General features: G+C 44.8%; 1 protein-coding gene across 1 annotated transcript; it reads left to right on the forward strand.

Moving 5' to 3' along the window:
- Window positions 1–336: 336 nt before the first annotated feature.
- WNT9A (Wnt family member 9A) lies at window positions 337–62,733 on the forward strand. Its single transcript, XM_054817351.1, has 4 exons — window positions 337–482; window positions 38,312–38,571; window positions 42,517–42,779; window positions 55,835–62,733. The coding sequence occupies exons 1-4, from the start codon at window positions 388–390 to the stop codon at window positions 56,306–56,308; spliced, it is 1,092 nt and encodes a 363-aa protein (XP_054673326.1). The 5' UTR covers window positions 337–387; the 3' UTR covers window positions 56,309–62,733.
- The last annotated feature ends 81,446 nt before the right edge of the window (window positions 62,734–144,179 follow it).

The raw sequence follows: 144,179 nt of genomic DNA on the forward strand, positions 1-144,179 counted from the left end.
GCCCTGCACACCCGTTCCCTGCACACTCACCCCCCGCACACCCGTGCCCTGCACGCTCACTCCCCGCACCCTCACTCCCCGCACCCCCGTTCCCCGCACCCTCACCCCCCCGCACCCCCGTTCCCGCCCCGCCCCGCTCTCTCCGCCCCGCCCCTCCGCGCCGCTCCCCCGCCCTCCCCAGCTCCCGCCTCCCGGGGGCGAGTCCCCACCGCCTCCCGCCCCGCCCCTCCCCGCCGGCCCCGCCCCTCCCCGCCGGCCCCGCCCCGGCCCCGCCCCTCCGCCGGCCGGGCGCTCGCTGCCGGCCGCGCTATAAGAAGCGGCGCGGGCGGCGGGACCGCAGCGGGCGCGGCGGGGGAACGAGATGAGCAGCGCCGGCGCCGCTGCAAGATGCTGGATGGACACGTCCTGCTGGGATGGCTCTCCTCCTGCGCGCTCCTAGGGCTGCTCGCCTGCGCCCCGCGGCCCTCCGCCGCCTACTTCGGGTAGGTGCTCAGCGCGGACGCGCCCGCACCCCCGCTCCTTCTTTTTAACTTTTATTTTATTTTAGGTTTCTGTGTGGTGGGGTTTTTTTTTTGTTTCCAAAAGGGGTTTTGCACCTTGCCCTTCCCGTCCGAGGTGGGGATGCTGCTGTGCGTCTGCTGACAGCCTCCTTCCCTCGGTGGGTGCGGGCATCCCCTCCACCGGCGCTGACAGCCGCCCCGGGAGAGGGGTACGGGGAGGGGCAGCCCCGTGTCTCTTCCCCTTGTCCCGCCGCTCGGAGCCGGGCGACCCTAATCCCCTCGGCGGGCTGCCTGCCACGGCGGGGCTCTCCGGGAGCTGCAGGTTGCAGCCTGCCAGGGGCTGCCGTGCTTTTCCCGGGGGCCGCAGGCAGAACCTCTGCGGGCAAGGGAGCGTTTTGCTCTGCCCTTCCCCGGCAGGGTGAGCGGCGGTGGCCCGCACCGAGGGGACCCGCAGCGGAGTGGCCGGGGAGCTCGGCTCCAGGTGCGTACTGTGACCCCCCCCACCAGCGTGAGAGACAGCTCCGAAAAAAACTTTTTTTCCCCCAATTTAAGTGCGTGCCTCAGCACCAGGTGCTGGCAAGCGGGTCCCGACATCACCCCGGCGGCCTTGTTGTTTTATTTTTGGGGGGATGCGTGCCGCCGTCACCACCCTGGGACGGTGCAAAGCTTATTCCCGAAAGAGGTGACGGTCCCCCGCGGGTTGGGCGCGGAGAAGCGCGGAACCTCCGCATCCCGCTGCGCTCACCTGTGCGCGGTGCAGCGGCGCGGCCGGCAGGGGGCGCTACCGGCTCGGTCCGCGCCCGCTCCGCTCCGCGCAGGTGGATCCCGCTCCCCCCACCCCCTCCCGGACCCCCTTCTCCCCCTTTTCTCCCCCTTCCTAGGGCGAGAAGCTGAGCTGGAGGAGCCAAACAAACCCGCTCACCCCCTCTCTTTAAAGCCCGCTGTAGCAAAGGGTCTGCTGTTTTTCCATCTGCGCAGCCCCCACCCCTTTGCTTATTTGGGGTGTCGGTAGGACACGCTTTGTAGCTGCCTCTTGTCTGTTTTAAAGACCTGTCACGAAATGAGGTTGTCTTGTTGAGGGGAGTGGGATGCGAGCACCTGATTAGAGGTTTTGGTGTAAGTTTACTCAAGAGTGATGGTTCTTGCTGCTTTTTGGGATGTTGTATTGTGGCCGCTGGTAGGAGCCACTGGACCAGCCCTGGAGAATGTTTTAGCAGACTTGAGGTTTTCCCCCCTCCTCTTTCCAGTAAAACAAATCCTGGTGTTGAGGCTTGTCCATTGCTTGTGGTCTGGCAAAGTTTTCCAAACAGTGCTACTTGCATCTTCTGTTTCCAACTCAAGAACCATTTAACTTCCTGCTGTTGGGGCTGGTTCTCTGAGGAAACAGCCTGTGCTGTGTGTGCAGGCTTTTAGGAAAAGCCCTCTTCTCCCCTAGCAGCACACAGAGGGCTGTACCGAGCCCTTTAGCTCGTGTGTCTGCTGAAGACCACCGGCACTGTGCAGTTGTACTGTGCTTCAGGGACTGACAGGGCTTGTAAGGAGTTTGGCTGTAACCCTCCTGTTAAGCCGTGTGGTGCTGGTATCTGCTGTAGTGCAGCAGGTAACTCATTCCAGTTGCTTTTGGGATTTCTTTCTTCTGACCTCGTGTGACTGGTGTAGATTTTAACTCCAGAGGGAAGTGTTGCTAGGTCTGTCCTGACCACTCTGGGTTATTCCCTGTGTCTCAGTACAGCTGCTGTTTCTGATTTGAGACTCACTCTCTGGCAATAAGAAGGGGAGAGGAGATGCAGCCAGATGTAAACCCAGCCAGATGTGCACTCTGGGGCTGCTGCGGTGTGTAGCGAAGTTTGCTTATGCAAAGCATCCTGCTCTCTGGTTAGAGCTGCAGCGAAGGAGCAGCATCTGCTGCTAATCTCCTCTTTGTTCTTCCAAGAGGCCTAAAGCAGATATTGCACTTGCTGAGCTGCTGGGGACATGGGGAATAGTCAGTGCTGAGGTCCAGGGTCCCTGCTAATCCCTAGCGATATGTGATCTAACAAGCGTGGAAGGGCTGAGCCCTCCTTGCTGTGGGCTTCTGTATATTGGTAAGGAAAGAAATCTTACCTGGTAAAAGCTGTATGTTTCTGTGGAGCTCTTGGTGGCTCTGCAAGTGCCCCGTAAGGCTTGGTATGAGCCCTTCTTGCCATGCCTAGAACAGTAGCCACATGCATGGAGGAACTGTTTCAGGTGAGGAAGCACATCTGTTTGTCCTAATATAAATCTTTCCTAAAAACCTGGATGCATCACCCTTTGCTCAGGGGCTGTGTTGAAATGCTCAGTTGATGCAACACCCTTTCTAGGCAGGGGAAGGGACATTCCTTCCCTGTCCAAGACATCATCAAAGCCACCGTGACACCTTTTGGTGGCCTGCTAGACCATCTGCTCCGGGTTTGAACATCCCCATCAGAGGTGGTGGGGAGCAGAGCACACCAGGCGGCTGTGTTAAACAGATGTCATGCTGTAGCTGCAGCTTAGCTGCTCTGTTCTGCAGTCTGGTGGGGGATAGGGACAGCTGTGGATGATCCCTTCCCCCCCCATCCCCAATGTCTTATTTCGGGGAAAGAATTCAATGTCTCCAAATGTGTGGCCTGGCAGGGAATTAGTGCATGGGGACAGAAACCGGGCACGGTTACATGATAACAAGATTGTGTCAGCATGTAGTTATGTCTGTGCCTGCCCCACAGGGGCAGCTAGCGAGTGGGAGGGGGGATGCTGGGGTGGGAAGGCCATGGCTGGAGGCTGCTGCTTCTCTGTCTGCCTCTGGTGTCTTAGAGGGATGCACGAGTAGCCAAAAATGATAAATGCCCTCTGGAAGTACGGATTGGTGTATGTGAGAGAAAGCATTGGTGCAGATGGGGCCCTTGCTGTCTTGCTCCATCCCCAAGCTGCCTGGTTAGGATGTGTGCTGAAGGTAACAGTTCACTGGTCTGGGGTGAAGGCAGGGACAGCCTTGTCCCTTGCCTGGGGTTATGCTGGTGGTCTCAGTGGTGCTCCCTGAGCGTTGCTGATGTCCTCCCTGGTGTGGGAGAGGTGGGTGTCAGCTTGACCTGGAATTGGTACACAGCAAAAGCGGGACCTGAAGTGATGCTGCTGTGTAGCAGTGAGCAGAGCTGAGTCCCTGTAGGCACCTGCTCAGAAGGGGCTTGTTAGCCCTAATTACTGATAAGCAGGCTGGCTTCAGGGCTGTGGTGATGCTACAGCTCCGAAGCCTTGTCTGATATGACACTTGATGCTAGAGAGGAGGAAGCATGCCTGCAAAGCTGAGCAGGGCCTGATGGCTTGCGGTAGGTTTAGAGTTGTGCATCAGGATGCCTGATGGTGTGTTTTAGGGTAGGAGTACGGATGGGAGACTGTTACTGGCTGAGTCTGTACCAGAGGGGGAAGCATTGCCTTGAGATAAGTGTCAGCTGAGACTGGCTCGTTGAGATGAACTGGCTGTTCTAAAAGTGAGCCTGCTTTTATGTTCAGCCATCTCCTCTGCAGCTGGGCTGTCTGAAAACTAATTTGCGCCATATTACAACTGGCTGATGGGGGTAGTTTGGAGCAGCCCCAGACTGCCGGGATCCCTGAGAAAGCATTGCATTTCACTTTTTTCCCTGCTTTGCTTTTCTTATGCTGTACAAGTTTTGAGTGTGGGTACCCCCCCTTCTTCCCTTTCCTCTCTCAAATGTGGCTAGGAGGTGGTAGAAATGCCATAGAGGCATCTGGGGAATTGTGTTGGGTCTTGCACTACTGGGCTTTGGAAGTGGCAGATGACAAGATTAGCCACGCTGGGGTGACATGCAGGCTGATTAACTTCAGTCCTGCCGTACCCTGGTGCTAGCGCGAAGGCAAACTGGCCTGTAAGAGCCTGCTGCTTTCCTGAGCCGCCTGGTCTGTGGATCTGACTGAGGCTGCAACCTGTCCAGACCATAAATCGTTCCCCCTCTCTTTCTGGGTGTTCTGACTTATAGTCTGATTCAGTTTTGATGCACCCCTTTTTTTCCCTTGCTGGAAGAAGTGTTGGTTTCTGCAGGTTGGGATTTGCTCTGCTTTCCTCCAGCAGCAGCAGGAGCCAAGCAGCTCTGCCCTCTCCGCAAACACTTGTCAAGACAGTAGTAATGTTACAAGTGGCTCATGCTTACATACTGTTTATATTGACAGATTGCAATGTTCTTCATAAATGTAACTGATCTGTATACTGCACGCAGGCAACAGGAACCCTTAAATGCTTGCGTGGGGGAGAGGGAGGGAGGGGAAGCATAGCTTGCCCTGATTTACCAACACATCGCTAGCAGGAGCAGGTTCCTTACTGCATGGTAGAGGTTTTTTTGGTGTGGGAAGTGCAATATATTTTTGTTCCCATTGGCAGGTGCAGAATAGGTATCCCTGTAAGCTTTAAGTGCTGCTGGGGTAGAAATATTACATGCCCTGCAATTCAGGGTGTGCTTCTGCTAAGATTTACTTAGAAAAGATCTGAATCTTGCACTTGAAGTATTCAGGGGCTGTGACCACCCCGATGGGGTGGGCTCTTAGAGGGGGGCTGAGACTTAGTGTGAGTTTCTGAACTCCGCTGCTACAAGCGTGTGGCATCAGCTTGAATGTCATCTCCAATAAAAGCAAGCCCGCTGGTGCTGGCAGGCTCTGCTGCCTGTTTTTTCCAGCCTGTGGGATATGCTAGGTGCTAACATGGCAGTTGCATATCAAGAATTTCTGTACCTGTCACTTGATGGTAGTGTGGGGCCACACACTAGTGTTTGCAGCTTCGGCTGAAGGCGTGTGAACTTCTTGGGAAGCTGTTGCGTAGCCAGGCCACAGCGCGTTGGCTTTCCAGACGCGCCGGTCGTCTCTGGCGTGTGTGAGATGGAGCAGCTGGTTCTCAGCACAACCCAAAAAAACAAAACCTGGACTCGGGTGGCGAGGGAGGAATGCGGCACACAGGCAAACACAGCTGGAGCGTAAGGAGGCAGCTCCTGGGGCTGGGAGGGTGGCTTTGCCATCCCATCCTGTGGTGGTTCTGCCTCTTCTACATGGTGATGCTGGTTTTTAAGGTGCTGGATTTTTGGTTTTTTCTTGGAATAGGAAGGGTGTGCCTGGCTTAGTTTGTTTTTCCACCCCCCCGGCGCCGCTTCTGAGCGGGTGAATTCTCATGTAGAGACTGATCTGTCTGAGCCCTGACTGGCTTCTCTCCCCAAAAAAGGCCTCTCTGGGTCAGTTGAAAGCAGTGTTTAACCTCCATTTCTTTGTGAATGGGACCCCCATGCCCAGAAGAAGCATTTGCTTTGTAGATGCTTGAAGGTGGCACTGGAATTGATGAAGTTCTGTAAGGGTGGTGACAAACCCAGGAGCATTTGGAAAAATAACTCTGCATGCTGCTGAGGTCCACCAGAAAGCTGGAGAGGGTCTTTTTACAAGGGCGTGGAGTGATAGGACAAGGGGTGATGGCCTGAAAGAGGGTAGATTTAGATTAGATGTTAGGAAGAAATCCTTCCCTGTGAGGGTGCTGAGACCCTGGCACAGGTTGCCCAGAGAAGCTGTGGCTGCCCCTGGCTCCCTGGCAGTGTTCAAGGCCAGGTTGGATGGGGCTTTGGGCAACCTGGGCTAGTGGAGGGTGTCCCTGCCCATGGCAGGGTGGCTGGAACTGGATGGGCTTTAAGGTCCCTTTCAACCCAAACTGTTCCATGTTCTTCAGCTCTGGGGACAAGGATTTGGCCGAAATTGGGCTGGGAGGTACCCAAAAGTTCCTTCCACCTGCAGTACGCCTGGAGGATGGAACAAAGCTTTATTCAGACAGGGATTATATGTCTTGGACTCATGTACTGGCTTGACCATGTTGCTTGAGATTTGGGAGCTGCTATCTTCTGCCTCAGTTTCCCTTACTTGGAAAGACATTGGGGCTATTTTTTGCTGAACTCAACTTAATGGTGAGCATTGTATGTAGCTTCTCTGTCCAAATACTCTTTTTTCACAGGGGTCACCAGTGCTACAGATGACTCCCTAGAGGGGAAGATGGCTTGTTAGGAAAATATTAAGTGATACTTGGCAAAGCAGGAGGAGGCCGGTGACTTTCTTTAGTGTGACTGGTGATGCAGAACCAGAGACCAGGAATCTATAGGACTCTGGTCTCCTGGTGAAAGGCCTGGTCAATGATTAACTTGCTTTCTGGAAGCTGCTAACAACAATAAAAGGGAGTCCAGCCCCACAACCCCAACACAAAAAGCTCATGAGTGTTTAATAATTAAAGGCCTTGTGCTTTATCGCAGGGTAATGAGAATCGCCTTAAGGCTTATTCAGTGGTAGGTAATTGAATTAGGTTGTGGGATTGGGAAGGGGGAGGGTTAAGTGGAAGGTCTGGAAGACTGCACAGAGAAGCTGGTGCGATGCTCCTTTAGTTTGAATCTTTCTGACTGGACTGGCTTTTGTGAGTCTTTGCTTTCTTCATTTTTCTGTCTGCGTAACCTACTGTGCTTGCAGCCTTGGTGTAATTGCCTCCTGGAGAAGATGTTCCTGTCCCAAGGATGCGCATCCCATTGCCTTAATTTAGGGAGATGCTGACAGTGTGTTTATTCCTGGTGAAATGTTGATATTTAAAGACTCCTTGAGATTTTTTGGTGGAGAAGCCAAGCCAGAAGACATCACTGAACTAAACTGTCTGTATTCTTGGAGGAGTCTGACTAGCCAGAAGAGGTACTGAACCCGTGAGCATCACCAGTGTTTCCATTGCACGAAGCAGTTTTTGGTGCAGAGCTGCAAGGAGGTGGTGGGACCTAGAAAGCTTAGCTCAGAATAGCTGAAGGCTGGAATGCCTCCCCTGTCCCCCTCATGTCCCTGTGCATAGCTATTTTCTAAGGTGGACTTGTGTTGGAAGAGGGTTTTGAAGCTTTTTTGGAGACTGAGGAGATGCTACATTGAAATACCCATGTGAGGGAGATTGTCTTGGACATGCTTTCATACCACCAATGGTGTTGGGGCTTCTGCTGCCAGAAGCCCCACGTAGATACCCTGCTCCAGATACATAGAGCAATGTGGCACCTTCAGGGCTTGGGTTCTCTGGTCACTCGTGTTCTGTAGCGGACAAATGGGACAACTTTACCCTAATGTTTGCTGTATGAGGCATTCGAGAGGAGAGAGAGCTCAATGCATTAAAACTGTCTTAATCTGCTGCTGTATGTGAAGACTCTCTATGCCAAACCATAAGGCTTACAGCTACCTCCTGGAGAAAGCCCTCTTGGGAGTGATGGCACTTGTTTAGTTCGTGCTAAAGCCTATTTTAGACACAAACTTCTTTACCCCAAGTTTCCTGACTATCCAGGTAGCAACCTGCCAGCTTCCCAGTGCTTCCCTGAGGGTGTGCGTGAAAGCAATCCAAGATGTCTCATGTACCTGGCTTTCCAGACTGCAAACATGCTGAGCCTCTGGCTTCCCTCCATAATGAAGCAACCTTTCTCTCTGCAGCCAAGAAAGCTCTCTAGTGGCTTGTAGCATGTTAATGCAATTGGTTTCTCAATCTGAGCAGCCCTCAAGCAGACGGACCAGTTGCTTGCACTGTTAAATGCTGATGGGGAGGCTACTGCTCCTCCTGCAGAACGTGACTGCAGGGAGACTGGTGCTGCAGGTCCTTGACCAGCACAGGGTCTGGCTGCAGGTAGGGTATGTTTTCCTGACTTACTGGGTGCAGAGCTGGGGAGCCAGCTCAGGTCAAGCTGAGTAGGAGCTAGGAACTATTATGATGCTGGGTGGAAAGGGTTAACCCTTTAGAAGCTGGGTTTTTTGATGCCTAGTCTTAAATTTGTCCTCTTTCCCTGTTTTTAACTGTGCTTTTTAAGGTTCCCTCAGATTGTGGCTGTAAGTGCTAATAAGTCTTATCTCCTGAGATACTGTCATAAAATACTTATGAAGTTTATCAGCTCAGTAAGCTTTACATTTTATTGTAATGCGTGTTTGCACTGTGCTAAGTGGAACAGGGAGTATTTTGACTACATGGATAAACATAGCAGTTATGGGATTTGCTTTAGCCGATAGAAAAATCTATTCTGACTTTTTTCCCTTAGCTGTTGCAGAGAACTCTATTTCAAATGGATCCAACAGCTCCTGCAGGTGCTATGTGGTCTTCCAGTCTGCTTGTGACCTTACATCATTCTTCTACAAGGTGTGGGGAGTATTTTGTTAATTCAGTTGCTGAAGGATTTCTTTTGGGGGAAGGGGAAATGACAGGTTAAAAAAACTTGAACTCTTCCTTTGGAAAGAACACAGCAAAACAGCTCTTCTATACATCCACAGTAGAACATGCAAACTCAACAGTATCTGACATTAATGCTGAGTCTGTGCTGGCTTGGAAGGTAGCATGGAGCGTGCAGTTCATGTTGATGGGATGTCAGGCTGTATGGGAGTTGGCATGAATTTTATGAGCAGATTCATTTGACCTAGCTCATTAAAATAGCATTAATTGGATAGCCAGATGCTTATGGAGTTTGGGGAAATTAGCTTGCTCTGAATTCTGCATTTGCCGTGCATTGGATGGACAAATTGCACAATTGTAGCAAAAGTTTCCTTTCTTGGAAAAACTGTTCTGAGCCTTCCAGAGACTGAAGTAGCATAATTGGCCATTTACTGTGCATAGTAGGAGGTAGCTTCTTGTGCGTGGAGCAACATGTATTTCCCCTAGATGTGAATGAAGTACTGAGATGCCTGTAGGAATATCTGAGCTTTGATTAAAAACCTGTTAAATGGCTCTGGCCAAGGCAGTACTGGGAGGAATGGGCAGAAGTTTAGCCAGAGCCTTGGGTTGCCTTTGGGGAAACCTCTCAAACCAAACTGTAGAGCAGCTTCCCAAAACAAATAGGGTCAAGCAACTGTTGCTTTTGAGACCAAGTCCTTTGAGAAGAGGTCAGCAGATGAGCAAAATAATTTGCTTCCATCTGCTCTTAGTCTATATAATTTTTTCCTCCTCTGTTAAAGTCCAGCAAAATCAACGGTTTACTTTGAGATACACAAGGGTGTGTCTTGAGTCTGACCCCTGGGTGATGCCTTCATGTGTAACATGCAGGTAGGTGAGACAGGCTGCCAAGATGGATTGCTTTGATGCACTGACATTGGGTTTCCTGCTTCTGTATCTTAAGCACCTCTTAACTTCTTCCCAAAAGGAGCTGGTCATGACTCTGCTCCAAAAGCACCAGCACTGCCAGATGAGCATCTACTGAGGTGGACTCACCCATGTCTTAAAGAATACCTCTTCTAACTTCCAGTCAGAGCAAGTTATTACCCTTTAAATTCCACCTCTGCAAAGTGGCTTATTTATGTTCCCTGCTGTCATCAATCAGCTATATGTGACAGCTTCCCCAGCTCTGCATGTGGGAGTGCACTGTGTGTTGCTACAGCGCGTGTAGGAGTGCACTGGTGCTAGCTGACCCTTCTGTGGGCTTGACTGGGGGGGCCGTGGGGTCACCGAGTGCTCGTGTTGGAGGAGTGTTGAGCTCTGGCAGGTTGCTCTCATGACTTGGTGTGATTTTTGTAGACTTCCCCACCTGAGTGCTTAAAAGAAACCGCACGGAGGCATTGCTATGCCCTAGTCCTCATGATCTGCCTACAGATAATTCCTAGGGTAGACCTTGCTGTGTGAACCCCTGCTGAGTCGGGTGCATTGACTGGCTTTCACTATTATGGTGAGCTCAGACCTTTAAATATCCTCATTGTAATGTCTTCTCTGCGGGGTAGATTAAGATTGGTGATCTCATGCTTGGTATTGCAACAAAGCAAAGCTGGACAGCCCTGGGGGGCATAACTGCACTTCTGTTGGATTGCAACTGAAGATTGTAGGCCAAGCTGGTTCTGCTGTGAAGTTGGTTCTGCATGTTGCAGAGGACCTCTTGTGGGACTTTCCAACTCCATATTTTAGGATTACTGTTAGTAAACACCTTGTTCTGAAGTTGCCAAGGTGAAGCATTCAATCTTCTGGATGTTGAGGTAGCTTCAGGCATAGCTGAGGAGCACTGAGCTTACAGAGCTTTACCCTGGTGACCAATACAACGCTTCACTTGGGATCAGTGCAAAGACCTCTGGTAGCTGACTGCTGGTAGGGTGTGTTTTTTGGTGAGGATCTACCCTGCTTGGCCTTAACACCAAAGCTCCTCACTCTGCCTGCAGGGAGGGTAGATGTCTTACCTGCAGGAGGTCTGGCAGATCCTTTTCCAGATGGCTTGCTTCTCCCAGATGTTGCTATGACTTCAGTGTCTCCTGATTGCCATGGAAAAGCAGTCAATCCTGTCCCCTGTGGGTGCAGAGCCTCTTCTAAGGCAGTGCCTTTCAGCATTGTGGAGTGTAGGTGAGGGCACATCAGACAAAGCATTGCAAAATAGGCAAGTGAAGAAAATGTCCTTTCACTTGAATTTAGCTTAGGAAGGCCACCGTATTTTGGTGTTTCTCAGCTTCTATACATCTTACTGCTCTCTAGTCTCAAGCACAAGTATCCCAACCCACCAAGATCTGAGGAGGCCTGGATACCTCCTTCATAGTCTCAAAGGAGGCTTCTAGTGTCCCTTCTCAGGTACGGGAGCATCTGTACCCACTGATGTAGGATATGTCACAGCACTACATTCTCCTGGCTCTTGCAGCAGCGCTGCTTGTAGAGCTGAGCTTCTCTACTGTGTGGGATTGGCTTTGGTCTTGCTCAGGTGAGTTATGATATGAATGAATGAGCTATGACATCAGAGTGTCTGGGAGCGAGGTTCAGCTCAGGGTGGGGTGTTCACCTGGGAGCCCAGGCACCTGGTGGGACTGGGTGTCTGGGAGACAGCTGAGTGTGACTGCACTTAGGATGAGGATCCAACTTGGGCAAATCCTTTTGGGCTGAGGCTGATTATGTTGGTGTTGGCTACGGTGACCTCTCCCAGAGCAATCAATGACTTCAGTGGAGCTCGCCCAGCTCAGTGACACAGCGTTCAGCTTACTGCTCTGCTGCAAGCCCTGCTGTGCTACAGCTCTCCAGGGCTGCCCATCTCCTCTGACAAGAAACCCTACCCTGGAGCCCAAACCCCTCTGGGGACAGTTCACCAGAACTGATACTTTATTTAAAAGAACTGACTTGTTTGGCTTAATCTTGACAAAATTCTTTTCTAGCCCTAATCCTCTTCCAGTGTAAGGTGAGATCTTGAAATACCTGGCAAACTTATAGCATAGCTCTTTCTGCATCTCTGGGCCTCTCTGTAATCAAAGGTGAGGGGGGTAGGGATGTTTTCAGCCCCTGCCAAAGATAAATCTCCTGCTGGGAGCTAGCAGGAGCTATTTCCCAGTCTGTGGTTAGCAAGCTGATCTGACAGGCCAGAGGTGAAACAGCTACTTGAGCTGAATTACAGGGTCTAACCAAAGATCCAGCACTTCCTTTGGCTCATTAGCATGGCTGTGTTGCATCCCTGGTGACTATTTCTATCTTCTGGCTTGTCCCATGTTGACTCTGGAAATCCAGAGGCTTAGCATGAGTTTGAAGAGAGGACTGAAGCTGAAGAGCTGCTCTTGGGAGAGTGTGAACTTGATTAAACAAGGCTTTGAGCAGTGGTCAGTGTTATGTGGTTATTCTTCATTTTGCCTGGTTGAAGCCATAATCTCCATGCTGGTTTTTGCAGCTGATGAAAATGTGTTTATAGGCAGAGACCTGTCTCCACAAGGTGCGGGACAGATGCTGGACCAAAGAGATAGCATTTGGAGGGGAGTGGGACCAGGCATAATCCTGCATTTGTCTCCTGAGCTTGCAGAGGGATCCACAGCCATGCAGAAACAAATCTCACTTGATGTAGTGGAGATACCTTAAAGCTAACCCCAGTTTGTCTCTGGGGAGCTCGTGGTCCCAGTCCTCCCCAGTGCATGGACTGGGTTCCTCATGGGCTGTCCCAGACACTGCCTTGTGGGAGCTACCAGGGTAAGAGAAGGGCATCCTCCCTCAGCACTGCATCCCTCAAGGCACTTGCTTGGGCTGCTGCAAGGCTCATGGAAAATCCGAGAGCTGGAGACGGCACTGGGAGGGGGGAGGCGAGCTTGGAGGCTTGGCCTTTTCTGACTCATTGGAGTTTGGGACTACAGCAGGCTTGATGACCCTGTTACGTGGTGACGCTGGCCATAGCATCTGGCTGGGGTTGGTTGCTCTCCCTTGCAGACTGTGCTGTAGGCAGTGGGGCACCTTATGGTGTGGAGGCAAGTGGTGACCCCATCTGCTCCCAGAGGCTGACTGCTCCAGTGTTGAGTGTGGTGAGAGGCTGGTGAGCTGCTCTCAGGGATGCTGTTGGACAGATCAGCAGCACAGGGGCAGTTGAGTAGCCTTGTCCAAACAGATGCTCTTGCCTGGCTGTGTGGGGCTGTTTACTGTTACCAGGGCTCTTTGGAGTGCTCCTTTCAAGTGCTTTTGCCAATTGAAGTGGCTGTAGAGGTGGTGTCTGATCTGTCTGGATGTGTTCAGAGGCCAGGGGTAAGGTTTACCTGGTTGCTCAATGGGGGGTGAAGGGAGCAGAGAGATTGCTAGACATCTGCATGGCTTTAGGCATGTCCATTGACCTATGTCCATTGACCTCAGGGTACTTCAGCTTGTAAAACAGGGCTGTTCTCAGGGGGAGCAGACTTGGAGCTCAGTCAGGGACTTGGTGCACATCCCTTGGCTATTCTTGGAGCCCAAAGGGCTGTTGGACTATGGACCATATCTGAAAGTGTCTTCTGTAGGTGCCTGATGGAGAGCCCTCTGACTGGGTTGGAGTTACTGCTCCTGTTGCAGGGATAAATGGGGTCCAAACCCAAATGTTATGGGGGATCTACTGATGGCTGTGAGCTCTGAACTCCTAATAAACAGGAAACCCCTAGCTTCAGCCTGCAAGAGCTGACAGCAAAACAAGCTGCGTAGCTGAGCCTTCGCTTCAACGGTGCAGTGTTGTACCTGCTATCCTTCTCCAGAGCCTTGCTGGGAGATGCACAGCTGGACTTTCAGTGCAGCTGCTGCCCTTGCATAAAGCACCAGCCATGCATTGCTCCTGCTACTGACAGCTGCCTGAGCGCCTCTGTTTATGTATCTAAAACTTGAAGGCTGGAGAAGGAAGAAATCTGACCAGTGCAATGGAAACCTTCAATTCCTTGCGGTCCCAGGAGGAGGAGAGTAGCTTCAGGCTGGAGCTAGGCATGAACTTCATTTGTACGCTGCCTCGCCTTTCCAGGAGGATCAGCCAGGAAAAATATCAACAGTTCCATTAAAAAGTCTGCTGGTTTGCTAAAGTAGTGGAATAAACATACCTGTAGGCATAACGGCCTGAACCGCACAGGAAACATTAACTGGAACGAACACACGCAGACTTGCTCCCTCTCCCCCTGTATATCTACCAGATAAAAAACACTGTGCATCCATGGTAATGTGTAAATCAAACAGCAGCTGGGGGGATTATTCTTAGCTGGGGAAGAACTGGCTTGGATCAGAGGGGCTCGGTGCTTTCCTAGAAAGGCAAAACCTGTGCTGAGGCTGCTGCCTGGTCTGGGGGGGGATGGACCTGCAGTAGAAACTGGAGCAGGATGGGTTTTGGGGTGGTGGTTAGCCCTCTCTTTGATATCTATTGCTCCTTCTTAGCTTTCCTTTCCCTATTTCTGTGGGAAGTGTGTGTGGCTGAATTGGTTTTGCTCTAACCAGTTGAGTCCAGTTGAAAAACTGGGGTGGAAACCAGTGGGAAGTAGATAACACCCTGGGAACTTGCAGAAGAGTAGGGTGGGTGTCATAGCACTAAACAGGGACACCAACCACCCACAGCCATTAACGTGTGTGGAGATGGTCCCTTCAGTGCTCTGCTGAGCCCACAATACATCTCCTGACATCTTTGGGAGCAGAGACCTGCAAACTTGTATCACCTATTTCAGTGAGAGGATGTGAGCTTCAAGCATGGCTTGAAGGAGAGATGCTGCCAGCACTTTTTGGAGCAGTAACCTGGTCCCTGAGCTGCCCATAAAAAAAAAAAATCCAGCTTCCCCCTTGGCCATACCCAGCATATATGGTATGTACAGAAAATACATGTGGAAATGCCTTCAGTTGCAACCAGATGGCACCTGTCAAGCACAAGTAGACATTTCTATTAGCGTTCTTATTTGAGTGTCTTGGACCACTCCCAGCCTCCGGATAGCAAAATAGCCCTGCTGTAGCTGTCCTCCCAGAGCAAGGCAGATTGATGTGATTATTGCATGCTAGAGACAGTCCCTGTGCTCCCAGGCCTCATCTGCACAGCCACTTAGCACGACTAATCTGGACTGACTTTTAAAGTGGATTAGTTCAATTACTCTTAACTAGCCCTGGTAGAAACACTCTCCTTGGGGATTAAAGATTCTTAATTCACTTTAATGTACTTGATTTCAATGCAAATCAGGCTAAACTGAATTAAGGGCACTCTAGAGCCTGGTGTGGTGGCACTCCTTCAAAATTGATGTGGTTTAACCACCCCACTTTGCATTCCTCTGCTCAGTTCATTCCAGTTAGCATCGCTGAAGTGTCCCCTTACAGATGACTAATATAGGCAGCCTCTCAGATAGAAAGCTGCAAACACATTACCTAGGCTAATGTGTGAACCGGCTCCTCTGAAGAGCTCTTGCATCTGCTGATTCAGTGCTTAAAATTGCCCAGATGAGGTGTTTTAGAGGTGTTTGCTCTCTTGTTTTCTTCACTCTTCATTTTTTTTCTTTTCCACATCTTGCTTTTTCAATTCTTTAAACCAAGCTCTTTGCTTTTTCACTTAAAAATGCAGGGCAGTGAGTCACACACCAATTTTTCTCTGCTGTCCTTAACTCACTGGATAAAATGGGAGTACTTCACCAAAAGTGCACTCATCCTCTTAGTAATTTAACTCTCCAGTTGAAGGTGAGCTGTGGTTGTGAAAGAGATTGGCATCTGTTTCCCTGAAGCTCGAGTGAAAAATAGTCATTAACTTGTGACGCCCTGGGCAAGCAGGCAGGATAATTCTTTCTTTGGGGAGAGTTGGGCAGGACAGGGGTTTTCTCCAGCGTTTTAAGTGTTGGGTGATACATGCAGTGGGGGAGAAGAGGGGAATCCTGCCAGTGCCAAGTGAGGGGAAGATCCCCGAGCAGGGCAGGAAAATTATCATGGCATAACTTTTTTCCTTCCTACAGTCCTTAAAAAGTTTTTGTTCTGTTTCCCGTAGGGTAGAGGAGGCAGCACTGTCCCACTCTGCAAGATGAGGTTTCCATTCCCTTGCCTGTATGCCTGCAGTCCAGGGAATGAATAATTAATAATTTAATACCATCCTGACCCGTTGGGCTTTATGTGAGATCTGTGTTTTGCTGCTCTGGACCCAAATTTAATCCCTGCTGAGCGGCTGCCAGCAGACTGGGGAGGGGATGGCGATTTGCCGTCTTTCACAGGGACGGTGGCTGAGGAAAGGAAGGGTTAAACGTGGTGACTGAGTGCCGACGCTGCTCTTGGTACTGCTTCTTCAGCTTGCCAGAGCAAAGGTTTATTTTGCTAATAGCCCTGTGTAACTTCACTCTCCTTGCGTCTCCCCCTGCTTATGATATTTCAGCTCTTCTACTTAGAAGAAATGGGTGAGCAGTTTGGGTGGTCACAGGAGCAGTTGGCAGCTGTATGAGATGATTTTTTTTGGGGGGGGAACAAACTTTCAGTTTCTTCAGCTTGGGTTTTTTTATGGCTCTTATGAAAAATCTCCTGGTGCTCCGCAGGCTGCGGAGAAGGGAACAGGCGTCGCACAAGTGGGACGTGGATGCTGCTGCCTTGCTGCGCTGGGGCTGTGGGACCGCTCTGTGCTGCGATGCTGCAGCTCTGACATCCCTCAAAGGACCCACCGCACTGCCGTGCAAAGCCTGCATCTTGCTTATGGCCATGGGGATGGTGGAGGAGAGGCATGCCCAAAGCTGCCTGCAGGCCTCTTCTAAGAAGGCATTTGGAGATGGTCTGGGTTTTATTTGGGGGAGCAGAGGTGGAAGGACACAGCAGCGTGCCATGGCTGGATTATAAAATGGGTCTGGAAAGACCCCTATTTGCAAGGTCTGAACAATTGCTGGCAGACATCTTCCCATGCCAACCTTTCAAATGCTCAATGAAAGATGCTCTGCTGTGGGCCTGACTGCTTTCATCAGTGCTTCACTTCCTAGTGATAAAGGTTTTCCTCTAACAGGTGATGGAAATTTCTCTGGCTGAACCATAAGCTGGTTTCATTTTATTTTCTTTCCACTGAGGAACTCCTTCCCTCTCTGTAGCAGCTTGTGCGTGGCTGAAAGACATCACCATACTCTTCAGTCCCCAGCATTCTTCAGGCTTGGTTGTGGACACAAACAATGACAACATGGATATTTGCTGATGTAGTCTGCATTAAACTTGGTTTCTCTGGCTAAGTTTCCTGGAGCAGTAATGTAAATCAGTGGCCAGGTCCTGGGAGGCTTTTTTGTCTTACTCTTGCTCAAAGAATATCCTCAAAAAGGAATACTCAAAGTATTCTCTAACAGCATGAGGGTAAAAAAACCCCAACAGTTCTATAAACTTATATCCTTAATTATCTTAGTGAGAAAGAGGTCTTGGCTTAGTTTTGGTGGCAAGTCCTAATGAGTTGAGCATCACAAGGTGTTGGTGTTCTTCTTTAAGACATGAGGCCATTAACCTCAGTTCTAGCATCTCTTAAGATTTTTTGGGGCTCTTGCTTTAGGCAGTCCTCAAAGAGCATGTCAACTGAGCATACATCAATTTTTGTGTAAGCAACCAACTTGTAGCTTCACTCCTGAGAACACCAAGTTCTTTCACTTAGGTGAAACCTCTCCTTTCAGCAAATCTTTAGTTGGGGATGATGCTGTCTTTCAACCTCATGATCTGTGAAGAGATGCATTAATACATCCTGCAAAACCTCCTCCTCTCCTAGGGATGTCTGGACAAGCGTGGGGGACCTTTTCAGTATGGCTCTTTGAAGGCCTCTCTGAGGCCATGCTTGTACAAAGTAGGCTTTTCAGGAGAAGACAATAAGCAGGGTTGTAGATGCTGGGAGAAAAGGCACTCTGTTAGAAAAGAGAGGCCAGCTCACCTGAGGAATTGCCATCCCTCGGTGCAGCAAGTTGGAGGCGAGGATTTGCAGTAGCTAATTAGCCTCCTGCCTCTCAGGAGTGTCACTCTTATTCAAAGCTTGGGGCCAAAAGACCTCAGATTTCAGTGACTGAAGGCAACTGGTATTTGATTGAGTTTGTAACCATCATCTAAGAGGGAGGTTAACGAGCTGCTTTTGTGAAGTGGGAATTGCTTGCATCAAAGAGTAACCCAGAGTGTGGTGTTCCAAGCCTTGGGTCTTCCCAGGGTGGTGGCAGGGAGCTCCAGGGCTGCTCCTGTAAGTAGTCAGGAGTGCTGGAAACCTGAATGCAAGACCTGCGAGCTGCATTTTGCACCCAAATGAAATGATTCTGCTTGAGATGTGACTTCTTCCATTGGGTAGAATGGAAGGTCTGCTGGAGCTGGCCCTTAAAATGTGTCTTCAGTAGGAGGAAAAAATCTGGCCACATCTGGACTGAATTCTCTCTCCTGTGAGCTTGCAGTCTGGGAGATGATGGCCTGTGTCATTCAGAAGGTCTGTGGGGTTTCTTTGCTCTGTTTTCAGGCTCTGTGAATTAATCTTTTCTACTCCTGCAACTTGCCCATAGGGTTGGAAAGTGTCTGCTGTAGAAGACACCCAACTTCCATCTACAAAAATGAACTAAACACTGCCAAAATTGGAAATAATGGGTTAAGTCAGTTATTGGGGTAAGTTTTATGGCTTTTTGTGATTTCAAGTTGGTAAGTACAAACATCAGAAATTTGATTCTTGCTGTAATCAAGTGATTACTAGGAGGAGGGCTGGGTGGAAGAGCTGTGAACAGAGCTAAATCTGGAGTGGTATCTAGGCTGCTACCAAGTCCTGTCTCTGTATCTCTGATACTTATAAATGTACCTTTAACAGAAAGATGGTGTTATTTTAAAATAATTAAACTCTTAAAATCAATATGTCTTGTGGGATTTTTATACATCCTTCTTAATGGGTTAAGACTGGAACTATTTCTTGATCTCTTGCTGCCCTGTTTTCAGCAGCCTCTGGACATCCTGTGGGCTGTTACATTTAGATGCCAGTATAATTTGGTAAGGATTTGTGCTTTTTAATGGTTTCTTTCCCACCTCACTTAAAGCTGCTCTAATTCCATATTGCCCTAATTGTGATATGCAAATTTTAAAAGGAAAATTGCAGCCAGTGTATTTCAAGATTCTTAGGGGCAAGCAGCCCCCTGCTTAATGTGATAAATTTCGACAGCTTTTCTCACGAAGGAAAACGAAAAGCCTTCCAAATCAAGAAAATTATGTAAGCAAATCCGATGAACGTGCTCTAAAATTAAACCTGCCTCTCAAGCTCTGGGGCCTTCAGTGTGAAACCAATGAAGATTATTTTGGGGAGGCTGTAAAGCCTTGCCTGGGGGATATCCAGTGGGATGTCCCTCTGCCAAACCACTCACCTGTTTGTTGTGACCAAACATGTAGGAACACAAAGCTGTCAGGGACCATCCTTGCCCAGGACCAGCTCCCCATCATCTGAAATGAGCCACAATAGGCATTTAGCCCCAAAACTTCACAGAAGCACTGGATAACTTGTTCCCTGCCCTCGTGCAACTCCTGCCATGCAGCATCCTGCTCAAAGGCATGACTCTGTAGAACAGTTGTAGCTTGGTGTAGCTTTGCTGTGGTGGAGCAAAGTGATGTCTCATCATCTGTGACCTAAGATGTTTGGTGTGAGCTTCCTAAGCCTGGAGTTTGCAAGCTGTGTTATGTGCACTCTGCAAATGACAGTTATTTAAGGATGAACCTGGCAAACTGAATCAGAAAGGCTTTTACTTGTTTTCCTGCCATAACCCCCTTCCTCCCTCCATGTGTATGGGACACTTTGCAGTCACATAAAGCATGTTTTTCTGTGGCACAGTGCTAAAGCTGCTTCAGAGCTGTGAGCTGTGTTTGGAAGCTCAACACAAACTGGCAATGTGTGCTTGCAGCCCAGAAAGCCAACTGTACCCAGGGCCACATCAACAATGTGACCAGCAGGTCAAGGGAGGGGATTCTGCCCCTCTACTGAGACCCCCCTGCAGTGCTGCATCCAGCTCTGGGGTCCCCAGGACAAGAAGGACATGGAGCTGTTGGAGCGAGTCCAGAGGAGGCCATGAAGCTGATCAGAGGGCTGGAGCACCTCTGCTATGGAGACAGGCTGAGAGGGGTGGGCTTGTTCAGCCTGGAGAAGAGAAGGCTCCAGGGAGATCTAATTGTGGCCTTCCAGTACTTGAAGGGGGCCAACAGGAAAGCTGGAGAGGGACTGTTTACAAGGGCATGGAGTGATAGGACAAGGGGGAATGGCCTTAAGCTGAAGGAGTGGAGGTTTAAAGGATGAAATTTTTTACAGTGAGGGACTGCAACAGGTTGCCCAGAGAGGTTGTGGAGGCCCCATCCCTGGAAGTGTTCAAGGCCAGGTTGGATGGGGCTTTGGATAACCTGATCTAGTGGAAGGTGTCCCTACCCATGGCAGGGGGTGGGAACTAGATGGGCTTTAAGGTCCCTTCCAACACAAATCATCCTGTAATTCTATGAAGGAGTCAGCATTATCCTCCAGGGATTTGAGTGTCTCCGGGAGGTTTCCCAGTGGGGACTCTGGTGCCAAACTTCCAGTTTAGGGTGGCAGAAGGGAAGACACATCTCTGTATGCAGTCACTAGCACAGTATCTCCAGCCACAGTGGGAGTTAATTCACCTCCTTAGCACTTGTGCTGAAATGTCTTTGGGCTGTTGATAGGCTGAGGTGATCTAAAGGGGTTACTGGCACTTCTGGCTGAAGCTAGATATGAACACCTGGAAATTCTTACCAGGGAACACCTCTCATGTTATGTTCTTAGTTCTTGTTATGCCCAATAGATCTGTCAACTCAGCTGCATGAGGTATTTCCATCTGGGGGAAAAATTTCCCCTAATTTTGTTGTACTCCTTTATTTGCAGACTGATGATAGGTTTCTAGCAAACACACAAAGCATTTCTTAGTGTTGCTATCCTTTCCCTGAGCTGTTCTTTCTTGGCCCTTGGTCCTCCTTAGCTCTTGCAGCCAGGAGACACTGAAATCACAAATGTGCAAAATACAAGATGGATAAACATCTTAATCTCATGGATACTTCAATCTAAATGTTTTCCGAGGCCCTCCTTCAAGAAGGATTAGCCGGTAAAAGCATCTGAAAGGTCGTAGCCTTGCTTTGACTTGCTCTGCTGCTCAAGATGCTAAACGTGTGTGAAAGCTTCAGCAAAAGGCCTGAGATGCCATTGGTGTTCTTTAAGGCTCCAGGGAGCATCTGTGTGTCCTCTTGGGCTTTGGACATTCATCTTGGAGCTCTGCCTGCCTGAATTAGCCATTGTGATAGCGTTGCCTAGAGCGCCCAAATGTGACATGTATCAACTGGCATTTTGGCTGCACTAAGTGTAAGATTTTTCCAGTGTAGGTTTATATCTGTTTTTCCCCCTCAAGTGTGTGCATATTACTGTTATGATTTATTTTCAGGCTGTAACTTTGGTTTTATCACTTGAAATACTTTGGAAACTTGGAGGGCTTTTTTAATTAGCTGTGAGCCCTTTTTAACTTGGAGGATAATTCCAGCATGAAGACTGCTTTTGATTCACAAAGAAATTGTGTAGAAAGGCTTCCTCTCATCTTTGTGTTATTTGGGCCTTACTTTCCTTCCTGAAGCTGCAGTTTGATAAAGTTGACTTTGCTTCTTGACAGCTCCAGAACAGATCAGAGTTTGTTATTGAAATGTCAAGACTATCAACATGGATATCCTTTGGCAGAAAGCTGGGTGGGTAATCATGAACCTAGGAAACTAGTCTTGAGGACTTGCTTAAACTCTCTGACACAGGGTGGAAGAAACGAATACAAATAGTGGTTTTGATAAGTATTAGCAATAGTTGTGTGCTAGGACGGGTTATTCTTGCTTCCTTCTGCCCTGAGACCTGCTAGGCAGCCTGTAGCAACAAAAAAGTGAATGTATCCTGGTTGTTCCTTTACTACAAACGAAAATGTCTTTCCCTGATTTTTAGTTCCAGTATTGCTTATTGCTCCAGCTGTGTATGCAAGTTATATGCTGTTGGGGCACTTTCAACCACTGCTATTTTGGGGCTGGAGAGGGGTAAACTAGAGGGATTCCTTTCTCCACCACTGAGAAAACAAATGTCACTCTGGGGATTGTGGTGGAGAGAAAGCTGGCAAAGCAAGTGAGATCCTGCCACCCTTGTTCCTGTGGTTCAGCCTGAAGAATTGCAAGTGTAACCCACGTTCATGGGGTTTCAAGGAAGTGAGGTGTGAGACTTGTGGGTTAGCATCCCTTGGGGATGCAGGTCAGGGAATGCTGGATGTCTCTGTGACCTCAGGGAGGGCTGGAAGGAGCCGGGGAGGTTGGTGGAGGGCTTGGCAGAAGGCATGTGTTCTTGCAGGGATGAGAGACCAAGGCTGGGGGTGGGACAGTTCTCTTGACACAGGGCCAACTGGAAAGCCTCGAGCACAGATGAAGAAAGGGGAAGGGGAATGTGATACCGTCTACCAGGGAAGGACGTAAAAACCTAAGAGGAGGACGTAGCCAAGTTTTGTTGCAGTGCTATAGGGTTTCAGCTGCTGCTTCAGCAATGCTGTTTTGCAGTGATTTGCTTAAAGCACTGAGAAGTCTAGTCTAGGCTTGTAGAAGAGGCCAAAGAGATATCCCATCTTGGTATATCTACCTATATAAACTTAAACTTCCTTGAATCTACTAATTATTTTCCTTCAACTTGCATTCATACCTCTCCTTTCAAATAGGCTTTGCCAGAGGATTCAAGGGAAAACAGAAGTTGTGCTGAACTGGAGTGCAAGTGGGGTCCAGTTGGTGGTTCAGCCAGCTTGTAGCTTCCTTTGCCCTGACTTGAGTCTTCTGCATATCATCTAGTATTGATCAGACAACTCTGGTCCTGCTTACAACCTACGGTGAGAAAACCTGCTGGGAAAACTTGTTCATAGGCAAGCTGTTTCTTTTTTTGGAAAAGTAAGTCTGTACTCTTGCTTCAGTATCACTATTTCTGGGGTTTTTGAGATTTCACTGTATAGCTGAGCACCTTTGACACTTGAAAATTAAATTAGATTCTGATGATTTTATCCTAATTTTTGGCATATTGGCCCTAATTCTGATAGGTTCTGTGTAGTTGTGCCCTGTATCATGCAGGGGAGGATGACTTCGTCTCCAGACCCACTGAAAGAGGTGGGATGTGGGAATTGTAAAGCAAGCCCACATGCATTTTGAAGACAGATGGAAACTCCATTTCAGGCTGGAGCTGTTCTGGTTGTGAGTAGCTCTAATGAGCATCTGTTGATAGAATAGCCCAGGGAGGGGATTCTCAGTGTTCTTTATTACCAATCTTGGTAGAATATGAAGGGCTAAGTTCAAAAGGAAGATACAAGTTGTTTGTGAAGACTTACAGCTAAGCTGTCTTGCTTCTGGAATGTGCTCAATGTGTGTGTTAACTTGTTCTTTTTCCTTTTTGTAGTATTTCCATGTTGGGTAGATTCCACCTGCACTGAAGCATTGTCACAAATAGATTTATTATCTGATTGTTTATACATGCCATGGGATTTCCCTGATGTGTATATACCCCCCAGGTATAGGCTGGAGTTTGTGGAATTTGCTTGTCCCTTGTAGTGCTGAACACGGTTTCTGGCAAATGCATGTGAAAATTGAGCAAAACTACTGAAGTGCATCTGCAAATGAATCCAGAAGCAGTGTGATTTAATGCAACTAAGCACCTGGAGATACCTTTCAATACACAATTACTGTTAATGTAAGGCTTCAAAGTTTAATTTGGAAAACTTTAGAGGTGAGCTGTATGAGTAACCTAAATCATGTCCTTTGTGCATGCACACTGCAATGGAATTTTATTTCGTGATTGCATGCAAGTTTTGTTCTGTGAAATCCTTGCCTCTTTCAGTGAATGGGCAATTACTAAATATTTCTCTTTACCATTCTCATTAACCGTGTGGCCCCAAGGCTTATTTAGAACACATTATCCAGGTTCTGTACTCAATGGAAAACACATTTGGTTCCTCGTGGGTGTTTTTAAGATGCTGTCCGAGACAGAGCTCGGAGAAAGCTATCAAGAGTCCACTCATCTACAGCATATCTTTGGATGCTGAAAGTCAGCTTTCTCTTCATTACTTCTGAGTACTTAAAATTCTTATAGGTCATCCCATGTTTAGGTGTCATCACTAGGGAAACGTAAAGACTCATACCTGGAAAATGACGCATACTAATGAGTTATAAACAACTGTAAAAGCTGTTTGAATTTGCCTTGTATTGTGGCCTGCTAGAATGGTTTTTAATTTTCCAACATAATACTCAGTTTGTTCATCCTGTGGTCCCCTGCCTCCTTTCCATTTAATTGTTCTGTGGGAATGAAGACAAGATGGGAATTTGGAAAAGAATATTTATTTCATGAAGTGCTCCTTTGCAGAATATGGTCGCATAACCTTTTTTAGATAGGAATGATTTCCTACTGCATACATGTAATTATTGCTGACATTTCCTGGCCTGAATTGCAAGTCATTTGTATATAATAATGTTGGTTTTTTTTCTTACTTCCACTTCTGGCTCTCAAAGGATTTCACAAGGAATAATTTCGATACAAAACTTTCAAATCTTCTCTTCATCTGTTTCACAGGTGGACGCTAAAGCATTCTGAATTCTAGAGGAGTTCAAGGATATAGATAGTAATTATTTCAAATGATATGTCAGCTAAATGCCTTTGTGAATCTGGGAAAAACTGATCATCCAGCACTGGACTGGGAAATGGATCATGTATTTTCAGACCACACAAGTGATTTGTTCTGTAAGACAGAGAATCAACGTGGGTCATTCTTGTAGAGTTGAGTGGAGAAAGTGCACTGGTTGGTTTTTGTTCTTCCATGTTTTTTCTCAAATGTGTAGATTAATGGGACATCTCTCAGTTGGAGCTTCTGACCTTGCTATAGTTTACCAGTCAGCTGAAACCTTGTGCCATTCATTCAGCTGTAACTTGATAATCTTTCTAAAGGAAAAGGTTCAAGTCCTGCACTATAGATTTGAGGAGAGTGGACCCAGTGATGTTTCTGGGGGTCTAAGAACTAAAACTATTAAGACACAGGGAAATAGGAAGTATTTTCTTTTTTCTTCAAGTTCTTTGGAGCTGTATGCTGCATTAGATACATGGCCACCATCTTTCCCTTCAGTCCCTGGAAATGGCCATTATATAAGATACTGAAATGGCATAGTCAATGTTTCACCGTGGCATTTCTATAGATCTCTTAATGCTCTCAAGTAGGTGAAGATAGGGCATCAGGTAGTGTGCACCCATAGACCTCATAGCTTACCTCCACGGTGGTTTTGGATAACCAATGATTTAAAGATTGTCTTTCTGGTCTGCTTGTTTTGCTAGCTTTGGTGGGTGGTTTAGAAAATGGGAACTTCAACGAATTGTTTGATGGTGTCTTGGATGGTGTTTGCATGCTGGGATAACTCTAACCTATGGATCCTCTTCCCATATGTGCTGGTTTTGGCTGGGATAGAGTTAATTTTCTTCATAGTAGCTAGTACGGGGCTGTGTTTTGGATTTGTGCTGAAAAGTGTTGATAACAGAGGGATGTTTCAGTTCCTGCTGAGCAGTGCTTACACAGAGCCAAGGCCTTTTCTGTTCATCACACCACCCCATCAGTGAGTAGGCTGGGGGTGCACAAGGAGTTGGGAGGAGACACAGCTGGAACAGCTGACCCCAACTGACCAAAGGGATATTCCATGCCATATGACATCATGCTCAGTATATAACTGGGGAAGCTAGCTGGGAGGTGGGATTGCTGCTTGGAAACAGACTGAGCATCAGGGTATTTTTCTTCTGGGTGGTGGTGAAAGTGGCTGGGGTTAAACCATAACACCATGAGACAATTTTTCCTCAAGATGTTTTCTAGCATGATTTCTTGCCCTTTTTACTTAGAATTGAAAATGCTTCTCCCTTTAGATGTCTGGGAAAGAGTGGTGTAGGGATTGGCATAGGAATAACATTCGTGTAGCTCTGCATTTGTTGGGACTTGTCAAGCATGAGCAACTTGCAAATGGTTTCCTCACTTGGTTTGCTACTTCTGAGATCATATTTTATGGGCAGTGGTTGTAACTCGAAGCTTGCTCTGAGCTGCTTCTTGGAATTGAGGTGAAACAGTCCCAGCTTCATGAAGCATATGTCTCATGGAGCTGGGGAACAGTTCTCTGCTAAATGAATATGGATACAGCTGTGGCATCCCACAATGCTGCATCTTTACATCCAGTCTTAAAGTGAGGCTCTATCCCCCCAAAAGTAACTTGAAATCTCTCAAAAAGTTGTGAAGAACAGCTTTCATGTTTGGTGAGGATTGGGCTGGTGAGGTGCAGTGTGACATAATATGTCTTTGCCCTCTAATCTCTTACCCCTTCCAACATCCAGGCACACAAGAGCCGATTCAATTCTTAATCTTGGTGTAACGAAACCACCTCGTGGTTTCTGTATTTGAGTTGATCTAAATTGGGATGGCAGGAGTTCTTGAATCCAACAGCTTTAGGCTATTTTAGGTGGTGAAAATCTGCCATTGGCACTATGGAAGGCATTTATAAGTAACAAGCTAATTATGTAAAATGCACACTGTCCACTTGTTAAGATCTTCTTAAAGTTTCATAATCTAATTAGAATTTGCTATGTATAACACTTGGCTTGTTGTCCTCCCCCCGCCTTTTTAATGCAACTTAGTTGGATAGGTCGATGATCAATACAGGAAGGAAATGCTTTCCTTAATGCTGGTTGGTTCCATCCCACATGCCTCTCTAATACAATGCATAAAGGATTTTTCTTTTAATTACTGAGTGCAAATGCATTGCTTTGAAGATGGATATGCAGTCCCATCTGCTCAGCAGCACTTGTAGAATAAAGCTTTGTGTCTCCCTGGATATAGTATTTTAGTTAATATGACTCTTTGTTCCTACAGACTTTATATAGTATTATAAAAAAGATGCATATGTTGAAGTCACCAAGTATTCTGAGGGTATTCACCTGACATGTTGGCAAAGGTAGGTCTGGCTGAGGTCCTTGCAGATATTCTATAGTCCAGTCACCTTCAAAAGGTAAGTGGGGATCCTGCCAGCAGCACAGGCCTGTTACAGGCATTTTGGCTGTCGATACCAACTTATTCATAGAATCATATAGAATCACAGAACGGTTTGGGTTGGAAGGGACATCAAAGATCACCCAGTTCCAACCCCCTGCCATGGGCAGGGACACCCTCCACTAGCCCAGCTTGCCCAAAGCCCCATCCAACCTGGCCTTGAACACTGCCAGGGAGCCAGGGGCAGCCACAGCTTCTCTGGGCACCCTGTGCCAGGGCCTCAGCACCCTCACAGGGAAGAATTTCTTTCTAACATCTAATCTAAATCTGTCCTGTTTCAGCTTAAACCCATTACCCCTTGTCCTATCACTACTCTCCCTGATAAACAGTCCCTCACCATCTTTCCTGTAGGCCCCTTTAGGTACTGGAAGGCCACAATTAGATCTCCCCAGAGCCACCTTTTCTCCAGGCTGAACAACCCCAACTCTCTCTGCCTGTCCTCACAGGAGAGGTGCTCCAGCCCTCTGTTACAGCATCTGGTTCCCTTCCACAGAGCTGTGCATGGATTCAGTGCTTTGAGGAAGGGTTGTACCATTGCTATAATGATTTAGGACCTGGGCCTTTCTTGATGGTGGTGAATGGACATTGGGTGATTGAGGGCAGATGTTCAAATTGTTTGTTCTTTCCCTCTTCCTCTTGCTGGGACAAGTCGTGGTGTGGAGGAGCAGTGTTTTGGGGTGTTGAGGAAGATGAAGGGAGAGCACAATGTTGTTTAATGGATGGCAGTGAGGGAATGACCATGCAGTGCCCTTGCATTTGGAGCAGAAGACAGATTTATGTTGGTTGGCTTCATGGGAACCTGTTCTAGGATACATCAGCGAGAACATAGTCTCCTGCACTGGTAGTTTATCTGAGTTTGAAACCTTGGCCAGAGCTAGTTTGCTTAGCTGGAGATCTGACAGTTGAAGTCTCATTTGAGGCTTGTAAAATCTCAGGACTGCAAAGTTCCCTCAAAGAAATTCATGAGATACCTTTTGTGATGGGATGACCTTTATCTAAGAGCCTTCGAGTATCCTCCTGTCGAGCTCTGTAAGGAACCAGTCTCTATTTTCACAATTCATCCTGCTGGGGCTCAGAATGAAGATAAACTTGTAACATCCCATCACCATAATCTCTCTCTCATGCACCCTGCTCTCTCCAGTGCCCAGAAAGTTTGTGTTTTCACCTGTTTAGTTTTTAAACCTGCCATGAGGATAATATGACATTAGAGTGGAAAAGCTATCGCTGTTGTGCAGGGGAGGAATTGCAGAGCTGTAAACTGCTCCCAAAATAGATCAGATGATGTGTCAAACCGCCCAGCCATCTAAATACTCCACGAGCTGACCTCCATGTGATATAAAATAGGGGCTGGGTAAAATGTTTTGAGGGGAGGGAGGTGAAAACCCCTTTCTGCATGAATCTGCACGCTTGTTTCTAGAAATTGTCACTTGTCCAGAAGTTGATTAGGAGCCAATCCCTGCTTCCAGCTGGGACCTCCAGGTCCTGAATGTAAAAGCTAGGGCTGGGGAAGGAGGAGGAAGCTCATTCTCCAGCTGTTTTTCTGTCCCAATGAACTTGAGGAGCATTTTGCATTCACTGTGCTTCCTTCAAAGGTTCAATTTCAGCCCCCTGCAGCTTCTGAGATTTGTATAGTCTGGAGAGTAACCTTTATTTTCTCTGTAGCTGCTGTGCTACTTCAGTGTGTGTGTGCATAGGGATACCTCCAGGCAGCGAGGGAAGCTGCTACGTTGGCTACAAGGAGTTTCTTCCCTGGCTGCCAATTTCTGTGGTCTGGGCAAGGGCAGCTATGTAACTGCAGCATCTGCTGAGAACAGACCGGGCAGTGTTCGGGAGGGACAGCACGATTTATCCCACAGGCGGGAGGGGGAAAGGAAGAGGCCAAGTCCTGCTGCATGATGTGTGCTGCAGAGCTGTTAAATTTGGGAGATAAAGGCTTAACAAAAGGCCTGGCTGAGGTGTTAGGGAGACAAATGGGCGATTCATTATAAAGTCAGATGTGTTCCCTGGCAGGGGTGGGTGGGAGAGACTGACACTAACACATGGCTGGCCACGCTGTCGCTGGAGCTGTGCGAGGCATGCCCACGTCCCGGCGTGCTGAGGGCTGCCGTGGGTGGGAGGCTTGCTGGGGATGTGGCAGGATTGCTGCTGGGACCATGGAGGTGGGGTTGCCCAAAGTGAGCGTGGCAGCAATAGCCTCTCTGAGGAAAGAGGAGGTTGCTCCAAACCTATGAATCCATCAACCTGGTGTTGCACAGTGAGCACGTCATGCACTAATGCTGCTGGGTTGGTTATTGCTGTTGTCCAAAAGGGTTGGAGAGTGCAGGTGGGTTAAATGCTGCAGCTGAAGCAAGGTTCTGCAGTGTGGCTCTTACAGGTGCTTGTCTTGGTGCTGAGAACATAACTGCCATATGGGGTTGAACCAAAGGTTTCTTCAGCCAGGCATGGACATCTGGGGAAGCCAAGGAGAAGTGGGACAAGTGATGTGTCTCCTGGTGTGTCCTGCTTGCTCCTGGGAGTCAGTGGTTTAGAGGCTTCCTGAGCCAGAAGCTGTGTTAAAGCCTTCATGTTTCATCACCCACCTGGGTGAACTTCCCTTTCCTGAATTTGTCTAATCGCTTTTGGAATCTGTTCATGCTTTTGGGCTTCGCAAGATCCGGTGGCAATGAGCCTTGCAGTTTAATGATGCGCTGTTTGGAAGAAGGGCTCCATTCTCAGTGTCTAGCATTTATTATTTTTTCTCTTTAACGCTGCACCTGGTTTGAGCCAGTGGGTCTGATCCCTGCATTGCCCTGAGCAAAGAGCTCCTGGTGGAGTCCCCAGCCCTGGGCAGATCTGTGGGGCTTCATTTGTCTTCACATCAGCAGCTTGAGCTGTAGAGAGCCAGAAGGACAAATGGGAGGTGTCTTGGGAACTAGAGGTACCCTTACCCCATGTGTGATGCTTTCCGATGCTGCCTTCGTAAACCTACTGGAATAAACATAAGGCAGCACCAGTGCAAAAAGCACAATGAACAAACACTTCTTAGTTTTTTTCTTTGTTTAGATTTCAAATGCTAAATATTCTTTGCTAAGTGCAACTCTCCCTAGACAAGGGAAGCTACAGAGAAAGACCATGAAGTTGGATTTTTTTTTTGCCTGGAACAGAAAACCAAAACTATTGCTGCAGGTTTCTAGCACAGACGATTTTCCAGCTTTTAGTAATTCAGGCTTGAATTACTAAATTTTTGGTAGGAGTAGATGAACAGGGTTTGCATATGGCTCAACTCTTTGTTGCAAGAAAATTGTGCCATTGAGCACCTGGCCTGTTTCTTCTGGTCTGCTGCCTTTAAAATCTGGTATAAATTATTCTGCTGTATTCCTTTGTGTGATCCATTGTGTGGTCTTCTGGTCCTCAACCCCACCAGAAAAAATTCAAAAGCAAGGCGAGGGGAGAGATGGTTGTATATACTTTCTCTAAATGTGGTCTAGAAATGTCCCTTGTTTACTACATCATGGAGAGCTCTTAGGCCCAATTCTAGATCAAAATGAACTCTCTAACCTTATGTCAGGGATGGAGATGAGCTGGTTTTTACTGCAGCAGAGATCTGAGATCCTGGGATGGCAGGCTTTTCATCAGTGTAAAAAAAAAAAAAAAAAAAACCCTAAACACCCACAACTACCCCCCTCAAAACCAAAACCCCACCCAACCCACAAAATAAGCCCCCAAACAAATGAAAAAACCCACAACAATCAAACCAACCCCCTAATCTTATGGTAGTCTTCCCTTCCTGCTGCAATGAGGTGTTACTATAGGGCATAGATATGTTGTGCATGCGCACATCTCGCCAATTATCATGGAAAATACTCTGAAAACCTCTTTTTCCTCCCTACACACCATGGGTCGCTAAACAGGTTAAACCAAGCCTTCTGTTTGTTTCTCTGAGCTTATTTCTTCATCTTCCATTGCATTGCTCCCTGCTTACTGCTTCTCTGCACCAAAACTGCTGATGGTCTAGTGGGACCCATGCCAAGAGAAATTATGTTAAGCTGAAAAAAAAAATTAAAAATAAGCAGTGACTGGGATAAGGAGCAGGGGTGGGTTGCAGGGTGGGGGTCTGAGATCTGTCCAGCTGGGGGGGGTGTAATTCCTGGCACAGGCTGCCAAGGCAAAGCTAATGCTGTCTTAAATCAGGAGCGAAAGCCCCTGTTGCTGCCTGGCCCGTGCATTCCACTGGCACTGCGGCTCACTGGCCGGCTTTAAGTTGGGTTGAAAATCCTTTGTAAATCTCACTGATTGCTGTTTCATTCTTGAGAGGATGAAGGGGAGAGGAAACAACCTTCCCTTCCTCGCCTCCTTTCTCCACCTCTGCTTGCTTATGGACAAAATGGGTTGTTCCAGCAGAATCGGGTTGCAAGCAGCTCTTGGGGCCAAGCTACCTGGGACCTTCCAGCCAAGGGCAGCGAACAGTCATTGAGTTGTAAAAACTGAACACCCTCTCAAAACCCCAGCAGTGTTTTGCAAAGGTGGTTTGGTGCTGGGAACTGTTTGGCACAAGCCATGGGAATTGCAAAGGAGTATAGCAAGCGCTTGTAGAACTGGTCCTGATATTTGTTCTCTTCTTGTGTCGTTTCCATGCTGGTTAATCTTAATGCTGCAACTCTGAAATATTTGCCTAAAATAAAAATGTCTGTTGCTCTGGTGGACTAGAAACTTCCTGAATAAGGTTTGTTGTAAGGAGTTGGGGGGGAAGGTGGAGATGTAGTTCAGCCTTGTGGTTCAGACACACCACCAAAGGCTGAAAGACCCAAGTCTGATTCCTTCCTCTGGTGTGGGGTTTCTCTGTGATTGCTTGTGCCTTCCTTGCTGGGGGAAGGGAGGCAGAAAGGAAGGCAATGCTTCCTTACTTCAAGGGAGTGCTATAAGCTGTAATTCATAACCCGCGCAGGTCTTCTACCTTGCACGGGTGGGAAATGCTGCAGCAGCTTGAAGTATTTGCTTGTGGTGCTTCTGGTTGCCACAGTGCAAAAATAGCTGTTCCTCGTGGCACCTTGGTCCCATAAGTCCTATGCAGGAATTCACCATAAGCAGAACATCTCCAGCCCTTTACATCTGAACCGAGTCACGTATTCCCTGCTCATTCACTGAGTATTTTTCCTTCAGTTACTAAATTTTGCCCTCATACTATGTGCCAAAGTTTTTTTTGGTAGCTTCTACAGGAGAAGCTGAGGGTACGTTTTGGCAGGAAATTGCATGGAAGCTCATTTATACATGCAGCAACCATCCTGTATCTGGGAGGCAACCATCTATGTCTTGCCCCATTCACAGAAAAATCCCTCCTGAACCGAGTGATAACTCCTTTGTGAGGGTGTTGGGGTCCAGCTCTCTTCTCAGTGCAGGACAACTGGCCTGGGGCGGGGGGGTTCACTTGGACTGATGCGTTCACCAGACTGGGAAAAGTCCTCTGACTTCTATGTGAACTTTTAGCTAAGACTAAAACAGGAAGCTCAGGCATAAATTATCTCTGTGGTATCTCAGAGTGGCTGATGTGAGTGTTAGAAGCATTCAGGAGAGTGGTGTTGGAAAGGGAAGAGCTGCAGACTTGCACCAGCAAATTCTTACTTCTAGAAGCAGCTGTTTTTTCTCTTCTTGCTGGATACTGGAAGTAACCCTTGATAGGACCCAAGAGCGTACAGGTATGTATAGCAGGATCTCTGTGCCCACTCCTCCATCCCCTTGCCCAAGATGCTCAAAGAGACCTAGAGGAAATCACTGTATAGATCTATCCAGGCAGAGGAGTGATTGAAGACCAGTTCAAATGACTAAAGCCTACAAGAATCTGCACCTTTGTCTCCTAGAAAAAGGAAACCTCTTTCAGCATACTTCATCAGGAGTCTGATGGAGACTGATGCTTCCTTCCCTGTTAAGTGGTATCTATTGGGTTGGAAATTCTCCCATGCTGTAGCTTTTCCCCTCTTTCCTTCTAATTCCCACCACTCAGAAGCAGATCCAAGGACTCAAAGGCATTTCCCTCTGAAACACATGGTCTCCATTGGAGCATAAGTGTCAGGTTTGGATACTTTCCACCTGCATGCAGTGAGATCGCAAGGCCCTGTGGCTCCTACCGTATGCTGGTGGAAGTACGTAATGTTGTAGTGGTGGGAGGGCTCTTACTTGTTTCTTTGCCAGTAGAGGCAGCAACTGAGATTTGGGTATTATTGACTAAGGAAGCCCACATCTGAGGGGTTGCCACCTAAAGAAAAGCTCTGGGTGTGTGTACCACGCTGTTGAGGAAAATAAGTATCAAAATATCTGTTGGGACATACTTGTGATGAGAATAGCTGTATTCATTACTTGAGTTTCCAAATGTGTTTTTTCTTTAGTAGTCTCTAACAGCAAGACACCACGGTGTATGACAAAAAGTGAAAAGGAGAGGTGAGCACAAAGAGTTGGTTGGGAATGACCTTGAAGGAAAAGAACTATTGTGGAAGCTGAGAAATCCTTGCTGAGGTTTGGAGAATACCTTGCACTATTTTTTTGTAAGGAGTCAAGGGGATATGGGATTTTTTTGGCATGTGTATATATTAGCCAAAGTAGGAAACCTTTGGGTTTGTAGCTCAGAGAACAGCAGAGAATTCTGAAACTAGCATGTGTGGCTTTGGATTGTGTGGTCTAAGCAAGGTGACAATAGACATGAATGCCTGAATGCCGGGGTGAGCACCAAGTCTTGGAGCAAAAATGCTTAGTTCTGATATTGAGGAATAGAAAGAAAATAGAGAACTAAGTATTTATTAGCAAAGAGGAGAAAGCATTCTTTGATCCCAAATGATTTGGGGGTCCAAAAATGTTTCTGATAGCTCTGGGAAGAGCAGAAATGAGGTTGGTGAGCATTCTTTAGACAGTGTCCTCCAAAGGATGTTGAGTGAGCACGATGGTGGCACTTATATCTGTGAATGCTTAAAAAACCCAGACAACACAGTGCAGAATGAGATAGTTGATTCTTCAATGGCCAACTCTTGCTCCAAATGTCAAGTCTGCATCACTCACTATGGAATTCAGAGTTTTATTGGACTTTTGGCTTCTTATACTTCAAATAGCAATTAGCCTTTGTGAGGTGGAGGACTATTAAAAGAAAGGAGAGAAGTGGTGGAAAGAAAAGAAAAAGGGTTGGAAGAGTAGCAATACTGCAGAAAAAAATTCATGTAAAAAGTGAAAGTAGAATCAATTTGGTCTTCGTACAGATGTACCAAAGATAAATTTCCCGGCAGAGAAGGAAGAAGAGCTAGGATAGGAATGCAATATTTCAGCAGGCCTGTCATTCCAGGCGGGTATAGCAGAGGCGTTTCCTTGCAGGAAAGCAGCTCACCTTGGCTTGTCTCTGTGGCGGCACTTGCAAAGGAAACACTTGAGCATGTCAAAAATGAGTGCACTCACAAGTCTATGCAGGCGCCTTACTTCTCTCATCCCCCTCAAATTCTCATCAGGAAAATCCCCAGTTAAATGATGGGAAAATACAGGGATACTGATGAAAGAATGAACTGATGAGGCAATAAAAACTCTTGACTTCTGAGATGAGCTGAAAGCAGGACCCATCTTGAATTGCCTCTCTAGGAGGGCGATAATTCCATGGTGCTACACATAAAAATTGGCTACGCAGCTATTGGTGAATTCTGCAGTGGCAGAGACTGTGTTTGGGATCTCTCCCAAGCCTGGGCGATTGGAGTCTGAACTCCAGGAGAGCAGAGCAATTAGCAGTGATGTGACATTCACAACTGAGGCAGTCGAATGCCACCAGTAGTATATGTGCAAACTGGATAGGTCTTGCTATTTACAGCTGGTGATAATAAACCTCTTGGTTTCCTGGCTTCAAACTAGTGACAGATTGGACTAGAAGAATAGTGCAAATAATGTTGCAAAAGTCCCTCTCAAACAGGTGGGTATGGCACTGAGCAACCAGGTCCTTCCTGAGGTCTGGACAGTGCAAGTGTGCCACTCAGAGCAGAAGTCAGGCAAGGTGCACCGCAGCTTAGGTCAAAGTCTGAAGCAGAAACGGTCTCTTGACTTTGTAGATTCATATTGCTTTCACAGAGACCAGAGTTAATTTCCAGAGTTAAAGCTTCATGGGTTGTGTGCAATGAGCTGTTTGGTCTCTCTCCAGGTTCCCAGTGGACAAACACACCTTCATCTCACGCTCAGCCCCCTTGATCCAAAATAGTACAATTGCACAGAGTGCTGGCTGCAGCTTAATCATAACAGATGTGGATCGAGTGTGTATAAAATAAAAAAACCCACTCCCCCTTCTCCCCCATGCTGAAAAACTTCCTTGGAAGGAACAGCTCAGTCTTTGTGAGGAGCTGAGAAAGCATCTGACTCTGACACGGTTGCCTTACGGGACCTCACTCAGCCTAGGTTGCATAAAAGGGCTTTATAGGATTATAAAGGTTCCATGCAGCGGCAGCTCCAAGGCAGCATTTCAGGTGGGGGCACCGGCTCTGCCTGTGCTTGTTTGTTACTGATGCCATGCTCTGAAAAGTGCCACCTCACCCTTCTTCCCGGGGCTGCTGGAATGTGAGTGCAGAGCTGAGGCGGTTGCATCGGGCTCCTCTGCTGAAATGGGCATGGATCCAGCACTGGGGAGGGAAAATGTATGTGTGTGTGCACGTGTGCTGCTTTTGCTCGTGGAGGTCTTCGCCTGGAAGAGCTTCATTGCTTGTTGGCTAGGAAAAGTCCCTTTCTCCTAAATTTATTCTTTGTCTTGATCTGGAGATGCTTTCCTAATTCACTTGCTTTGCTCTGATTCAGACCGGCTCGAAAGCCAGTGAAATTAGTGCAAACAATAAGCCAGGCAGTGATGGATGTGTCTCTGTTCACCGTGCACGTTGCATGACTTGTTCTTCACCATTTGGACTTTCATGTCCCCTTTTTTCTAATGGGTGAGGACAGGGCAGAGCTGGGTCAGGAAACAGGAGGTGGAAGGTGTTCTTCTGCCTTCTCTGTAAGAAGGTTGTATTGGTGTCTTGTCTTTGAGTTGTTTTCTCAAAGAGGTGAAGTGGGTGTCTGCGTGCTGGGCCAGCTTTCTCAGCTCACTGTGGCTGTTATCCACATGTCCCAGATATCAGAGCTGGAGAACTCCTACCCAAGCCTTTTGCAAGGAGCAGTGAAAATGGACATTGATGACAATTGGCCCACTTAATGCTTCAATTTTCTATTGTTTCCCAGGATTTTCCATCCACTGGTTCTAAATGGATGCTAGAGGCCTGGCATTGTGCTTACCACAAATCACCTTTTCTACCTTCTCCCTATCCCAGGCTCTTTATTTTGTTTTTCTTTAGGTAAGTCTTATTGAGACCTACCTTGGACATACATGCAACCGGGCTGTGCTGTCAGCAACCATACTTTGAAGTATCTCAAAGCCAAGCACCTAAGGGGGAGGATGAGGAAGGGGTTCAAAATCACCAATTGCTCTGCAGAAACCTTGGCCGTAGGATCAATTCCTTCATCCCTCCTTGCTGCAATAGCTGTCTGCTATGTGATACTTGGAGTTTGTTTTCCAGCATGCTTAGTTGAACGTTACCTGCTCAGAAAGGTAAACTGAGGAGGGGGAGCTGTAGAAAATGCTTTTACGCTTTCCCCTCTCTTCTTTGCCAGCTGAGGATATCTCTTGCACCAACTGTGAAAGCTTGCAGGAGTGAACCTCCTGAGCAGAATTATTGATGAAGGCCAGGAATTGATGTCCCAGAGACTTTTCTTTACTACTGTGAAGCTCAGACTAAGCCACCTTTCTCGTGAACAAGCCTCCTTGGAGTGTCAGTTAATGAGGCACCCAGGCTGGGTGATGTCCTGTCTCCTCAGGGAGCGGTCAAGCCCAAGTCCATGCTCTGTCCCAGTCCAGACAGAGCAAAAAACGTGAGGGTTAACATTTGTCAGTGCTTCAGACAGAGATTACTGTTTGGCCTTCTGGTTTTTGTCACTTTTGGAGAGCAGAATTTAGGGAGAAAAACTTTTCTTTTAAATTTACACTGGTTACACTAACTTTGTTTCCCACAAGTCACTCTGACTTCACTTTTTCTATTACAGTTTATCTTTCTTGAAATCCTAATACTTTTGAAGGTTACTGAAGGAGACCATTTCCCTCCCCATCCCTATTCCCCTAAAAAAACCCCCACAAACCAAACCACCAAAACAAAAAAACCCCAGCCAAACCCAGTAATTTTTTTCTCACCTCCTTAAATGACTGGCTCTGTATGAGATGTTGCTGGATGTGGCTCAGATCAGGATTTTGTGCCCATTGTGCAAGGAGGTTTGGAAGCATTCTAGCTACTTGCCCTCTGGGATTGTGCTCCTGGCGTGATGTGTCCCACTGATTGGAGAGAAATCCTTATTAAACCCCCCCAAACAAACAACAAACCACTGCTCCTGCAGGACAGGTGGGGTTTTGAAGGGTTTCCAAGATCCATCTGCATTCAGTGAAGGGGGTGAGCATGTGTTCCCCTCCCATGCCCACCACCCCAGGACCTTGGTGGTCCTGCAGTGATGGAGATTTCCTAAGCCTGCGACCCATCCCTGTGCTCGCCTGTGCAGGATTGCAATGTTCTAGCATGTTTTTTAGTTCTGGCTTTAAGCAATTTTTTCCTTTTTGGCTGGGGAAATGCGTCTTCAGGTCCTTCAAAACCCTACATAGTGATTCCCATTGACTGCGTGGACTGGCACCTGGCCGGAAAAGGGCAGAGCCAGGAGAGTGGGGTGCGGGTAGCCCGGCCAACAAACCACTCATGAGCCCAGCAGATGTTCCTGCAGCCTCTCCGCTCCCCGGGGCCGATGCCAGCCTGGTCCTTTTCCAGCAGCTCGTCACTTGACACCGGGAACAGTACGCTGGCTTCTTTTGTTGCACATTGTACGAGTCAAGGACCTTGTGCTGGGAGAAGGCAACAGGACACGTATTTCTTCAGGTCGTTTTTTAGGTTTTGAGCTCATTCTTCCTTGTAAAAGCTTTTGGCAGTATCGCCTGTAAAAGCGTATCCTGCTCTCGGGCTTCAGGCTGTGGCTCGCTAGGATTTATGTAAGGATCTCTTCTGCTGAGGGCAGAGTGGCTGTAGGAGCTTTATGAGCGTGTCTCTTGAGGTCTGGTGGGACCCATCACCCTCTATCCCTTCTCAAGCTGCTTCTGGCTGTGCTTGATGTGCTAAAATGATTTTTTTTTGTTTATGCACAGGATATTGGCTATAGTGCTCATGTAGTTTTGCTAGTTTTCCAATTTTATGCGGTTTAGATACCTTCAATCATCTCTTCCCTATTTCAGTTTTTGACACGCTGTCCTGTGATGGAGATCGCTAAGGTCTTATGTCCAAACAAGCTCTGTGAGAGCTGGTAGAAGAAATAAACCCAAATAATGCTGCTTACCCTTTTCTTCTTGCTCCCACCTTGCACGCACTGCAGAGAGGCTTGCTGTAAAATCGCTCCTTGCCCAGGCATCGGCAAGTCCACGTGGGTGCTCAGCTGGGGATCCCACCACAGTCCCCATTCCTGCATCAGGCTGTATTTCTCTCTCCTTACCCACGTGCCCCTCTGTTCCTCTGCAGGCTGACGGGGAACGAACCCCTGACCATCCTCCCTCTGACCTCAGAAATGGAGGAAGCTGCCGTCAAAGCCCACTACAAAGTCTGTGACCGCCTGAAGCTGGAGAAGAAGCAGCGCAGGATGTGCCGGCGGGACCCTGGTGTGGCCGAGACCCTGATGGAGGCCATCAGCATGAGTGCACTGGAGTGCCAGTACCAGTTTCGCTTCGAGCGCTGGAATTGCACCCTCGAGGGTCGCTACCGGGCCAGCTTGCTGAAGAGAGGTGAGTGGAGTTGGGGTGGGGGCAGGTCTCGAGCAGGGGTGCTGGCACCCTCTGCACCCATCAGCTTCCCTGGAGTTTTGCAGAGTGGTCGTCCTGGTGCGTCCTTTGCCGGCGGTGGGTCACCACCTCCCCAGAGCTCCAAAACGAGCTTGTAGAAGGTAAAGGCAAAGCTAGGTTCAGCTCGTCCATGAAAGTGCATGGCAGGCAAAGGGCAGGCAATGTGGTGATAATTCCTGTGCCTGTACTAGTGAAGCAAGCACTGTCCACCTCCCACTGCTGACCACGGATTCCCTCCTGGGAGGCTGGAGACTTTCGTGTGTCTGTCTGCAGCTGGTACCTACTGTTGCTCCTCACTTCTGCTGAAAGTTGAGCTGGTGCTGGAGGGGAAGGTGTTGAAGGTCCTAAAGCTGTCCCCTCTTTTTTATTATTATTTTTTTCTACTTTTCAACCTTTCAGGAAAGAAACTGAGAAAATGCTCTAAGGGAAATAAGGCAAAACAGGCTGTGCTGTTAGTGGGGGCAAAGGGAGCCCTATCATAGTGCAGGGCAAAGCCTGCAAATATCTGTGTGTCCTGTTACTGCTTTACCCAGGGAAAAGTTCCCTGGATGCAAGTGGTGGGTAATTCCCACACCCTGTCCCAGCAGCTCAGCTGAGATGGCCAGAGGCTGAGAGGGAGTATTCAAGGAGTAGGTGGTATTTTTATCTGCTTCCTTTCTGCTACCTCATATAGTCCAATTTCCTGTACCCTCCTAGTAAAATCCAGATCTTATTTTTGGACTGAAGATAAGGATGCAGCAGGACCACTTTACAGATAGCTTGCATGGGTCTCGAGGGCTTTGACTTCCAGAAAGTCCCACACTCAGCGATGGAGCTAGACCTACAAACCCAGGATGTGACATGCTCAAAGATAAGAGCAGAGGTTTGCAAAGTGCTCTCATTCGCTAATTAGTGAGAAGTAGTAATTCAGAAGTGCTGAGGCTTAACTAATGCACTGTCACTGACTGCAGTGGAAACAAGGAAAGTCCTTATGAAACCCAAGAGGTCCAGCCAGAGCTGCAAGACGTTTAAAAATATCCCCGCATGCCAGAGGAGTCCCTGGATTAGCGGTGCCTTGGGAAAGCCAAGCACTTTCTCATGCTGACACCTGGAGGCCACAGCTTGTTCCTTCAGATGATCCTGCCCCTGTGGGCAGCCCTCGGCGAGGGGCATTTCAAAGCGGCCTGAAGTCGAGCTGCCTTAAAACACCATGGAGAATCCCCCACCCCTTGTCGGGACCCCGTGTAATAAATGGTAGCTCTGAGGGTTGCAAGGCTCTGCCTGCTGTCTCATTCTTCCATGTTTTATGCCCCTGCAACATCTCTGCCCTCCACCGATGCTGTAAATCCTTCAGGTGTTGTTCCCTGCGGCATAACACACCGCCCTGTAAATCTTTCTACTCCTCTCCGGGAGCTGCTGGTTCCTGGTTCGGCATCGCAGCAAGTGATACCCCAGGGCAAAGGGGCACATGTATCACCCACTGAGACAGAGCTGTCGGTGCGAGCTTGCTTCCTCTCCTCCAGAACCATTGCAGCTTTTTAAGAAGAAGAAAAAAAAAAAGACAACCTTTCCCCCCCCCCATGCTTCACTTAAAGTTCCTCCCTCCATTTTTACTCGGTCACCAGAACAGCCTGGCTGCTGGTTTGCAACTTGGACTGATGCAGCCTGTTTCTTAAAATAACGGGGGATTGTTTAAGGGACTTGTTATCCTCTTTGGATACTTGTGAACAATTTTGGAAATGGCTGAAACTGGATATCTGCGGATGGCAGGCTGTCGATGCACTGGGGGTTAGAATGCCTGCATTGATTTAAAGCTCATTATCTTGTTACAAAATATCTTGGTGCAATCAAATAGTGCATGGCGGAGATGGCTTTAAATCTGGCCAGAGCCAAATGTCACATGGACTTGCTTGGAAGCTGCCTGCGGGTGAGATGATACCCGTGCTGATGGGCACCGGGAATTTGTGAGGCTTTTAATGATGGAGAACGGGAGGAGTAGAGCTGAAGCTGGTAGGGACATTGATGGAGGGGGAGAACCTGGCAAATCAACCTCCTGGCTTTGTCAAACCTGGTATGCATTGTGGTTGCACAGCACTGACTTTTTGCTGAGATTTCACAACCGCTCTGAATTCAGTGCTCCAAACCAGGAGGCCTTCAAGCAGGTTGTAGGTCTAGGCTGTCTACTAAACTGGACGATACCCAGGCTGTTTGCTGCTAATCACAGTGTCTCAGACTCTGAGGAGAGTTTACACTCCCTGTTCCATCAAGGACCTTCTGGTAGCACGCTGGTACCTCTGCATTTCATAGCACAAGTAGTAGCGGTGGTAAAAGACCAATTCTACAACTTGGGAGCACAGAGCCTTGGGAGCATCTCTCCAGCAGTGGCATCCCTTTGACAGGCGTGTGGGCAGTCTGACCTATGGTGTAACCTAGAAAAAGCTGAACCTAGCCTACGAAAGATGAAAGGTGCTTAGAAGGTGTTTTCTACCCAGAGGAGTTTGGGGGTCTGCATTCCCATGAGTTTTTGTTGTGGGAGAATTCTTTACTTAATTGACACCACTCCCAATGAGAGGGTTTGCAATGCTGAAGATGTTTCTGGAATGAAGGAGGACATGGTCTAACTTCAGTGAGAAAACAGAGGGCAAAACCCCAAATTTGGTTTCTCAACCCTGACCACTGTTTATGGTGTCCCCAGTGAGCACGGAGTTGATCTTTTTTTTTTTTTTTATTTTAACCTTCTTTCCAGTGAGGGAAAGGTTCCTGCTCTTTTCCAGGTGAGCAGTAGAACAGTAAGATAATTCCTACCATGATTTGGTTTGAGTCAGCTCCCTTGGGAGGACCAAAACTCAGTTTCCTGGACTGGGTTTTCATCTGTGTTCTGCTGAAGTTCACCTGGGAGTGCTTTGGCAAGGCAGGCTCTGGGGATGGGCCAGGGTAGGGCCCCATGAGCTTGCTTGGACTACCATGAACCTCCCAAGGAACAGTTCCAAAAATGACCTGGCAGTGTCTCTTCATGTCCTTGGTTGACACACCAGCTTACAGATATATCCACTACTGTCACCATCCACTTGTGTTATTTCTGAGTGGGGGATTTCTTGAGTCGGATCCAAAGCTGTTCTGGAATTGCATCTCAAATATGCAGTCGTTTACGGCTTCCATAGCCGGAGAATGAGGAGCTATAAATACTGGCATGTTTGCTTTTTATTTCTGGCTTTTATCATTTGGATTGAAATCATGGGTCTCTCTAGGCCTCAGTTTACCTATTGGGGAGAGGGGATGCTGTTGCATCCCTGCAGGTGAGCATGGAGGTGTAAAAAAGGATTGTGTGTGTAAGGTTTGAGGTGTGAACTGCTTTTTGAGGTATTTGAGTGAGGTCTTGCTTTGGGTGACAGGCTGGCTACTGTGTTCTTCCCAGCCCTCAGGTGCCTTTTGTTAACAACTTTCTTGCACTGGAGTAGGACTAGTGATATTTTTTTTCTGGGGGAGGGGTAAGAACAAGGAGCCCTTATGATTTCTACCCCAACCATCAGTCTGGAAGTCTATGCTATGTTCCTGCTATTTGTCCCCTCATCCCCTCAGTAGCAGTATTGCTGTACCACGGTGATGGCATGTTCAACTCTTGCTCACCTCTTTTTGTTTTCAGGCAGAGACTGTCTGCACAGGGACAGCCACAAAGCCGGCCAGACTTCATTTGCGTTCTTGAATCCTGGCTCGTGCCACCTCTATCCACTATCCATCATTCCTTGCTCTCCACTGTGTTCTCTACACCATCAGTGATGCGCGTAGAGCTTGGCATGCTTTGACATTGCTCAAATTCTTCTCACAATGAGTTTTGCCTTTATTTCCTCACTTTTTTCATTAACTTTTGCTCCAGCTGCAATTAAAGCTGCCTGCTCCTCTTTCCTGCAGGTTTTAAGGAGACAGCCTTCTTGTACGCCATCTCCTCTGCGGGGCTGACACACGCCATGGCCAAGGCATGCAGTGCAGGGCGGATGGAGCGTTGCACCTGCGATGAGGCCCCCGACTTGGAGAACCGTGAGGCTTGGCAGTGGGGCGGCTGTGGTGACAACCTGAAGTACAGCAACAAGTTTGTCAAGGAGTTCCTGGGGAGGAAGCCCAACAAGGACCTGCGAGCCAGGGTGGACTTCCACAATAACCTCGTGGGGATGAAGGTGCGTTGCAGACTGCTTAGGGTGAGGGGGTGTCACGCTGTTCTGGGGGCAATAAAATGCTGTACTTAGGTGTGGAAACAGTAGCATTGCATGCAAAATGCATGGAGTGATCCTTCTGCTGGAGAGGTGAAGTCTCAGTTAAGGAACTGTTTTTGTCGCTGTGCTTCAAGAGCACAGGCTGGGTGGAGAATGGATTGAGAGCAGCAGAGAGGAGAAGGACTTGGCAGTGTTGGTGGACAAGAAACTCAACGTGACCTGACAATGTGCACTGGCAGCCCAGAAAGCCAACTGCAGCCTGGGCTGGATCAAAAGCAGCATGAGCAGCAGGTCGAGGGAGGGGATTCTTCCCCTCTGCTCTGCTCTTGTGAGACCTCCCTGCAGTGCTGCGTCCAGCTCGGGGGTCCTCAGTACAAGAAGGACACGGAGCTGTTGAAGAGAGTCCAGAGGAGGCCCATGAAGATCATCAGAGGGCTGGAGCACCTCTCCTATGAGGACAGGCTGAGAGAGTTGGGGTGGTTGATTCTGGAGAAGAGAAGGCTCTAGGTGGACCTTATAGAAGCCTTCTAGCACCTAAAGGGGCTTACAAGAAATCTGGAGAGGGACTGCTTAAAATGGCAAGGAGTGACAAGGGGTAATGGCCTTAAGCTGAAGGAGGGGAGATTTAGATGAGATCTGAGAGAGAAATTCTTCCCTGTGAGGGTGGTGAGGCCATAGCACAGGTTGCCCAGAGAAGCTGTGGCTGCCCCTGGCTCCCTGGCAGTGTTCAAGGCCAGGTTGGATGGGGCTTTGGGCAACCTGGGCTAGTGGAGGGTGTCCCTGCCCATGGCAGGGAGGTTGAAACTAGATGATTTTTAAGGTCCTTTCCAACCCAAACTATTCTATGATTTGATGATGAGTTGTGCAAAACCATTGGTGGGAGACCACAGGGAAAGAAATAGGACTATCCAGGTCTAGAAAACATGACCAGGGTGGGGAAGACTCCTGCCTTTCTACAGGGAGGGGAGGGTCTTACAGTGCAAAGGGATGAAAAGCAGGTGCTCCAGGCTTACATGAGGCAGGACAAGGAGGAAGGGATTTATGCTGCCACAACACAAGTTGAAGGATGCTTTTCTTGTAGCAGGTCAGTAGAGCATGGACAGTCTAGCATCTCCATAGCCAGGTTTCTTTAAAACTGGCCAGATAAACACCTGGTGGGGAACCAGAGTGGAGACATTCCTCTCTGACTGACCTCAGTCCTAAAAGTCCCTTCAGCCTTGTTTTCTGGCAGAAGCCTCCCATGTTGCCTAGAGCTGCTGGGTTTGTAGCTTGACAGTGCTTAGGTGTATAGACCCTCTTTTCTTTTCCCATCCTTATCCTCTCTGCTGGAGAACTTTGTGCTCTTTATCCCAACTTCTTCCCATGAGGATTTATCCTCCTGCCTGGGGGTCTCCCTGCAGGACTGATGTAAAGGACAAAGTGTCTGCAATTGCTGGGTCATCCCAGCAAGAGAGGGGAAAGGAAGGCTTTCCACCTTCTCCTATAATATGCTTGACTGTACCTAGCCTAGAGTTGCTTGAACACGAAAAGCCCTCAGACTGGCCAGCACAGGTGCCCAGGATCAGTATTCCGTTGCGCCAACCTCGAAGGGGGACATACTGTAAGGCTATAAATAGCCTTTGAGCCTTGTTATTGTCCGTGTGATTGGATGGAGGGTTGGGGCTGGGATGGGGGACCTGGGTCTCCAGTTTCCCAGGCAAATGCAGCCCAGCCAGTTGTGCATTCTAGGAATCACCACCCCAGCTCAGTTGTTCCTGTGCGTATGCATAAAATGTCATTCCTCACGACAGAGTTGGGGCATCGGAGAATGCTACCAGTGAGTGCTAGCCAGCAAAAAGTCTCCCCCTCTCCCACCACCAGATGCTCCTAGACAGCGCTGACATCAGGATTAGAAATATCCTGGATTTAGCTGGTGTCTGGCTTTGGCTGACAGCTTTTCTGCCTCTGGATTAAAAGGCTCAGTGCCTCTGAACTCCTGTTGCAGCTCTTTGGCGTGTGAAACAGGCTTTGCGGGGTGATGAAATTTGTTTTAATCCTTGTGGTTGGTTGTTCCTGAGGGACTATCCCAACTCTTTGGAGTTGGCTGTGTAGCAAATGGGACTGAAAATGGAGAAGATGGTCCATGGAGGCTGTGATTTCATGCTGGAGATTGCTGTGAGATGACTCTAGAAAGGGAGGAGAGCACGGATATATACAGTCTCATCAAAACCTACAAGGCTATTGCTTTAGGTGCCATTGGCATTTTCTTGTAACTCCATGAATATCTCCCCTCCAGCAGTGGTGGGGCTAAAAAGCTTGGCCAAAGGATTTGACCAAACTTCCAGTGCTTTCCACCCCAGTAGCTCCAGTGGAGATGCCCATATGGCTGAGATTCAGTCTTGGATAGGTTAGGTGACCTCATTTGTCATCTCTGCTCTATGCTGTCTGTGTGACTTTGGGCTAAATGAACTCCAAGGATGAGCTAGAGAGAGTGAATCTCCCCTTTTTGCCTGCTCTTTCTTGTCCAGATCCCACTGTGAGCTAGTTCCTAGGGGAACGGGAGATATCAGGGACTCTCTTGCATCCTCTGCCTCCACTTGACTTGGCACGGTCAGGCCTTGGTCATTGGCAGTGTAATATCAGCAGCACTAGTGTAATATCTGCAGCTAAACAGCTGAGTAACAGTTGTGACGGTTGTCCAGACACTGAAAGCCCTCATGGCAATCCACATCAAAGACCTTTGCTGCAGGTCAGTGATCCGGTGTTCCTATTTTTGTCCACCCACGCCGTGTCTGTCGAGTTGGTGTTTGTCTGACAGCTTTTCTTGCCCATTTGCAGCAGTGGTTGAAATTATTTCTCTGTTTATGCTCCTAGAATAATTGTACCTTAGCCTGGCTGAAAGGCAAGCCAAGCAGCCCACCAGATTCACAACAGCACTGTGAAGCCAGGCAGAGAACAGCGAATTGCATGTTGAGGGGGAAGCTTTTAGGAGGATGGTGGCTCAAGATCAGGAGAACATACGTCTATGTAGGCAGGATGTGTTGATCTAAACCATTGGCACAATATAGTATCAAGAAGATGATCAGAGGGGTTTTGAGTCAGAGATGAGGACCCAGACTGGCTTTATAATTGCAAGGTCAAAACTTGCAATGCTTGCTTAAGATTTCAAAATATTGAAACTGATTTGAGGCCTGAGCGTTGACCACGTCGGTGGTCTTTGATGTTACTTACACTTGGGTGTAGATTAATATCAAGTTCAATCTGCTGCTCCCCTCCTGGTCCTACTGCCATTGCCGTGTTGGTGGAGGGTGCGAGTTGCTCAGCAGGCAGTACTAGGTTCCCTCACTGAATTTATTGATGGTTCCCTTGATGAAGGCAGTGGGTTAAATATGAAACTCAGCATGTTTCCTCTACTTGTCTTTCTCCAAAGAAGTTGCCCATCAGCTAACTATTGCCTTACAGACTTTCCAACCATTGAGTAGCAAGAGATGCTAACCTAGTGTCTGACAGTCTGAAACCACTTTGAACTAACCTACTTTGATTATTTGGGCAATAAGTCGTTTGTATTTGATGTGAATCAAAGGCAATATAGGAGTGCAGATAGCCTTGATTTATGCCCTTTTGGAACCAAACAATTTTGAACAGGAGCACTCATTATATAAATAAGATGCTCTTATGGCCTCTAATGTGTTAAATGTCCCCGTGAGCTCCAGAAAGAGATGATTATGGCCATTTTGAACAGGAGCTGAGATGCAAACTGAGTGCCCTTTCCCCAGGTTACGCAGCAAGCCCATGATGGAGCAGGAGACTGAAGCCAGCTCTCCTGAATTCCTGCTCGGCGCCCGCTGTGTTTTTTTTCTGTAACAAAACCACAGATTTTATGTCTACTAGTGAAGACACACATGCATGAACCAAAACCTTTGCTGAACTACAGCCTGCTTTGGGCTGGGAATGGACAAGAAGACTTTCTTTTCTAGTACTTTGCTATGGGAGCTTGCTGCAGTGCTAGCCTACGTTGGTGTGCTTACAGTGTATGTATGGATGTGCGTGTGCGTGTTCGCTGAAGGAGTGGAGGAATATCTATTAAAGATATAGCACAAGCTTGGTGGTCTCTCACTGATCCTTAACAACATATAATCCTTCCCCTCTATTTACTCCCAACCATGGCAAAATGTATAAATAGCCCCTTGAGACCCAGCAAAAAAAGGTCCTGTGCTTAATTGACTGATTTGGCAACCAACACTATACCCTTCTGGTCAATGTGGCAGTTTCTCCATGGTGTCATATTAGCAAACAATCTGCGTATTTCTGCAAGGGTGACATTATTGTATCCTGCCTAGTTTTAGTGTCTCTTGGTAGGCGTTCTCATTTAATTATTATTTTATTTCTGGGTTTTTTTACAAGCTTGATGGGCTGACTGTAATTTTGCGACACCAATGAAATAATCACTGAATGTGTTGTGCCTGTGATGGCTCACAAAGTTATATGATATGACCTCAATCACTAATGAAAGGCTGAGCTTGTCTAGTGTGAGGATGAGGTAATTAGACCAGGACTTCTCCAGCCTTCTCTTTATTGAAAAGTAGGAGCTCTGAATAGACCACTTATTAAAAAAGCAATTTCCCTTCCTTTGCCAAATCTACTCTTGCTCATTCAACTATTCTTTCAGAAGAATCTTGGGTGGAGAGGGTGTGTGTTGCGGGGGTGGGGGGGGAGGTGTGTGTATGTGTCAAGGGAATGGGGGGCGGTGGTGCTGAGAGAAGTCAACTGTATTAAAGCTCCGTTGCCAGCAATGAAGCTTCTTGGTTATATTAAATGAAGCACAGGCAGCCTTGCTAAAGCTCTCTTCTTGTCTATATCCTCCCCCTTTTTATCCCCCCTTGTACACACAAGTGCAGCCCCTTTTGTAACCCATTAATGAAAAGTCGGAATATTAGAGGACTCAATTAGTTCCACTGGGCTTGAGTAAGTGATGTTTTAATTAAATTTGCCCAGTTTCTCAGCAAAGTATCATTAAACATGACTTTCCAACTCCCTCTCTGGAGCGTTGCTAAGTTTCTTAATCCCAGGAGTGCTGACCTCTTCCAGAGGTATGTCTGGTCAAGCATGTCTTACAGATCCAAGGGGCACTATTAAAGGGGGCTGCTGTTACCCAAGGAAAAAAATAAAAAAAAAAAAGTCATGTTCTCATTCCATTTTCCTTTTATCCTTCCAGAAGGAGGGACAAACAAGCCTTTGCCTTCAGGACCCTGAAACCAGGGGTATAACCACAGTCTCCCTGAGAGCCAAGAATGTTTAGTGCAAAACTATGGGAGGGTAGAAATGGAGAACAAGAAAATTCCTCCCTCCAAAAGGTCTCTTTTTAGGCAATATCTCCCTTTGAAACTGGTTCCCTTAATGAGGGTTCCTTAATTGTTTTCACACAATATCAATCCATATGTTTTGGTCTGCATAGACTATATGCACTTTTCTGAAGGATCCTTAATCGCTTGTAGGGTTCAAGACCAGACCCATCCTGAGACATCTTATATACCTGCATCTCTGAAACCATATGGGATGCTCTGGAGAGGATAGTGGGAGGTGCATGAACTTTTCCTTGCTGTTGACTTGCTTGTTTTGGAAGTCCATGCAAGGAATGGCTTTTCCCCTTAGGCAGTCCTGGCAGACATCTATCTCAAGGGCTGAGCGTGCCTCCTGTGCTGGAGACGGACTCTCCATATCAGGTAGATGTTTGCCCAGCTATCATCTGTCTGAGGAACTTCACGAGCTATCACGTAACATGTTATCAGAGCATACCACCCTCTTCACTTCTGTATCTCCATTTTACAGAGGGGAAATTGACACCCAGAAAGATTAAGTGACTTACTGAAGGTCACACACAGGCGTAGCGAAGCAGAGACTTGCACCCTGGTCTCCTGTTGCAGAGACAGTGTTTACAAGCGCTGCCCATCTTGTCTCATACGGTTCCTGCTAGCAAACATGATTCCAGTCAAACTCCAGAGTTTGTCAAAGAGGCAAGCTTAAATGCTGATCTCCGTTTTTCTGCACCCTCAAAAAGTGCGATAACTGCTCTTTTTGATGAGGCAAATCCATATGAACTTACTAATACAGTTGGTGCATGGATAAAAGCCAAGGAGACATAGTGCATCCTTTAGGCAGTTTCTTTTAGGGGTGTGTGTAGCAAGAAATCTAGCATCACGCTTTTACCAATGTACAAATCAAACCTTGACTTCGTACGTACAGATCAGTTTGCAGGGCCACCGATAGTATTAATTGCTCCAGGTTATGAGAGGTAGGAATGCATAAGCGTGATCTCTGGATTTTCCCCTCCTTCTTTCAGGCTGAGATTGGCTCAGCCAAAGTCTTTCTAAGGCCTGGAAATCAACACTCTGGAAAAAATTGCTTGCTGTGTCCCATAAGTAATTGCAATTAGTTGTTTATGTGGAGCTTTCTTAGCATGTGAAGCATACTAGGAATATTGAAGGGGGGAAAAAAATACTTGTAAAGCTCTCAGTTTAAAGTAGAGTTACGTTATTCCATGTTTAAGTGTTTGTATTTTAATGCATATTTGACTAAAATATGAGTGTTTATACTTTTAAAGAATGAAGGGCAGTGGAAAGGGAAAACAGTTCTGAAAAAAACAGTTTGAGAACAGGCTAAAAAGAAGGGCTTTTTTTTTAAAAAAAAGGATAGAAGAAAAAAGGGAAAAAGCAAAGAAAACTTCTAACAATCTGTGAAACTTATAATTCAACCAATGGCAATGGCTAGTGTTAAGGGACAAGTCTGGTCTTCTAGTCGTATGAACACTGAAGAAATGGGGACCATGGCTGTTGTCCAAACAAATGTTAATACTTGAGCTGAGAGAATGACTAAGCCTATTTAAATTGAAGGAGGATATGTATATAGGGGACGGAAGAGATTTGATTTGTAAAGCAGCATCCCAAAGCCCTCTCTGAAGTAAGACAAGACGAAGGCAGGCTTTTTCCTGGATGAGCTGACTCTAAGGACGTTCATCTGCTCCCTCCTCTCCCCCAAACCATAGCGAATGGTTTGAAGCCTTGGAGCCGCAGACCAGCCATGACGACAGCGCAGCTATAACCGAGGAATTCCCACGGCTGCGCGTCCGCTTCGCACTGCTGCTGCCCAGACAAGAGTTGTCTGAAAACCACCGGCAGAGCCCCGTGACCCAGCTGGGAATGAATGGGAATCTGTCCTCAGCGTTTCAGCTAAAACACTGAGAAATTGTGTGTTGCAGCATGTCTGAGACTGATCATTACGGGGGCACTTAGTCTGAGCTTCGTAGCAAACCATTGTTGTGAGGGAGGATTACATGTTGCATAGCAATGCTCTGCTGTGATCCCTTTTCCCATTTGGGCAGGCGGTCCTGCAGTGCTATCTAGTTTCCTCTTAGCAGCAAGCACCAATAAAGACGGTTCAGTCTCGCTCTATCATAATTGTTTTCCTCGTCGTGTTTTTGTCAGTATTTGGTATTCTCATGACAAGATCAATAGGAGTTTGTGTTCCTAAGTCAAACAAACAAATTTGCTCAAAGAGCTTTATTTTCATCCCAAACTGCTCTCCTATTTGTGAGACTACCAGACCAGGCGGTTGTTCAGAGGAGAGTGGGATGACAAAATTTTAATGTGTGATGCTATCCCTGATCCGCTGATTGTCTTTGTTCAACTTTACTTTCACGGTAGAAGCTTTCTACAGCATACAACACAATAAGGTTTCAAATGCACACTTGTGTTGTTACTCCTGGGTTACTACAGCTCTGATGTGTGGTGGCTATGGTGTTTAGCCTACGGTGAGCATGAAATGTTTTGTGCTTTGGATTTAAGCTAATACATTTTGCTTCACATCTGTGACAAGATAGAAGCATGCACGTGGTCACTTACCATGGTGTAGGTGAAATATGGCTATTAAAAAAGTGCTGAGGCTGTATGTGTTCAAGAGAGGTTCAAGTCTACATGGGATGGAGGAACATCAGGCTGTGAACTGTGTGATATGCCTTGAAAAGAAAACAGAAGCTGCCTGTGGCTCTTGAAATGATAAGTTTGTGTTAAAGTATTATTCTGCCCAGGCTTTTTTGATAATAAAAGCTAAGTTATTCTAGCCTGGAAGGTCCCTCCAGGTTTGAGAGTGTGATCTAGACATTTACTCATTTGTCTCAAGGCCCAGCCAGGAGAGGTTTCTCCAACACTTCTCCAAGCAGCCTGCTGACTTGGATAAGTCTTGTTCTGCTCCTTGAAGGAATGAGGTGGATTTAAGTGTCTGACAGGAGCCTGCAACAAGAGGAGGAAGGTCTTTGTGGAAGCTGGGGAATGAGACGAGAAGTAGAAGGGCTTTGCCAAGAATTATTTTGGCTCGTGGGTGGTTAGGGGCCTGTAAGCAGCAGTTCTCCATCATGCATCACCTTGAGTAGCTGTATCTGACAAAATCTGACTGACAGCAGCAGGGGAGGTTGGCTGGGGAAGAATTTTTTCTAGGATTTTTTAGATGCCTCGTAACATTCTTGAGCCCTTCCCGACTCTTCAAGGAGAAGGTTTATGGGGCAGTTGGGATGCACCACACTTGCACAGTGGCCACAGGAGAATCCACATGCTGGATTTCATGAACTGGTGCATTCAAGAGAGCAGGGACAATGGAAACCTTTTATGCTTTGGTCCACCAGTGCACAACACCTAAGCTCTCCTAGCCACTGCTTAATAAGGAACTAGAAGTATGTCAGGATAAGGCTGGGATTCATTAGGGGTTTTGTTCATCACTGCTTTAAGCCCTGACTAGGAGAGCAGGATTTATCTAACTAAATATATGCATTAGTACCATTTGATAGACCTTTACACTCCTGGAGGGGCAGCTGGTGCTGAAAAGCGATGTTTTACACTACCTCAAACAATGCTCAATGCTGATATTTAGACACCTGAATTCATCCCAGAGGTTGGGATTCTGCTCACAGGTTAAGATATCTAAACCGAGGTGCCTCTGTGTGAGCCCGGGTCCCTAGGCTCCTGTTAGTGAGTGCAGATGTGGTCAGCACAGTTGGTGGAGCCTGGAGAACTGTTCAGCTGAGCCCGTGCAGGTGTCTGCTTCACTCTAGAATCCTCTGCCTACTTTGGCTCCACTGAGTCAGATGGGAGTTTAGAGGTGTTTCTCAAATGTAAGCATTTAAACTCAAAAATCTGTCTCAGTGAGGTCAGTTCTGGCTGGATGGTGTGATTCAGGTGCCTAAACCTACACACCTATTCCTGACTGAAGGTCTTCTGCCATCTGCTAGCTGCCAATCCACAAGGATCTGGATTTCCAACACGTGTTGTGCCGTATCTACCAGCCCCATGTGGATGCTTTGGATGTACTGCACCTGCAATGTCAACTCTCCCACCGAGCTCAGGAGAGGTGGCTCCTGATGTGAACAGCCCCGTGACCAGGTTCCCTTCCTGCATTTCATGACCATGTCTTGTTCAATCTGCTCTAAATCTAGCCAAGCCTGTCCACAGGAGCGTGTCTACCAGCCGAGCCAATTCTTCCTGGTTTCTTGCTTTCCCATCTCCTGTACAATGGTGGTCGTCTCCTTTTCCAGGTGGAGCAGATGCGAATGGGTTGGGGGAGGTGGAAGGGTTGAGAAAAGCCTGGACTGATGAATGACTGCAGTGTGTAGCCCTTCTGCAAGTATCTCAGCAATTTTGCTCAGTTTGCTGATGGTCTGGGCGTGAAATCAGGTATAGGAGCTTTGTTTCACATGAACTCAGCTCTCACTTCTGGACAACCAGTGAAACGTGACTTTACATGAGGGACAGTATGGGTGAGGGTTTTTTTTCCTCGGTGTTGAAATGTGTTCTGTACGCTGTTGTCTAACATTGTGGGATTTCTTGCAGAGTTGGCTAGACACTTTGGCACGCAAAGCGTGACAGCCCCTAACCAAGTCAGCCCAGCTGAGTACTATAAGCAGTAACACATCTCCCTCTGTAACCCGTCACTTGTTTGAATGCTACTGTGTATTATTGGATTGCATTTGAAAAGGTCTTGGCTGTCGCAGGAATGAAGTGTGATCATTGGCCAGGCTTTGCTGAAGGCCGTATTATACATAGTGTCTTTCTAAAAATGTCTCTGTAATATCAGGATTGGGCTAGACCCCAATTCTGAGTCCATGACCTATTGCACATTTGCACATGGTGCTCAGCAGGACTCATGCAGCCAAATAATTAAGAACCGGATGGTCAGGAAATGGACTGGAGCCAGTCCTCTGCTGTCATGAGGCCATAATGTTGGCAGATGCCATAATGGGCCGAGGGGGGAGATTTTTTTTTTTTTTTTCTTTTTCAGATACCGTAGATGCCCAAAGGAAGGGCACTTTCAGTAGTTCCTTGACAGGAGGGAGCTCTATAAAACAGACTCTGTTCTAACTTGCTATTTTAAGGGGTGGTTATACCTTACCCATTTAAAATCAAAATGTAGCCTATTTTTGGGGAAGGCAGAACTAGAACTATAAATATCTGTTTATAATCTGTGGACAAAACACAGGTTATCTATGACTGTCCAAATAAAGTGTCTGCTCTCGTGTTGCCCATGGAGGAGTCCAAAACGTAAACCTATCTCTGGAGAAGGTGGAGGAGAACATTCAGATGCCATTTATGAGGAGATGGACATGCATTTGTGTCATGAAGCATCTTTATTGCCGTCTGATTCGAAAAGGATGAGATCTTTTGTTTAGCATCGGTCAGCGTATGGGCATGGGGTCCTTTACAGCACCCAGGGGGCTGTTAACCATCTTTGTCTCTCTTCAAGGTGAATAACCATTGACTCTTTCCCTTCCTGATACTGCTTCTCCTTCCCATGCTGCTTCTCCTGTTGAAAATAAGCTTCTCTTTCCATTCCCTCCATCTCGCATGTGAGCACCGTGGTTCCACTGGCTCTGCTCTACCTTCTGTTTTTATGCTTTGTGGTGGTCTGAAGAGAGCTGTTCCCATACAACCTGTCCTCCAGCAAGATCTGTATGCCTTCCTCTATGGAGACTGACTTTCGTTTGCTTACGGACTGACTTTTGTTTGGGACTAAATCAAACATACACATTTACTTTCTGTTATCTTGAACAAGTTATTTCCTCCTTTAGGGATCTGTGAGACGAGCCTTATTACTCATTACAACACCCGCTGCAAGTATTTGAATTTTAAAATAAAAAAAAAATAATAAGAAAGGATTTGAAACCCAGCCTTGCCCTTGACAGCTGTAATCAAGAGGCATAAACAGGCACAAAGTTTAATGTGAGAGTCCTGGCGTGGAGGGGACAGAATCCACTTTGGCTTCCAAGGGTTTAAACGCCTTCCATTTTCCAGCTTTGAAGACCTTGGTCATAAGTGCTCTGCTCTTTTATGGAGAGAATAAGATATACATTTCCATCCTAGTTGAAAACACCTTATAGAAGGATCTGCTAACACATTATACAAGTTATGCTAGCCTGGGACTTGAAACTCGCAGCCTGTTCCTCCCTGGAGGTGACTTGCCTAAACAACATTTGGGCGCAGCAGCCCCTGAATGCATGTGTGATGCCATTTCCTTCTGTCCCTTCACCAGAAGGCTTGCACAGCATTTAGCTAAGTGACTTTTCCACCCCTGGGTCAGGCTCTTTTTAAACACTTGTGAACTTGCTCACAGTCTTGCCTTGTCAAGTCTCAAGACCTGCTCACCCTGAGGTGCTGCTGAAGCATCAAGACAGCAGTTGAGGTTCCTCATCCTGGTGTGGGGCAGCTCCTGCTTGCTCAGGATGGGGCAGATGGTGTAGCCTTTAGTGCAGGAAGTCTGTTCACGTGGACAGAACTGAAAATGTAAAGTCCCCATGGGTCACTGCCTGATGGGCTGAGCACCGAACCCACTGGGATGGACTCTTCTCACTGCAGCATCAACCCAGATTTCATGTTTTTCCCCTCGAAACCCTGTGTGAGAAGCCAGCCTTCCAAGCTGCCTGCAGCTGGTGCCACAGGCAGAGTAAATCCTGGGGGCTGCATTAAAGCACCTGGAATTACTGAACTCTTCACACAGGGGTCTGTTTTCCATTTCTTCACATCTTAATTTTTAAGGGTAAGGGAGGGCACAGTGGAGGCTGTGGCAGCCTTGGGTTTTGCCCTACATGAACACGTGCTTCATTAAACACATTTGGCCAACATGCAGTGGCATTCTTTGTTTTTAAAAGCACGTGCAGGCTTCATCATTTCTAGCAGAAAAAAATTGGCAGGTCCTTTTGAACATGCTACCACACTCCAGAATAGGATCCTGAAGACAGGTTGGAGAGGTGGAAGCTACCTGGATGCTTCTGGAGCTGCTAGTTTTGGTGGTGGCAACCCAGGCTGTTGTTCTCAAGGGCTTATATATAATTTCAGCTATATGAAAGTTTTTCCTCAGTCACAAAGCAAACTGGATGGGATGCTATGCCTAGTCACTGCTGGTGGAAACAGCACAGTTTAACCATGTTTCCACTGAGTCTGTGCTGCTATTTGGGAACTATGTGAGTTTAAGGTGGTATCCTGTGTGTTGGTGTGGAGAAGGTTCCTACTGTCCATGCTCATGTTCTAGAGCATGTGCCACCTCATCTGTGTGTTTGTGTGCATTACAGCAGCGTTCTCCATCTTCTCTCCACTAAACCAAGTCCTTCCACTTTTGTTACATCTTATCTCCTTGTTCTTATTAAAATAAATAGGTTAAAATATGTCTTAATCTCTTAGTTGCATCACAGCTTCAGACCTCTGTCTACCTAGATGAGTGACAGCACCTGACAGCCTTTGTACACTTTACTGGTATCATTAACTAGTCAATAAAGCAATATTCTGGCAGGTAAATGTCACATTCCTGGTAACTAGGACCCCTCCAAAACAAGTATTTCCTGTAGCGTGTGTTGTCTGTCCTCTTCCAATGGATAGCTTTTCTGTTGTCATCAACTTTGTGTTCTAGGAGTGTCTTCTAGCAAATTTTTTTTTGTTTTTTTCTGCTCTATGTCTTGATTTCTTCCTCCATAACTGATTTTCTTTTGGGGCCATGTGTATCTGCAGGTCATCAAAGCTGGAGTGGAGACAACCTGTAAATGCCATGGCGTATCTGGATCCTGTACTGTCCGAACATGTTGGAGGCAGCTCTCTCCATTCCATGAAATAGGGAAGCAACTGAAGCAGAAGTACGAGACATCGCTCAAAGTGGGGAGCACTACCAACGAGGCCACAGGGGAAGGAGACATCTCCCCACCCAAGAAGTCCATCCCTGGTCACAGTGATCAAATCCCAAGGACTACGGATCTTGTCTACATTGACGATTCCCCAAGCTTCTGTATGATGAGTAGATACTCACCTGGGACTTCGGGAAGGAAATGTTACAAAGACAAGAACTGTGACAGCATCTGCTGCGGGCGAGGGCACAATACGCAGAGTCGGGTGGTCACCCGTCCATGCCAATGCCAGGTCCGTTGGTGCTGCTATGTGGAATGCAAGCAATGCACCCAGAGAGAAGAGGTTTACACCTGCAAAGACTGACGCGTCTTCTGCTTGATGGCAACCCTCGGTGACGGGCAATGGCGATCTATGAGAACTACATATGGAGACAAACAGGGTTTGATTGACCTTTTGGGATCTGAAAGCTATGTTGAGACATAAGCACTTTGTAGGGTACAGGTGACCCAGCTGTGTTGCTGTTTTGTTTTTGTTTTTGTTTTGTTTTCCTGTAGACTGAATTTTAATGAGGTCCAACCATGTGGAAATAAGTGCCTGTCACACTGGGGTTAGACACCAGTTGACTTTCACCTTAGTCGTCTACGCAGTTTGGCGGATCATTTATCCTTGGAACATCTTGATCATTTTGCCAATCCTCCATGAACTCCTGGGCTAATATATTCTCTTTGGCATAAATAACCTATACTACTTTATTCCTGAAGCTTACCCAACTGCTTAGAGAGCTAAGCAGATACGAAAGAAAGATCTTTCTGCTTTGAATGTGATGGTACGGGAAGTGGTCAAATTTTTTCCACTTCTAAAACTGGGGAGAAGTGCGTAGGGTAAGCAGGAACAGCCCTGATGGTTCCTCTAGTGGAGTTTCTGCACATTGAGCAAACAAGGCTCTGACAAAGAGACCCACTGGCAGGGTCAGCTTTTTAACGACAGCTCCGTATCTGCATGCTTTGATCACCAAATACAGCTCAAAAAATGTTGGGTCCACCATGTTGCAGACAGAAATACAACCAAGAAAGAGGTTGGGAAGACAGTAGAAAACCAGACGTTCTTGTCCCCTTCAGTCCAATCACATGTTCTTTTTTTCAAAAACAATTTCTTCAAATGCAGTTTCTTTAGCACTATCGCTGTCTTAATTTTCTTTTAAAAAAAAAAAAAACCAACAAAAAAACCAAACCACTAGATACTCTTGTTTTATTTTCACCTTGTGCATGATTTATTTTTCTCTCCTCTTCCCACCTCTTGTTGATTGAATTCACCCTGTGGTAACTGCTTCAGAAATCTGAACTGGAACTTTTTAGTCTTATGCCAGCTGAATTTGGATGTGTGTTTCTGAGTAGGACAAGAGAAATTCCAGTGCATCTTGGAACGCAGTGCTGTCTTGCATTGTATAGCAGCCGTTTTGGACTGGATCAGACCTATGGAGGAGTTGACTTTTCTTTTACTAGGTCATCATTCCATTTACTCTAAACCATGGCAGTGGTACATGATACAAGCTGTACGTACACCCTATGACCTTAAGATTTTATTTTTTTTAACCACTAGATCGAGAACTGTAGTTTAAAATTACAACTGCTAAATTGTAACCAACTATCAGATTCGGAACAACTAATCGACGAAAAGACAAACTATCAAGTGGCCAGAGAAGCCAGAAATTGACTGCAGTGGTAGATCGCTCTAACGCTGTGAAATAGATGACAACCTTCAGCATTTTGTTTTTTTCCTTTGAAGAGGATACTTACAGTCCAGGACTTGATGCGGCAATATCCTTCAGTCACATAAAAGTGGATTTGAAGCAGCCAGTGAATGCCTCAACAAAGCTTTCTAAGGAAACACTGGAGAGTGGAGGGCATTTTATTTTATTTTTGGTAGCAAATTTTGATTTGTCCAGTAGTAGAAATTTCCACCCATTTTATATAAGCCATTGATCTGGTTCTCAAAAGAGGAAAGCTGGCTAGAGATTTTCAAGCAGTAGTAGATGCTAGCCAAGCACAAAGAGAGCAGTTTTCCAAGATGGAATATTGTTTTTCAAGATATTTTTTCTTTTTTAATTTTTTTTTTTTTTTGGTCCCCCAAATAGTAGCCACTAATATTTAAGCTTTTCATGTGCATCTACTGCAAGGAGGAAGTTTTTTTTTTTTTCCCTTGGTAACAAATACCTGCAGTCCAGCCTGGCTCATTGGCATCAAATCTTGAGGTGGGGGCATGGGGAGGGACAGGATGTTACTGTTAATAGGGCTATGGTCCTGCAAAACAAAGCGTACTGTCTCTTTTTTTTTTTTTTTTTGATGTTTGCTTATTTGCTGTACAATTCTGGAGGTTGGGGTAGTGCTGGAAAAGGAGGAAGCCACGCATGGTGTTTGTCCCTTCCACCACGGCAAATGCGCGGTGGTGCGTTTGACGCAGAAAGTTTGCAGGAAGGTCTCGCAGCTTCTGGGAGATGCACCCCTTTGAAAGTCACCCACGAGCAGTTTATCTAATGGTTTAAAAAATAAACTGACTAGAAACCTATTATTCAGTGTGTGCATGTGTGTATATGCATACACACACGCTGACACATAAATATATATATAAATATTGAACGAACATTTATTTATTGTAAAGCCCTTCAGAAGAACCTTCTTATGGTTTCAATGTGGTATTATGTTAAATTCTCTTTCTCCCTCTCTCTCTCTCACACATATGTGCAAACTCACTGTTACATTTTTGTGTGTGTGCTAGAATAGCTCTTCCCTTCCAAAGTAAGGCCGGATCCAAACCTGCTCAAAACATGAGGATTTTTGGGTCTGAATTACTATTTCTGGCCTCATTCTTTTAAAAAAAAAAAAAAAAAAATTGTTCTTAATTAGAGAATGGGCCGCAATTTATGTGCATTATTATTATTAATTATTATTATTATTGTTATATTTAAACCATGGGCCTCATTTTCCTCCTTTTCACTGGTGTCTCTGTCTCCGTTGACCTCGCTGGAGTAACTCCACATTGCACTGGTGTGAGAGGAGAATGAGTCCCTAGATGCAGAAGAGAGGGCGGTGTTGGCATCGATATCATTGCGGAGAAAATGCCTGGGTCGGATGGGATAGGGTAGCCTGGTGTGTTTGGCAGCGGGGGCAAGAGAGAGATGGGTGGGCAATAAGGCAGATTGTCAAAGCTTGACTAGAGGAAAGAGGCAAAGAGTGAATGAACTACTGAGTGAAAGAGCTCTTCTGTGTATTATAACTCACGCACTGAAGCCTGGATGCTTTCTGTAAGTATTTAAAAAAAAAAAAAAAAACAACAAAAAACACAAAAAACAAATTGTATTTATGTTAATGTGGATATATTACTTGCCTGTTATATATTGTAAATAGCAAGGTTTATTCTCCTGTGGTTAAAAAAAAAAAATATAAATAACTAAATAGTAGCGAGGCACATGTGTTAAATGTATAGGCAGTGTATAAAATATACTAACACTCTGAAATCAGGAGAACTTGTCTTCTTGGCCTTTTGACCTAGGGTGGTAAAACATATGTGGGTTATTTTTGTTCTCCCCCCGCACCGCGTTGTGTGTGTTTTAGGTGTAGGGGGGTGTTTAGTTCCAGCTTTTTCCGATGTTTGCCTTATCTTTGAAAAAAAAAAAAAAATGGGAGGGGGGAGAAGGCCTCATTTTGGAAAAGTCCAGTGGACCTTGAGTAGGATGAAGCAAGTAGCAGCTGGTAGAAAAGATGTCAAACCCTCTCAAATGCTTGACCTGGGTTTTCTGCTGGTGATAGCTACGCGTTGGAATTGAATTAACCCGTGGAGCAGGAGCTTCTGCTTGTGCTACTCCATACGCGAGTTCAGAAAACCCTAGATAAGAGACCCTGAAGTCCTCTATAAAACATTGGGTAGGGTCCTGTAAAACCTTTTTTATTGCAGCTGTATGAAACTGGATTTTTCCAGAGAGGCTAATTCTACCACCACACCATTGGATCTCCAGTGCAATTCAAGGAAATTGCTTGTTTTTGTAAAACTACTACAAGAGTGGATTTGGGTCCCTGAATCTTTCATGGTGTCATTTCATTATTAAAAAAAAGTGCAAAGCAACTTTTTCCCTTTTTCTTACACCCAGAGAAACAGGTTTTTTGCAGCAGATGTAACTGGAGAAGGATGGATGGGTGTAGGGGAGGTCTCTGGTTTCTGATCCCCTTTTCTGATCCTCCTGTCCCCCCAAAAGTTTCAAAGTGTTGGTTCTCCTAAGCTGATTCAGCAAGACTTGCAGGATCAGTTTTGGGGTGGGGGGGTGCAACCATTATTTATATAACTTTTTTATTAATTTTTTTAAAAGAGAAGTTAGCTGATGGAAGATATTTTTATTGAATAGTGCATTTAGTTATGTCAGAAATATAAAAAAATATATATAATATTTTTGTAAACAAGGCAAACTGAAAATGTTTGCTGTTTTATATTAGAATTTTCTATTAAAAGAAATAAAAACCCACACAAATAATTGTTGCACCCGTCATCTGTTTTTTAACAAGCTTCTATTCTGTGTGACTGACTCATATATGCCGGATGTGGAGACATGCAAAACAAGTCCTAAACATTACGTTCTCATTGTCTTCCAGCTCTCAAAAGACTCCAGTTAGTGAAACAATCAGTGTTTAACCCAAGGGGCCTTTTTTTTTTTCTTTTTTTAATTCCTGACACTAAAAATGATTTATGAAGAATCAGTAGCTTGTAATTAAAATACAAAAACCTACCCTGAAACCTCAAGCTCACCCTTTTTAGTTGTGCATCCTGGTCTTGAGATGGGTCTGGATGGAGGAAATCTGAAACCTATACACAATAACTAGATATTTGCCATTGATCTCAGTTGGCTTGGGAAGAATGACTCTTAAAAAGGTTGTTGGGGAGGGGAAAAGTAATCTGAGTCCATGGGAAGGTTAAATGAAGAGGACCAAATGCCAGGCTTGATCTAAACCAAGCCATTTTTATCTATTTGAATGGGGCAGTGTAAAACTATGGAGCTGGGAACTTGGTCTGCTGCGGTTCAGGAAGCCTGTTGTACACCTTTGGAAGCAGGGGATGAGTTATGGACCATCTGTTTTCAAAAAAGCTTTTGGGATTACTGGTTTGGAGACCTGAGTAGGGGCGAAATAATTTCTGAGGATTTTTTGTGGTCGGCCAGCTCGTACACATCTGCCTTCCTTCAGCCCAGGTCTTGAATTTCTTTGTTAATCGTTTTTCAGCTGCCCTCTTTTAGCCAACACATTAGGAGAAATTAAGTTGGTTTGGCTGTAGTAGGGTTGGATGAGAACCCAGATGAAGGGACAGATTTCTCAAGGGTACTTTCATGGAGTAGATGCTTCTTAGGGTAATTTTCTGGTGGATTATAGTGCCTGTGAAAAATTCCTCAGTTGATGTTGCAGTAAAATTAGGTCTGTTCTGTACTCGATAAAACAGGTGCAGCAAAGTTCTTTGTTCCTGGTTTATTCAGCTCTATGCACATCTGTTGGGTTGAGTCTGGCTTCCATGGTCAGCTCGTCCTGACTTTCGGTTTTCAGGTTGCTAACTAGATGGTGACTTTTGGAGAGCAACATTTTCCTGCAGGAGAAATAGTGCCTTTTTGAAACCATTACTGCCTATGTAACTTGAAGGCGGTTCAGCATGGCACAGGATTGGGCCTGTAGAAATCTGGTGATAAGCAGTCAAGCTTTGGGCCATGAATATTACCATTGAATAACTTTTAAATCTATTTTTTGCTGATGAACGTTGGATTTGACGAAACTATTTACAGGTTCCAGGAAGCCCCAGGAAACAGAATATCTCTTAACAGAAAAAGGGGAATCTCTAGCATTTGTGGGTGGGTAGGACAAGCAAATAGATATTGTAAGCACAATTTAGCTCTGGCATCATTGTAGGCTTTTTGTAACATTTCTTCAGGGGCAGGAAGTGAGTAGAGTTAAGACCATAAATGATTCAGACCCAAAAAATTCAGCAGGCTATCAAGGTACACATCTGGACAAGGAATTTTTCCCAGTTGTTGCTGAATGTTTTCAGAAATGGGTCAAACTCTTCTCAGCAGCATTTGGCAAGGTTACCCAAAGGAACAGGAGATTCCTCCCTCACCCAGTCTTCCCTTTCATCACAGAGTTGCTCAGGAAAGTTGGGAGAGATGCTGACAGGCTTGGCGTAGTGGGGCATTTGCAATGGTCCTGGAGTCATCTCCCCTTAGATAAGGAGCCCGTGGTCTGCAATCAGTGTAGGCACCTCTGGAAGGTGTTTCGGCCCATTTGGAGGTGCCAGTTTCTCCCTGCTGACAATAGAAGGGGATAAAGACATAGACACAAGGTTAATAGAGATTAATAGAGGTGGGGATGAATTCAGGACTAATAAGGTATGTGTGGATAACCCTGCCAGCTCCCCTTGGGCATGGACCCATCCGAAATAGTGATCACAAAAATAGCATGGGAATTTTCCCTTGTTCCACCCCAGTCTCTAACAATGCCCTTTGAGGCCTGAATGTAAAGTCGAGGATTTGTTTTGCACACTTGGGATGGCATTTCCTTTTAAAGGGAGGTGGGAATACTAACATGAAGGATTAGTATTTTTCTTTTGTTTTTCATTTTTTTTTCCAATGTCTTATGGGAGCCTAAGTTATTTTTCTCTACCTCATATGTACAGCTTGTAGGTATAAATCTGATTCTGAGTGACTGTTGAGAATGTATTTAAGTTATTTAACATCTTTGTATAACAAAAAAAGCCAGAACAAATGAAACAATAAATGTATTTTAAATTATACTTCAAGTGTTGCTCCTCTTTCTTCGCATCTGTTGAAAAAGGTCTATGTTCAGTGGCTGTGGGAGCCCCTGTGCCTCCCTCAGCGCTACTCCTGACCTCTGGTCCTGGAGCCAGCCTGTCCCTTTGGCTAATGTAATCCTCAAAAGACTGTAGAGCCTGGTAGAGTGGCAAGTGTGTTGCCTAGATGAGTAGGATGGTGTATTTCCAGCCTGAGATCCTCATGTGCTTTGGGAGAGGCGAAATGATCCCCATTAATTGGTTGGGTGGTGGGGATCCTCATCTGTTTGTTCCCATTGCAGCCTCCCCCACTTTGAAAGCCCCCAGGCTTTCAGGGGACGGGATGCTCACAGCCTTCATAGGAGAAAGTGTTCTCCTTTTCTCTCTGCAGTAATTATGCCTGCAGAAAGCAGAGTCAGCAGCTCAGGAAACAGGTCCTGAACAAGCCCAGCCTTGGCAACAATTAACCCTTGCCAAGTGAACTCTGAGATCTGTCCACTTTAGGTCCTCGAGCTGGCCCTCCAGTCACAGCCAACGCAGTGCCTCAGAAGTTTAAAAGTAGTTGCCCCCGTAGCGTTACTGTGAGCTGGAGAAATGCCTCTACGCCAATTTTGCATGATGATGGAGTGACCTGACTACAGCAAGGTCAAAACCCCCAGATTCCTGCTCTCCCCCACCTCAGATCTTCTACTCTCCCAGTGAAACAGCTCACAAAGTACGATCTGATTCAGGACTGTTACAGAGTGCTCTTGTTTGCGCCAGTCGCTGTGCCAGTGTTTTGCGCAATACGATATTAAACAAGCTCAGGAGGTTGATGAACTCCATCAGCTTTTCATGGGATTGCATTAGTCATCATACTCTGCTGGAGAAGTCATGATACCTTGGCAGAATGTCACTGTCATAATGTGATTGCAAAGTTACTCTCATCGAGTAACTGGCTGGAGCTCAGAATAGGGAAGACGCGGCCAAATTTAATCTGGCTGAACGACAACAATTAAAAAAATTGTCATTATCCCAGGCTACATATTGTCTTGCTTGATCAAATGCCTTTTTCATCACAATGACCCCTGGAGCTATTTAGCACCTAAAATTCATTTCAGCTGAGCTTTAAATAACCAGAGCCTGTTGCTGTTCATCTTACAACCTACTAATGACTCAAACGTGGCTGATTTGGGTTTGAGAAACAGCATGGTGCCCCCGTACAAGGGTACATGCAATGAGCTGCTGCTTCTCTGGACCACAGCTGTGGGATGGTTCACAGATGCTCCTGTTTCATGTGGATGAGGAGAAAACTGAGAAATCAACCAGCAGCCACCTGAGGTCCAACTGCTAAAGATGTTTAAAACGAAGAAACAACCTAACCCAAAACCTAGTCCTGGAGGAGACAAAACTTGTGGCAGAAAAGATCTTACTGAGATAGCAGGTGGTGGACTACTAAGTAAGAGGCTATTTAGATTCCTGGGCTATTGTTTGTTGAGGCAGGCAACCAGGCACAGGCAATCCTTGCCATGTCCCTCAATGGTCAAGTAATCATGTTAATATAAAGCATCTTCATGGGGTAAGAAAAAGCACATAACCAGTAACGGCAGCTCAGCTGGCAGGAGGTAACTTCCTATGCTGCGGTAACTTAACGGCTTTCATGCCTGTGTCCAGGTACTCCTTCTCAATGGTTTGGCACCCTGTCGAGGCAGCTAAGTGTGGTCCAAATGATTCAAACAGACAGACAGCCAACCCAGGTTGCTTGGCAGGCTGACTGAGCATGTGACAGAAAAACTGAGCTTGGAAAGAGCTTTAGCCACGGCTGCCCTTTCAGTGTACCCCTGATAGACTTCTGTACATCCCAGGTTAGACTATTAAACAAGGGCTACTGTGTTCTTGATGGTGTGCTGGAGGACTTTGAAAGCTCTGGCTTGTGTCTCCAAAGTGCTTCACAAAGTCAGAGTTGGTTATCCAATACTCTCCTTCCCATGCATATAAAATTCTGCATTTATTTTACCTTCCAATCTCATTTTTGCCTGTGGTGCAGCAATTGCACCCAGGCCTTTAACCAACCTTTAAGAGACGGCTCCTCAGTATTTGACACAGAATCAGCACTCTCCATCTTCAAACAGAGATGATGGTATCTTTATCCAGTATCATGCTGATGTTGGTATGGTATTGCACTGTTGCACTCCTCACAGCTTATTATCTGCAGCATCCACCCAAGGAAACGTTTACTAGATCAGTGAGAATCCCGCACAACCAATTTGTTGATTATTTCTTTGGTTTTTCTTTGCCCCTTCTTGTGATGAGAAATATCAACACCAAGCTCTGAGGAACCAGGCAGATACTTTGGCTGATGTTTGCTCCAGGTAGTTTTAAGCTAGAAGAGTGGATGATGGGACTGGAGATGGGGATCCATGGAGCTACCTCTGGTCTACCTCCCGTCAAACCCTGCAGCATACCTCCCTGCCTTCTTCAGCTTCCCAACTGACCTTGCATTACACTTCCTGGCAGTTGGGTAATGAGAAATCGCAGGCTTGAAACCTCACAGCCAGCCTCCGCCAGACCTTTAAAGAGCTGCTAATGTGAGTCGTAAAGCCGCAGTAGCCTAGGATGTAACAGCATTTTGACAGCTGTTCCCGCAGAGGAAGTGGGTGAAGCTAGAATGCATATTGTAAGAATTTGGGATTAAAAAAAAAAAAAAAATCAAATGAGAGACTTCATCTCCAGAAAAATAAAAGAGGTTTCCTTCCCCCTTCTCTCCCATTGCTTTCCTTAAGGCCACTGCTAGTTCTTTGCAAGAAGGTGGTTTCAGCCTGCATCTGTGGAGCGGGCGAGCATGAGAACTGAGTAAAATCCACAAAACAATAGAGGTGCCTTTAGCTTAGAAAGAAGTAAGGACTTACCTGAACCTCTTACAAGCTTCTAGCCGCACATCTGAGGAATGTGTTTTGTGTGGCACTGTGTGTGTAATCCAGCTAGGAAACTAATAGCTGAGCACAGAAGGGGGAAAAAAAAAAAGCAATACAGAATGAGGAGAAAGAGAAAGAAAAACTAACAAGGGGACAAATTTTTACAGAGCTTCCTCTTTAATATGCATGAAAGATGAAAATTTGACTGTTACTTGGACAAAAATAATCATCAAGAGATAGGATGGGAGAGTCAGGTCCCAGATATTGATTCATCGTCATCATTAACATAGCTCAGACTGTGTAGGTGCTTTTGATCGTCTCATCGTAGAGGTCCTGAGTTATTTAAGAGACAGATGTGATGCCTACTCTCTGTCAGTCTAAATGGAAGTACAGACACAGAGTCAGAGAGGTGAAAGAGGGCTAGAAAAGAGATGTGACTTGCCCAAACTCATAGCTTGGTCATTTTGTGACCAAGAACCAGGTAGTGGTAAGTGCTCTCAACACTATTTGAGATGTGGGGTACCACAGGTGAACAGGAAAGAGACACAGATCACGCTACACTTCCGTGTTCATATCCTGCCTTTCTGCGATGGGAAGCAGATGGGATAGCATCATGATTTGTGTGTTTCCTTGTGGATTTGCTTCAAGCCTAGCTCTCCAGGCTTACACTAGAAGCTGTCTCCTCCACTTCTGCCAGTTACCACTCTTGCAGTGGGAATCAAAGCTGGCTGGAGATGATGCTAAACATATGACTCCCTTGTGCGCTGTTGGCTACAGCACTGGTGGGCTGTAGCCAGGCTAATAAAGGGTATAACTGCTGTCAAATGCAAAATGGAGCATTTCCCTCAGGACCTGGGATATAGAGACAGTGAGAGGAAGATGCTGCCAATTGCTTGGAAAAGAGGAGGAGCAATTTCATTTTCTACATCCTCTCCCAAGTCATCTCTGCTTCTACTTCCAAGAGTCACAGTGTCAGTATAGGGAGTGGATTAGACTTTTTGGCTACATCTCCACTAGTTAATTAAACATAGCTCTCACACTGATGCCACCTGGCAGAAAATAGCCCACATCTAGCCTATTAAATACTCTTGCCTTCCAGAACAAGGTGGCTCTGTGCAAAATGTCTCCTGGGAATGTCCCTTGGCCCATGCTAACTCTTGAACCATGCCCAGGAATTGCTTGGGAATGTGCTTTTACCTGAGCCAAAAGCACGCTGGGGATTTTCTAATATTTTAACAATATACTCGACCAAGTTCCAATGCCCAGGAATGTTCCTTGCTACTCTTTAAATCCACTAAAATAGATGCAGAAATTCAAGTGCTCTACAAGTAGTTCTCACACACTAAGTCTGGACTATTCATTGGTCAGTTTTCTCATTCTGCTAGTGGGGACACCACATCTCAGGGAAGGTTGGCCTTCCTGGTTGGCTAAAGGAAGACACAAGTCCATCAGAGCTGTTCCAGCACATCAGCCTCCAGGTACCCCTGAAATGATTTCTGTAATGGTGAGTAACTATAACTAGACCTCACAAAATCATCACTTTTTTGGATAAGACATGGCTAGACTGTGAAAAAGACCTCATGCCAAAAGACAGCCAAAGTGCTTATCACTGTTTGTAGGCCCTGCATAGCCTTCCCCTGGTTCAATCAACATGCTCAAGGACTGAACAGCCACAGCTTCTTTTAATTATTTAACTGAGGTACCTATATAAGGAATGTAGGTAGTACAACTCCCACCTCTAGTTAATGGAGAGGTAATCACTCCTAGAGAGTATCAGTGAAGGTAAAAGTGGTGCCTCTCATGTCACTTTCTCCATTAGCTGTTCATGCTTTGAGTTATCTGTATGTGTGTGTACATGTATCTGTGCTTGTGGACATACATATTTATATTCACATGCCTATAAATTTAACGGCTGGCAGCATTTGCTGCAAGAATACCAAACCAAGGGACTGATACAAAACCTTCTGGAGTCAATAGAAAGACGCTGATGGGCTCTGATCAGTGTGAAATCCCTCATCCACATAAGTGATATTCATGACTGATATTCTAATACTAGAATTCAAGTCCAGAGCCTGTGTTTCAGTTCATTCTCCACCTCTCCTTCAATAATGAACTACTTCTATGAAGTTTCTGATAATAGCTCCAGTTCTCTAAGATGACTCTGGCCTTAAAGAGTTTGATATTGCATCAGGTAAGGCAAAGGGAAGGGTTTCAGAGCTCTGATTGCTTGGGGCCTTCTCCACATTCCTAGGCTATGCTATCTTTGTCTTCCACCACCTTCAGCTCCTGCTGGCTTTAATAAGAATTTAGCCTTAGCATCAGAGTGATACTTCTGTCCTGGCTATGCTTTCATCTATGGCCTTCTCAGCTTCCCCAGGCAGCGTTATTTTCCAAGGTGCTAATTGCAAGGGCGCTTATCATAAACTATCACTCATTTCTCCCCCACATTTGCATGGAAGAATCCTTCAAGGGATCATGCTCATTAGAGCAGGACCAGGCTCTCTATGAGCGATGTCCCAGGAGAACTGGCAGCCTGTTGGGAGGCCTGACGGAATAAAAAGACAATAAAGGTGGTTCAGCACTGAGGTGTAAAATGTAGGGACCTCCAGCCCTAGGGGATCCCCCAACATCGTGCTGAGGAAGTCTACCAGCTAACCATACCTGCTGATTCTGACAGAAGGACAGAGGACTGCATGTCTGAGATGTCACTGCTTTTCTTTTTTTTTTTTTTTTTTTTTGGTAAGGATTAAAGATGAAAAAATGGGATTAGTTACTTCTAACAAGGTAGCACTTAAATTGAAGTATTGGACACAGCTAAAAAGGAAAAAAAAAGCATAAGGAAGACATTTGAGGCACAAGTGGGTGGGCTTTACCTGATTTGTTAATTTTAATCTTGATTAATGTTACAGACTGACAAACTATCCCAAGCATCAAGGCTGGTCTGCTAGCATGTCTTCCATGAGCAACCTCTCTTGTTCTTCTGTTTATTGTCTCCTGAGGCAAGGAAACCTCAACAAAACCAAAGTTTTCCCTTCCCCATGTGTGAATGACCTCACTTGTGCCCATTAGCCTTTCTTTATTCCTTGTGACAGATCGCCTGGATATGTACCCAGCTCAGAAGCACAAACTGGCTGTACAAGGGCACAGTGAGGAGAAAGTATATTTATAACTGAGTTTTATTTCTGGATTGCATTGGCTATTAACTTTGAATCTACCCTCTTTTTAAAAATGTACTTCTACCAGCTGACATTTAGAAAAAGGATGAAAAGGCCGTTCTTATCTTTGAGATGGGCTGCACAGAGCATCCAAAAAAAGCCCTGGGCTGATTGTGGTCTTGCCTAAACCATGCTTGGTTGACTCTTCCATGATTCCCTCTCCCAGCTGGGCTGGTTCATCCCAATTACTACAGCTGTAATTGCACTGAAATGTTATTAGTCATCTACCATCAAGAGAAATTACTTTACAGACAGTCAAATCACTTGTTTCCTAATTTCCAGCTCACAGCAGAGTGTGCGTGGAGGCTTCATACAACACATAACAGCACACGTGATTTGGCATGAAGATGCTTGTCCTAAATTGCTTTTCCTTCAGGGGTCATCACATTAGAGGTGGTGGAAATCTTCAATCAAGCAATCCTATGTACTCTAGTGGGTGTCTCACGCTGTTAATTCCTTCAAGGATAGTTAGTGGTGCCTCTCGGTGAAATGCAAACAATTGTAAATATTGGATAAGTGAAAGGAAAGATGGCAAATGCCTGTTTTGTGCAGATCTGGTTGGTTCCAGGCAGGGAAGTCAGCGGTTGTTTTATTGTGGCAGTAAACTGCATTGTGAATTGAAAACGCTGCAGTGGAGTGATCCGCAGTGCGAGGACTTTGCTGTGGAGAAGCTGGTGGTACCAAGCAAGCTTTGCATTACCTGATGAAGGGAAGGTTTCCACTTTCAGTTGTGGCTTGAAGCTACAAAAGTAGGGAGAACAAGGCACACGTGAAGTTTTCTGAAGCTGCAGGAAGGTTTGGTGACAGAAAATGAGCTGGAATGGGTTATTTGAACAGCACAAAGAGGCTACTGGTGCTAGTGACTACAGCTGACTGGACAATTTTGGGGTTTTTTTTTCATCCATGCAAAAAGCAATTTTTTGTTGGAAAACTGAAAAAAGATAATTTTTTAAATTAAAAAATGCAGCTGTGATGCTTCATGAAAATCACATTTAAATTGCTTTTATTCCCCTGTAGGCTGGTCTCCTGGTCATACCAGCCTGCCTTGGTGCACGTCCCTCCCCAGGGACACTGTGGGAGATGAATTGGCTGGAGAACTTGGTCTGCATCTCAGAGCAGGGACAGGAGACATTTGAGCTATAACTCTCAGAAGCTAGAGTGGCGGGGGGAAAAGTATTTTCAGTGCATGGCAGTACAAAGGAAGGGATGGCAGGGAGGAAATCTGAAGAAAACAGCAATATTTTCCATGGAATCAGAACATATTTGAACTGGACTGAAACCAAAATTCTCCACTGAAAGCAGGTATTTGTGGGGATATTTTACCCATGGTTATCTGCAGGTAAGAGGACCCTCGGAGAAGATCATCAGTGTAATACTGAAGTCTCCTGATTGTAACTCTTGGCTCCTGTTGCCAAGATCAGCCCAAGGCCAACCTTACCTGCACCACCTCAGTTTTACATCTCACTCGCCTGATATCATTGACATATGGGATGTGCTGGAGCACGCTCAGAAGTTGGAGGTTGTTTACATGTGAATCCATGGTTCAGCTGTATTTTGGGATTCTTCATTCCTGAATCCTGACAGAAATCCAGAGCCCATTCTATCAGGTTATGCCCACTTAAAATGCAAAATGAATGGCCATGTGGAAGGCCTTATAATTTAAGTATTCAAGAGTTATAGAACTGAAGATATGTTCCATATTTTAGGAATCATTTATTTTTAATCAGATATAATATTTTTTTCTGTTCTTTTCTTCCCAAATAAGCATTTTGGAACATTCATTCTTTACGCAGGGCTCTTAGTTCACTATTTAAAAGTATCTGACTGGTACGTTTGTTGTAGGAATCACCAACGGGAGGAAACAGATGCTGTGATATACAGTTAGTCCTAATTGCTTTGACTGGGGAAAAAAAAATCTGCCCTTGTGAAAAGCATTAAATCTGAGTAGATATCAAAATGCAACCTTTTTGCTAAATGCCCCCCCCCCCCCCTCCTCCCCCCAAATGCTCTGTCAAGCCTTTCTCCCACCTGAGCTGTAGTTCAAATAGAACTTATGGGAATTATAACTGGCAAAGATGCTTTGGAATTGATGAGCAATTACTGACTTGACCTTGATTGTTTCCAAGCATCTTGTCTGATTCTGGAGTTAGGGGATACAGTGCGGCTCTGGTACTTCCTCTTTTGGGTTGGAAATGCCCTCTACGCTGCCCTCTGCTCCAGGAGAGAGCCAAACGCAGATTTCGTGTTACACCCTCGGTGCCTCACTGCTGCTCACATCGTCACCTCTCCCTTCCCGAAGGGATCTGCCCGGGTGGGTGGAGGACACGAGCTGCAGCAAACTGCCCTGTAGATCCTGATGGGCGGAGGTTAGACTGGGACATCTGCTTTGCTGGTCTCCATATGGCTTTAGCTTAATATATACTTGGGCGGTTTACGGAATATGTTGGATTCCAGCCTTTTTGGAAGCGTTGGCAGCATGGCTTTGCCTCCCCCCCTCCCTTTTTTTTTTTCTTTTTTTTTTTCTTCCTCCTCCTCAATGCTGTATTGTCTCTATACAGCTTCATCAGTGTTTCTGAACCTGGCATTAGCCCTCTATAGCTCCTATAACTTCCTACAAAGGCTTCAGTTCTCACACCCTGATGTTTCTCATACCAGTGACCTCAGCTCCTGGCATGTATAAGCCAAGTCTGTTACTTGTAAGCTAGGGGAAGATCCCCAAAGGATGAATGCAGCCTTCCCGAGAGTGTTTTCAGCAACGATAAATAACAGTATTTGTAATCAGCTTTACGTTAGAAGTCAAAGTATTATGTGCTTGGGGCTGTAGCATCTTAATTAGCCATGAGCCAGTACTAGGAGTCTTTGCCAGATCATGATTTTTGATAATTTTTGATGTTCAGAAATTAGATATTTAATATGTAGGAAAAAACATGGAGAGTTTTTAATGATTCTTTTTTCTCTCTGTTTTCTCAGGAAATATATTCTGTTATATGTTTTAAAATTGCAAATTTCTAGTATTCAAAAAAGAGCTGTAATTAATTCCTGCTTTTAGGGGTGGGATGCTCTGCATTTGGTCTGGAACTACTGGGATTTTCTTTGCTTTCTTCTTTCTTCTTGGTTTGTTTTTCTTTCTTTCTCTTTTGTTCTCTCTTTTGTTCTTTTTCTTTCCTTCGCTCAGAAGGTAACACAGCAAAAACAGGCAGACAATGATGTTGCTGTTCTGATTGTTGTAGCTGGAGAAATTTGTGGTAAGGCCTGGTCTGAGCTGTATTTTGGACTAGGAGGTGACTAAATCCTGGAGCTATCTTGATCAAGATTTGTTATCTGACTCATTCAAAGGGTGAAGGCTTTGAAGGGTCCTGGACTAATACAGTGCTATCTGGGCACGTCTGTATCTTTATCTTTTTACAACTCCTTATTACAGTCATTTCAAATATACTGATGGAGCTGAATGTATCTTTACCAGCATGAGGTAGCAGTGCAACTTCCACTCCATGTGAGAAGGAAAGCAGAACAGGTGAGACACTTCAGGTCATCTCAAAGGACATGAGATGCCTATGTCAGGGCAATTGCATTCAGCCTTGGACCTCCTAAGTGCCAAGCTAGAAGATACCACTGCTCTAACCACACTCAGGGAAGACTCTTGATGGACTTTTGTGATCTTTGACAGTCAGGAGTGATTCACCCCCAAGGCAAATGCTGCAAAGAGCTGTCAGCTGTTCCTGACTGCCAGCCCAAGGCTCCCTTGGCTTTCTTGCTAAGTGCCTCCTTCCCAGCTGTGACTTCCCCACCGTACCACACTTGCCATGTGAGCATGCAGGAGACTGGATTTACTGAACTAAGCAGTGACGGGCACAGAGTTCCCACCTCATGAGAGGAGGCAAGCCAATGCCATGCAGAACGGGGGGCACTCATGCAAAATAGCAGCAGCAGAAACTGAATCCCTGTCCTCTTGGAGCCCAGTCCGATGACCACAGCAATAGCCTGAATGTCCTTTTTGCCACCAGGTGGAGCTGGGAGAGAGCTCCTTGGAACGGGCCAGCTGACACCACCACCCTGGGACGATTGCACAATCCCTGTGGCTAACCAGAAAGAGGAATTTTTGTTTGGTTGTTTCCCCACAACACACACCCCCCAGCCTAGGAAATTCATGTCTGTCTTACTGAGAAATTTCCTCCCAATAATCAAAGAAGGGAGGATTGGGTGCAGTTTCATTTTCAAAGAACGAACTCCTGCCGAGATGTAAATCGGGCCATTGCAACTACACCTTGGCATGGCTGACTGTTGGCTGGGAGGAACAGCTAATGCAACGCTGTTGTTGCTGTTTATCTCATGCACAACTGCTAGGTCGGCTCCTTGCTCCTGCCTGTGGTCACCTTGCGGCTTGGGACTGCCCACCCAGGCTTGCTGAGAAGAAGGCTGGGTTCAAGCTGGTCTCACAGAGCTTCTACTTGCATCCCTTGGTAGCTGCTCGAGTGACGGCTGCAGCGATGCTGACCGCTTCTGTTATTTCAGCCCTGAGCCAAAGTGCGTGGAAATGCTCTGCTGACGCATTTTTCCCATCTATAAGAGGCTCTTAACCACGTAGACACTGAGACAACTTCTCCCACTTAACAGCTTATAGAAGCCACTTAAAGTACCCTGCCTTGCCTCTCCTTTCTCTAGGCTGTATATTTTGCCCTCCATCCCCACCTACACCACAGTGGTGGTGTCCAGTCTGATGGTCATGCACAGGCCCAATTTTCATGCATAAAATCAGACGTGGCTATTCTCTGTTGGCCTCGTCAGCCGCTGCTTTGTGACTTTCACCCTGCTGTTCAGGAACCTTAATGAGACCTAATATTAATGTGCGTTATTGTCAGGGGAGATCTATTACATGAGGTTTGCCAGGTCTCCACAGATGAAGTCAGCTCATATCTGTCTGCCCCAACACCACGCTGGGGAGGTCAGATGGTAAAGGGCCGCGAGCTGGAAGTCATTTGAACAGGTGAACATGATGCTGTATCTGTGATAATTTCTACTGCCTCTGAATGTGGCTTATGCCATGAGTCACATCTGCTGTAACATGACTATTTGGGGCCCAGAAAGGACACAATTCATCTGCAGCAGGTCAGAGTATGGATCCATTGCTTGTATGTGCTGTTAGGGGCTCATTGGATGGATGATGGCAAGCAGTTCAGCAGGTTGGACTACCGTTTGTAGCCAGGATTGTGGTGCTATGGTCAGGCCATTCATAGTCAGGAGTTTGAGAAACCAAAGGGGAATCCAAACTAAGGTTCAGAGCAGGAGGATGGCTCTCATGTTAAACTAAACCCCATGAAATAAGGGAAGGTGATAATAAAGTGAAAGGCAAAGAAAAATCAGGGTTCTGGGACAGACCAAAGGTCAGAAAATACATTACACAAGGTCAGGACCAGGAAACAGAGCAAGTATGGCTAAGGCAAGGTCAGGAGATCACTCAAAGAGCCACTCTTTGCTCATCCATGTTCTGCCCAGGCAAACCTCCATTCTTGTCCGGGTAAAGCAGTGGCAAGTTCATCAGCTGATGGAGAAGTGATGCACAGACAGTTGCATGGGTCTGGTCCGCATAGGTCCTGAGTAACTTGGTGCCCTGGTCTCTGACAGGGGTGACCCTACCCTGACCAAACACCATTTGGCTGGCACACAGGGTCCGACAACTCGCCTGCTGCTCGTCTGCATCTCCTGTTTTTACTTTGGACTTAATATGAAATAACAGTGTAGGTGATTTCTTGCCCGAACTGATTCCTGTGTGATCTCTGCTCCAGACGCAGGCAGAGCCTCAGCTCTTGTAACTCGTGGAATGAGACAAGTCATTTGGTGGCTTGTTTTTATTTTTTTAAACTGGACTGACCCTGAGATCTCTTGACTTCACCTCATACTAGACAGTTCCCCTCCCTGTTTTTTTTTATTATTATTATTTTTATTCCAGTGGGAGTTGCTTTCCTTTTGTGATATTCTTTAGTGCTGTTGAACTTTAGTACTCAGTTCACAGGCTCTCATCTGCTTCCTTCCAGCTCACAGGTTCTCTTAGTGTAAAGAGATGGAAAAGGAGACCTCTGAGGTGGAGCTGGGCTCTAGGAAATGGCTATGGGGCTTTCCTGGACTTTGTCTCTGGGCTGCAGACCACCAGTTTTCCTGTTTTACTCACCATGGTCATATCGTGTGGCAAGAGTCCAAATTTTGCAGTAATAAAAACGCTCAACTTCTTTGATTTCACCTAAATTACATTTGGGGGACACTCTCCTCTGATTGCATATAAGGATGGTACTTCCTTCATCCAAAATAACCAGCATATTTCACATAAGCTGGCAGACAGGCTCTGCCTCACATGTGCAGTGCAATGCCCTGACCCCCAACTTTCTGGTGCTTACACATCAAGCAGGGCTCATCACCTTCACCCATACCCAGGGAGTGCTCCAGCGATCGCTTCTGGAGCAGAAGTTGTGCTGCAAGCAGAGGCTGATCCCTCAGAGGAACCTCTCCAGATGTCACCCTGCAGCCTGGTCCCAGGCCCCCTCCTGTTAATATGTCTCCTCCATCTGCCAACGCCCACCAAGTCCATGGTGCATGCACTGTAAGGGAGGAGAAGCTTCTCCTCACCACCATCTGCACCTCCCCATCACCAGTTCAAATGACCCTCACTGGTGAGCTGACACTGGGTAGAGGAGAGAAATGTTTTTTCTTCCAGGGTATTCACTCGCTCAGTTTTATTTACACCCAACCAGTGTGTTTCTATCTTGGTGTGGGTTTGGGGGTTTTGGGTTTTTTTTGGGGTTTTTTTTTTTTTTTTTTCACCCAGCTGTGCCATTCCTTCCTCAAGCTGGTTTATTTCTTTTCCATACGCTCGGCATCCTTCATAGGGCTGCTGGAAAGGCTTTGCAAGCTAGCATGGAGGTAGCATAGGTAATAAAATACATGTTACCGAATGCTATGCAAACAAGTGAGGTCACTGTGTTTAGTAAATCTGTTTTTCCCTCGACTGAGGATAAAACCTTGTTCTTTCAGAATGCTGGAAAGTCTAACGCCTTCCTTTTTTTCCCTCTCCTTCTTTATTAATTTTTAATTCCCTCTGTTGGTTCTCCTTGTGAGTATCCCACCTATTTATCCAATGCTTGTTATTGTTGTTAGGTAACTGGCAAAGATCGACATCTTGGTGAGCAGTCTCCCAGCCCACAATACTGCCTTTTTCTCAGCCCCAGCAAAGAAGCTGAGGACCACTAATACCGGCTTTATTTTTGTTGGCACTTTCTAGAGCTGGAGCCACCCAGTCTTTCCCCGCAGAGTGCTTCTCAATCAATACTGAATGGCTGACAGTGCAAGCAGCTTCCCCCTGCAAACAATTATTAATCAATGCGGGGGGCTTTGATGGCGAAGGGTGTGCGGTAAGGCTTTAAGATGGGAGCGAATGGGAGGTTGCACAATTTGGGTTCTGGCAGAGGAGGGGTGTGTGTATGTCAGGTACGTGCTCACACGACCTCCAGTTCAGAGGGATGAACGCTGCCCCGTGTTGGTACCCAGGATCTGATGTCACTTGAATGACAAAGATTCCCTCTGGTTTTTGAGGGGGTTTTGTCTGGTTTTTTGTTTGGTTTCTTTTCTTTTGTTTTTTTGGGTTTTTTTCTTCCTTTTTTTCGCCTTCTCCAATATTTTACAATCCCTATCAAGACTCAGTTTTAAGTTCTGGAGTAGCTCAAGCTGTGTATTAACGCTTTCTTTAATATAAGGAATATTTAAGTTCTTAACTGGATAAACATATTTAGAAAACAAAGGGTACAAGAATTAAAAAATCTGAGAAAATAAATAATTCATTCCACTTAAGCACTGTTTGAATTTAGCTATAGGTGCTGTACTGCTCCTGAACGCACTGATTAAAATATTTAAATTCCTTCAATTTAAAAGGAATCCTTCACTTGCACTATAATAGTTTTCTGTGAAATGCATCTTCGGGGAAAGGAATAGTTGGGAAGTTTAAATTCTTGGAGAGCAGAAACAAAAAGCACTCTTTTTGACCTTGATATTGCAAAGACCTGTCTAAGAGCCAATGGGAAATTTTCTGAAGGAATGTTTTCCTCTTGGAAAAAGACAATTTGATAAAACTGAAATGGTTTGCAAATGTTTATTCTGAGGAACTTTCATTTAAAAAAAAAAAGTTTTGGTTTTCAGTTTCAGACTGTATTTTCATTTCTATTTTTTATTTTAGGTGCTGTAGCATGTTGGTTGTATAGAAGCAATAAATCTCAAACTCAGTCCAAAAATTTGTCTTTATTGACATGAACATTTTTATCAACTGCAAGCGTCCTTTTCTCTGTGTTTAGTAGGAAATTTTGAAAATACTTAGCTTTCCTTTGGATCCAGACCGGAAAGATATTTAAAAGCTTGGGATTTACCACAGAATGGAAAAATCGATTCCTCTCCAGCTATGGTGCTTGCAGGTAACAGGCACTTTATGGTGCTTTTTAAAAAGGATACGGGAACAGATTGTGGAATAGACTTTCCAGGAACATGGTAGAACCCCCCATTGCTTGAGGAATGCTAAAGCTGATTTGACAAAGCCCTGGAGAATATGTTCTTGAGGGCAATTTGGTATTGGCAGGCAAGTGGATGGGTTGACTTAAGACATTCTTTGTGCTTCCATGAAGGGAGGACAAAATGTTTATTTTGGTTTCAGGGTTTAATAGGTTTGGAGATATTTCAAGCTACTGGAGGCCTCAAAATTAAAGTATTCAACCCAGAGAGTTCTCCTTTTTTTTTTCTTTTTCTCTTTTTTTTTTTTTTTTTTTTTCCAGGAGGACCAAGAGCAATCTGGGCAGTAACAAAACTAGTTACCTACACAAAACCTTTCTCATGTTACACTTTGGGCCACAAAGCACTTTTTGACCTGAAGAATGAGCTTTTATGGGGGAATGTTTTCTCCCCTCCACAACCGCACCATTGAATCTCCTTCAACCTTAAGTCAAATTGACATGGGAAAAGTTTGATCACAGAGGAATAAAATTCCTCAAATGAATATTAATTCTTCGGTTGTTTTCTACAGTAGGGATAGTGTCTCATGGCTTCCTCTTCTTCGTTTCTGTTGGCTGTTGACATTTCCCTGGGGTTTTGCAAGCAGCCGTGTTTTCTTCAGAATGTGAAGACTTTCTTGCCTTTCAGTTTTCCAACTGCATGTCAGGAGGCCAAAGTCCTTGGAAATGTCGACTCAAAGGGGAAACAGGTGATGTGAACTCGCCATGAGTAAGGCTGGAGGGTGGCTGCAGAAGTATGGCATTCCAAGAGTTTTATATATAAATGCCGATCTGCTGGAGCATGAAATGACCCTGCTGGTCTTTTTTTTTTTTTTTTTCCATCTTTTTATTTTCCTTTCTCTTCCTTTCCTGCCTCTTTTAATTGTGTGTGTCCTTTTCATTGCTCAGTGAGTTGTGTGTTTTGGATGAGGAGGCACCTCCTGCTCTCTCATGTGACAGGATTCAAGGACAGGTCCACCAAGAGCATTAGGAGAGCAGATAAAACCTTGGGTAATCTCTGAATCCAAGTGTGAGTCATCAGAAGAGTTGATTTGAAAGGACAGCTGTACTAACATTGACTAAGATGCCTATTAAAAATATTGGCAGTCAAAGAAGGATCACTCAGTATTTGGTCATCCATTTTGGAAATTAGCAAAACAATCCACAGAGATTCTCAATAATATTTTCATGTCAAGATAAGACTTTTCATTTGTGGGTGTTTTTTGCATTTTACGATTTCCTCCCAATTTTAGTCAGGAAATCATAGAAACACAAAATACTCCTCCTTTGGTGGGACTGATATTTGAAACAAAACCAGAAGCCTAGGGTATGTTTTGTAAGCCTAATTATGATTTTCCCCACATGGTCCATTATTCTTTTTATTAGCCTGTGACAAACTGCCTGAGGGTTCTAGGAAATGAGCAGTTAATGCCATATCCTCTGGGGCTCAGTTTGTGGGTGGTTTAGTGCCTGGGTAATGCATTTGGGGCAGTGGTAGCCTTTCTGCCACGGTGAAGAAAGTGAATCCTCAGTGAAGAAGACCTCTTTCCCATGGTACCAAACGGACACTGCAAGGTATGCTCCATCTGCAAAAAACCTTGTGTTCAGGTGTGGTTTTTGGGACCACCTCACCAGGCTTGTGCCTGTACATGGTGGTCCTAAGCCTGCGTGTATTCTACCCATCAGTAATGGCTTAGGAAATCCAGTAAGGTGTCCATTCATTTGGAGCCTTATTACAGCTGAGGTGAGGTGCAATGTTGAACCTCAAATCCTTGAAAACAGGAGGAACTGGCTGTTTTTCTTGTTAATTCCAGGGTGGGACATGCCTGGTCCCTCCCATGCCCAAAGACAGGTAGAAATGCAGGGCAGAGGGTCAGGATGACTTTGGCAAGGAAGAACCTGACAGTCAGATGTCTGGGACCAGGGTGAGCTTCAGGCAAGGGATTTTCTTTGAGTTTCCTTCCAGGAAATCCCAGCCTTCAGCCTCAGTCAGTTGATCCTTTCTGCTTTCCCTGTTAACACATCACCCATGCCAGAGCAAGATGCAGCAGCGTAGGGGCTTTGCTGGGTGTCTGCTCACTCCAGAGATGTGCGGGTGTCAGGGCTGGATTCAGTGTGGAGACCTATTGGGACCTATAGACGTAGCATTTCTAAACTGGTCCACATTTCCTCACCTGTCTGTTGTGTTCAGGGCTTATTGGATATAAGGGTTGCTTTTGCTGTTTGTTTGAACACAAAGGATCCTTTTTATGAGAACAAAATATTTTTTTATGGGGAAATAATGTTTAACTGAAGTCTTAATTGAAAGGATTAAAAGTGTATTTCCCTTTTTTGCGAGAACAGAGAGAGGCAAAACCTCTTTTGCTTCTGTAAAGATCTAGTCTCAACATTTATTTAACTGAACAGGTTAAAAAGAGACTGCGTGTATATTTCCTATGACCCTATAGCCCTTTTTTTTCGTTAAAACAAGCAAGCAAACAAAAGTTTAAGAAAGAAGGTACTTAGACTCATCATTTTATCACAGCTAGATTTGCTTCTGCTCTGTCAGTGATACTATAGTGGCTCAGCTTTCTGATGTAAAAATAAGCTGTATGGACTGAGCTCTGCTCAGTGCACTGGAAGCTCAGAAGAAACGGGACCGCAGACAACCTGTCTTCGAGCTCTGTGCCATCAAGACCTGGCCTGCATGTTTGTGCGAGCCTGTGTGTAAATGAAAGCAGAGAGCGAGTATAAATAATATGAGCAGGAAACCATTTTGCTTTCAAGTACCAGATACGTGCTACTTTTTCTTTGGTGAGCTTTCATGTATTTTACTCTGCATCAAGACAAAGCTGAACTCCATGAGTGCTTGTCACAAAATAAGAGACCTGCAAGCCCATGGCAGAACACCCAAAGACCTGGTACATTTAAGAGTGACCAAGGATATACTGAAATTTGAATTTAGACCTCCCATGTCCAAGATGAGGTGTAGTCCCACACATGAAAGCCACTGGAGGGAAGGTGATGGTTTGGTGGTGCTCATGCCTTGACATCTAAGCCTTTGCTTTGTCTTCCCAAGTTATCTTCCAAACAGGCCCTCAGTGTTTGTATGTGAATGCTGTAATGTAACAGACCTGGTGTTGTCCTCCCTCTTTCAGAGGAGAGGAGCAAGGGACAGGAGAGATCTGCATCCATTCATTGCCCTTTCCAATGCTAATACTTAAAGAAGGTCACTCTTTCTCCAGAGATGCATTACATTGCTCTGGCTCAAGCCAGGCTTTCAAAACCTCTCTCCATCCATACGTGCCTTGCAAAAAGAAGGGAATCTTTCTGCCTTTCCAACCTTTAAGGAAAATAGGAAGAGCTGAATGACTGGTGAAGGAAACCACCAAAACAGAACCAGAATTTCATTCTTCCCCAAGGTACACACTCTCACTAAAAATTATCCTCCCCCTTGCCACCGTCGTACCAGATGACATTCAGATCTACGCTACTCTCTGATGAAAATCCATTTTCCCATAGTGCTCGTGTTGACAATCTGCCAGCAAAGGTTATTAGATACCATCCATAAAGCCTGTGGCACATTGACCTGTTCTGAGGGAATCAAGTGAAAGCCTATCCCCTCCCCAGCCAGAGCCCACCCAGTGAGAAGCAGGCTGGTGGGTTGACTAAACTCAGATTATTCCATCCAGAAAACTGCACTTTTAATGGATTAAACTTCTCTGTGTTTTGTGGTCTTCCTTACAAGAAGAAAATGTTGAACTAGTGTATATTTTCATCTTTTGATTCAGAATATTTTTTTCTCCCTCCTCCATGCCTTCTTCCTCTGCTGTTTTTCTGCAAATAGAGAAGTAAATTTTGTCTCCGTGATATTTCTTTGGCTGAACATGATTCAGCACCACTGGCGCTCTAAATCAAGGTAATCAAAATAATCTTGTTCTTTTAATCCATCCACTGGTCCCAACCCTGTGTACTACATATATATATTTTTTTTCCCCAAGGTTTGGCTCTGACATCACTGAAATACTTCAGCAAAATATCAGGACTAATGTCAGGAATAAACCATCATTGTTAGTTCCTCCTTTCATCCGAAGCCAAACACCTGCAGCTCTCCACAGGCCTCAGAGAAGACCTCGCTGCCTAGAAATGCCCAAACAGGACTCCTTTTCCAATGCTGTGCTGCTGCAAGAAGTGGATTTGTTAAGGGAAAAAGCTCAAGTCACAGATTCCAGGAAAACTGCAAAGATGAAAAAAAACACAAACCAGCAAAAAACAAAGAGGAGGGCCAGATCCTCAGCTGATGTCAATTAGGAGAGCTCTGTCAATGTCAAAAGCTATCCTGATTTACTGCAGCTGAAATTTTGGCCTGGGATCTTCCATCTGAGGCTCCCAGTTGCTGTGCAAGGGTGTGGTGTCAGCGCTGCTTTTTCTCATGAAGACCTGAAAGTGGGCTTCTGGGTTCATTTTCCCCATGTCCGCTGATCTCTGCTGATGTGCACCAAGGTTTGCTCAGCAGAAAGCAATGCGCTCGCTCTCCCTCTGCCAGCCCACCCAGGCTGCTATATGTTGCTTCCACGAGTGGGAATGGTGGTGCAATGGATTTGCCTCTTGAGAGACTGAGGGGCTGATAAGGGGCATGGGAACTCCACCAGGAAGGCGGGTTATATCAGATATCTGAGACTTCGGTGAGGCCCAAGCAAAATTTGCTTGTGCTCTAAATCTGTTGTTTGCTGTCTGAGTAGCTTTCTCCTGTCGCTTCCACAGCTCTGTACTAGCTAAACCTACTGGAACACAAAAGTTTTCAGGTCAGGTACAATATTTAATACCATACTCACACGTTATGTTGGTTAAAGGACTAGGCTGGTATCTCCACATGGTGCCAGACTGGATTATACGAGGAGACTGGCTGGAACTAAGCATCAGTGCAAGACTCTGCACCATACTCCACTGCTCAAAGTGTTTCCTAGCTTTGGAGCCTCTTACATAGAAAAGAAAAAAACCTGCTGACCTCCATATGACCACTGCAGGTGGTTACCACTGTTAAGAACAGAGGCTTTGATGCTGAAATCTTGATATCCAGGAAATTATATATAGAGAGATGCATTTAAAATACATGCAGCTTTTTAAAATTTTTTGCCTGCTCTTCCTGCGTATGGCTGCCTTGAGAATATGAGGTCTGGGAATCAGCAGGAACAGTTAAATTTTACACCCAGTCTCTGTATGCTGATATCGGGGAGACTACATCAATTCCTCATTTGAAATGTTGGCGTTGGGAAATCACTAAAAGTTCTTGGGAAGTAACCAGCTCGAAGTTTCAAGGAGTCTCACTGAGAGGCTGTGACTACTATGACTAACAGAAAAAAACAAAGGGTAAAACTGGCTTTCCAGCTAACCATTTATTTTCCCAGAGAAGTCCCTTATTAATTTTTTATGGTGCATAAATACCAGAAAACCAGACACCATTAATTAGCGATTGGTTTTGGTGTTCATACTCAACTCAGTTCAATCCAAGCCAAAATGGGATGTTTTAACTTTTTTTTTTAAGGTTTAGAGAAAAGTGCTTATGTGGATAGATTGATTTAATTGTTTCTTTAATTTTCCTGGGCAAGTCTGGTCGCAATTTAAATTAGTGCATTTTTTTTTTTTCATTCCAGTCTCTGGGACCCTCTCTCACAAGATGCTATTCTTCACATCTACCCTATGTATTCTGTTGGTAGCTGACACATGACATAGTGCTTTATGGATAGGTACAGGATCTTGAAGAGTAAAGTCCATTTGTCTTAGATTTTGACCCAACATCTATTGACTCAACAGGTGCTCTTCCACTGACTTCAATGGGCATCTTTAGGGTGGCGGACAAGAGCCCTTTTGTGAAGTGCCTTGATGAGATAAACACAATGCTGGATGTGCAGTCCCTCTCAGCCAGCTCTTCTACTTGAAAAGCAGAAGAAAGGTAGGAGACAACAGATCCACAGCAGATCCCCGCCCCATGTCTGCACAGAGGGCTCCAGCAGCAGTAAGCATTTTGGCTGCTAGAGAGTGGTATCAACAACATGTTCCTCCCCTGATATAGGGGTTCTTGGTCTTGACCTTCATCCTTCATACCTCACAGGGACTGGTTAGCCAGAGAACAAGTTTGATTGGGCCCCCCTGATGTGAGTTGGGTTTATCATGGGAGAAAGAGATTCTCTTGACCTTGATCACCTGGTGTTCGGAGAAGGCATGTCTGATAGACATGGTGACTGTCAAGGACTAATCTGCAGTTTATCTCTTTGCTGTCAGTTGCTGACAGGCTTCTTCCTCATGTGGAGTTTGTTTTAAGGCTTATATGGTAGGCCCATCCGTCAAAATAACCAGAGAAATGCACCAAGAATCTGATCTATGAAATTCTTGAACCTGAGAGGATTTGACTGTGATGAGTTATTGGCCATCGGGACTGGTAAAGGATGGTATTTCTGAGTACTGCATCTGCCAGTAAATCACACAGAAGTCTAGCTTTTAATCTCTTTGTATGTTGAAAGCATGCCTTAGTTATTGTGTTAACCCTTTTGTTGTCAGGCTGTATTTCAGCACTCTTTGTGGAGCTGGACTCTAGCTAGTTGGAGAGCACAACAGCAGTAGAAAGCTAGGGCTTCCAGAGTTCCACAAGAGGTGTAGAAAGGGCATTCAGTGAGAGCTCAGTGCCTAACTCACTTAGGTCCCAAGAAAAAAAGTCAAGCCTAAATATCTAAGCCCAGTTTGGTTTGAAAGCCTTGGAGATTGGATCTACTGGCAGAATCACACAACAGTGGGTATGGCTGTAAAGTATACCCTCAACCCAATGCAACCATATGCTTCTGTGGAGACCAAGTCTTGGGTTTGTGTCTAGGTCTTATTGCAGATCCGGCATTTCTGTTTCAATTCCCACAAAGTCAGGAAAAGAAATCAACCCTACAAGGTGGTTTTATTGTATCCTTTACTGTCAGGTTTAGTGATAGTTTAGATTGATTACACCTAATGCTGAGTTTAGGAGTAAAATTAATGAAAATCTCTCAGTTCATCTGGAACATATTTGCTTCATTTATAGAGAGGGTATCGATGGTATGTGGCTAGTTCCAGATGAGAGAGCCCATTACCCTAGGCACCATGCATATGGTGACTAATGACTGACAGTAGCCAATTTACAAATTTATTCCCAAATAATGAATTCCTCCTTTTTTGATGACATGAATGACCTCCTTGGTAGAGCCTCTCTACTTCTGCTAGCTAGAGGAGTGTGTATGGTTAGCTGGAAGAGATGGGTAAGGCTAGGGCTGAAAGTTGCAAAGACTTCTTCACCCACAAAAGGAGGTGGTGGGAAGGATGTAGAGTGACACATTTGCTGCTTCGCCATGCTGTGGTATCTTTCATCTCCAGTTCTCAGCATCCCACCTCATTCTCACTCCCAGATGTTGTGCAGTAAAGCCATCAACCAATGTTGACCAGTCCATCCAGGTAGGTTGGGTTGCGGGGTTTTTTCAATACTCTCTGCTTAATGAAATAGTTATTAAATAGGGGCACCGATTCCAGAAGCCAATGCGAATCAGAGCACAGAAACGCAGTGGACTGAAAGCATTTTGTCTGCAGGCACTGCCAACTCTTTTGAATGAGAAGACAAAGTGAAAATTGGAGATCTGTGTGTTTAGACCACAGAGCTGGGAAAATGGAGTTGACTGAATGTAGGTTGGTGAGAAATGGTGTGAAAATTACATGTCTTCCAGACTCAAGCACAGCTGTAGAGCACCCGAGGGTATGCACTGCTCTGGGTTTCTGCTATTCTTGGCTCTCTTAGTACCTCTTAAGTGGCAGATGACATCTTGAGAGTCTCCATACGTGACATGATCCGTGTGCTCTGTAAAAACTCCATGCAGGATTAACATGCTGTTTGCTTAGGAGAAAATCTTGAAGTCTTGGAGAGGCTGAAACTCAGTGTCATTCAAGGGAATTCACTCACAGAAGTTGCCCGAGTGGAGCACGCAGGAATTTCAGAGCCTTGGGAATGGCTTGTGCGTGTACAGCTTGACCTTATGTGCATAGAACGCGTGATATTATACACAGCAGATGAGCCGATTGCACAAGGAATGCTGTACGCAGCTTTAGTGGGTTGGTTATTACAGGGGGATAAGAGGGGTAAATGGTCTCTCTGGGAACAGCCTGCCTCGCTTTTCTGTTATACACCAGTGATGAATAGTACGTGTGTGGGCACAGAGATCTCTAAAGAGGCTGGTTTATAGCCCAGTGACTTTACCAGTAATACCGCACTCTTTTTTCGATGTTTGCCTGAAATCTCTGTTGACATTACAGTTTAACTGAAGGCAGACTGGCTTGTGGCTTAGGAGATCTAGGTGCAAGTCCTGAGTGGGTTTCTGGACAAGCCACTTAAACCTCCCCATGCTGTGGCTTTCCTCTCAGAATTGAAATGTTTTGGTTTTAAACAAAACTTCCCCCCGCAATGGTTTTTCCCTCTAGATTTTATATTTTAGATGGAAAATTTCTAAAAGTTGGGTTGGTGTTTTGTTTTTTGGTTGTTTTTTTTTCTGGTTCCAGTTCCTGTTGGAAAACATTTTTTTGTGGAAAACACAACTTTTCCCATAAAGTTCTGAACTCTACAAAAGGAAAGCGCAGTATAAGATCTATTATTCTTGTGGTGCTTTTGGGGTCAGGATGCATTCATTGGTCACGTAGCCTTACCCAGTATGCTCTTCTGAAATGGGAGTGCTGATGGGAGAGAAACCCTCAAGGGCATGGTTTTGGGTTTTATTGGTCTATTTGTTTTTTAAACATTTCTAACCTCTTCTTAAATGCAGGCTTCTGCTCCTTTTTTTCAACTGTTTCCAAAGGGAGGAATCCTGAATCTGTTCCTCAAGACTTTTTTTCTATGTGGAAGTACCACACACAGCTCTTATTACCCTCCTTTACCTCTCCCCCTCCCCACTCTTCATCCTCTCCCCCGGATCCCTCCCAAACACTTGGGTTTGGCTCATTCCTGAAGCCAGTTTGGTTTTCCTTCAAGAAGCCTTTCCGCAGCTCTTGTTGCAAACCACACATTAGCAAGGCAATGAGCTTCTCCAACCGCTTTTGCTCCTTGCTAGCTGTTGTGAATCCAGGAAAAAAAAATATATCTGTCCTCAGGAATAACAAACATGTTTTCCCTGTCTGCAGACCTAGGTAAAAAAGTAGGATGTTCAGATCCTGAACCAGAATTTCATCAGGTCATCATCCCTGAAGCCCACACCATGATGGTGATTTGCAAGGAGATGTGCAACTGAGTGCCAGAACGCTGAACTCTTTTACATACCCTTTAGTGGATTCACGGTATGGTTTGGAGCAGAACTCATGACCTAGATGGGAACGTTTAGTTTAAAAGGGAACCCGGAGTCTAATTGTCCTTTGGTTTTGGCTACACTGTAAGCAAAGCTCTGCTGTGTGTCTTGCAGAAAATGGAGCAAACCCAAAGCTAGTCAGGGCTGATTTGCTTTGGTTTATTTTGTTTAATTTGCATTAACGTAAACCAAGAAAAATGGTTAAAAAATGGGGTGTCCGAGCAGAGAAGCAAGAATGTGATCAAGGAACGTGAATAGAGAGCAATTTTACAGCAGCTGGCTGTGATTGTTCAGGATGTGTTTGCACCCAGCTCTCAGATCTCAAGCCAGGACCTCTGTTTTCTCACTTGCCATCAGACTTGATGGGGAGTCGGGACTCTAAGGAAGATGCGAGGGGCTTTCTTGAGACTACACTAATGAAATCTAATTATTAGTTAGATGTCTGGGTTTACAGATGGGTATACATCAGTGCATTCATCTGCAGAGAGGCAGACTGGAAGGCACGCAAAATGTGTGGGATCTGACTTTCACTTTGAAGAGAATTCTGTAATTTAAAAAACACTGTAAAATTTACCAAGGAGCTAATCCCCTTCCTTACCCTCTCTCCCCCAGATTGCTCAAATAACATGAATCATTCTACCCTGTACATGTCAGAGAAGGAAATTTTCATCTTAAAGCATTAATTTTCTTGTTGTGTTTTGTTTTGTTTTTCTGCAACAAAACGTTATCAAAACCAATATATTCCCATGTGATATTTCCATTTCTTTTCCTGAAAAAGAATATTCGAGAGTGAAACCTCCCGGAGGCTCAACAGCTATCCAGGTCCTAACAATTTTTTGGCACTGTTCCTTGCTTTGTCACTGCTGCTGGTTAAAAAGCACTGATATAACCAACCAAACCCTTGTCAGTCAATGCTGTAGTGCCTCACTCTGCACGGCTGGAAAACAAAAGACTGTGCTGAAGACATCACTGACTGAAGCTCAGGTTCTTTTTTGGTACACAACAAAACCCTGACGTGCTTTTCATGTCACAGCTATCAATGCTGACTTTCAAACACAGGTATTTTCAAGTGCTGATCCTCCTTTCTTCTCTCTTTTTTCTTTTGTGGCTAACATTTTGTTGTTTACTGAGGGTTGCCTGTTTCTCCTTCCTCTGCCAAAAATCCCTCTTTTTCCCACTCCATTGTGTGCACGCATAGCAGTACCTTGAAGTAAGACTTATATTGTCTAATGACTTTATGGCTCAGACATGTATGTTCTCATGAAATCAGACTCTAACATCCATACAATGTACTAAGAACGAAATATTTCAGCAGGGAGATGATGGGGACAGAGCCGGCTTGTCCTAGGGCTGCAATGGACACTGTCACCCTTTGAGATGGACTGGTGGGTTGAGCCTGCTTGCAAGGTAACATGGACAGAGGGAGAGCTTTACTTGTCTCACAGCATTATCAGTCATCCCAAAGGGAAAAATAATTTTGTTCACCCCACACTTCACCCAAGGGGATGGCTGTTGAGAGCCATTCTGAAGCCCCATTGCTCCCTCCATGTCGTGGGACTTTCCCATCCCACCACACGACTGTATTGCTCTCCACCGTGTTTCCAGGTCCTCCCTGGCTCTGGTGGGGACAGCTACTGCCCTGACCCCACCACCTGGGTGATAAACGCTTGATAACAGTCATGAGCACATACCTTTTGGGAGGGCATGGGGAGTGGTGTGAAGCCAAGGAGAGGAGATTAAATTGTCATTTCAATAAATCACTCCAGAGCCCCTCTGCTCTTTGGAAATTTCTGTACATCCCCAGAAAAATCCACTCAAATTTATTTTGGTTCCTTTTTTTGTCCTGTCTCTTTACCTTCCTTGCAATGATCTCTGTTTCCTTTGGAGTGAATGCATTTTGCACAATGAGTGATATTTTCTCTTCTACCCATCCTTTCCTCATTTTTCAGCCTGGCCTGGAATGCAGGATTAGTCGTTGTAATGCGGCATTAGGAGCCGTAAAGGTTAATATCCTGCCTTCCAAAGTCACTTTTAGGCTCACAGGCTTTGCTAATGAAAGAACCCCATAACTCTCCCCTGCCCCTCCCTCCTCCCCCAAAAAAAAAGGATTTAGGAAACAGGTCAGGGTCTTGTCTTGTCAAGGGTGAGAAACGGGGAGGGAAATAATAATGATAAATAAATTAAATAAAGACCTGCCATACATAGGAGTCAGCAGCCCTTTTGCATTTGAGACACTCAGCAATTACTAGCTAATCCATTTGGCAAATGCAAGATGGTGCATAGATCAATTCTTCCCAGCCCAGTTTTTTTGTGTGGGGAATGTTTGCTGACTGAATTAAGGGACAAGCAAAGAAAATACCCTCCTTGTTTCCTGCAAGGCAGCAGAGTAGCTGGACAAAGCCGCTGGCTCCTTGGGCTGTAGCCTTGGAAGATGGAGGCTGCTGAGCCTCTGGATGTCTGGGAAGGCTGGAAGAGTAACGGTGTTTTTGGGGAAAATTCCTGTCTACACCTTGGCCCTGCATTGGCCCCCTGTGTGTTGGGGGAAACAAATCCTCTGCCATTGCATCCGTCATTGATCACAGCTCAAGGCAGGCTTAAGCAGAAAGCAAGGGGAGGGAGGAGATCGTGTTGTAAAAGAGGAGGGTGGGAAAGCCTGAGATGCCACACAGTTGAAGTCACCTTGCACGGTAACTCGGGAAGTGGATTCTGGAGGGCTCTGGGCTGGCAAGGGTAGGTCTTGGCATGGGGAAGTGAGTCTAAGCTGGTGAGGTTCGTTTTCTTGTTCCCTGGGGGTCTTGGGAAGGCGAAGGCTCTCCAGAGCACCTAGGAGGGATGTGTGGTCTCATGCATCCTTGCTGCTGATGCAGCTTATTGCACTCCAGGGTGGGATGGATGATTCCTTAGCCCTACTCTGCTTATTCATCCTCTCAGGATTGAGGACTACAGTTGCATGTGCCCTTTGGAAAGGAGCATGCTTCATAACCCATTTAAATGAAGGTGGTTGAATTTGGAGTTAGCATGCTGATCTGAGTCATAGGAAATACAGGTCCGAGTTCCTTAAAGTCTATAGCTGTCAAATAGACGCTCTCAGTGCGTTTTTGTGTCCTACGTGTAAAATCGAGAGATTATATATTTCTTTGTCTAAGGAGCTGGTCAGCTGAACCTTGCAGGAAGCCAAAGAGTTTCACAGACCAGAAAGTAGGAAGGAGATCTGGCCATGGAATAAAAATTCTGCTTCATGAGAAATCTTAGAAATTGGTCACTGACTCTGATTTTCTCATCCAATCTGTTTTCCCAAGCACCAACCTACAGCTAACTTCTTGGGAAGCTTTTTCAAGCTCTGATGGAAATTTTACCCTGAACCTGAAAGACTTTTAGGCAGTATCTGCCTGGAAACCAAAGAAGGGTTTTTTTGTGCAATGAAATGACATTTTCCCATTAAAAGCAAATAATCAAGCAGCCCTTTGAAACCAAGAAGTGCCCCACCAGCAAATTCCCTAATAGCCCTATTTGAGTGGCAACAGAGGAAAGCATTTACATATTGCCTACAGGTCAGAAATATTTAAGGGGAAAATCTCCAATAAATGATAATATCTCCAAAGCTTAATAATATCTCAGTCTGCTCTGCTTATTTCATGAATAATTTCATAAAATAAGAACAGTCCTTACTCCTGCTCTGGACTAGATAGCCCTCATTCCTGTTTGGTTATTTGAATTCCTACAATATTCTCAGCAAGATGTGTCTAAGTGATCCACATCTATCTGAGTATGTCCAGTAAAGCATGAGAATGAGTAATTGTTAGGTGTTTGGAAAAACCTCAAACTGATATTTCAGGCTTTTTGATTGTTTCTGTTCTTGGTAACAGTATTCTAACATGGAGAATATCCCCTGAGATAATCAGTAACCTCAACACTGATTTCTAGAGCTGTGTAAGTAATAGATAAATCAGTGGATACATAAATCAGCATACTTAAAAGTGCCTGAGATGTTAGCACCACGTCCCACAGACTCCCATCTGTCACTGCCCTGGATTTTTGTGGAATACATACATACATTTCTCCTTGAGAAATGGTCCACAGTCACACTTGGTTACACAAGTCCTGTCCCAGCAGGCACCAGGACAGTTAGTTTTACACTAAAGTTGGATTGAGTTGGAATATTTGAGAGGGTTTGTCATTTTGTTTCGTTTTGGTTTTTTTTTTTTTCATTCTTAGATTTACACAATCCTCATCAGGAATCTACTGGAGGCTCCACAGTGCGTGTTAAAAATAACGTAGCACCCAGTTCAGCAACTTCAGTAAGCTGCAGTGATCTGGTGGGAGTGACAGCATTTCTCCTACCCAGCCATGGGAAGTGCCATAAAAAGTAGGGAGAGTTTGAAATGAAAATGCGTGATTGATGGTGCTCACGAGGGCCATATACCTAGAATTACTCCAGTGTTCATAAACTTAGGACATTCCACTCAACAGCTCAGAGGAAAGGTGTCCCTTTGACACCTTGGCTGTCCTCCAGCCTAAACTCCAGAAAGACCTCACACAGGGCCACAAAGAAGCCAAATGAACATGAAATAACCTGAGCCCGAGGCCATGGCATGTCAAGACCCGAAGGACTGACGGAATGGTTATTAGTCTGGGAGAATTACTTGTTTCCATGAATGTTGTGTACAGTGTACGTTTGTGAGTTTGATGCTATTCGTAATGTGAGATTATAGTCCTGTATTGATGGCTTCGAGACCTTAAACCCTCTGATTAGCCACAGGAATAACAGACCATAGCAACAGCAAAGGAGCTCTCCTCTATCTTCCCCTACTGTGGCCAATTCAGTCCTGCTGCAGGGGAACCTGAACTGCGGGCAAAAACCCATGTTGTTTTTCTTCGTTTGTTCTACTATTGCGGGTCTACTTGGATTCCCCGGCAAGGACACCAATCAAATCCTGTCAGGGTTACTAATTGGGATACTAGTAACTAAAAGGTTGCTACTTATCTACAGAGAGCTGAAATTTCCCCCATATACTTAATCTCTCTAGGTGCTGGATTTGGCGTAAGACCTGGTGTGGGTTATTGGGTTTTCTTGGGAATTTACTAGCTCATTTAACAGGGGCCACTGAAGACACATTCCAATGGTTTCAGCTGTGATGGACCAAAGTGAGTCTTGTGAAAGGAAGAAGACAGAAGATACCGTGTTTTGTCTTTGCAGCAAATTTCACAGTGTTTTTTGTGTTTTGTTTTGTTTTGTTTTGTTTTGTTTTTTTCTGAACAGGACTCATGCATTTTTAGGGGACATTGGTGAATCTAGAATTGATTCCCATAAAACTGCAGCATATAGGAATTGTATAGGAGTGTCAAGAAGGTGAGAGTGTATAGTGAATGTGTTAGGGTGTTACCAGCACCAGCAGATCTTAGGAAAGGATGACTTTGTGCAGCACATCCTGGTGATGACAGATATGTTTTGCCTGGGATTTTAGGCATGGAATATCTGTATTTGAAGAGAAAGGGTATGGAAAGGTCCTGATGGTGATGGAAAGGAGGGTCAAAATGAAATGCCTCAGGATGTTAGCAGAAATGGCTCATCAGGCACAGCTTCCATCAAGGGCCTTGTCCACTTCTACATTCTCCAGATCGGCTCCAAACTCCATGTATCTTTGCTATTACTGCAGTTCCCAAATGCAGCTGAGTACATCAGCGCACAGAGCACAAAGCAATTGAATGAAGTAATTTACAGCATTCTCTGCTCACTTTATGTCAAACTTACCACAGGCCTAGCAGTGTCATTGTGGATAATGGAAAGAGTGACGCGAAACCTTTGCTTTCATCCAGATAGGTCCCACAGTTCCCATAAGATGTGGAATTTAAGAACCAACTCTGAAGAATCAGTGCTAAATCTAGTCTTAGCCTTCCTTTTGGATTTGCCATTTTTCTCCTTTGTTATATTTTGGTTCCAGACTGCTAGACAAACAGAAAGGATCACCGTTGGGGTTTTATTGCATGGCTGCAGAGGACTGGCTACTACCTTGGATAAACTGGCTTGATCACGCAGTGTCAGTGATCTGGGGGCCCATCTGGGGATTCGAGGGCTGGATCTATCCACCAGGACAATTCCCTCTAAACTGCTGCATTTGCCTTGGAGAGATGGCTGTGAAGGCAATGCATGGAGTCCAACAGCTAAATAGATCCTGTAATTTGTCCAGATTATAATTGGCCAGAAAATAAAGGTCAGCATTTGCTGTTATCTCATCTGCAGAGCTTCTGAGAAAGGGTGCTAATATTGACACCCAACCCCTACCACGTAAGAAGTTGGATCCACTTGTTTTACGGAAAATGTAATGTAAAATACCCCTCTCCTATTTCTTCTAGGTGGCTAGTTTGAGAGTAGTCTATTTTGACTGCGGTGGTCAAAGGCTCTAGTGTGCTAGCGGTGACTGACGTGAAATGAATCTGTGGTCTCAGCCCATTTCTCGGGACACTCAGGGGCTGTGTCATCCTTAACAGCTGGCATTAATTGTCTTCAGCAGAGAAGCCAAACCCTGCTTTGTGTAGGGGGTTAATTAATGGTCTTTGCAAAGGAAGATGCAGTGGTTGGGAAGTGGGAAGAAGTACAATGCTCTGACCTTGATTAAGTGTGGGTCTGTGGATAAAGCCATCTCCATTTCTGAATCTCTAGGAAAACCAAAGCAAACCAAATAAAACAGAGCAAAGAAAAGCCATGGGGAAAGTAACTGCTTCAGAAAAGAAAATAATCTCTGTAACAGAAATTTGTAAATTGCCGAATTTACCATCAGTCTGAAAAATGCCTTCCAAGATAAGGTGGTCACTAACCTAGAACCACCAGAAAGTGCATTTCTGTTGTCCATCAGTCCTCAGCTCAATCTGTGCATTATGTCCATTGATACCCGTGGACACTCAATATTTCAAGTCTTAGCTGAAGGTCAATGAAATCAATGAGTAGTTCTCCAGATATTTCAAGGACCTCAGAGGTAGAGAGCCTTTGATGGCCTAGGATCTCCATGCAAGAAGAGCTCCTTTGGTGTGTGCTCTGTAAGGCTCTAAGAGGACTTGAGAGTCAACACAGAAAATGGAAAAAAGATGTTTATTGCCTTGTGCTGGCTTTTTAATACCTACAGCAATGCCTAAGTACCTTTCCTTGCCCCTTCTCCCATCCCCACTTACAGATCAACCCAGACATGTGACAGCTTTAATACGACTTTGATCATTAACTGCAGTAAGAGGGGCCAACCTCTGCTTTTGAAAAAAATGCTTCAAAATGCTCATGCCACCTTGGAGCTGAAGGCTGATCTGGTGCAAGTATAAGAGTCATGGGCTGAATTAAACACTGGTACTGGGAGGATGAATTGGGGAGCTACCCACATGGAAGTCATGCTAAGAGACAGCCACCAGCTCCCGATTCCTTCCTTGGCTCTTCCACTGACCTTCCACCTGAAGGATGGGGTGGCTGTAGAGGTGGAAGGTAGCTGTTCAAGCCCAATTTTGGTTCTCAGCCCAGCCAGGAGTAAGCCTTTTGTTAGCAGCAAGATTTGCCCTAGATTTAGCCCCTGAGATTAGAATTTAGCCCATGGTTCTTTGGATGGACGATGTAGTTACTAGCTGATATGCTCAGGCCACTCCCAGATTGTGGTCAGTTATTAGGGTAACCACAAGACTTACATGACCTGTCTGTATTGCATACATCTTGGAGGGGTTTGTACTCCTCAACTTATGCCTTGTAAAGGGCACAAGTTGGGAACCTCTTCTCTTTGGCCCAGATTTTCCCAGGGTATGTTCCAATGGTGAAGTTAGAAGAAGTAAATGTTAATAACATTCCCTGTCATCCACTTGATAATTCGTTTTATAATGAAACTGAATTTTGTGCGGTGGAGAGATCTTTAGCCTCTCAAACTGACACCACGTCCTTTCTGATGTCTATTGTCTTGCCTCAGTTTCCCCAATATGAAAAAAAAAAAGTGCATGTGTTGTCATCCTTGTTTTGTAATGTTGTCCATGGCTTTAAAGGCCTTTGCTTTATTGTCCTTAGCAGCTTGCATGGTGTGGCAGAGGGCACAGAGTGCTCTAGCACCTCAGCAGTACACCAACCCTCCACACTTCATGGTGATAACAATATCTAGCAAGTTGGGCAGGAGCACTAAAATTCTAGCGATTTAACTGACTTCTCTTCCATGTTTTCTGATTTTAGGACTCATTGATCCACTGTTTAGCGCTTTTACTAATAGCTTGCTCCACTGGGTGCCACAGGCTTCCAGCCAGTAATTTCCAGGGAAAGGGAAGGAGACAATTTGGCTAGGAAAATCAAAATCAAACCCGAAAATAGAATCCTATCTATTTTGAGAATTTTATTTCTAGTGTTAATTAAGGAAATCTTTGGATTGTCAAACAGCCCTGTGGCTTTGTGGCAAGTACAGGCAGCTCTTGATTCACAGGTTGGAGACCTGACCCCCTCCTCCGTAGCATGGTGGTGGGATGGGGATTCTTTCAGAGACAAGTCATCTGCACGTCCCGGGGGAGCTGGTTTTATGGGCTCGTTCTGGCCACCAGCAGCTGACTTGGGGGGAGAAGGGTTTCTGGGATGCTGTTGGGAGGGGGAGGTTGACAAGCCCGTTGTGACTCACAAGAGGAGAGGAAAGTGATTTTTTTCAGAGCTTTAGCAGAAGGGATAGTTGATAGGGATCCTTTGTGTGGCTAAATACCAGCCGAGCTTTGCCTCAAAGGGGGAGGTATTCCACTTGGGAGGGAACCCAACATCATTAGTAATGTCATATGACAGTATACACAAATCATCTGCTTCTGGTATGAATGGTCCTGCAACCCTTGACAGCAAGTTGCTGCTGTATTTGGAAACGGTCTTACTCATGTCTCTGGGATGCAAATGATCCAACTCCTGGCTCCCTCGTCACCCCGTATCCTTACGCTGCACAGGGCCAGAGGCCAGCGCCGTGCTGTGCCACTGCCATGTGGGGACGGTCTAAGTGACAAGCAGCACACGGAGCGGCTGAGGATATGATGCGAGGGCAATAGCGTGTGGAAGCGGCGCCGATGGAGGGAGGCTGAAGCTCTGCAGCGGCTGTGCTGCTGTGCCTGTGCCAGCTGTGGCTGGGGTGGACGCACAGGGCAGCCAGCTGTTGCTGCGCTCGGCAACGCAACCTCCTTTCCCTCCAGATGTTCCTGCTCACTGGCATGGACAAACCCAGCCCTTACCCTCCAAATGGATCAATATTTCCTGACTCCAATACTCAGTTCCCAGGGCCCCTTTGCCAGGGTGGCAATTGGGAAATTAGCTGAGTGGATGTTTTGTTTAATAATTAAGATATATGCATGTATAATAATACGATCAGATCTCAAATAATGAGCTCAGATTTTTTCCCCCTTATTCCTGCTTTCCAGGGAATGCTGGCAGGTTTGGCTCTGTGCATCACACCACAAAAATCTCTCTCCTCCAGAAGACGGCTAATACACGAAGGAGCTTTCTACCAGGCTGATGTATCACACATGCTTTATGTATCATCTTGGATTTTTTTAGTCCAGACAAAAGGATCAAAGACCTAGGGAGGGGCAGGGGTTTTTGGGGCGCTTTAATTCTTGCAGACGTGGAGAGCAGGGCAGCATATCATGGCTAGAAAGGCTCAGATGTAGCCAAATGTAAGAAATGGTATTTATAAGCTCTGCTAAAATACTGCCTCTGAAGCTTGTAGAGCAGCTGGCGTCACTTTCAGCTGACATTTGTACAACTGAAACTTGTACAGCACAGACAGGAGCAGGAAACACAAATTACGGACAAAGTTTTGGTGGATGCAGGACCAGGAACTATGTGTTGTGTAGTCCAGATTGCCTTTTTATAGGTTTATGTCATATTATCTACATGAAGCTAAGGCAGGTATTAATCCCAAGGCTGAAATGCTGCTGGGGATGGGAGTAAATTTAAATGTCTTCAGCTAAACTATTCTTCGAAAGGACACTGGCTCTGCCAGAGGTGTCGAGCATTCAACAGGTGAATATCTGAGATTCTGACATTCTCATCCAGCTCTGAGGGTGTCCTATAGTCACACTCTTGACATGGAGAAGTTACCTGTGAAGGAATATCAGTGGTATATATTTAACAGCAATAGAAAGAAGGATGCCTGTAGGAGGAGCTACCCAATAGTAGTCATTTTAAATTTATTGCAACTCCCAAATATTTGAGGGTTTTTTCCAAACATGATTTACAAGGTTTTCTATGCTTATTAAATGCTTGTTAAGAAATTGCACGGTGCCTTGTCTTTGAGTTTTGACTAGGAATCATTAACACCCACTCAGTAGGGTTTCACATACCAAATACTGGATTTTAAGCCAGTTTAATATATTCAGGAGAGTCTAGGAAAAAACAGACCTGCAGCCAGCTAAACTGGTGGCAAACAGAGACTATTCTATTGACACACATGCCTGTCTCCTGTAGCTGTCCTCCAGTGAGAAAAGTCTTCTGCCTGGCCTCTCAGAAAACCAAAGAAACAGCTTTTTATGGTGGGATGTGGTGTGAGGATGAAAGACTCAGCAAAGCACAGGGTTGCCCTCAAGCTAGCAATGATATGACAATGTCAACAGGGTTTCGAACAAGAAACTTTATCTCCTTTCAATGTGGTTGATTGCTAGTGTCCCTCCTACCTATGTATTTCCCTTGTTGGTATAGGCACCCCCACCTCAAAAACTGCCACCAAATCAATCATAAAGGATGCTCCAAATGTGGAAAGCCTGAGCTAAGTCATGGCCAGCCTTCGGTGGGGGCCTGTCCTGCCATATGCAGAACAGTACTGAAGGACACTCTGCAGAAGGTCACAGGGCTGCTATGGGGGGTATATTGTCACCTTTGATCTCAGAATCTATTCATTCCCTGGCCTCGAGAGAAATGGTCTCCTTCCATGCCAAATGGCCACATTGCCCCTTGCTGGGCCACCAGTGATCTGGACAGGATAAGAGGGGACAGCCCACGTCTGGAAAAATCCTGCAGATCTCTTGATCTTTGGGTTGTAGGAACTACTGCTGCAGAACTGCCTCCTCCTCCCTGATCCCCTCACTCAACAGAGATATATACATATATATACACACACATATATAGCTTTCACGTGTGCCAGCTTTTACTGGGGACGCGAGGCTCACTGGAGCCCAGATGAGACTTGCCAAGTCCAAGAAGACAAAGTTAGACTTGTATTAGCGGTGTGGAAAGAGGAGTGGGAGGTCCTGCTCCACCTCATCTCCATCAGCCCAACACAGGTTTTACTGTTCCTTGATGATATGTTTTCATTGCAGGAATAGCTGGAGAGCACATCACACATTTTTGTTCGCTCTGCCACTGCCTGGGTTGGCAGGAGGTGTTGCTAAGCAGTCATTGTGAGTGTTTGTATACACTCGGCACCAGGTTACCGTAAAGATTTGGGAAAGACCCATCCTGGAGGTGACGTTCTGTCCACCACAAGGTGACTCCCTGAGCAGTTTTCCACGAGTGTGGGGAAGTTGTCACTCTTTGCAAACATTGAGCTGATTTTTTTAAAACAGTGCTAACATTGTTGTTCTTATACCCTACGGTAGAGTGGAAAGCTGATATGATATCAGGAGTGATAGTGACAACCCTGCTTGGCGTAAAAGAGGGAAGGAGCTGCGCTATTGAGTGCTACAACATCATCACACAAATTCATTTACAGCATCACCCAGGGACAGGGAATGTGCATAGAGTAACTTTATCCCTACCATTTGTTTGGAAATTGGGAGTGGAGGCAAACATAACACCTTTCTCGGGTGCGTTCAGGTTGGAAGAAACCAAGCACCCCCTGTTCCTCCAAATCTGACTCAACTGTTGCTTTGCAGAGGTGTCTCACCAGATCATGAAAATCATAATACCACTGCCTTTAAAGGCTTACTGAGGTCAGAACTGGGAGGTGGGAAGGGATTCTTAAAAGACAAGCTCCTGGACCCACGACAGGACTGAGTGTGAGAGCGGTTCAAGGGAAGTCTTAACCAGCGGGAGGCCAGAACAACAGTCCTGGTGCTGTATCCTGATCTTGCTTCAGTGGATTTACAGCTGGTTCCTTTCCTGGAATGAAAAGATTAGAATCGCTGGAGCTGCATGTGCGTCTTCCAGCGAGGAGAACTAGGTATGCAGCAGCTGTAAAAATAAAGAGCCCTCTCAGGCCATCGTAGTAAAAAGGTTTGGAAACTGTTGAAAGTGGGGTGGGGTGGGAAAATCCTCAAATTTCCTACTTTTTTTTTTTTTGTATTCTGAATTTCAGCATGTCAGCTTTCAATTTGGTTTGAAAGAAAAGAAAGAAATCTACATGAAATTGTGGAGGGAGCCTAAAGATTAAAAAAAAAAAAAAAAGATTTCAAAACTTCCTTGAAAACTCAAAATATTCTGTTTTGTTTTCTCTCATTTGTCCCGTTGCTGCCTTTCCCAAGAGAACCCCTGATATTGGAGAGCCTGGCTACAAGAAATCAGGGATACAAAACCTGATGAGAGACATTTCAGAGCAACTTGATAAGATTAGTCTGTGCTTAGTTATGTGGTTACTTCAGCTTATCTTCATGCTTTGGAACATCATCTGAAGACCTATAGGAATCGAGAAGAGGGCGTGCAGGTATATATACCTGCAGGTGATCAGAGATTTGCCTGTGACATTAAACTTGTGATTTCCATTAAGTATCAGCTGCTGAAGGAAACAGAGTAGAAGACAAATAAGAAAAATAGTGGCTTAACCAAGTCTAGTAAAAGACTGTATTAAGAACTGAAAAAATGAATCTCATCTGTTTCTTCTGATAAAACTTTGTGTAAAATGGATTGAACAGAATAGCAAATGGCTGTTCTGCTAATCAATGCATGTTACTGCACAACTAGAACCGTTTGGGTTGGAAGTGATCTTTAAAGGTCATCTAGTCCAACCCCCTGCAATAAGCAGGGACATCTTCAACTAGATCAGGTAGCTCAGAGCCCCATCCAACCTGACTTTGAACGTTTCCAGGGAATGGGGCATCTACCACCTCTCTGGGCAACCTGTGCCAGTTTTTCACCACCCTCACTGTAAAAAATTTCTTCCTTATATCTAGTCTGAATCTACCCTTTTTTAGTTTTAAACCATAACCCTTTGTCCTATCATTTTTCTTTCCCTCCTACCTGGGTCTGGACTACAGGTAAGGCAGCACCACCACAGACTTTCCTCCTAGCCCTGAACTGGCTGCAGATACCCTGTTCTGGCACTGTCATGGGCAGGAGAAGGAGAAGCATTATCTGGAGAGATTCACAGCCCATGGTGCAGGTAGCGTGAGCTCCGGGTAATGGGATGGTGTCTTGATAACACTGCCAAGCAATGTAGGTTTGCTCAGGATAACCACACCCCTATGTTCTTTGGTGGTGTCAGTCATTAGTAGGGGTGGCTGATTTGTGTAGTGGAAGAAGGCTTCATGTTACTGGACATGAGAGCCCTCCACCTAACTGCAGATTCTTAAATCTCAGCCTCTGAGTTCTCTCATCCATCTCTGAAACCAAAACCAGGCTGGAACTACAGCGAAAATCGAGTGAACTGAAAATGGCTGCTTCCCAGAGACCATTTTATTATGGAAATACACCTCCTGCCTATCAGTAAGTTAAATCTGTTAATGTCTTTACTCACTGAACTGAAATTGTTAATTGCAATCTTACTGGTTCATTTCTTCTAATTTTGGGTCCCTAGGTCTTCACCTACTTCTTTGTTTACCTCTAGGCATGTCCCTTTGGTCGGGTGGCCATGGTCTGTCCTTCCAGAAAGGTGCTTTTTGGTTCTGAGCCTTGTGAAGCTCCATGCAGGTGGGAGAGCATTGCAGCACGTTACACGTTCGGTTCCTCTCATCTTTGTTCTATGTGTTTTCTGGACATGGAGACTACTATCCTGACTCAGACTACAGATCCAGAACCTGTTCTGAATCGTGAGCAGTGGCAAGTGATATCTGCTATAGAAAAAAGCCTGAAAACCTCCTGATCAACAATTATGGAAAGCTGCCCTTGCAAAGTTTCTTCCTGACTTGTGTTAGCAAGAAATCAGTTTATGCTGAGAGTTTCCATGCCCTCCCATAAGTACATGTTAAAATTCCTTATTAATCTTTGTACAAGGTCATTATTGATCAACATATATTTTAAGTACATAAGCACAATGCTGGGATTTGCAGAACTATTTGTTGTGTAAAGACTTTTTTCCCTCTTAATAACTTTTCACAGCCCCTCACAGAATTTGTTGAGCAACCCCTGAGATTAGAGGCTGCTTTGGACTTGGTCCTAGAAAACAAGCCAAGTATGATAAATAAAATAAAACATCTGGAGGTCTAGCCATCAGAATATCATCAGATATCCACTGATTCTGAGGGAATGTTATGTATGAAAGGTAATAATCTGAAGTATTGGGCTTTTCATAGAACATAACTCTCTGAAAGAATGTAGAATGAGACAAAAAATAATGTTGATCCGAGTTGATTGTCTAGAAAATTTACTATGGAAAATCATGAGGTCTGTAATGAATAGTTGGATCACTTTAACAAGCGTCTGTGCCAATAAAATCTAAATATATATTTAAAAAACAAAGATAACAGAAGTCAATCTTGCTAAGCAGAGATGCAAGGAACAATGCGAAGGATAAACATTGTTGAAAGGGGAAAAAAGGCAAATAAGGTTCTAATTAGTGGGAGGGACTGAATAGATTACACAAAGAAGATAAAAGCATGGAAACCTAATTGGAAACACAGCAATGTAGTATCAAACAATCCAAAGTATGTTATCTAGTACAAATGGGTTTTCAGCTCTTTCCACAGGAAAATGGTGAGTAAAAAGGTTGATGCTCTTGAGGTTAGGAGACAGGAAGCAGAGACAAGAAAAAGTATTAGTCACGACTAAAATGCCCACTTCCCAAGTTGAGTAACAGGCACATGCAACCCTTCTCCCATGGTAAAGACTGTAATTTCACTCTCAGCCCTCATGGAAACAGATGAGCACAGACTGATGTTAAATGTTCAAGGAGATCATCAAAGACCCACTGTTTCTTCATGTCTTTCAGTGCTGGTGGAAACAGAAACCTAAGTTCAGCCTGACCGCTGCTACCATGTCATCTCTCTGTGGTGGCCCATGTAGAAAGAGTATTTCTCTGAATTTGGCTGATCCATTGAAGAGACCCACTGTAGACTTTGCAGCGTGGAAGCAGGAAGCATTGGTGATTCCTCTCACTCCCTAGCCAGAAAATGCTTTGGTAGGTGCTTCTTACAGGGTTAAAATAGTTGGAGAAAGACCTTAGATTCAATTAGGCATTGTGTCTATTTATAGACACCTAATTAAGGACTTTGATGCTCCTTTTGGGAGTCGACTCTAAATTGAGATTCTGAGGAAGGATGGACAAGTAAAGGAGCAGGAAATTGCTCTCCTGAGTTTATGGTGCCTGTGTCTATCCTATGTGCTGCAGCTAGGGGCTGGAATATGACCTTTCGTTCCCCCTGTGTAAGCATCCTTACTAAAAAAAACCCCAGCAATCCTCAGTGCTGTGTGTCCTTGTATTCAGCCTCAGAATTATATGCAGAAGTGGCCCATTTTCCCCCAAACTCTTTGTATTTAAAGACGAAGGAAGAGATCTAGGAAAACAGTCTGCCTATTGGCAGTTGAGTCTGCCTATTGGCTGCTCTTCTGTCTTCACGGGTTATGACTTGCTTGAGTTGATACCTCAACTTTGACTTTCAATACAGTGAGAGTGAGTCCTGCAGGTGAGCAGCTTTGGCTGGCTGCATAAGTCACACAGCAGCAGTTTGAGTTCTTCGAAGTGACATGCACAGCTTTTCGCAAGTCACTTTGTAGAAGGAAGAACACTTATTTGCAAATGGCTTTCTGCAGCATTGGTTTGGGTGCTGGGCATTGCTTGGAAAATTTACCCCCTTGCCGAGAACGCAAGGGTGCCTCGCTGCAATTGTATAGATTTGGCTGCTCCCTTTCCAACTAGCAGACTACCAGGCAGTGCCAACTCTAGAATTTAAAACACAGGCATATTTGTGGTAATTTCCACTTATTTTGTAGGGCTTTGCTCAGCAGGACTTGGAACATGTTGGCCTCATGGATTTCTGGCAGAAGATTGTAGTGCTGAGATCCTTTCTGTGAACAAAGTGTCTGTCATCTGTTTGTCTGTCTGTCTGTCAATCTATTCCTCCTGCAGTTTGAAGCCTTAAAAGTATAGCAAGCTCACAGCTCACCATAACAGTGAACCCAGAGAAGAATTCCTCACTTGTGAGGAAGGGCAACTGGCTGCAGGACCATACCACATTTGTAGGAATGACTATTAATAGCTTTTTTTTTGTTAAAACATGATGACATGTGAAGGTGAAATAAAAGCAGTCATTGCTGTCTGACAAATGGGTGCAAAAATGCCAGGAAATATACTGGGGCCAAAGGAAAGAAGTGGCTTAAAAAACTTCCTTCTGAGTATGGCTGCGTATTTGGTCCTTTGCCTTTGCAAGGGTGTCCCGCCTGAGGACCGTGCTGCAGGCTTTGTTTTGGCTGTGTCTTTCAAAACTTCCCTGCCCTGCTCTCCATCTCTACTGTCAGCAAGCTCAGTTATGCCTGGGGTGGGAAATCTGCCTTTCCTTCTCAGGGATCAGCATGCAAACACCTATCCCCTCTCTCTGAAGCAGTTGCTCTGGTTTTCCAGATTTTGCTGTTTATTTTAGTAAACTAGACCACGGGACCATCTTCCCTGTGAGTCCTCTTCAAACTGCTGCCATAGAGAGCTTATTTTGCTTCTGGATAGAGGTTGCCTTGCATTTTTGATCTTTTACATAGGAAAATATATTAAAAAAATTGAACTTGGCCTTTTCCTCTGCTGTGCTGTTGCTAGCAAAAATGTCACAAATGCTCTTCTGTCTTTCCTTCCTTTTTTTTTTTTTTTCCCCTAAATTTTCACAAGTGAACAGATATAAAAACAGGACAGCTCTAGCCTTCCCTACTGACTAGTGTTTTTAAGGGTCATTGCATAATTAAATCTTGCCAGCACTGTTCACAACACCTTTGGTGTTGTAAAGATATAAAGCACCTCTGATTAACAACGTGCAAATAAAATTTCACAGCCTTGACTGCTTGCCCTGTGAGCCTGACGGCACTAAGTGACCTGACCGCTCCAGTACTGACCAAGGAAGAAACAAGCCAACGGTGAAATACCTCTCTAAATAAGGACAGGAAAGATGGCTTCAGAAAATGAATGCTGTCTCGTCTTAGTATGTGGTAAACTTTTGAGGTTACTGCTGGTGGCCAAATATTAAAAGCTGGTCTGCCATATGTTCTCGTGATAAATTTTAAACGGGGGACCATGCTGTGGTTGAGGTTTGCATCTCAGATATGGAGTGATAGAGTAGGAGAAAAATTTGGCACAGCAGCCAAAGGTCAGGAATGGCGGTGCAGACACAAGTGGAAAGTTTTGAGGCAGGACAAAGTTTATGAAGTTAGCGATGAGATCAGACGGCTGCAGCGGCAAGACTCAAGTGCAGCGACTGGAGTGACTCATCCACGCACAGTTGTTCCTCACAGGAACCGCGATGGGGTTTGTCCCCTCGGGGTTCAGTCTTGCCAAGCTGAGCTTTGCTGGATTACTGATGGAAGCTTGCTTGGTTTCTCAGGCTCCCTGCCAAATCACTGCATATGTGAGCCTCATTCTCCTGGGGTGATGATCTCCCTTTCCTCCCCACTTCCAAGACAACCTTGTCCCTGAAAGCCATACTGGATCACAGGCAAATTCAGGTCAGAGGAGACTGCAAGTCACCTTGTCCACCTTCTTGCTCAAAGCAGGGTCAGCAATGAGGACAACCCACTGTAAGTGAAAGGGTGGGTGAGATGAGCGCTCACCTTGAGCTCGGGGCTTGAGAAAAGGCAATGAACCTTCTCCAGCAGCTGACACGAAGGACAACCTTTCATGAATCAAGTGGGATGGCATTTTGCTTTTCATCCCCAACACTGTGACAAATGGCGACGTCAATCTGGCAACATTTCTGTTCTGCCAGCAGACGCTTTCAACCACTAAAAAAGCCACTGATTTCAAAATGACCCAAATTTATGAAGAACAGCCCTTGTTTCTCTGCTTTCAGGGATTAATCTGAATTGGGTATCACTCCCCATTTACAGATAATGAAATGCAAAGATGGACCTCTGCAAGCAGAATGAAAGATCTGTTAGCACTGCAGACAGCACTGCTTAAGCCTGGCTGCTATAGAAAGTATTTTCAAGGTCTCCACTGACACTGCATTATTTTTTGTGGCTTGTAACTTTTCGGTACACCATCTGAAGTGTGAAAATGCTAATATCCTCATTTTCCAAGTGGAAACTGGGGGTAGCATAAAGGAAAGAATAAGATTCATTTCGGTCAGTATTAGCAATCTAAAACCTAAGTTGGTCATTTCAACTCTTTCTGGAGTAGCCGAAGCTAGACACGTGTATTTAGAGGGCAAATTAACTGATTTCACGGGAATCTCTCTTAGATGAATCCTTGCCAGACTTTGTCAGAGGACCATTCCGATGACTAGAAATGAAATGGAAGAGGGATGATGCAAAGTGACCTAAATACTGCATTTCAAAACATTGCCTCTGACTTGAAAGAGGAATTCCTATTTCAAAATTAAAGAAATAATGCATTCAGTAATAATAACAACTACATAAACCTCCAAATTAACTTATTATTTTATTTGTCCTTGGACACTCTAGATTCTGATATAACCTCATTTTCCAATGAAAAACTTTGAGGTCTGCAATTTCTGTTCACTGCTCTTGATCACAGGCTCCTCGCTGGGGGCAGATGAAACTGCAGAACTCTTTACCAGGTTTAGTGTGATGGGTGCCCTTAACGACTCCTGCTCAGTGATTTTTTCCAACTTCCTTAACTCAACTTGATGCCATGACCTGGTTGTACCAGTTCTACAAAGCTGCCACATCTTCAGGATGACTTTACAGACAGCTCCTCTAGGGATATCTCTAAAGCTGGATTATCAGCTGTTTTCTGTCTGATCTAGCTTTTTTATTATTATTACTCTCTCTCTTTTTTCTCCCCCCCCTCCCCCCTTCTGCTTTTGTTTAGATCCAGAAAAATCAATAAATATCCCAGCAAAAAGCATTCCTGGAAGGTTAGGGTGCATGGAGCCACATTAGCCATTAAAATTGTCTGCAGGGCACAGTTCCCAGTCAGTAGACGTGGGGGTGGGATTTCTCTCATTTTAATATCAGATGTCTGCAAATTATTTAAGTATGTGCTAGTCACTCAATTCTCTCTTTATAGTGAAGGCAGCCTCCAGACACCCATTCACTCCTGGCCTCCAGGTTCAATATCATTAAAGGCCTCTATAATCCTGTTTAAAAGAAAAAAGCAAAACAAACAAACAAAAATAAAAATAGGTCCTCCTTTGCAGCGGGACAGGTAGAATTTGAAGACTGCCAGACAGTACTATCTTGGAGTATCTCAGGGATTTGTAAGTCTATTTTACCTCCAGCTGCTCTCTCCTCTCAAAGGTTTTTCTCACCAGAGACTCTCTTAACCCCAATCCATTGCAGCTGACTTCAAACCCTGCAAGTCAAATAAAGACCAGCTAAATTTTCTGCAAAGTAGGGTCAGTTCCGGTTTCATTCAAAATGTAAAGCCAGGTGCTTTAAATGCACTTTGCAAGAGAGGGTTAAGTTACAATAATAAACTTCGTTGCACTGGCACTAGCTCGCATAGAAGGAGAAAAAGAAAAATTATGCTCATCCAATTTTATACAGCTGGCAGGAGATGGGAAAAGCAGAGCAGGGTTTCTAGGAAAGCGCAAGGAAAGTCACTGCTTAGAAAGCTGATCTGGTGAATTTTGCTTTTTTAATTTTTTTTTTTTTTCCTGGATTCTCACAAAACCACACAGGCCAGGAGGGATTTACTTCAGTGTCTGCCACAGTGCATGGTAATGAACACCGGTCCAAAAAGAAGCTTTTTACAGATGATGTTATATGTGCTGAGCATTTCTGTGGCCCTGTTAAATTAGATGAGAAAGAAAGTCCTGAAGTGCAAAGAGCACCAAATACGCTTTTCTAAAGCTTCAGCCATGTAGAGAGCCAGACTGCAGTTGATGCGCATCTCTGTTTATATGGTAGTTAAACGTATATTTAAGTTATGACCTTAAAATTAGAGTCAAGCTTCTACATATCCCTTGTAAAGTTAGTCAGTCGGACAGGAACAGCTCTGCTTGATTTGGAGGTGTGAAGCCCATCCTGATCCTCTTTGCCTCTCAGGCTCTTCTCTTCCTGCAGTGTATCTGGACCTTCTCCAGGTGCGCATGGTCCTGGTCCTGGTTATCCAGAAGCACTTATTCAGTTCTTCTGCTTGTCAAAGGGTTTGGGTGCACACTAGTAAAGAGGGCTTGGATCCTGGTGGGGTTTTGCTCCACTTCCCTGCAAACTGTGGTTCTCTGGAATAGGTGAAAGCAAAGGGGGCAAGGATTTCTTGAGCTTTTTTCCTTCGTGACCCCATCAGCAAAATGGAAACTCATGGAGAATTCATTTATGGACACTTGATATTTAGAAATAACTACAACAGGAATTAAAAAGTAAATGCTGATGTTCAAAATTAAAGATTGCTTTACAGAAAAGTAAGATGTGATTGGTGTTTTAGGGATGTAAAACTAACAAGGTACAAAGAAAGCTTTGGGGAATCTTTAGATGAAACTTCATCATGAGCACTGGACTATTTGTTTAATTTAATGTAAATTTTATCTTTTTTCTAAACAGTTTTATCTAACATTTCCTACTACCATATCTAAAGGAAATCTAAGCATGCACATCTACTATTCTTATTCATGTTCTGATTGCTTTCTTGCATTATTTTCAATGATATTTTACACTATTTAATACAGAAAAGCCTACTAAATTAGTGAAGATTAACTGATATATCTGTAGTCTTGTCAGACAGGTTTGGCAGTGAGCTAAATGTATAATCTATTCCAAAGACCTTCAAGAACAAAATTCAGGATATATTCCTGTCATTGAAAAAGGATGGTCCTTCTCACCATGTGATGGAGCCCTCTGATGGGTCTTGCTTTCAAAATGATTAATGGATGGGAAATCTGTGGCAAACTGTAACTCTGAGCAGTCATCAGTCTCAACAGTCCAGGGGCAGGGCTTGGGGAAGAAGAAGAAGAACAGCACATCTTGAGTTCTGCAACCAAGACAACATGACTATACACAAGTATAGTCCCTGTGCAGAGAAACTTATGGTTAAAGTACTTGTCTAACACAAGTTACGCTGGGAGAAGCAGAGGAAATATGAAAAATGAGGAAAAACTACTTTGAGGATGACAGAGCACTGGGACAGGCTGCCCAGAGAGGTTGTAGAGTCTCCTTCTCTGGAGAGATTCAAAACCTGCTTGGACATGATCCTGTGCAACCTGCTCTGGGTGATCCTGCTCTAGCAGGGGGTTGGACTAGATGATCTCTAGAGGGCCCTTCCAACCCCTACCATTGATTCTGTGATTCTGTGAAAGGTCCCAAATCTGTCCAAAGGGGCTTTGCAGTATTTTCACAAATAAGAGACAGACTTCTCCTTTGTGTGGGAGGGGAGGCGGCAAGAAGTTTCACAGATTTGAAGACAGATGATTATTTGGCCAAAACAGCACTCCAGCAACCACATTCTCCTGAGGACTGGGGGCAGAGGATTGTGAATGGTTTAGTAAATTGTCATGCTGTCAGATGAACTGTAACTTGACCACAAGTCTACTGCAATGCAAAGTACTAATTTGCTTAAGCCCTCTTCAGAGCCCATTTACATGGATCTCACAACATCGGAAGAAAGGGCACACAGTTCCCTAAAAATAGATGCCTAGTGCTATTCAAGGCTCTTGGGAGTTTAAGACACCTACATGGGGCTGGTGGATACCAGACGGGTCTTACAGAAGACTCTTTGTCCTCCAGATGCTGGAGACCAGCTGGAAAACCCTAGAGCATCTCAGATGGCATTGGACACCTATGTTCGGGGAAGTGTATAATGGCCCTTAATCACCATGACCAACTTGGAGGAAGAGGGAATGACTCTCCATTTAAAAAAAACTTTCAAAGCTTTCAAATTGCTCCGACAGACACATATGAGGGTCTGTCCATGCCCTCAGTCCAACTGCCATACCAGCTGGGAAGATGAAGCAGCGATCATAATATTTGCTTACTTCCATAATGAGGAAAAAAACAGCTAAAACCGCATGGGTACAACCAGCTTGGGGAAATCCAAGGACTGTATATGCTTTTGTCCCAGTCTTTACCTGAAGAGTTTGTTATGCATCCCTCACTCTGAAAGACAACTAATTAAGAGGAAATCTCAGGCTTGTTTTAAAAAGAAAATGCAGTAATAATCCTCAGAAGTGCAGAAGAAACCTTAAAATCAAAATAGAAAGTACGAGAAGGCAAATAAAAAAGAGCCTACTTTTATTTTTGTAAAACTCTGATGAAGTTCAAGTTGATAATATGCCTGGGGTGGGAGGTGGGAAGGCAAAGAGAGGGCTGACTCATGTTTTTTGAATGTTTGGGGTTAGCACCAGTGTGCTTGGCAAATTCTTGTGTGTACTTAATATGTGTGAAGGAAATTATAATTGGTCCATAGATGATTTGTTAACTAAAAATAGGGCTAAAGCTGTAAAAATATTTGTAACATAAAATTTCACCAACTCTTCATCATTCTGTAGTGCTTTTCTCAAAACACATTGCTAACTATGGGGTCTCTAAACACCTCTCCATGGTAATTTATTTGAGGGCTGATGGCAAAGCTGAAGATGCATTTCAGCACGTTGGGCGAGATCTGCAAAGGCAGTTAAACCAGATGAGGACCTACCAAGCTAATGGAGCAACTCCTTCTCAATCACAACATCGAATTGCCTCGCTGACTACAATGCCTTTACCCTCCCAGCGCCCCTTGTTGGGTTAGAAACTTGCTCTGGTCCTGTATTTGTAAGTGAAGGAGCAGCAGCTGAAGTTTGGCTGCCTGTCTGAGCAGCCTGTCCTTGGTGGTTGAAAATGTCCCCAAAGCAAGGAACTCATCCCAGGATTTGCTAATCACTGTATTACCTTTCCTGCTCTAATTTTGCATGTTGTTTCCATACTTTGAACATCTTTCTGCCAGTTAGGTTGTCTAAGCCATTCTTCTTCTGAGACAATAGCAAAAAACACCTGTTTTCCATGCACCCCAAATGGGAATGTTCCCAGATGTCCTTAGCAAAATTGCCATGAGAGAGGAACCTTAAGTGAGTCACCCTTGTGTGGTCCCACTCGTTATATGGCACATCACCTCATTTTCTTGGGTACATACAGGGAAAGTCTCAGGCTGAACCTGGAATTGATTGAAAGTCCAGTTGAAGTTGGTGGAAATAATCCTCTCTTGACCTTCATGAGCTTTGGCTGGTATCCAGACTCATGATGTTCACACCTCCTTAATGCAACCTCCGGCACTTGAGTCATGTAAAACTGGGTCGGGGAAAATGTCAGGTAACGTAGTGTAAGCAGCCACCCTGGAGGAGACGAGCTGGTCAGCTTTTCCCAGCTCTGCCGTGGTTGAGTGCAGAGTTTATGAAGTGCTCCTTCTCCGAGTGCATCCAAACTGAGCACCGGCTTTTGCTGTGCCTGAGACCAGAGACCGCAGAACATGAGCTGCCACCGACACCTCGCCGTTGACCTCAGCCTTGCTCGCCTCTCTCTCCTCTCTGCAAGCTCACCCCCCTCCTCTGCTTCTTCCTCTCCCAAGCCCCATGACAGCACCGTCGCCAGCTCCAAAAATCTGTCAGCCGGAGTTCCTACTCCCTGAAATTATAGGCGATCGTTTGCAAAATGGTGGAGGCCTGCTCAGTGTTATCTCCCTGTCACTCCTCATTTGTCCTTTATTAATAGGTGGATGAACTTGAACAAATCCCACAAATTCCTCTGCTTTCCTCTTTGTGCTTTCCCATCTCATCTCTCTTCTGCTGCTCTGCACCGTTCACCTCCCAACCCACTCCCTTCTCCCCCTCCCAGCCCAAGTCAAAAAGCAAGATTAAAACCAATGTCCTTTCCCCAGGCTGTTAACCAGTCATATAAGCTTAAGCCTTGTTCACAGCATGCAACTAGAAATGAGAAAGTGTATGTGCCACACACGTGTGCAAATGCCTGTGCACACGTGTGAAAGCACAGCCTTTGCATTGAGGTTTGCATCTGGTTGCAGAAGGGGTGGAGAGCTTGGGAGGAAATCTGTCTGGGAATGGGAGCAACTGCAAGTTTTCAGTTCATTTAATTTTTTATTTCAATCTCCACCCCAGCTCTGCATTCAGCGATGTATTTTTTCCCTTAGGGAGCAGAACTCTGCTGCTCACAGACACTAGATTGAATCACAGGACACATCTCTGCTTGGTGTGAAATCAACGGTTACATGGGTCTGTATGAGCTGACCAGCCAATTTTCACTTATTTGGGTAATTATATGTTTATTCCCTCCTCTTATTACCAGGGGATGCCTAGCATGTTCTGGTTTGAATAGACCTAGGTGACTGATGTCAAAACAACAGATGTTATCATTTGGAGGAGAGAAGTTGGGATCACAGCTGAACCACAAGCTAGTTGCCCTGTGGAGGGTATATCACAGCTATATGGGAAGTCAGCATCCAGTAGTGCTGGAGTCATTGCTTTTTTGAAGTCGGATACCACAATAAGCAGCAAAGTCTGTCTTAGATGGATCCAGATTGTTATGACCCTCAGCTTACATTTATGCTTATGCTCTAGAACAGGGTCAAGTCGTGAAGGAACAACTTCTACATGTACTATGAACACTCTTACCCTTCAGAACTGCTCGGTTCCATGGACACGGGCTGCTGGAAATGTTTCTTTCCATGCTAACTCCTAAGGAGCACCCAGGAGTTACTCGCAAGTTTGCTAGTTCATCTGGGCTGATATGGTCAGTGTTAACAAACGAATAGCATGAACAACCAAGTCCCGACATCCAGAGACTGTCCTATAACTTTCTTTTGCTGCTAGTAGAAGTCTGAGATACTAGTAAGCAAAGGTAGAGCTTTGCATAAATGATAGCTCCCTCAGTTAAACTTGTGACTCTTTAATATTCAGTGCTAATTGAACACATTTGGAGAGTCTTTAGACTGAGAATACTTGGACAGTTTATTAGGTAGAAAATGTCAGCTGGGGCTTTCTCACATTAGGGTCTTATGTTTGGCCCATTTTTTCAAGAAGTGAGGTCACTATTAGCTACCCTCTGTGCATGTGACTTACACAAAATAAGATTTTGTCTTTTTCTTTAGGAAAGAAACATCACCCAGCCATCAGCATCATTGGAGGCAGGACCTCAATGGTCTGTATTCCTCTCTAAAATGGCTAGGCAAAGCTGGACTTCTTTTGACATATCCCCATGATTAGAACTAAAAAGACAAGTTTCACTGGAGGTCACCAGAGTTTTTGCTCACTTGGCTGCTGGAGGAGCTTTGCCTCCCAGTCTGACAGCCAGATTCACCCAGATCTTGGCTATCAGGATTCTCCTGGGTTGTTGGGCTGCTGGTGGAGTCTGGTCAACTTTAAAATAAATATTGCACTGGCTGTCTGGAGGTGGTCCCTGGAGGGAGACCCTGATATCTCTTGTTGTAGACCACTACAAATCAAGGACTCCCACCCATCCAAGGAGATAAGGAGACAAGCTACTGTCAGCTGCACTAGTGGAATGTAGGAGGCGTGCATTTCTCTGGAAAGAAAACATACTGCAAATGCCCTGGATATTTTTTTCATTTTCTTTCCAATTTTGTGAGTGTGTGAGTGCCGGATTTGTGCCAATTCAGGTCACTGCACACAGCACAGCAGAAAAAACAAAACAAAACCCCTAAGGAACTCAGCACAGCAGAGCAGTCCAGGCTTCAGTAGCTGCAGCAGCAGGTGGGCAATGTTAACTGGGCTTGGCTGTCTTCAGCTGTTTTGAACATTTGCTGGTAGAAGGAGATGATCAGAGGTCATGTCTGTGTTACAAGGGAGCACTGTTTCCAGTTTGGGATATTAGTCATTAATTAAGAGCAGGTGTTGGTTGTCTAGACAACTATGTGGGATAGCCAGAAAGAAGTGGACTTTCAGGTGATTATTGACAAAGTTTGGGAATTAACCACTTAATAACCTTGTTTTTATTTTGTTTGAGTTTATAATTTTTAACCATGGGATGTCACCTTTTTTCCAGTGAGTCAATGAATAATTTTATAAATCCAGAGCATTATCTTGAGGATTCACCCTGATTCTCCATCGTGAAACTCAGATCAGACCAGTACCCGGTAGGATTTCACTCCATTTGAGCTTTCAGACAGAAACGTTACATGTTAGACTGATCTTGTCTGCATAGTTATGAGCTTTGCTGGGAAGGAAACAGCTGGCATCAATGGGTTTAGAATGAGGCCAGTGAACCCTTGCTCACTTTCCATGCAGGGTTGCACAAAGGTATCGTTAACAGCCACAGGCGGTTAAGAGATGAGCACCGCTTAATCCCATGCTGCTTGGATATTTGCTCATCCACCTGCTAGATCTTCATCCTCTTGGAGCTATAACACCTTGTAAGTCCTCACACCTCTGCTGTGATGTGTGTCTTTGCGTAAGTGTGAAAGTATGGTTACGTCTGGATAGGTGCATGCACATATGTACATGTACACCCATATTTTGCCCTGTATTATTCTAAGCTATCTACTATTCAAAAGGAAGAGACTACATGACCTGCTGCTTTGCCCATTATATGCTAATTTCAATGTTTCTACATTTTTACTTTGTTGAATCTGCTTGCTCACATGGTGCTTGAAGGCAAATTTGTTTGGAATCTGCAAGATGCACTTTCCAATAGGTTACATTAATGATAGTGCTCTGGATTAATCTAATCTTAAATTCAGTTTCCCCTTAGTGGCCTTTGCAGGCTGCCTTCGTATTCTCCTTAAATGGCTTCATAAGGGACATAAAAATCCTTTGGCATGAAAGGTGTTTTTTAAGTACAGTACTTGGTTCTGGCTTTCTGCAGTCTTGACTCATGCAGAGCTCCCATCCCATCAAGTGGCATCATCCCTTTCCATATGTTGAGGAAGGGGGAAATTCGAACCATGAAGTTTGTCCTGCTCAGCCTGTGAGAGAATGCTGTGTTTTTGGCATGAATCTGAGCTCATTGGATGGATGCGATGGAGGGCATCAGAAAATGCATTTGGTACTCATTGTTGAATTTATAGGGGGTTAACAACTTATCTGGGTAGAAATCCAATCTTACACTTTGTTTGGGAAGCACTAGTTTAGTCTGTAATTGACTGTTTAATGACCCTGTTTTGGATTTCTGTCTTCTAATCTTAGATCCTTGAAAGAGAGATGTCTCAGTCTAGCCTGATCACAGCAGGCTGCCTTTATACTGCCTCGCTAGAAGACACTTCCCACTGTATCATACACATAAAACCTGCTAGCAAAGACCAAAAGCTACAATAAAAACATGATTGTGAGAGCAGGAGAGAGCACCAATATCCTGTGGCACTGTGCTAGACCCAAGCTGGGCTCTCCATGGAAGGGGTTGAGGCTTCTGGCTCAGGCGCTTTCTCAGTGGAAATGGTCATTAGTTTGGGCATCCTGGCAACAGCCTCAGAGCTCTTGAAACCTTTGAGTTACCAACCCCTGTGTAGTGGGAGAGCATCTTGGAGCTAGATCACTCAGTGCTTGCCCTGGGCTCAGGCTCGACAACTATGGCAGCTGTAGGAGACATGATGCCGGAGAAAATGGATATCTGAGCTGGGCAGGTATGGCTGTCCCTTAGTCATTTTCCTATTTCTTTTTTCTACTACACCATATGTTAACACTGTGAAAGTGTATATTCATTTTCCCTGCATATTTAGACACCTCTCAAGCACATGGAAGCTGCTAAAAAAATAAATAACTTGTTTTCTTAAACGAGAACACCAATTGTTTCAGTTCTTTTGGAATAAATGTGAAGTTTTCTTCTGTAATTAAGGATCACACTTGACTCGCACGTGCTTTTTCGAGGAGGACTTAAGCTTATGCTTAACATGCAGCACATTTTCAGATTCTTTGCTGAACGAAGGCTTTGATCTCAATTTTTTCGCTTCCCCCTCATCCTTTCTCATCCCTTTTCTCATCTGCTACTTCTAATCTAAGCTTGCCTTGTATAAATAAATCCTAAATTGACGTCATTTGTCTGTGGTATGGAACGCTGTTTATGTTGAATCAGGTTTGCTGTTTTGTTAGCGTGGAAGGCAACCTGAACGGTCCAGGTGCAGAAGCCTGAAGCTTAGAGGCTTGAAATGAACATGTGGATTGATCCGGTCAAATTCTTATATTAATCAACTGTACTTCTTAACTGTTCTCCTTTTTTTGTCCCCCCCCCACCTCCTGCTCCTTTGTTAAATGAAAACATTATCTTGATTCATGCAGTATAGATTTGCTTTTGGTCTGACAGAGAACTGAAGTGGGTTTTGCTTGGCAAAGCAAGGTATTGCAAAGGTTGCTGAAAACAGCGTGTGTTCTCTACGTGATTTTTTCTTCTCTTTTGTTTCTTGCCCTCGCAGGTGAAATCAACATACATCTATAAATGAGGTGTGTCTAATTTAAACTACTGACTACTTTATCGGTGACAAATTTGCTGTAACTATTTCCTGAAGATATTTGTTTTCTTTTCCCCACTTATGCTGAGAGTTGGGACATTATTTTTCTGTAGAAAGGCCATGTAAAAAGTCCACTTCCAGCTGAAACAGCTCTAGTCTTTGTTAAAATATATATTTGTTTAAATGACTTCTACAGAAAAAAATAACAAAAATAACCCCTGAAAAGTACAAGTCCTTGATCAGAACTTGGTTGTTTAGGCTTCATTAACAGCTTTGCCACAAATTTCCTCTGTAACTTGGGCATGTTATGTTACCTCTTCACCTTATTTATAAATTGGTAGAAAATATGAAAAATGGTCCCCTTATCTTATTTCTCACCACTGGCCATTCTGCATAGCAGATTTAGTACATATTTTATCATAGCTATCTGTAGTTGAGTGTTACTTAAGGTACAATGCCAGAATAGTGTACACATTTTTATAGATCTATATATATATATAAAAGAATCAAGCCTTTAATCTCTTGATGACTTGATCTGTAATGACCATGATAATACTTGCTTTGTCTCTCAGCTCTTTGATGCAGGGTGGTTTCCAGCTCCATCGCTTTTGGGAGTCCCTTGCTGAGTGAGGACCTTGTTCTTTGTTGGACCTGCTACAACATTCACTATTTCCTCAAATGCAGCATATGTCTAAACTCGAACTGGTATTGTGAAACCATGTACTTGCCCGTAAGGTAGGGCTGGAACAACTCCTGGACCATTCGGTGCCCAAAAATGAATGGGTGCCTCTTAGAAACTGGCTGTTCAACATTATATATCATTGACACAGTTTGGGGTTTTGCCCCTGGCTAATTTTCTGAAAGCTGCTCAAGCTCCGATGGGAGAACAGAACAATCACTTTCCTTTTTGACTTCTCTGTGACACTCATATTTCACAACTGCAACACAGTTGCTTTCAACCTTTTTGCATATGTGGACGTATGGAAAATTTCCAAAGCTGGAGCATGCCCCGAGCAGAAAATTTATCTCTGTTAACTTGAATCTTTTTGTGCACGTGAACTAAAAGCAAAAAAAAACATATTTGATTTTCTACAGAATTTACATGCATGTTTGGGAAACTGGAAGAAGGGTCCCTGACAGAGAAACAAAGGGCTGGTTCCTAGTGGGTGTCAATACAGACCATCATTACAAAATAATAGTAAAAATAATAATAGTAATAATAATGGTAAGTTCTGCACACATCTCTCTCGTAAATTAGACTAACAGGGTGGGGTCTATCTCTTCTCACTTTATATATCCATGGAATAGACTGCTTCAGCTGAGCTACTCTCTCCCTGCTCCCAAATCATACTCCAGGCTTCCTCAGCTCCCCTGCCTGTGCCATCAAATCCCGAGGGTATCCAGGTGGAGTCCTGTGGTGCAAGTCTGTCTTTCTTTCACTTACCAGAGCAGGCTGTGAGACTCCATAACCAATTCCCACAGGAGCCAGGCTGCTGGAAAAAACCCTGCTGAAGCATAAGAAAAGTGTCATTGGAGGAGGAGATACGATGGAGAGCAAATATCTGACCCAAGGGTGGCCGCATTGGTTCAACAGTATGACAGTGCTGATTGCTTTCTGAAGGCAGCAGTCAAGTGGGTGGGTAGCTCAGAGAGGACTTGATCTCTTGTGAGGTTCTTGGTGCTTTCCATGTTCAGTGAGACTGGTGGGAATGACTCGGTGTAATGATGGAGCAGTTGTTAACAACCCCTCCACGTGAATTTTGGACACTCATAGAATTTGGTGAATTATTTTCTGCTCTGATGTACAGTTCCTGAGATTTTCTTTTTTGGTTTTTAGTTGTTTTTTTTTTTTTTTGTAATGACCAAGAACCTGCGCTCCTCAGAGTGGTTTGAGACTCTCAGCCCCAAATGACCTCAGATGGTTTGTAAACCAGGTTACTTGAACTGGTGTCATGTGGACTTTCTGCTATTCCACCACCCTGGAAGTGGTCTTCCAGTCCTCCTTTGTGGTGTTGGACTCTGAAGATCTGCGCAGATATAATATAATGACATAGCCTGATCTTAGGCTATACCCTAATCCGAATTACAGATACTTTACAAGGGAAGATGGTGATTGTACAGAAGGTAGCATAGTGACTGGATTAGCTGGGTGCTAACGGTAGTAATTACCGTAACATGATGCTGCTGAATTGAATGTGAATTGGCCAAATCACTAGCTTACTTTTAAACCTATTCCTGTATTTTTTCCCCTCCACCTAAATGTCAGAATATGAAATAAATTATATCAAAACAGGGAAAAGAAAAGCAGCTAAGTGCAAATTATTTCTTTTGTTTCCTATATTTCCTACTGCAGAAATTAGGATGTCATTTGGGGAGAGAAGTGAAAGAAAGAGATAATTCTTTCTCAGTTATCACCAACTTTATTTTTTTTTTAAAAGTAGTTGGGACTATGTGACACAGCTGAAGGTTACTGTGGTGAGGAAGATGCTAAACATCACTTTGCTATGCAGACAATAGAGATTAAATCCCAGGAGCCTAATGCAAAACCTGAATAATTATGTTAAAGCATACCTGAAAACTATTTGGCCACAGACAAATTCATATCTCCACGGCTTAGTGACACAAGGGAAAACAGTCTTCTCTACTGCCCCAGATTTCTACCTCCTTATGATTTACCTTCCTCACTGGGATGCTATCAAGCCAGCTCTAACTCCTCCCAGATTTCTGCTGACGGAGGTCCCTTTTCCTCTGGTGCTTAGCAGCTTTTCTGGGGAGTGTCTCTGAGCTGTAAGCTGATCCAGGCATCAGGCAGGAGGTTTTAGCCTGCCTGAAGAATTTGGAGGGAGGGTTTCTAAACCTCTCGATGCATAAGCCATGCGAGCATATGGCCATAAATCCTTAAAGCTTGGGCACTTAGCGGTGATACAATAGCACTTGATGGACTCCTCTGGATAATGCCGCAGCAATGTAAGGTGGATGCAGCAGGGAAAGACTGGAGCCTCAGGGTCGGATCTGTGGGCTTTGCTGTCTTAAGCAACGTGGCAAATGTCCACCGTACACGCAGACAGCTCCAGCATGCAGCAATACCTCTGGGCATCTGCTTATTGAACCCCTGACACAGAGACACAATGCTCTGCGTCATCTGCCGGGAGGAGTTTCTGGGAGAGGAGGACTGATGCCCTCACAGCAAAGCTGAGAGCTTCCTCCTTGCCTCCTCCTCCTCTTATCCCCTGGCTGAGGATGGAGAGCATCTGTTTAGCCTTCTCATTCCTTCCCTGCTCCCCTGAAGCGTGACTTGTATTAAGGCTCTGGTTTTTGTGTTGGATGCTGTGTATTCTCCATGAGCATCAGGGCCCCGAAATGCCAGCCCTCATGCCAACAGCTAGATATTAGAAAGGATTTTTCTGATTTGCTTCTATCTGATTACAAGCTGATCGTGACATTTCCTACTGGGGATCACTGAGCAGTGCCACCCCCTTCCTTCCCTCTCGTATGTCCCGGGGATGAAGGGGCTAATCCTTTACATTAACCAGCCCATTAACTATTGTGCCTGTAAAAACACCCAGCCTGTCACAATTACTTCTGGCTCTGTTCCCTCCTGCCCATCAACTTGATCGAAGATAATGTGTAACGGGATAGGGCAGCGCTGCATGCTGTTGACACTAGGAAGAAAGATCCCAGGGCTGAAGTGCCACTCAGGTTACAGATGAGCTGGAAAATCCACCCACTCATGAGGGTGGTGACAGCTTTGTATACAAACTCTTGCTGCCCCTGATACCGAGATTGCAGAGGCTGAAAGTCTGCAAGTGCTTAACAGACAGGACTTTGACGAGAGCCAACAGGGAGAGGGGCTGGGTGGATGTTGCTGGAGGTCAGATGGGTCATCTCTTTTTAAACCTTGATGCTGTAGCATAAGTGGAATAAGTTATTGGCTTAAGATAAATCAAACGAGGATATCTGCTTACTGCGCAGCTCATCCTTTTTGTCAGTCGGCATAAAGGGGAGATCGAGGAGCTGAACGCACAACTACGTTGTTGTGGCCGTAGGTTGCTCTTGCATGCTTGTGCACGGCAGGCTGTGGTTGGATGAATTCCTGCAAACCGTGACTGAGATGCCTGGCAGGCTGCTGCAGTAGCTACGGCATTGAAACCAAGGCACGGGGCATTGTTGTTGGTGGTGGTGGTTTTTTTGTTTGGTTTGTGGGTTTTTTTTTTTTTGTTTTTTTTTTTTTAAATGGGAAAAGGCTAAAATGTCAGCTTCCAACCTAGGGTAGCCCAGCCCAAAGCAGAACATTTCAGTTTTATCAGCTGGCACAAAGTTGTCTGTTTCAAATCATTTTGACAGTGTATTAAGCTACATTTCTATCTCAGATTGAAATTCCCCTGCCCATTGGGCCATTCCCTTTCTCTAGAAAGCAATATGCTTTTCTCCAACTGAAAACAACATAAAACAGGTGAGTGGGTGAATCACTGGGACATGAGCTTGGGTTAGAGGAGAAAAAAAGAGACTAGGATTTTCAGCATATAGTACCAAACAAAGGAACAGTTTGATTTTCACTTGATCTGAAATTACCCATCGCAGCCCGGTTTGATAACCTGAAATGCAATAGCGCATCTTCAGTAGTAATGAAACTTGTTTCAAGTAAAAACAACCAAATTTTTCAGAACTGATGTTCTGTGAAAAGGTTCCAAACATCCACGATTTCATTTTGGGATGAAAACAATGGCTGCAAAGCCAGGACTTTCTTGAAGGACAGAAATCCTGCAGTTCACACCTCTAACATTTATTTACCAGCTGGCATAGCAAGACTTCATTATTGGCTGGGACTTTCCATGAAAGTGTAGCAGTAACATAAAATAAAGGTTTCTGAAAACTCTGGGCTGAGCTTGTTTTCCTAAGAGGGATGTTATATGCTGGGACTAGATGCTGGTTTTAGAATAGAAGCCCACAGAGAAAGATTATCCATTTTTGAATGGAAGAAGTACACTGAAACTGGTTTTATATTTTTTTCATGCAAAGTCCTTCACAGCTGGTGTTGCATAGTGCAGCTACTCTTACTAACACAGAGACTGGGGTAACATAAAATTGTTTGTCACTGGGTTTCTGGAGACTGCACCAGCCAAGAAGGGTCATTTCCATGATTTGGGCATTTCCATTGCTTTTTTGGGGTCCCCAAAAACCTTTGAGACATCTTTATAATGCAGCAATCCTCTCAAACTTGAAGTATGGTGAGATTAAAGGAAATTATGCAAACTAGTAGTCGTAATACCAGCACGGATGATGTTAATGGCTTCAAGATGAATTAATAGTCCTAATAATAGTTGTTGGGCTGAGGCAGGATGAAAGATAGAGTTCAACCAGACAAAGTGAGTTTATGATGCCATGAATGCTGCTTGACCTCAGAGGGGTGATTCTGCCAGAATCTCCCATTTCCGGGGTCAATTTAGGAAGAGAGTAAAACTCAGAGCACATTTTGAAAAGAACAGCTCATCACTTATGTGTCCTGGTCAATAACTTCTCACTCAATAAAGGCAGGTTCGAATGACTGAGACTGTGGAGTCTAAACCAGATTCTGTCCTCTGTGCCTAAAGAAGATGAAACCCCTGGATTTCAGCTGATATCTTTTCTGCACAGCTTTCTCTGTTCACAGTGGCAGGCATGTTCTGGATGAAAATCCTAAGGAGCATTTGCAAAAAAGGGAGCAAAAGCAATGAGAAAACCCTAGTAACTCAACAGAGGCAAGTAACTTTCTGGATAAGAAGAATATATAGGAAATAAAATTATATGGGCTCTGCTTTTTTTAAGCACTTTTGGAGGCCTCTAGGAAATGACACTGGGCTACCATCTATTCATTAGCACACCCAGCCTTGACTTAGAGAGTACAGAGACTGTTGTGACGCTACACGTGGTAGATGGGGGTTGAATTTGTGTTGACATCTAAGCTTCTCCAAAAGTTCAGAAACTGTATAATTGTTGTATAATGTATACTCCCAGTGATAATTATGTTAAATCCTTTTTTTTAAACAATGCATATACAAATAAAAGGGACTGACAGTAGACTTATGATTGCCTAAACCAAGATGTGTCTTTTTAGTAACTCGTAACTTTATGTCAAGAGCAGGAGTGCTATTTTCTCGCTCCTGCCTCATCACCCGTGAACAGCTAATGGTTCGTGATATGATGCCAAACACTTCTTTTCAGCAGTTTGGATGCAAACCAACTGCTCAAGTGAAGTATACTTTAGAACCCAAGCACAAACTTGCTGGTCCTGTTTCAAAGAAAATTTTGCCTACCAAGGAACTTGTCTGTTATTTGCCTTTCTGGTTTTAGTTTTTCCTCAGCTCTGTGTGTCCAATCTAATAAAAGCTACTGCCTCTCCCTGCAATCTTTACTGATTGCACTGTTGCAGCAAGATTGTCTTTCCACAAAAGGGCACAGATGCTGCACGGCTCCGTGATGAAAGATCTGGAAGTTGGTCAGTAAACCTTGGAAGCGAGATGCACATGGATGATTTCAGCACCTTGCTTTCCTCTATAACGTGTGGTGAGGAGAATTAATCTCCTAGAATGAACTTCCCAAAACCAGAATTGCAGGTCATATCTACCCATATTGGACGGAAACAATAAAGGAATGAATGCTGGGATGTCATTGGTGATGGTTTAGGGCTATAACTAGTGAAAAATACAGGTCATAAAACATTTTCCTGCTTTGAGGAGCTTTCTGGAAGATTTCTGCAAAGGGTATTTATATTTTATTTTAGACACCAGAAGCCTTGACCAGAGACCACTAACCACTAGATTATACAACCAGACTCCACTTTGCTGCCTGTTCTTCAAGCTCCATGAATCTTGCAAGATTGATGCAACATTAGCAGGAGGGAAGAGATGCATTCACTTCCAGACTATGTCCTGTCTTTTAGAGTGTTTTTCTAGCTTGTGCGGACATTAGTCCACAAGTTTGACATTAGTCATGGGAGTTTGTTGACCACTACAATGGTCTTTGAAAACAGCTTGATCCAAGTGAGTTGGCCTCTACCTGGGGAGGTACCTCTGGGGAGGTAAGTGCTGATATGTCTCTTTTCTTGCCTTAGCAAGGAAAGTAGGTAGTGATCAGTCTGTTAATATTTGCTGTTATCACTTGCTATTTATAATTCAGTGACCTAAGGACACTGGGCAGTACATGCATCAGTCATAATGCCAGTTTAGCTTCAGAGACCTCAGTGTGCAAGGTTAGGAAAAGAAAGAGTGTGCATAAGCATGTGTGTGATGAGGGGGATGGATCTGGAAAAATGAAGTAACACAGAAAGCAGCAGCATTGCATTTAAAGCCCCTCAGCCTGGAGTCTCCAGAACCATGGAACCTTTTGCTTTTTAGCTGCTGGAATTTTACTTAATTGTTGTTCGTTTCTATTCCTTTAATAAGGAATCCTGAGTTGAACTCCTCGCATGCTTACTGCACTCTGCCTTTGGCTGGCTTACTCAGGCTTTCCCTTGCAAACCCTGGAGTGAATTGTTTAATCCCCTGGACTGGAGTTAGAGAAACTCTGGAGCAGCTCGTTCATTCACTGGCTAGGCTGCACTTCTACACTGAGGTGGCGGGCACAGCCTACGTGTGTTCCTGGACTCAGTAAGCTATCCGTTTCACCGGCTGGTTCGAGCCGTGTGCTCCCTGCATTCCTTTGGCCACAGGGGCCATGATCTTACCACTTAACTTATATAATGAAATGCCCTGGCAAAGCCATCCATGATTTTGTCATTAAACTTTGATGCCGCCTCTCTCAACCTTCCCTTCCTCCCCTTTCCTTCCTTGAGTCTATGCTGGCAACGAGTCTACCACAGAAATCATTAATCCAGCAAGGTAGGGAGGTCTGTACGCATATGTTGCTGACATGGGCTTTCATCAGTGTGTTTGCATGGCTTTGCTATCCTGGCCTTCCCCCTCAGGGGCTTGGGATTGAGTAGTGGTGGATGCAGGTGAGGACTTCACCCAGTGAAAAGTAGGATTTGGTGGTTCCAGTAAGCATTGGCTCTACACGAATATAGAAAGCCAGTGGGGAAGCACCAGGGTGAGGAAGGAATTTCTGCCACAGCATGATGTTGGGTTTGTGATTCAATACAATCAACGTGTGGTATTTTTCTTTTTTTCTGTCTTGGAAGAAAATAGAGGTGGTTACCCTACTACGGAGAGTGAGATCACTCTGCAGACCCAAGGGCAAACTGTGAGAGAGCTCCATCCTGCCACAGCAAGGAAAGCAGCAGATCAGAGACTTACAGCATGACTGCAACCCAGCTCAGGATTGCTCAGAAAAATGCATCCCACTTGTACACTAGAGCCAACAAAACCATGGGCCTAAGCAGCAGGTAGACCCCCTGTTCTCTAAAGCCAAGGTACTGGTGGTGGATACATATAGAAAAGCTATGGAAGAGATGTTGCCGCAGACATTACTTTAATCATCCATGCTTACCCAGAGCACCTAGAGTTTTGGTGTAGTTTAAGCCATCTAAAACATTACCTCATAGTATGGTGGCTTTACAGAACAATCAGGTTTACTTTTCTATAAGGGCATTCACTTGTGGCTGGAAGCTTTCTGAAGAGATTTTTTTTCTGTGTTGAAAATGGAATTTATTCCCTCCTCCCCACCACCAAAAAAACCCCCAAAGTTCCAGAAAAAAAGTGTCTGTTAGCAGACTGCATTTTGCAAACATATGTGTCTGTCTGTACATATGCAAATGTAGCATTTCATAGGATGGAAACATTCTGTCTTAATCTTGTCAGAAAAGAAAATGATGAATTTTCACATTGTCGTGACTTTTCATTTTGAGGATTGTTTTATATGCTGTAATAGTCACTATAAATCTTTAAATTATTATAATAGGCTATATCTATTTCATACATGTGAAATTTTTTATTTTAATCTAAATTGTTGTGTCTTCATCCCCCAAAAAGTAATTTTCAGATTATTTTGATATGTTGACAGTGATTTTCATTTTGAGTATTTTGAACTATTTCAGAAAAGAAAAGTTCACATTCTTATGCAGACTTAGAAACGTCTCAGATGTAGACAAAAATATATGCCACTTTTCTGCTAACGGTGACCGTCAAAACCTCAGTAACAGCTGAGTGGAAATTATACCACATGATCTAAGAATGTGCACTTTTGCCACATGTGCATAATAAAAGCCTTATGTAAATACTGCTGATATCTAACCTATGAGCTATGAGGTCTTTCCAACTCTCAGCAACATGAAGTAGTAGAGTCAATGGCCAGGAATTGCTCCATTCTACAGAAAAAATAAGCAATGGGAAGTAAGCTTTTACTTACTGCTAGAGCAGTACTTACTTACCCAGAGCTGTAGGACCTACAGAGTAAGGTCACAGGTATGGAGAAGGAGCAGAGTCACACGAAGTTGTGGCATATGGAAATCCTGGTCTAGTTAAGGGACCAGAAGCTTCATCTAAACATGGCTTTCTACCTGGGTGGACTACTTCTGCATTGTATCATGAAGACATCTCCCAGTTTCCATCCTGAAGCACAGCAGAATAAGGACTCAAGGTCAATAAAGGATCCACTTGATCATGTCTGAATACTGTTTTGTGCCTTCTGGGGCATGCCATACTGTGGAAAAAAGGCTCAGTGTCTAATGACTCTGGAACACTGCATTGTGTTTATTAAGGAAGAGAAATTACCATCGATGTCAGGAGTGTGGCCCTGCAATAGGAGATGTCTGGTGGACGTAGCTGAAAGGGCATAGAGAATATGGTAGGTAGGGAACAAAGGATGAGAGTGCTTGAAGGGAGGTGAAGATCATTTATAATGTAGATATGCATGTCTGAGCAAGACACACTGAAGTCTTTTATAATGGACAACTAGTCAACACAACGGGTAGCATCTACAGTGCAATTTATCCCTAAAAATAGATCATATGAATCATGCTCTGAAAGTACCTTTCTCTCCAAGACTATAAAAACAGCTGAGGGACACCAATTCAAATGGAGATGTAAACACTGAAAATGAAGGGAGACAAGCTCTTATTCTCATATTTCTCCTGGTGTGGTGGGTTAACCCTGGCTGGAGGCCGGGTGCCCACCAAAGCCACTCTATCACTCCTTTTTCTCAACTGGACAGGGGGAGAGAAAATATAATGAGAGGCTCATGGCTTGAGATAAGGACAGGGAGAGATCGTTCACTGATTACTGTCATAGGCAAAACAGACTCAACTCTGATGGGTGACAGTTACTTGTTTCACTGAAAATTTCTGTCTGAGACACAAATATGGGATTTTTGCGAGCAAATAAAATCCCATCCAACACCTTCTATTACTACTCGTGGTTCTTACTACTCATGAGAAGAGACTTGACCATGAAAGCTCCCATAAAAAGCGACATTATGGGCCAGATTAGTGACTGGTATAAACTGAAATCTCCAGAGAGATGCTGATTCACTCAAAACTGAGGATATATCCTTCTATTTTCTGCTTGGAAAATTAGACAAACGACGATGTACGTGAAGGCCCAGCCCTGTCTGGAAATGCCATCTGGTAAAGGTACGGTGGTGCACATGGCCATAGTTTAGTGGGTAATCGCAACCACACGGTGATTACTGAAGGGAAAAAAATGGCCTTCCCTTTGCAAGGATCTTCTGTTGAGTTTTGAAACTGCTTCTCTCTCGTGTGTCTCGGGAGGAAAATGACTGTGAAGGAAAACATTCATGGGTACATCTGTTTGTCGGTCTTTTCAGGTAAACAAGGATCTCCCGGTTTTTCATCTGTAGCACATTTCCAAGTAATTTAACAGCAGCCAAGCCTGTTTGTGGAAACTGTACTTGTTTTTCTACCACTTCTCCCCAGAAGCACTCACAAATCCTGATTTCCCAAACTGCCACGGCCGTGATCCTGGATTGCAGCACTGCTAAGCCTCCTGTTTGTATCAGCACCTGACTAGGAGCCCAGGCAGCCAGAAAGCTTTCCTCCGTCTGCAGATCTGAGCACACGACGGGTACGGGCTCAGCAGTGACAGGGTCCTCCTAGCATCCCCTTTCCTATCCCCTGACCACCGTTGGTACAGGATTTGCCTCTTTTCCTCCTAGCAGCAATGTACAGGGTTGCACCGTCCTGCGGTGAGCTATCCTGTAAACAACAACAAAATGAGCTTATAACTTTAAGCCTCCAAATGAAATAAGAAGCTAATTTGCCCCATCGCAGTGCTTGCCATCTGTAAGAATTAGTCCCAGGGGGAAATGAATAGAGCCATTATTCCTACTGTGCTCTTGGCTGTGTAATTCCTACAGTGGTGAAACAGTAGACAGCGAGAGGAAAAACATAATACTTGTGTGACCAGCCTGCCATTGGCTAAACGAGGTTGTGTGTATCTTGTTCGTGAAATGAAGAGTCGGGCAGACAGCTTAAGGGGTGACAGACTTCAATGTCCAAAATGCTTCTTAGGCACCAAGTAATTAAAGTGCTGTGCAGAACGGATAACAGAGCTAGGAGGCAAGTTAAAGGTTCATTTATTGATGTCTGAGGCTTGTGAATGACTCCGCTACAAACCATGGAAAATATCGGCCTCCGACTGCAATTATGTTTATGCTCCCTCAGAAAATCTGTCGCTCCCTTTCTATGTCTCCTGTGTACTCCTTTTGTTAGAGATGATGTTAAAAGTGAAGCATGACGGCCCGTTAACCCTCACTGGTCGATCCGAGCAGCGTTGTTCTTGCCAGGGGAGGCTGGATTCTCCCCTGGTGGAAACTGGCCCGAGTCCCGTTTTATACTACGTGAGGATGTGGCCTCTAGTTTTTCAGCTGAGCTGAGCCCAAGCCATGAAGTAAAAGGTTCATAAAGTAAGATTTTCCAGTCTTAAGTAAACGTTACTTTATCTGAGAGGAATGAACAAGAATGAGTGCAAGCACAAGGAGCAGGAGAGCAATGTGTGAGATTCCTCTCCGGGGTGAAAAATGGTCCCAGGAAGAAAATGGATTCTGTCGCCGAGCACAACCAAGCAAATGCTGCCTCCTGGAAAGGTAAATGTTATATCCAAGAGAGCATCCAGCAACTCAGCTGCAATCAAAGCTTGCTATCCAAACAAACAGAAATGCCTTTATCTCTTATTTCTATGTCGAGGAGTGAGGCATAGTTTCAGTAACTCATTACACGTGTTAAAGACCTGCCCATTATTGTACAAGAAGTCCCAGTTCGGGGGCTTTGCCCCCAGACTACTTGGTTTTCTTTGTCCCACTTACTTCAGTGGTTTTCAGACTTTGCCAATGAAGAAATAAGTGAGCCTACTCATCGCAGGACCTTCCTGATTTGGATTAGGTGCACCAGTGCTGCATTCAAAACGGAGAGTCATTGAGCCTGGGAATGTCACCCTTTCAGCTGAGAGAAAGGCTGGTGTAGTAGGAGTGAGGGAGTCAAATTTGAGGGCTAAGTGATTCTGCATGATAAGCAGCTTTTCTTGTGCAGCCCGGCACCACCCAGTGCAGGCACTGGTTCCTGCCAACTTTTTGCTGCAGACATGGCTTTCCTCATTTATGATTTTTTCTCTGTTTAGAGGCACCCTGTTGCTGTTCAAAGACAATAACATCTCCATCGATGCTGCTGACCTGTCCTACTACTTCTGTTTGTCCCTTTCCTTGCTGTGCCGTTTGGCTTTATACCTTATTCTGTGCCGTGACTGGAACTGTCCCTCTCTCCTCCCTTCCCATCTCCCTAAATCAAAGCCCTTCAGCATCATGTGTTTGTTGTAATCTTCCTTTCTCAATACAAACCCTGAACCTCTGTGCACCATGCCCTTGGTATTGGCTGTGATATTGGCCTTTTTTTCTTTTCATTTCAAAAAAAAGCACTGGGAATATCGAATCATCTCAGCCACCTTGAGGATCTGAGCAAGAAGATGCAACAGAGACTATGTGTCCTTAAACAAATTGCTTCACCCCACCATGCCTCATTTCATTCACCTCCCTTTCTCCGAGTTTATCTACTTGCATTGTCTTTAGAAGTTCCTCATCTTAGAGACTTCGTTTTATTAGGGGTTCTTTTTTTTTTTTAGCCAAACGTGGCCCCATTTTTTACAGGACCTCTCAGTAATTCTGTAATACAAATTGCAATACACCTGAGGGATTGCAAAAGATAGGAAAGAGTATCTCTGACCAAGGGCTTGCCAGCTACCAAGCCCACGATGGCTTTCTGGTGGAGAAAGCAGACAGGCTGATCATTAGCATGTCCTGAATATACAGTGGAGTTTGAATATGATTTTGAGATCGAACACCTTGGACTCTGAATCAAAGAGGAGCCCAGAATTTGCACTGAGAATGTGGAATAGGAGCACCAGGCAGGAAATTAGCAACCTTTGCTGTGTTTTACTGAGCCATAGCACATTTTGACATTTTCTTTTTAACCTCTGGTGACAAAGAGAATTTGAATCACAGTGGAAAGGGATCTACAGGGTTATGGCTCCTCAGAAGAGGGCCTTGTAGGGTAGACTCCAAATCACCTGCTTACCCAAATCTTTTCCTGCTCTAAAGATCAGCAAAAGAAATACCTTTGATGCAGAAACGGCTTCTCAGGCATGGTAGGCAGGTTCAGTAGGCTTTGCAAGCTTAACAGCTGCTCTCGCATCACTTGGATCTTCGTGTCCAAGAGGCGAGGTGGTGGTGTTCTGCATGAGTGGTCTGGTAGGGGAGAGAGCAGATTTAACATCTCCTCCAAGACCAGAAACTCTAACAGCTTTAGTTCCTTAAAAAGGAAGCCTTAGCCAAATTAATTGGGAGCTGGTAAGGGGTGTTTGAGGGGTATATTGGATGTCTGGAGAAAGAAAAAGTATTGTGTTACTGACTGAAGAAAAGTACTTTGCAGCCAATTTGCACAGTTTGAGCTCGTTGCCATGGTGTTCCTGCAGGAGTGGGAGTAGATAGGAACTTGCTGTGGGATTTACAAGTGCTGGAGCCCTGAGGTCTCTTTCTCCATCCACCCCACAAACTCATCCAGCTATTAATTGTATAGGGGAAGCTTACCAGATCCACTAATGGTGATCCTATAGTTTACTTGGAAGGGACCAAGACAAAGGATATTATAAAAGGCAACGCCAGTCATATTGATTCCGTGCTCGCAGGCGAAAGCACATGGATGTGCATATGCACACGCAGTGGAAAAACGGAGGCTGGATTGCTCTGAGCTGCCATTACGTTAACAAGATGGCTACCCGCAAACCTGTGACCCAAAGTCATATGTTCCTACTGGGAATATCTTAGCACAAAACATTACGTCAGCCCCACACAGTTCTCTAAGAACAGCACTGCCTTTCCGCTCTGCACTATATATTCCTCCCTTTCGTCTCTTGGAGAATTACCAGAACCGCTAGTTCTAGGCACGGAAATCTGCCTCCGGATCCTAAAGCCAGCTAACACATCCCACAGAACATTTGTGTTCAGATGGGTGGACAGCATCATAGGTCAAGAAAGTCCATCTTGTATTGCCTTCTCTGTGCCAACCTGACGTGGTGACGGTGACCTTCTCAGGTCCCTGGACCAGGTCCATTACCACAGTAATGAGACGAAAAGGAGGTTGAGGCAAATGAAAGCTAGATGTGGAGAAAGCTTCTTGCAAGAGAGAAGTTGTTGAATTAAAATGGCAGAAATGTCACCAGAGATGTGATGTAGGCAGGGCTATATTGCCTGTGCTATTTAAAAATAGACAGAGCACAGCATGAAGAGTCATAAGGTTGATGGTGTCAGAGAAAGGGAACCTTGTACCAGCCCTTTGGAGAGATGGGATCCATTCACACTGAAGAAGGCCTTACCCTGATCTGTACAGTGTTCCCAGGTGGAGGGTGTGGGTCCATCCGGCCCATGCATGTCTCAGGATCAGTCTCCTGGGCTACCTTGCTGCTGAGTGACAGCATATTTTTCTTGTCTCAGACCTCTTTTTGACAAGCCCTTGCCAAATGCTTACTTATGACCCAGCAACCACAGTCAGATTCAAAATGTGCGATAAAATGCTCTGCTGAATCAGGACTTGGATCTTGTTTAATCAACATCCACATGCTGTTTGCAGTTGCCATTAGGTCTAGATGCAGATATTGTGAAACCATGCTTATAACTCTGATGCTCTTGACATCACCCTGGCTACCTCCCCTGAGGACCGAAGCCAGGGCACAATGGAAAAGCTGTCCACTTCCACTCCTCAGGAGAAAGTGTTCCTTTCCATGGTGGACTTCTGTATCTCATATATGAAGAATGGATTATATTCCGACCACCTATTAACGTGCGTAAAATGGATGAAGATGCCCCAGATGGTATTATTTCATTGCGTGACAGTGATGAAGAATTCAGACCACCCACTCTCAAGGCTCCTAGATGCTCCCCCTGGGTCTATGGAATGAAGCAGTAACAACAAAAAAATTAGGCTCCACGAGTAGGTGGTCGAAAGACAGTCCCATCTTCTCTCCATTCACTGGGAAAGGAGCCAGCCTCTGGTAGCCCTTTCTGCTGGGTAGTTTGGGTCCTCATCACATTTTTCGTTACCAGATGAGGAGCCGGTATCTATGAAAGTCACCACAGTGAGCTGAAAGAGTATTGCCCTTGGGAGAAGCTTCTCTGCCACCTCTGAGTTTCTCTCTCTGACTGATGAGGGTGGTGAAGCTTGTCAGCCAGCACAGATAGAAAATCAACCATTAGACACCCCATGATTAGGGGCCCTCTCATTATTTTAATTTTGGTTTTGCAGTGAGACAAGCTGGCAGCCTTGCGCTGTGCTTGGCACTGCAGAATAGTTTAATAATCACCTAATAAAACTTTTCATCTGGCTTCCCACATCCCCTCCCTTTCCCAGATCCCTGCCCTTCCCTGCACTCTCTATCAAGGATACATGGCCTTGCATAACACGCATCACTGCAGTAGCAACCTTCTTCTCACTTGCTGCTGCTACAGCTATTCAGGTATTTGCAGATATCATAATAATTTCACTCTCTTTAATCCAGTTGCAGCCAAAGCTGTCATTTGTAGCCTATCTCCATGAATTTCTCCCCATTCTGTGGGGTTCCTGGTTGTCTCCAAGAGTAAAGGAGAATCTGGATCTAGATTTTATATTTGTTTGGTCTACAGCACTATGGAGTAGTTCAGTATGAGTGGTCCTTACACTGAGGTGGCTCAAGCTGTCTTCATAATCTTGATTGTTCCTGGTAGTGATGCTCCAATGAAAACTTGAACTTCACAGCCTGTATTTTTCCAGTGAAGGCATGAAAATAAGATTTCGGGCAACAGATGTTAGAGTGCCTAGCAAAATAATTCACTTTCCTCCAATGGGATTCTGAATCTTTCTTGTAAACATTTTTCATCTAGCAGGGTTCTGATTGAAATAAATGTAGATTATGACCTTGAACAAAAATCACAAATTTTGTGGCCTGGAATGCAGATCAACAAGATCATGGGCTGACCCAAGTCAAAGTGACTGCACTCATCTTTTACAGACTATGGGTTCCTTTCTGTTTCTTGCACTGTTAAAGTCAGGCAGCAGCCTAAGGATCAGTCCATTCAGAGAAACAGGCCAGCTGAAAAATTAACAATTTTTAAAAAAGGTGGAAGTTGAACTACAGATGTGCTATAACTGTCAATCCTTTACAAAAACTGCAGCTGAGCAGCAGGAGACAAGACTGCTTGTTTGGTTTGTATCGGATGCTACCCTTCGGGCCAAATAGAGGAAATGGAAATTATAACCCTTCTGACAGCAGCAAGGCCTCCCTTGGAGACCTTGGAAGAAGACATTTATGGAGGGCAGAGAGAGGGTGAGATACAGACGGGGACAGAATGGAGCCTGCAGAAAGAGCAGAGACCTGACTGAGAAGACTGGTGAGCACGAGTGCAGGTTTCCAGTGTGACAAAGACAAATTCCTAGGGTGCCAAAGGGGACTCTATGGACTGGTTTGCAATCCAGGAAGCTGCTGACAATTGCTGGACTGAAAGCAAGCCTGTGCATAGGAATTCATCAGGCAAGTGGGACCATAAAAGGCAAGTGGAGAGACTTGTTTGCAGCCCTTTTTGTTTCTAATTTCACCCGGTCTGAGTTTTCCCTTCTTAAACCCAGAATGAGTAGTTAATTCTTTGTCATGTTCTGAGCTATTTGGGTGGAGAGTCCTTTAGGTGACTGGAGAGAATGGACGGCACAGGACAGGGGTGAATGGGACTGAATCCTTTATGAACAGTGCTGGTTTAAAGTGTTAATCAACCCACAGCCTGATGCCACTGCTTCAGGATATGCTAAAATTGACTTCAGGGCTCCTAGCGCTGAACAAAAAATGCTGCAGCTTACTGACTCCAAAAAATAAATGCACTGAATTCATTCAAACACTCTTCCACATTTTACTGATCCTAAAGTGGATGTATTCACTAGATTATATGGATCATGTCCTAAGAAGATTTTTTTTCCTGTTGAATCTAAGAAGAGCTGAGGGTTAGAAGCTCAGGCAGCTTTCTGCACTGTAGGCATCTATATTTGACTTGAATCCCATTGAATACAGTTCAAGTCCTGAAATACCTGTGTGGATGTTGCAACAAATGTGTGGTTCGAATTCAGCAATCGAGTTTGATAGCATTACTCATGCACTGAAAGCAGAGCAAGTGTGCAAGGGTTTTGCTGACCAGGGAACTCTCCTGATGCTGTATATCCTCCCTGGTGAAGCGAAGTCAGTATGATGGATAACGTGTGTAGCATTTTATTTATCAAAGGCATTGTCGAGTGGTGGAAAGTAAGTTAAAGATAGCTTTGACCAGGCCATTTGGGGCGAATATTCTCAGTGTTGTGCAAAGTGTACCAAGTCTCCAGTGGACAGGCAGTCAGAAGGACATGGATTTGACCCATTTTTCAGAAGAATGACTCCAGCTGTTCCCAGCTTTGGAATAATCTTTGACTGAAAAATAAGTTTGTTGCCAATTGATGGAATAGCACCAGTTTTGATGGACAGTGGGGTTTCACTAAGAGGAGTCTTATCCAACCTCTGCCCTGGGCTGACCTTGCTTGGTTTGTGAAATCAGAGAGGATCCCAGACCTAGGTGGCCCAGCATGTGTTCAAGTGCACTTGAGGAACACCAGCAGGCAGATAAGCTGGGTAAATGTCTAACAAGGCAAGGTTTCATGCTCTGTTATTGTTAAAAACATATCTATAGGATCCTTTTTTTTAAGAGGTCATTTTGATTTGTTTCCCACGTGCTTTTTTAAAAGTCAGTGTTTGGCATCTGATACCTTGTGCAATGTATAATCCCTATGGTCCAAAGAGCTTTAGAGCGCCAGGAAATCCAGAATCTTGGCTTGAATATGGGGCCAGCTCCCATAACACATGGCTGCATGACTTTTCTCTGTTTGTGGTATCTTTGTGACACCATGGTACGTGGTGTACTCAGAAATCAGCTGTGGGGCTTGCCTCAGAGACCCTGGGAGAGAATCCCCCCACCCTTCCCATCTAGTGCAACTTATAGGAGCCCCAAACAAAGAAGGCTTGTTCTTTCAAAAGAAATAAATGATGACTGGAAAGAATATAACACAGAATGTTGCCCCCCTGAGGGGAGGGGAAGAGAGGGGGTGGCCAAAGGAGTGATTGATTGACCGCAACCCTTTGACACCTAAATGCATGTGCTACAGTGGTATGTGTGTGCATTGATGCACTGTGCAGAGACACAGGCAGCCCTGGAGGGTCAGCCCCATGCAGATCATGGATCCAGGGATAAATTGCATTTATTATGCAATTTCACTTACATGAGCTGACTAATCCATCTTCTCTAGACTGACAAGCCCTCTTACTTCTCCGTCTCTGAGCAGCACATTGGCTGGGGAAATATTTGAGTTACTACTCTTTCCTCTCAGCTTTCCCAGATAAAGCCCTCTCCACCTTTTCCTCCCCAGAGTGACCTGAAGCTCAGGATGGGATCCACAGTTTTCACACAAATGATATCCATGTGTGAGTAATAGCTGCACCACGCAGGTAGCACTGAGCAGGATCACTTTTGTTTTAAGGACTACAGACATGGTGCATACGTTAAAATTGTTTAAATTAATGTCCCCTTTAGGGGGAGGATAAAATATTGCAATTAGTTGATCAAATGCTATCATCTCCTGTACTAAAGCAGTGATAAATTCAACTGACAATATTCAGTGATCTGGTAGGACCAGACAATGGCAAATGAGTTTTGGACAAGTGGAAGAACTTCTGGTTCCCATCAGCTGAGGATCTGATCCCTGAAAGTTTCTACTGAATGCTAACTGTGAAGGAACCTACCTCAGAAGAGCCCGGTCCCTGTGGATACCACTGTGAGTCCCTACATGTACTCCTTGATGGACCTAGAACACCTCTAAATACTAAATGGCATCATACTGCAGTCCATTTGCACACACGTACCAGCATTTCACAAAAACAACACAAAAAAGTCACCAGCTTTGATCTGTGTTTGAGATTTCTTTTTCTTATTACTCTAAAAATATTATTAATTTCTACATGCTCCCCCTGCCACTTCTTCCTTCATGAGAATTACAGACCTAGAATCCCGGACTGGAGGGACTTTATTTTCCCGGTGGAATAATAGCAATAAAAAAAGAAAAAAATAATAATATCCTGAATGATGAATTATGTCCTTCTATAAAACTTTCTTGTAACCATGGCATATGAAGAACACTCAAAGGAGCAATGCGATTAAAAAAATAAATTAGGGCACATGGAGAATTCTCAGTTTAATGGTTCTCCGAGTGATATGCTCATCAGAAATCCTCACAGATAAATTTTCTCACTCTCTGTGTATCTCTAACCAGAATTGGAGAGAGGAGGCTTTCATAGAAGGCCTGGCATTAAATAAAGGTGAGATTGGTCACTGCCAATCCTAACAAGAAACTGGTAAGTGACAAGAAAGCAAATCAATGAATGAGAAAAAAATTATTCTTCACTAGCCAGTTAAAACTGGCACTTGAGCAGAAACATGAGTCTAAAAAAATTCTTATTTTAGGAGAGTTAAGAAGTTATTGTAAAATGATGAAAACCATTTTTGCTTAACCTAGAAAATGGTCAAAAGCCAGTGTTTCTGCAAATGTTTATCTCAATATGTGGATGACGTTTCAAATTAAACACATCCTCAATTTCTGTTGGGAATTGGATCCTAAATGTGGGATTCATCTCATCTGACTTAACCATTCGTCTTAGCTGGTCAACCACAGTTCATCTGAGAGTCTTTGAGATGGGAGATAGATATCTAAAGGGTGTTTCCTCCTCCTTTCTGGAGGTACCTGTTTCTTTCCACAGATTAAGAAGAAAGCCAAAAATGACTAGCAAAGACTTAAATGTCCCATCTAGATTACATGGTTAACATCTAAAGTGACTTTCACTGGAAATGGCGGGGCAATAGTCTTTCTTCATGCAAAAATTGGAGACAAACTGGTGAGTAGAAAAGACAGGGTCTGGGATAAAAATTAAAAGTAATCAACGTATTGTAGCAAAGCAAATTATTGTTTGAACCAAAAATATTCAGGTTTCTAGGCCCTGCTGATGAAGGAGAAGTGATGATTTATGTTAATATGTGTTACTTAGCTGAGGTAGCAAAAGAATGTGTGTATAGTCATGTCTCAGTTCAGCGGCTCACATATAGATACTTTATGTCAGTTAAGATGCCCTGAAGTGTCTTAGACATGACACAGGATTAATGGAAGACCTGAAGCTTCTGGAGTGACAATTAGAGGTTGCTTTGGATAATGTGCGACATCCAAAACAATGTTAAATGCCTGCATGCTGGCAACTGAATCCTGTCCCTGCAGTGAGATGTGCCAGATACAGCAAGGCATGAATATTCCCAGCCCTTTTTTTTTGTCATGTTGCCAGGGACATCCTGTGTCATGTAATGAGATAGGGAGAGGCTTCACGCTGGAGAAGTACTTGAGCATACCAATCAAAGAAGGCAGGAAAAGCATTTAATTAAGCTGGTGAATCTGAAGTGAGGTCCCTGACGAAGTCTTACATTCGGTGGACCATCTCTCCTACTATTAATTTTCTTGTGTCATGTTTGTTTTGAAATAGACAAAGCAGTAAGGCAGAGTGAGGAGTAATCACCAAAACAACAAAAGGGAGGGAAGTCTTTTATGAATGAGCATCTTCTACCTTAGGAATGATCCAAAATAACTCCCTTTCTATGAAAACCACCTGCTCCGAACTCTTACCTGCATTAATTCTGTAAGGCTGCCATAAAAATGACTCTTTAGGAAGACCCTTGCTCCCTGTTACAGGTCTTTCCCCTGATTTTTTACATTGCATTTTAATTAGAAGTGCACCTGTGGTCAGAGACCACCCAACTGCAACAGTCCCATTTTGCAAGGATTAAAGTGAGCCCCCAGAGAGGACTTACCCTTAAGAACCAAATGTAATTACAAGCCCTCCAGATGTGTCCCCTGCATTGCTAAGGTAGGAATTATATATGGTAACCAACCCAGGATACACCTGATTTGTGCTGTCAGGGAACTTTCTTTAGGTCACAGGTGGTTCTTCTTTCTCCTATAGACTTACTATGAGCTGTTTTTGCATGCTGATAGATATTTAGAAACACTGACACCCCGGTCGTCAGCCCTGAAATCTGGAGGAACCCCACTGAATTCACCAAAGCTCATTTCTCCTGCCCTCAGGGACGGACACCGTGCTTTGCAGAACTCAATACCCCAACTTTATACTCTGTTGAGACTGGTCTTGTCCTGCTGAGTGTCTGTACCCCCACAGAGGACTTCATTACAGGTTCCTCACTCCTAGGCAGAATCTATTCCAGACCCAACCTCCAAGCTTTTCCTGTTCTTCTCAAATGTCTGAGTCCTCTCACTGGTAGCAGTTGCAAAGAGTTTCTTTTAGCACAGGGGCGGGATGCTAACATTTTTAGTGCCAAGTGTTCAGCAGTTCCAGTGTCAGATTCCATTCTCCTGCACCACGTCCATTGTTTACAGGATGTGGCTTTGTTACCGACTGTGAAGGGAAACACAGAAGCAACATGCCTTGGGAAAGGCCATCCCAACAACGTTTCCTGCATCCTGAGAAGGAGAGACCTGCTTACCTAGGTTCTTCAGTTGTTGCCAGTAACCAACATGGAAGATTCTTAGACCATTTCCAGATGTATTTTCGTGATATTCCAAGCTTTTGCAGCTCTGAGTTTTGTTTGGACCTCTGAACTCTCCAGAGCCAGAAACATGAATAGCAGTTCTGGCTCTCCCATGGTGGACGATCATTGCTAACAGTATGAGTCTTGTCACATTTCCCAGCCTGGAAATGCCATAATTCAAACAATTGGAGTAGCTATTTTGGGCAGTCCCAAGCTAAAGATGTCCCTTACTTTCCTTGCCCATGTATGACTAGCTACAATTCTTTTATCTGCAGCCAGTGAATGTGGGGTCATCTAACTTTGTGTCATCTTTCAGCTTTCAACAAGAGAATGCAAAGACCATGAGGAATCCAAAAGATGAAAACTTTACCTCAAGGCAAAAGAACTGCAGCCTGTACTTTTATTACTAGTTGTATTGTTTTACATATTCATGAGAGCTGAATCCCATGTTCCACAACTCAACATGCTGAGATAAGGAGAGACAAAAGTGGAATGATCCCATAGCTCATGTGGAAAATATCAGACAGAAATACGAGCATGCCTGCCAAGCTGTGAGCCCAGGATGACCAGGATACATGACCATGATCTAGGACAAGAGGAAATGGCCTCAAGTTGCACCAGGGGAGGTTTAGAGTGGGTATTAGGAGAAACTTCTTCACCAAGGACTTATCAAGCACTGGAACAGGCTCCTCAGGGAAGTGGTTGAGTCACCATTCCTAGAGGTATTTAAAAGATGTGTAGATGTGGTGCTTGGGGACATGGTTTAGTGGTGGACTTGGCAGTGCTGGGTTAACGGTCAGACTTGATGATCTTAAAGGTCTTTTCCAACCTAAATGATTCTATGATTCTATGATTCTATTATTGGATATAACCTGTGATGAGCTCTTTTACCTGCAGAGTAAGTTCAACCCTTTCATGATGCGTCAGATTCTGTGCATATACAAATCATAGAAACATAGTATCATAGAATGATTTGGGTTGGAAGGGACCTCAAAGATCATCTAGTTCCACCCCACCCTGCCATGGGCAGGGACACCCTCCACTAGCCCAGGTTGCCCAAAGCCCCATCCAACCTGGCCTTGAACACTGCCAGGGATGGGGCAGCCACAGCTTCTCTGGGCAACCTGTGCCAGTGCCTCACCACCCTCACGGTAAAGAATTTTTTCCTACCATCTAATCTAAATCTACCCTCCTTCAGCTTAAGGCCATTACCCCTTCTCCTATCACCACATGCCCATGCAAAAAGTCCCTTTCCATCTTTCTGTCATCGGTACTGTTTATGTGCTGTGAAACCACCACGTCCAGGCTGTTAACCTTCCTTTTCCAGTGTAGCAGAAAAGGCTTGTTTATCCCAGGACTGGACATTCTGCAGCTGCTGCTCTTGTGGGAAGTCCTGGCTGAATGACCAAATATTTATTTTCCATTCAATCAAATTTTGGGGTAGCAACAGAAGACATCTTCACGGAAAGTGGAGCTGTCATAGCTTTACAAAACTGACTTGGTTATCAGAAGGCAAGGAGTGGAATAGGTGAGATAGAGCAGTACCTCTTCCCCAATTGTAGAACGACTATCTGGGATGAAGATTATGGCTTCTGACACATCTTCATCCTTGGTGTGGGTATTCCTTCAGGGTACGTGTCTGACTTCCTGTGCCTTTGGATCACGAGACAGCAAGATTACCTCCTTTAAAATGCAAGAGAACGGCCAGTAATGAAAATCATCATCTAGTCGAGGCAGCATGGTGTCTAAGGGGGTCTGCATTACATAGAACTAAACTCCTATGGATGCAGCTTTAACTTTGACAACAGAAAAATTGGTCTACCTTGACCTGATCAATTCAGGAAAGAACTGGGAAATCTTTGCAGCATAGCTCTCCCTCTGTGCTATGATTCATATGGCTATGAATCTCCCTGTGCATGCTAGGACGAGGCAGCTCTGTCAGCAATGTCAGAATTAGTAGCAGTTGCAGGAAGAAGGGATAAATGTGCTTTAGCTCAACCACAAGTCATTGGTAACATTCCTCCAGAGGAACATAGGAACCAGTCCATGACATCCAGTGCTCTGCTATCACAGGCAATATGATACCCATAATCAGTTTATTAAGCTGCATCTTAGAAATGTACTCACATAGTGGGGATAATTCCTTCCATTCCTGGAATCACTGGGTAAAGTTTCTAGACTGAGTTAAGAAAGGTCAGGTTAGATGATCATAGGGTGTCTGCTGGCTTCAATGTCTCAAAATCTCTGTAGGGATTTAGAAGGAGCCAACACATTTTCACTTGTAAGTTAGGATTTAAATAGAGATTTGTTAACGTGCTACTCTCTTTCTCTCTCTTTCCTCTGCATATCAGTTAATCGACATCAGTGCAGAAATATTTGTCTTCTTTCCCTTTTTTCCTTCATGTTGCCCCACTGCGCATCTCTCTTTCCTCTGTCTTTCAGAGCAAAAAACTAAGCCAGACTAGGAAAAGCAATACAATTCCCTGCCCCCAAAATCCACACCTACCAAACAACTGAAGATGAAATATTTCAGTATGCATCAAGGAGGAGAAAACTGCAGGTTTGAAGTGTAATAATTACTAGTGCTTTCAAGTGCAGTCTGTGTCATGCTGCTGTCCTACAAAGCCAGCATTCCCCCAGGGGAGGCACAGAAACCATGGCAAGGCTGGGTAGGGTTGAGGACTGATGCTACTTTTTTCCCTGTGCCTTCAAGGCAGAAGTGCCTTGAAGGTGCTTTGCTATGTAGGTATGGCTACCATTTCCCCTCTCTATTGGAAATTGCATCTGGCTATGGAAAATATGGATAAACTTTCTGTTAGCTTCAATTAATGAAGATCTAGGGGGTTCACGGGTACCTTCATGTACAGCCACTGCGGACTCAGAAAGGGCAAAACTGTGCAAACATCGTTCATGTTGTGCAGTAGCAGCGTGCTCACAGTTAGGGACATATGTCTGGGGACAGAAATGTGGGATATTTGTAACACTTGTGCACCTCTCATTGATAGGATAAATGTTAAGCTGTCCCTGCTGAAAACCAGGTGCCTTTAAAGGAGTGGTCTTTCATTTTTTTTTTTTTTTTCTGAAATGAGCCAAATTTCTAGCTCATGCTCACATCGGGAAAAAATTAATAGCTTCAGTTTGATGCCAGTGACAGTATTGAGCAACTTGGCAAAGACTCATGGAAAAAAGCCAAAGCCTTTAAAAATAACAACAACAACAACTAATAATAATGCAAGATTTCAATTAATTCGCTGTCAACTGATTGAAAGTAATGCATTGGCCATGGGCTACCGTGAATTTATGGAGCAACTGATTGGTCTCGTCAGGTTTATTCAGCAGATTAACCACAGTCACTTTATGACTGAACACCAAGTTCTTCGCTTGCCCTCAAGTTAAATTATTTTTGAGGTCAGCAGAGGTATACTGATCCAGGCCAAGTGAAAAACTGGCACAACAGTACCTAGTACTACAGCTACATTTTCCATTATTATTTTTTTTTTTTAATGGAGAGTGCAAGTTTCAAAACGAAAATGCTACTTTCCATGAAAAATGAATGATTCAGCATATATAGAGGCAGACATACAGAAAGACAGATAATATGGTTGAAAGAAGGTGACCTGTGCAATCAGTGGAGAGAAATGTGTGGCCTCAGGGGGTGAGTCACACAAACTCAGAAACTTGGTTTAGGCTGGTATTTCTCTGTTCTGACTATTACGTTGATGGAGGTTGACTAGCTCAGATTCAGATGTCTGATTTTTGGGTGTATAAAAATAGGGCAGATGAATGCCAGCTTGTATGCCTGATATGTGCGTGGGGATTAGCAAGGTAATGAAATGTGCCATCTGCTTTTTGTCTTCCTTGCTGGTGGCAGCTTTAACGGAGGACTTTTATCCTGGTCTTCAAGATGATTTCACAGCAAAAAGGTGTAGTTGGGAGAAGGAAGCTGTATGAGGGATTGCAGGAAAAACTTATTTGAGTAAAAATGGTATAACCTTATTGGTATTAAAAATGTTCTGCAAGTAGTTATCAAGGTGTTTAGCTTCCTGAAACTTGGATTTATTGAGATTTTGTAACAAAAATAATTTTAAGAACGGAAATTAATCACTTTGTTTATTTAAAAAAAATGAAGAGAATTGTCTGAAAATTTAGAAAAGAAGAAAAAATAATCTATATTGAGGCCTGGGAAATGAAAACAATGGGGAAATGACAGTATTGCTTCAAGAATCGTTTTTCAAACCTTCTTAGAACACAAATAAGATTTTGCTAAATGTTTAACTAAATCACCTTTCGATTTCAGACTTCTAAAACTTTCACCACTGCAGGTTTTCTGGGGGATCTGGAAAGAGGACAATTCTGCAGGAGGGGCTGTTTTTATAGTATGTTTGGACTTAGGAAATAGAAGGCTCCAAATAATCTGAGCTCATGTGGATTTCTCATGTGGATTCCTGACCCACCTTTCAGTGTAACTAAGCCAAATTCTCATCTGGTCTATATCAATGTCACAGGGGTACCTCCAACTTATACCCACTGAGGACCTGAATCAAAATATTCACACTCTAAAATGCAAATTAATCATCTAGAGGCGCATTAGTTGACTACTGGTATTTCCCAAGAAGTTTTGTAAATTTAAAAGTTGAACAAGAAGACATATTACCTTAAGTTCCAAGTCCTCTTTCTTTCCATTATCTCAGTGCGTCGTCCAAGTGACCCTCTGATGGTAATACACATAAATACATCAGAGACGTGCCCAGTCCATGATTAAATACCCTGATAATTTTGAGGCCCTCCGACATATAGTATTTCACTCTATCGCAAACACTAATGCAGTGAACCAGTAGCCACAATCAATTACTCAGAGCGGCTGCACTCGTGTTCCTTCTCCAAAGTTTCTTGATTAGGTGCCAACTGCGTTAAAGGCCTATCGTTTTCCAAAGTAAGAAGGAAAAAAAAAAAAAGAAAACTCCCACAGCGATATCCTCTAAAATAGATATAAACACGCTGACTGCATGACTAGTTATGATACAGCCCCTGAACAAACTCTTGTGTCCAGGGCTGCTAACAAATAGTTAACCCTCTAACCCATTCTGCGTCCCACCGACGGACTGAGAGAACAAACTTGGATAAAGCAACCAAGTGACTGGGAGCCACAACCAGTTCCAAGAACACTCCGGGACCAGAAAGCTCTGGCTGGGTAGGATTTCAAGGTCTTGTCCACAAGGATCCACAATTAAAATTTCTTGTGCTAAAGTTTCATGGTGAAATAAAAACCCTGAGATTCCAACGCTTCCCCGCTTCGCCCCCCCCTTCCAAACACCGCTCACAATACAGCACGGTGGAAGGAACAGAAAACCTCCAGTATTTTGGCAATCGGCACTGCCCTGTTTTACATATTTCAATTCCATCTTTTGGAAGAGCTGTAAATCTTTCCTCCTATTTTTTCTCTTGTTCTGTCTTCAGCTAGCTTGGCTATATAATTGCAGTGTTCATGTTACTTGCATGCATAGGAAATGATGCCTAAAGGGAAGGGAAGGGAAGGAAAGGCTTTTCCCTACCTTTCTCTCCTCAGCTTTAAGTGTGTACTGATACATGCAGTGAAGTGATAACATGTTTCCTTCTATCTACCCTAGTTTCTTTTTTATTAAATTTTGTTTGTGGTCCTCAGCTGTCAGGGGGTGTTATCTGACAGGGAAGAGCTGGGGAGGGACTGTTTATCAGGGAGTGTAGTGATAGGACAAGGGGTAATGGGTTTAAGCTGAAAGAGGACAGATTTAGATTAGATGTTACGAAGAAATTCTTCCCTGTGAGGGTGCTGAGGCCCTGGCACAGGTTGCCCAGAGAAGCTGTGGCTGCCCCTGGCTCCCTGGCAGTGTTCAAGGCCAGGTTGGATGGGGCTTTGGGCAACCTGGGCTAGTGGAGGGTGTCCCTGCCCATGGCAGGGGGGGTTGGAACTAGATGGGCTTTAAGGTCCCTTCCAACCCAAACCATTCTATGATTCTATGATTCTAGATGCTATGGGTGCAAGCATCACTCCCAGCTTGACAGCCTGTGCCTCCTCCAAAGATTATCAACACTCCAAATAGAGTGGGCAGAAGGAACACCTTGGTCTCATCCTCTCCAGCTCATGGCTTGGATGTGACTGAGGTGGTTTGTGATGGAAGGGTTGAGGCCTGTCGCTCTCCCTGTGGCCATCTTTGCTAGCAGACAGAGAGGACACGGTATTTGTCTTTTATTCAAATCACACTTCTTTATATTTCCAGAAGTACTTCAAGCACTTGTGGAGCAACACCTGTATTAGGGCAGCCAATATCTCGCTACTCTGCGGGTGTGGAAACTGAATTATGGGACAGAAGTCCAAGCTGCAAATGGTTCATGCCTGGTGACACACAAGGACACCAGAGATTAAAAGTCAGTTTTCCAGATGGGGTGATCTCAGGCCCTGTCCCTCACTCGTTAGTATATTTGAGCTGCTGCTCTCCCTTGGAGCTCCGCAGGTGACTTCTGCAGGCAAACCCTGTGCAAGTGGCTTTGAGCAATCAAACAATGTTTTTACAGATCTGCGGCTATTAATATTCAGGATCTGTGGGTAGAAAAAAAGAAAAAAAGCACTCACCTTAAACTTTTAGGAATAAAAGACATTTTGCCTTCCCATTTATAGAGTGAACAAATTTGAATCCTCTCAAAACACGATGGGATTTAGTGCTGATTTTGGCCTTGTCTTTGTGCTCCTACATGACAGCTAGACAGGAACTGTTGATCACATTTCTTGTTTTGTTTCAT

Source organism: Grus americana, chromosome 2 (assembly GCF_028858705.1).
Source record: "Grus americana isolate bGruAme1 chromosome 2, bGruAme1.mat, whole genome shotgun sequence".
Lineage (NCBI taxonomy): Eukaryota > Metazoa > Chordata > Aves > Gruiformes > Gruidae > Grus > Grus americana.

Excerpts from the sequence above, each read along its gene's own strand:
- WNT9A (XM_054817351.1), top strand. The coding sequence starts at position 388 with ATGCTGGATGGACACGTCCTGCTGGGATGGCTCTCCTCCTGCGCGCTC. Across the intron at positions 483-38,311 it reads CCCTCCGCCGCCTACTTCGG|GCTGACGGGGAACGAACCCC; the intron begins GTAGGTGCTCAG and ends GTTCCTCTGCAG. Across the intron at positions 42,780-55,834 it reads ATAACCTCGTGGGGATGAAG|GTCATCAAAGCTGGAGTGGA; the intron begins GTGCGTTGCAGA and ends GTGTATCTGCAG.